This window comes from Eulemur rufifrons, chromosome 1 (assembly GCF_041146395.1).
Source record: "Eulemur rufifrons isolate Redbay chromosome 1, OSU_ERuf_1, whole genome shotgun sequence".
NCBI classification, from domain to species: domain Eukaryota; kingdom Metazoa; phylum Chordata; class Mammalia; order Primates; family Lemuridae; genus Eulemur; species Eulemur rufifrons.
This window is the reverse complement of record NC_090983.1, coordinates 26,429,624-26,573,802: the sequence shown is the minus strand read 5'-3', so window position 1 is coordinate 26,573,802 and position 144,179 is coordinate 26,429,624. Positions and strand designations below refer to the sequence as shown.

Sequence of the window (144,179 nt, the reverse complement as noted above, 5' to 3'; positions counted from 1 at the left end):
TCTATAAAAATCTAAGACACTTGAGTGTATCCTTATCTTGAACAAAGTAAACATCTACTTGGGGAGGGAGAGAGATCTGAACAACAACAACAAATCTACTGGGAAGATAAGTCTTTATGGTGTCAGGTCCTCATGGCCATAGTCTTTTCCTTAAAAGGCTTCTGACAATATATCGAAATAAATAGCAAAATAAAAGAAAGGAAGGAAAGAAGAAGGCAGGGAGGAAGAAAAGAAGGAAAAAAGGAGCAACCAGTCTGCAAAGCAGCCAGAGACCGAAGAGTAACTAAACACACAGGAGAGTGAAGAGAAGGAGGTTCATATGCACCCCAGGGCCTTTGCAGTTGATCGCCTGGATGGAATGCTCTTTACTCAACTCTTTACTTGTTCACTTAATATGAAAACAACTTACTTTGCACTTTTTCATTGTTGGTATTCCCCCTCTATCCCCAACCAGGAACTCTGTCCATCCTAAAATAGTGTTAGCACGAGGTGGGTTCTCAACAAATTTGTTGAATGAATAAATGAATGAATGAATGAATTAGTTTCAGGTGATAAAAATTGCATATGAGAGGAGAGAGTCTGGGCAGCGGAACTGAAGTCCGGGCCATGATTTTAGATTCCCTAAGTAATGATGACAGTGTTGGCAGGCCTAGGACTTCAGAAATGATTTGCACAGCCCATGTTATCTGTAATGTCAGCAGTTACCATATATTTCTCATTGAAGGATATCAATTCTCCCTTTTCCTAATTGATTCCAGTAACATAGATACCCTGAGTGCTGTATACAGCTCACTGATTGCTGGGCAAACATTATTGAAGTGTCAATATTTGTTCTTTTTCCTAGAGCATCATTGTCGAAAAGACTGCAATTCATTTGGGGACATGTCTCTTATATTTAATGCATGGGGAGTGCTGATACAAACTAAATCTTCATTTTATTGTTCTTTACCCTTGCTATGTCACAGGGATGGCTTCACTTACAAGCCATCATGACTGTCCTTAGGCAGCTCCAGAAATGTTCTCATCGGATGCTGCTACTGGCGACTGCCACACAGTACTTATTATTTTCACCTCTTCTGATGAGCTCTGAAGAAGAGAGTCTAGAGTGGCTTGGGCCACTGATGGTCAAGGTTCTTAATCTGTCTTTCCTGGACCACACTAGACATGGCAGCTGACTGTCCTGTCTGACCACTGTGTCTTCAGCCTCTGGGATTAACCTGACCAAGCTTTGACAAGAAGTTCTACTGTCATGCGGCTATATTATTGCAAAGCTAAACACATACAACACACTTTGGAACATTCTCTTCCATTGTGGCAAATAAAAGTACAGTCCTTTTTTTTGTTGTGGTTTGTTTTGCCTTAGGGAGAAGGGACTTTGCCTTGGCAGGGTCAGTGACCTTGAGGCTAGGTCCCTATTACTCATATGGAGGTGATTTTTCCTACACTTATTTCCAGGTGCAAATATAGCCATATTCCAGCACTTTCTGTCTTCTGGGAACATTCCTGTAGCTTGCTTCCCCTGGAGCATGTGCCCTGCTGCCTCATTAAATTAGTGTGTGCTATTCTCGCCCTGAGCAGTCCCATTTTTCAGAGTTACTTTCCTCCCACTCCCACTGGGTGAGAATTCCAGACTTAGAATCAGACCAGACCAAATCTCTGTTATACACATGGGGGTAGGGAAAACATTTTGTGACTAGGATCTTTGTTTCTAATGACCCCAAACCTTGGGTGTTCTAATTCCTTGATATCTAAGTTAAAGATATTAATAACTGCTTCATTCCTTTCCATCCATGTTAATGGCAATTGAGGTGCTTCTGAAAATGAAGACAACCTGCGATGATCCTGAAATATGATCTGATGTGACGAGCCACGCAGTAAAATTTCTGATTAGTCATCACCAGGCCACCTAGACTTTCAGTTTACTTCTAATTGTGTTTCAGATAATGCTATTCCCAGTTAGGCAGATGATCATTGTAATTTCTGGTAATGAAATGGCTAGGGAGCCCATTCTCTACTGGGAAGAGAGCCAGAGCCCAGCACTTTATAAGAAGCAAGGGTTATGGTCTAGGATGGAGAGATGAAGCCAAGGTGCTAGTTGGACATTTACAGCATGTATCAGATTGACTTTTTATCTAGTGCCCTCTCTCATACTTAAGATGGATGCATTTTCAAAGGGACATTCCTCAGCTTGAAAGCAAATCTGCAGAAAGCAAAAACAGTAAAAATTTCTCTCTCCGCTTTGCGCCCTTTTACGTGCCAAAGAATCACTGTTGGCCTTCCATGATGGCGAAGTCATTTTCTCTCACCATGGTCAACAGTGGTTTGACCAATACCACACACTACTGCAATTGGTAAATAGTAATGGAGCTTTTTTTGGTGAGTTATTAATATGACTGTGGATAAGAGATCTCTAGATGGAAAAGAAAAAGAGGCGGCAGCAGCAGCTTCCCAAAAGAAATGGGATTATCAGCTTTTCTCCTTTTCCACGTTTCTTAACATCTTACACCTCAGGTATCTTTATAATGAAATAATCACCCAGCTTCAAACTTTTGGATCTTTAGACATTCTAGCTAAAAGCTGAAACCCAGAATCTAAATGGCTTCTTTTCAGTATATCAAACAGTTCTTCATTCAACCTCATAGGCATGAAGACTTCATTTTCCTTCAAGGTCAAAATCATCTCTGTTGAGTCTGTAGATATTGATGACTCTGCAAACTGCCCCCTAGACTTCCTTGTCAACAGGTTTCTGGCTAAGGTTCCTTTGGAAGGCACTAAAGGGCAGGAGGGGAGAAGCCTCCTCTCTTTCTGCTTAGGTGACAGTTTACAGTAGTGGTTGTCTCTCATGTATGGTTGGAGCTGCTCTCCCCCAGCCCCTCTGAGGTCCCAGCTCCCACCAGCTGGTCCCTGGCTTCTGGCTTCTGGCTTCTGTAATGTTACCTTTTCCCTGTATTTCTTCAGTCCTAAAAGTGGCAGCAGCTTCCTCCTGCTGTTAATCTCTGGAATGCTTCACCATTTCCTGTTTGGTTTCTCCTCTCTTTCATTACCTGCATAATTAGTTCTTGCATTATTATAAATCCCCTCTGTTAAAAATACATAGCGGGCTTTCTGTTTCCCTGACTTGACCCTATCACAGCCCGTTCTGTTTGTTTCTGAGAATCTTCACTGGACACAGTTACAGATACAGATTAAACCTTTATTCAGATTTCAGGTCATCTCACCAGTAATCAAAATCAATAAGAGCGAAACAATAGCAGCAGCATCTCTCGCGACTCCACTACAGTTTGTGTTGTCCTGGCACATGGCCTGTGCTATGCTGAGCACATTCCCCACTTCAGGTCCTCTGGTTCTCTCCCAACATTCTGAGGTACGTATTATTATTACTACCCCATTTTATAGATGAGGAGACTGAGGCTGAGAGAGTTTAAGTAACTTGACCATGGTTCCTCAGATAACAAATGTCAAAACATTGCTTGGAAAGTATATTCATTTCAAGCCCCTAGTTTTTAACCTTCTGGTCATACTGGCCCTGAAAATTTTAATGACACCAACCCCACACTGTGAAGGCACAGCAGCTCCAGAGGGTGACCACTAAGGACTCCAAGCAGTGTGTCTTTGAAAAACATCGCCTACTTCCCACCTTAACCTTCTGGGGTTATTCTTTCTGCTTAGAGGCATTACAATGGATATTTTCTATGTCTTAAAGACACAAGGGAATGAACAAATGCCCAAAGTTGAGGATGACCATTAATCTCCCTCAGGGCACTTGTAAGGGACGAGAAAACCGCCTTCTCCTCCGGGCGGGCAGCCTGGAGCCTGCAGACGCCTGCCGGTCTCTTCGTGCCCCAAGCTCCCTGCAGGCCTGGGCTGCTGAGAGCTGCAGCCTGTGGAGCAGGTGCTCAGGCTCTGATCTCTCCCTACCTAAGGGCTCAGAGATAAGCTGCAGAGAAAAATTAATAAGAAGGAAGGAAGGAATAGTTGTAAGAGGAGGAGGGGAGGTTTCTGCAAACAAAGGGAGATTGTCTAGACTAGACACATGCTACATCTTTCTGCTGTTTTTTCCCCCCTTCCTCTTTCCATTTTTCTTTCTAAGCTTTGTTTTCAGACTGATTTTCCTAAGCATTTCTTTCTCAGCCTTTCTTTCCCCTTCCATGTCTAAATGGGGGGGGGGGGACTGGGAATGAGAACTGAATTAGCCAAACGTTTTACTTTTGGGACCGAGTGATAAAAATAGCCGCTGGTTCCAGCTCTCTGAATCACTTTAGTAGTAGGGATGCATGCAGAGGAGCTCTACAGGAGGCAGAGCTGGGAGCAGAGGGGTTAAGACTCTCGCCCTGTATTAGAGCTTGATTTATGGCATGGATCAAGTGCATGTTCCTGCTAGGGTCTGGTTTTGAGAAAAGAAATGACAATCTGCCAAGTATGAAGTCCAAAACGGTCACATAGTGTATTAACATGCCACGCTGGGCTCCGGGAAATAGGCATAAGTGAGAAGCTGCAAGCCCACAGCTTGCTTTGAAGTGTGCAAAACGTCTTTGGTCCCTCAGCCCAAGGGTGTCTCCAGAAATAAGCATGGGTAACTTTCTGTTATGCAGGGACAGCTTACCCAGTTTGTGAGTGATAAAAGTTCTTTGATTTTCCTGTTTCCTTCTGCTAGCTACTTGCCTTCAACACCCTTTCTAAAGAGGTGGGCAGTGGGAAAGAATTAGGAGTACTAGCAGATCGGCCAATTATTATTGCTGGCTTCTAAGCAACACTGATGCTATTTGTTTAGCTGCCCCTTTTTATTTTATTTTACTTTATTTCAAGTGCACAAAAAGTTATTTTGAATATCAAAAAAAGCAGGAAATAACAAGGACCCTTGCAATTAAATTCCAGTTTAGGTCTCTGTGTCTAACAGATACCATGTTTTCAATCGGACTGCATGAAGGGAAAGAAAGGAAGATAGTCTTGTTTACCTTCTTGCACAAACTGGTGAATAGTCTGTGTTAGCGCTTGAGAAACCACACGCACACAACATCTTTTTACACCCAAAGCCAGCAAATGACGCAATGACTTAACACGGCAATCATAAGAGCTATCGAGAATGCAGTTTTTGTGAAAAGGAGGCATTTTAATATAAACACAAATGATGGTGTGACATGAAAAAGCAAAACATATCCAAAGATAAAAGGTAAGCATCTGCTAGTTTAATTATTATTAAAAAGAAAAAGAAAAATAGCACATGGAGAAAATGGAAGACACGTTAAGTGTGGTTTGAAAGACAAAGAAAATGGGAGCAAATGATGTCTTAACATTGAGATGTTCACCTCGGCAGCAGTTATCACTGGCAAATTCTGCCCTGACAAGAGGAGACACGGGTTGATATAAAAGGGCTTTTTCATTTTTACTTCCTAGAGTTTGTGAATTTGTAGGTGACAATTACTCTGCTTCCTCCAAACACAATCCCCTATCCCTTTTGACCCCTTGTAGCATAAGCACGTAAGAAATAAAAACCCCACTGGGTCCTCCTGTGCTCTTCTTTCTCTGAATTGCAAGTCTGGCCTTGATAGTTTGGAATTTGGAGGATGGGAATAGGAATTGAAAGGCTGTGTTTAAGAGGGAGTCTTCTTTTCAGAATTGGGCAGCCTTCTAACATCACATGAAATTAAACACATATTCCCTTGCCACCCTGCTCTGTGCGCCTGTCAATCAAAGACCCAGATGAGGGGCCTCATGCTCCCTTAAGCCTCTTCAGACCTGCTGGAGCACCCGACTGTCCACAGCCGAATGTTCCTAAGGCAAGAAGGAGCTACAGGTCTTCAGGAAGGTGCCAGTGCACTGTCTATCCCTGTGTAGACACTGTAAGGTACTAGCATCTCCTTTCACCTAAAAATCTCTCCCCAGCTGTGCCATAAATTCCATCAAGATTAATTTGTACCATTGGGGGAAAGCAATGGGCCATGTTTATACTTTGTAACAACCTAGGGAGACATGATCTCAGAAAGACTAGGCTAGGCCGGGCGTGGTGGCTCACGCCTGTAAGCCTAGCACTCTGGGAGGCCAAGGTGGGTGGATCGCTCAAGGTCAGGAGTTCGAGACCAGCCTGAGCAAGAGCGAGACCCCGTTTCCACTAAAAAAAATAGAAAGAAATTATCTGGCCAACTAAAATATATATAGAAAAAATTAGCCAGGCATGGTGGCGCATGCCTGTCGTCCCAGCTACTCTGGAGGCTGAGTCAATAGGATCGCTTAAGCCCAGGAGTTTGAGGTTGCTGTGAGCTAGGCTGACGCCACGGCACTCACTCTAGCCCGGGCAACAAAGTGAGACTCTGTCTCCAAAAAAAAAAAAAAAAAAAAGACTAGGCTAAACATTTCTCTTTCCCCAAAGAACTCTTTTTCCTCTTTTAAGATTCCAGGATCATAGAGGAAGCTGTCATAATTAGCAACAAACATCCTAGTGTGAATTAGCTTGTTCAAAGTACATTTTCACAGGCACAGTTTTATGAAATAACGTACAAACTCACTTTTTGAAGAGGCTGGAAATCTATTGGGAGAAGGTTGGGGATGACTGTGGTAAAGGTTATGAAAATATAGGACAGTGCATCTGTGTCAAATAAATTATATAAATGTGAAATGCTACAATTCAGAGTAGGGGTAAATCATGGAAAGCCTCTAGGAGGAGATATGACCTAAATTGGAAGGAGACATAAAATATAAGTGGAAAAATGGTGTAATCATCCAACTTTTTGCAACATTCACCATTTGGAGATTTTTCTTTGAGGGGATAATATCATGTGTGCTAATACTTTAAACAACTCATCTGGAATGCACTGGCGCTCTCCTGGTTCATGCTACCAGCATCTCTCCCCTGTGTTCTCATAGGCTGTCCAGCCCTCAACTCTACTCTCTTCCCATCCATGCTACAAAGAGCAGCAGAGGGCTCTGAAACTTTCATTGGATCTTCATGTAGCTCCTCCTTTGTTTTAGGAGAAAGTCCAAACCCATACACAGAGTTTACAAGGTGCAACTTTAGCTCCTTCCCCAACACAGAATTCCAGCCATGCTCTCTGCCCTCCCAGCTTAGAACAGTAGCTGCTCCCCGGCTCCTACCACAAACCTGGTTAACACCTAGGTATCCTTCCAGCCTCAACCTAAAGATTATTTCTTCCAGAAACCTAATCTGACCCTCACCCCAAGACTAGATCCCCCGTCTCTAATGTCAGCACCGTTACAGGCCCCCGGTGGATATGCTGCTGACAAAGGACTCATGGTCCTTGCTTTTGGTGGAGCTCACATTCCGGTGGGGTAAGACGCAAAACCAGCAAGTAAACACATAAACATACATGGTAATTTCACATAGTTTTAAGGACTACGATGAAAATAAAGAGGATGGCGGGCCAGGGAACAATGAGGGCAACGAAGGGGATGTGCCCTGCTTCAGTGGAGGGATCAGGGAATCCGGGGCCTTCCCACACATTTCTCTTACACCCTGAACTTCCCCATCACAGGTGACAACGACCCAATGCGAAAAGAGCCATTTATTCCTGAATATTCCCCACAAGATTATAAATGCAGGGCCAAGGACTATTCATTTCCTCATTTTTCTCTAGTTGCTAGCATGGTGCCTAGATTATAGTGCTTGACAAATATTTGTTGAATAAATGAGAGATTAGAAAGGGGACTGTTACAGCTGTCCCATTAGAGCTCAGGAGGGCCCAAGCCCAGATGATGTTGTGCTAGGGGAGGGAAAGAGACGCTGGGTGTGACAAGCACTGTTGTAGAGGAGGTATCAGCAGGAGCTGGTAACTAACTGGAAAAGGGAAGATAAGAAGAAGGGACACCTCCTTCAAGTCTTTGAACACAGGTTACAGGGAGAATGGGGGACAGCTCACCACTCACTAAGACCCGTCTCCTCCCGGATGCACAGCTGGTATTACCCAGCCTCCTTTGCAATTAGCCCATGTGACCATGAAGTTCTAGCCAATGAAATGTGAACAAAATGATGTGTGCTGCTCCCAGGCCTGGCGCATATAAATCTCCCACACAAGAATCTCAATGCTCTTTCTCCTCTTGACACTGGGATGTCAATGCCTGAGACCTCCCTGGAAGCCACACACTGAAGAAGGCAGAGCCTCCATCAGCCTGGTCTCTGCATGACAGAGCAGAGCACACCCTTCTCCCATTCCTGCCCAGCAGGAGCTACCTGGAGCTGTTTCTAGAGAAATAAATGTTTAGAAATCTAGAAATGAATGGAAATGGGGAAGTTCAGAGAAAAAGATGGTTTGTGTTTGGGCATGGGGAACATTGGTCAATTTAGTTTTAGAAAGTACAGTGTGAGGTTACAGAAAAGTATTCAGCTGAAGGTGTCTCAGAGGAAGCTGGAGAAGCTAGCCCAGGATTTAGAATCAGGTTGGGGACACAATGGGTAGACATAGGGGTCATTTGTTTAAAATGGGTGGGGAAAGTTGTGGGTGTGGACGAAGTTGAGAAGAGGGAGGGAATAGAGAGAACAAATGGGAAGAATTTTTAAGATCACTGCCTTTAGAGGTCAGGAAGGATAGACTCCGAAAGGAACAGAGGAGTGCTCTAAGAGAACCAAAACTGCAGACACCGAGGAACAAGAAACTGAGTGTCCCAAACCTGGTGAGGCCCAGGAGGAAGAGGGTATGATCAGGAATCTGACAGCGCTGGGCCAGCGGTGGCCGCAGAGCACAGTGGGATTTGAAACCAGATTGTACAGTGGTGGCATGACAAGTATTTGGAGGCAGGAACTGTAGAATCCTTTTTTCCTCCCCCAAAATATTACAGTGAAAAATTGAAAGCTATGTCAGTAGCTAGAAAGAGTCACAGAGTAGAGAGAGAGAGGGAGAGAGAAGGCTGTTCTCACCTTGAGTCCTGAGGGCATACGCGAGCAGAGAGGATGCTACTGAAGCCGTTAGACAGAGAAGGAATGAGGAGTTTGGGTGGGAATGGTGTGAAGGGCACAGGTTGGGGTTGCTTCTCTGTCCACAGAGGGACTCTTCATAAACGACATCAGTGAAAAACATACTGCTTAGACTCCGAGAGGGGGAGAGAAGGTGGGAGGGGCAAGGTGCCCGGCCTAGGAAGAGGTGGCAGAGACTTGGCCCCCCAGGACCAGATTCTCCCTTCAGGCTGCATACTGACAAGATCTCTATCACTCCCTTGTTCTTGGCTCATTTCAAAGCACCTGTTGCCTAGATTAGACTCCTGCCTCCCCAGATCCATGTACTTCTGGTCACCAAATCTCAAGATTGTGTCCAACGTCGTCCACTTTGGGCCTGAATGGTGCTTGAGTGCCCTACGAGAGATGCTATGTGAAAGCAGACACACTGGCTGAAAGTGTGGGAAAGAACCAAGTTTCTTCACACTTGTATCACGGTTCATCTGCAGCCTGTCCTGCAAAACAGACTACATCGCTTACATTGTAAACTCTCACGGGCCTGGACGCCACCTGGAGTAGAAAGAAAAATCTGTGTTCTGCCCCTTATCATAGAGCCTAAAACATAGTAAGAGCTCAGCAAATGTTAGGGGCTCTTATTAATATTAAGAACTTTAATTTATTAATATTAATTATTAATATTAATAATATTAAGTAGTCAGCCCAGAAACGTTATCACCAACATTAGAGCAATAGGGTCTTGGATCATTGCAGCAGAAACCCAGGACTTCCACAGCAGGGAAGAGGAGGCAGGACGACCACTGGGCTTGAGCTTCCCATTAATGGAGAGGGTCAAATTTATAGTTTAATGATTTCAGCAAATGAGGTGGTATGTTCTGTCTCAGAGACACCCTGACAGGACTGAAAGAAGCCATCCATCACACAACCTTAACCTTGTGTTCCATTTTTGGATCACACTGCCTATGGTTCCTTGCGAATTAATATTTTTTATGAATCTTTTAATTATCTTGTGAGATTAAATTGTATTGTAATCTTATAAAGCGTTAGTAGGTTAAATGTAAACAAAGGTTATGGGATTCAAAATGTGCTTACCTATTTAAATGATTTTTTAAGCCCCATTTTGACTTTTCTTCATTTTTTAATTACCTGGAAGCCTAATACGTCAGAAATGAGGCCTTTTCTTGACCGATGAGTGTTCTGGGCTAGAGATTAACCAGTATAGGGATTCTTAACCAGAGGAGCACATCTGAGTCATCCGTGGAATTTCTTGAAAAACAATGCCCTGCCCAGCCCAAGATTCTGATTCAAGAGATCTGGGGTGTGTCTGCCTCTATTCTGAAACCCCCTCGGGTACTCTGATCCGCAGTTCTGGTTCAGATCCACCGGTGTGGGCCGGTTGTCTCCCCTGCCTCCCCGTCCAGGGCTCCACCCACGGCTCCACAGCCTGCGTGCCATTTACAAACATATGCCCTGACTTGGAGGGCCTGGGGCAGGCGCATTTGCATTCTTTCAATATCAGCAAGTGAGTCGTTTGTTTCTTGCCATCCTTATTAAATCAGAGTCCTGAAGCAAGACCACAATGTGGTGCCTCCTAAAAGCCATGTGCATCTGGCTTCAGAAAGAATTTTTTTTTAAAGAGCCACCTCTCTTTCCTTTTCTCTCTCTCCCTCTCTTCCTCTCCCTCTTCCTCATTAAATTTGGTGTGGGAGGCACATGTCCAAAAACTTGAATTGCTGATTAACTGGAAAGCTTGCTTTATGGACTGGACTTTATTTCCTCTCCCACCGGGCATAGAAAGGCAATCAGTGAATTTCTCACTTTCTTACAATAGCAGCCCCTGAGTTGATTGTGGGCTCTCCGGATCCCAGAACTGTGCATGTCACCCTAGGGCCACTCCTCCTAAAAAGAAGCTGGAGTCAAATGGTCCTGCTCTTCCCCTCCAGGACACAGAGGACGCTGGTACAGCTGTGCCTCTGCTACTCCAGGAAAAGACCGAGCATTTGTTGACGTGCCGTAGACTCCTGAGGGACGGTACAGGACACAGATGCTGCCTATAAAGGGATTGACCATGTGTCATCTTTGTGCTTCCAGAGGGTCATGGCACATTAGCATTGGGCTTGGTGCCTCTTAGAGGGGTAGGGCGTTCTATGTCCAGATTTCATTCAAATTCTGGACTTAATGTCTGCACATCTGACACTTAATCATATCCTGTCTTGTGAAATCGATGATCTTGTCTTCTGTTGTTCTAAATTTTATATATGAGTGTATCTCATCGCCCCCACTGGATTGTAGTTTCTCAGGCAGAATTGTTAAGCTGCACAGCTTTGTGTCCACACAGCCCAGTGCACAGTGTGCGTTCGGTGATTTCAGATCGAATGCACAAAAGAGTTGAGGAAAGTCGTCCAGCTCTAACTTCTAATTACTGGTGCTACTAATATTAAGTCACACCCAAAGGCTAGTGATCTTTAGGTCTTGTCCCTAATTGGCAGAAAGGTAAAGATCAATAAAGATCACTGCATGCACCCCTGTTGTTAAGGGTAGCTCTACAAATAAACAGACTAGGCTTTGTCCGTTCTCAGGAAGTCACCTATGAACATCACCATTTCAAATTCCTGAAGTTTGTTGAACATAAGATGAAAGACTAGAATGAGGATACATGGCAAATGAAATATATAGCTGTGGATTTTTATTATTTTCTTATTTTTTAGGCTTAAATAGGTCATATATCAATTGCTGAGGGCTTGAGGAACTATACACTCTGAAACATAACTGGTAGAAGTGTAAATCAGTATCACCTGGTGTAAACAGGATTTACATACTTATTTAATCTGTCAATTCTTTTAATTAATTAATTAATTTTGAAAATTGACAAGTAAAAATGATACATATTTATTGTGTGCAACATGCTGTTTTGAAATATGTAGACATTGTGGAATGGCTAAATGGAGCTAATGAACACGTGCAATTTGTCAATGCTACTTCCACGAATTCAGCCTGAGGAAGTAGTAAGACTTGTGTGGAGAGATATACATTAAAGAAGTTCATGAAAATGTTGAAAACAACACCAATGTCTACTAATGGGGAGTTGTTAAGTAATTTGTGATATGGCCATACAATGCAATATTATGCAGCTGTCAAAAATATTAAGGTAGGTTTTTAAAACCGTCTTTCATCTTTATAAGATGCTTTTATTATTTTAGCATCTCTGAAATTAGGGTGTGTCTTATAATCAGAGGAGTCTGCCGATTACAATCAGCAACAATTTTTCCTTCTTCTGGGCACATCATCTTAAAATTACAGGTGTCTTTGATTCAGTGAAGTATGGCATATTGACGTGGAAATATGGCCACCATACGTTAAGTTAAAAAGGAATCCTACGGAATCGTCCATAGATGAGGTGCCATTTATGTTAATATATTAATATATGTTGATTTCTGGAAACAGATACATCAAATTCTTTATTGTGATTGTCTCTGGGTAGAGTTATAAGAGCTTTAAGTTTCTCTGTATTTTTTTCTAAATAATTTACAACACCCATGTATTATTAGGAAAAAGAAAAGTATTTTTAAATAAGTCAGTTGCTTTGTCTCTTTCTTTCCACCCACTATGAGGCTATTACTCAGAGTGAGAAGAATTTTAGGACTGACTGCCCATAAAGGAGCCAGGGGAGCAAAACGTTGCCTTTCTCTCCTCCAACCACAGTCAGCAACGTGGGCATGGCCACGAGTCTATGGTTCTTGGCTTGCTATTCCTCAATCCAGACAGCCTTTTGTGAAGTGCACTTTCATGGCTGAGCTCCTGTGAGGACCTATTTTAAGTTCAGCCTAGCAGGATTGATGCCATGCTGTTTCAGGATGAGGGAAAGGAGGCGTGGTCGGGGAAGAGCTAACTTCTATTCTGATAATGGACTGGACTAGAATAGAAGCTAGCTCATCTGATAATGGAAGAATATGGGATGGAGAAAAAAACTGAGGCATTTAGAAGCTAAGTTTGCCATTTATCTTCTCTGCATAGGTTTGGTAAAGGTGTGGCTTTCAGGGTGACATTACCTCCACCCGGACTGCAGGGTGATACAGTCAAATTCTTAGAAGGAGAATTCGGGATGTGAAAGTGATCACTTAAAAGTATTAGGGCTTTTTTTTTTTTTTTTTAGCATTTAATTATATTACATTATTTAAACAATCATAATTAGATGATAACCAGAGTCATTTAAATTTATTTAATGTGTGATTTTTAAAGTCCTAAGCATTGTGCTAAGTATAATGTTATTATCAGTGAAATTAGCATTCTTACCACTTCTGCTCTCAATAACTTTTCAGCCTTCCACTGCTATTATCTGGAATTTTAGTAGCATCTCATATCCTTAAAGGCTCGTTGTGGCTGTCCTGTCTGTTCCATTAATAATTTTTTAATTAAATGAGATGACAGCTGTCCCTCCTTATCCTCACTACCTTGTCACTGTCTTTCTTTCCAAAGTAATTTTTTTCTGGTCTTTCATTTTTGTTGCTTATTTTTTTCCCCCACAGACAAGCATAGCTCCTGGTGTCTTTCACAAATGGATCTGGAATTTCTTCTCTGATCCTCACCCCGCCTACCCCAATCTGTTCTCTCTCTGTCTCCTTGATTTCAGTTTCATATTCATTTCTCCCTTTCAAAAGATTTTCATACTTCTTGCATCTCTTATCCCTAGTCCTTTCAATTGTCTTGGGTTTCTTTTCTGCTGAGCTCTCATTTTTCCCCCCAAACCATGCAATTATGTTACCGTCCTTTTCTGTCTATTTTTTTGTGTATTTCACCTTATGTTCTAAATATCCAGACATTGGAACATGATCCTTATACAAAGAGACAAAATTAGTGCCAGCTTCATCGTGGAAGCCCCTTGTGACTTTGCAACTGTCAGCATCATATAAATACTCCCCACTGCAGCCATTCGTTTATTTATTCAATTTCAAATATTTTTTCCCTAGCGATTTTTCTTAATGAGAAATGGAGAATGTTAACATTGGAACAAGTAGACTACTTGATACCCAAATATAACTCCCAGGAGACTGTGTTTCTTAAGTAGTTCATCTTTCAGGATTGCCTTTTACTTGAGACTGTGTTGTCATTGTTTTGAAGCTTTTCCTCTTGTTGGTAAGTACACCAGCTAGGAACTTTTTAAAACCTGTCTAGGATTATATTCAACCTGAGAATAAAAAAAAGTGATTCAGGATTCACTTACGTTATCCAAATCGGCTTATCTATTTCTGAATTGCATATATAGGAACATAGATAGAACCATAAAAGACCTTAGTGGGTCCATGTTTCATAGATAAGGGCCCTAAGAAGGAGAGCATTTGTACTTGTACTGTTCAACACAGTAGCCACTAGCCACATGTGGGAATTTCAATTTAAATTAATTAAAATTTAAAAATAAAATTTAGTCTTCCTTGGGCACATTAACCATGTTCAACTGCTCAATAGCCACAATGACTAGTGGCTACTATATTGGACAGTGCAGATGTACATTTCCATTTTAGCAGAAAGGTGTATTGGGCAGTCCTGGATTGGGCCATAAACAAGGCTGAGGTTCAAGAATCTGGGACTTCTGCAAGCTAAAGACCCCAGTGCCCTATAATTAAATTTATTTTTTAATGTTGTTTTACAGTATAGGAACCTGAGAGGTCACATACGAAGGGAAACTGAATTAAATATAATTTCATATAGTTGATCGCTCATGAAAAGATGCTTTTCAGCTTACAAGGCATTTTCACATCCGTCATCATATTTGAAGCTCACAACAGCCCTGTATGATAGGAAGGACAAGTGTTCAGCATCTTCATCTCACGGAGGAGGAAACAGTGGCTCAGAGAAATTAGGGCTTGTCCAAAGCCACACTTATTTTAAACTAAGACATAAACCCAAGTATCCTGCTCTAAATCTATTGATCTTTCCATCATGTTAAAATGCACTAGAAGAATGGGTGTTATTTAAACAAACAAAACGTGTATTAAGAACATTCTAGAAGCCAGGTGCTGTGCCAAGTGTTTTCTGTATGTTATCTTATGTTACCCCAGCCTGAGCTTTCATCTTAAATGTACAACTGCCTACTTGACTTCTCCCTTTGAAAGTCTGATAAGTTCTCAAACTTAACAATATCTAAGGTAGCATCGCAATAGCCTAGACAAGAGATGGCAGCTTAGAGGAAAGTGATTTTAGTGGAAGTGAAGAAAAATTGAGATGCTTGGGATATATTTTAGAAAGTGAGTTCAAGTTCACTGGATTTGCTTGTGGGGAGGGAGAGAGAACCTGAGGAACCAAGAATGACTCGTGTTTTTCACATGAGCATTTAGATGGATACTGCTTTCTGAGATATCCCCTTGAACCTTGAACAGTGCATATTAGCATAGTAGATACTCAATAAATATTTATCCAATAAATATTTATTTAACAAATAAACAGCCTTGGGAGAAAGTACCACCATTATTTTCATCTCACAGCTAAGGAGACAGAGGCTTAAATAATAACTTGCAAAATGTTTCACATTTTGTAGGTGGTACAGCCAAAAATTGATCCCAAATATATCTGACACCAAGGCCTATTTTTAATCACAGATCTATATTGTAACCTTATTTTTAAAAATTCCCTGTGTTCATTTGTTTATTGAGCACTTACAAAGTACTAGGCATAGCAGGCCACCTGGGCAAATTCCAGCTATTCAAAAATGTGATACATTCCCTGTCTTTATGTGGCTTAAAATCAAGCAGGTAATCCTTTTGTAAGATGAAAAAAACAATCACCAGTTCATTTTACTCATTTATGTGATTTGCTTAAATCTGCATGTACTTGTTATAACAAAAGAATCACAGGAATAATCTAGTTCTTGAAAGGTCATTTATTTGTCCCCCTCCGTTCCCATTCCAGATGATCAAAAACCTCTTCCATTAGATCATTATCTGGAATGGATGTTTCAGAAGATTTTTCAAATAACTGACCAAAATGAAATATATATAACTTATTTGGGACCATCTAAGTGGTTTGCCATAATAGGCTGAGTTATTAGTGACACACATGTTATGTCTTAAATTGGCATTAAAGGAAACCCTGAGGAGGGGTAGAAAGAACAGTGAGTTGGGAATTGAAAACCTGGATTCTAGTTCCAGTTCTAACCCTAAGCTAAACATTGCCAAGTCACAATCCTTTACAAATTTATTTCCTCATCAATAAAATGGAAAAAATATATGGGTGTCCTATCTACATCATGGCAAAATTATGTGTTCATGAGTTCATGTAAAAGGGCTCTGAAAAGCCTGCAGTTCTATGCAATATGTTTCCATCCTTTTAGGACCTCATTTGCTCCTCAAAGGATGGGGAATGTGGATGGGGTATAGGTACAAAGGGATTTGGAGTGCTATGCCCTTTCCCGGCCTCATCTTTTCCCTCTTCCATGCCATGGTTCTATGCCTCTGAGCCTCCAGACATGCTGTTCCCTCTGCCTGGAATGCCCTTTCCTCACTGATGATTTTCTTATTATATTTCAAGTGACTCAGCTTGAACTTTACTTTCCCTAGGCAACCTCCCTCTTTCCTCTCTCTAGGTGGAGTAATCGCTCCTTCTGTGTTTTTTGAGCAACATGATAGACTCCTCTAATAAAGCTCATGTTAAAAATAGAGTGTCATTTATAGGTCACTAGATTGAGAGCTTCACAAGGGTAGGGACTGCCCAGCATTCTTGGGATTGTCTTCCACACATGCCCCTTGCAGTCACAGCTCCTTTCACCTACACCCGTGTGGTTATCACAGAATCCCCCACACTGGTCCAGTGCAAACCCACACCTTGTCCCTGCTAATGGGTTGTGGGTATTCTCTGGACCGAAGCAGAGGGTCTCACCCCACAGGCAGAGTCATTGGGTGTAGCGTGAACTCCTGGTCCAAACAGAGCCAATCGGTGACTTTCCTTGGGCGTTTTGGAATTGAAACTGGGAAAAGAAATTCAGTCTGTCTGATTTTGAAGAGATAGGCTTCGGAGATACTGTCAGCCATGTTTTCTGACAATGAGGTCAAAAGGAATGGAAGTCTTCAGAAAGAGAAGAAGGAAATAAGTGAACTGAGGGGAAGAGAGCTGAAATGGGGGATCTTGAGCCCTTGAATCCCCTGTTCTAGTTGTTCCAGAAGTCGTGTTTCATTCCTAGGGTCCCACAAAGAAAGCCTAATATCCCTATAGTGAACTACACCCTAGAATCTTTATAACAAATTCCCCTTTGTGCATAGACCACTCCAAGCTGAGTTTTCGTCACCATAAAAAATAAATAAGTACATATAAATATTCAGTTCTAACTAATATAAATTGCCTTGTGCACCTTTGAATCCCCAATGTTTAACATAGTCTTAAGCTCATTGTATACTCATTAACTAAATTAGCAAATTAATTAACCCTTATCCCAATTCCTGCGTCATATGGTTTTTACAGCACCAAATAGAAACGCCTGATCTTGTAAATGACCAAATACAACAATGCAGTTGTGTTTTTAACTTTTAAAAATGGACTAGTTACTTTAATAAAAATATATTTCAACTTGCCTTTTGAACAAACTTCCAGAATACTTAAATAACTCAATTATAAACATAAACATCTATCAAATATTTGGACATCCCAACGCAGTAGGGTAAAGTTTATGAATTAATGAAGTGCTGGTTAGCACAGGGTAGACGAGAAAGAGAATTAGAAGAGTGATGTTTTCACCTCAGCTCTACTGCTTAGGATCTTTGTGACTAAACTTCCCTGGGCTTCGTTTTCCCCATTCACAAACCAGAGAGGTGGTAGAGACGTGGTCTTAGATAGTATCTGTCCTCCTGACTTCACAGGTTTGTTGTAACTATTAAATGAGATGACATATTAAAGATCTTGGAGAGCTGTTAACACAATAGCTGAAAGGGGTGTAACTTTCACCATTAACAATTCACTATTATTATCCTAGTATCACTCGTGATCACTTGGACAAATAGGTCTTTCTTCATTTTATACCTGTGAGAGCTTTACTAAAAATCGAAATCAACTCAGCTTTACTATTATAGTACTAAGTGCTACCACCTGTGATTGGTTTGTGACAACCAATATAAATTTCCTTTTAGAAAGAGGTGAGGGGAGGGGGTGAACAATGGCCCTGAATGTTCTTCCGAAACACACTTCCTCCATGTCCTTCCCTTTTTTCTCAGCTCCCTCTCTGTCTTCAGCTTTCACTGAGTACTACCTCCCAAGACAGAAGCCTTTTATAATAATAATAGTATGTTAGACTTGCCTGACATTTTATTTTGAAGGAAATCCAAGTCATTGAACAAGCAAGTATTGTCTCCTTTTAACGGCTGAAGAAACTGGCCCGGAGAGACGGTGCTCCCAGAAAGCCACAGGGCTGGTGAGTGACAGAATCGAAGGGAAAGGGCCGAATCTCCTGCTCGGATCATCTAGAATACATTAACAAAGACACTGTTCTCTCTACACGAAAATAACCGATGCATGTCTTTGCTGCTCTTGCTGCAGTTGGGCAGGAAAGGGACGGAAATGAGTGGGCGCTGACTCATCGCTCCCCTCTGTGCCCAGGTTCCTCACCCGTCTTCCTCCCAGTGCTCTCCAAGAATTGCAGGAAATCAGGCCTCTAATTTGGAAAAAACAACACTTAGCAAGGAAAATGGCAAACATTCCCACTGGGGTTCTGTTTTCTGAGAACACATTGATTAGCTTTTCGAGGATGCGGTCTCTGGAGAAAGGGCAGATGGACGCTGGAAAGCACACGTGCTCCAGCCTCGCCAGCGGGCCCACCATCAAGGGGTGCTTTGGCTCAGTGACGAGGAGGCACCACAGCACCTGGGGCCCCAGGAGAGGAGGCGAAAGAGAGACCGTGTGCCACAGATGGAGCTCCCACCATTGTCTCTCCTGCCCTGAGCCCAGGGCAGAGGCCGCAAGTCCAAGACTGAGGGTGAGAGTGAGCAACAGGCCCCTTTACCCGGACTTCGGTCAGCTTCAGATCTAGAAAACCCTCCCCCGCAATGATTAAAGTCTCTATTAGTAACGATAACGACAGCCAGCACTTACCATGCATGTTCCATGTGCCAGGCCTGACTCCCCTCATTTCCATGTATTAACTCACGTAACTCTTGAAGTGATCTTCGAGGAGCTAACAGAGCTCAGACAGAAAATGTGGTGGGTAATTCATCATTAGCGTCTGGTTGTGTTTCACGACATTTTCACATTTATCTTGGAATATAAGGCTTCTGATGTTTTTGGACGTTATTCCAAACCACAAGAGGAAGTCCCATCAGGCAGACCTGACCCAGAAGGGTATGGGCTCCATCCAGCCATGTCCACGTTTCTCTGTAGCAAGGAAGTGTTAGGGTTTCCAAGGGTTTCCCCAGGAGAGCAAAGGCTCCAATCCTGGTTAGGGCAAGGAGAAAGAAGTCACATGTCACCCGTCTTGTAGGAGAAAACAGCATTTAACATAAAAGGAAGGCTTACCTCAGAGATATTGAAAAGTAGGTGATAAGATTTTCCTTAACGTCCTCAATTGTGCATACCTGTTCGTCGCCTTGTGTATGCTCAGAGCCTCGCACAGAGACTAGACAGCATGTATAAAGCATTGCTGCTAAATACTTGTTGAATGAATGAAAAGAATGACTGGGAAGATGAACAATTCTCTGGGACCACTCCAATTCTTCTACTGTTCTATATCTTTGATATCAAATATTTCTTGAAATTATATTAGCACAGAATTTAAGAATAGAAAAGAACTTTACAATTTCTTTAACCCATTCTCTTTATTTTTCAGGAAAGAACCAATAAGGCCCAGAAGGGCTGAGTGATCTGCTCAGGTCGCAAGCCCATCAGAGGTCCAGCTGGAGCCAGGATGAAGAGTCCTCACGCACCACCCTTTCTGCCTGTGCACCAGCCGCTTCACACACGACAAAAAGGAAACTCATCTCTTTCCTTACTGTGACGGAATAATGTGGTTTTTTTTCACCCATTGTGCAGCTTTCCTCTTGCTTCTCATGGAACTGCCTTGAAAAGTGCTCTGATTTTTTTTCCTCCTAAACCTTTTGCAAGGAGATGCAGCACGAGTGTGGAAGGGGAGGAACTGGTGATTCTGGTAAAGTGAGTGGGTCAATGCAAGTGTTGGAGAAGATTATGAACATAAAAAAAATAGAACCATTTGCAAGGCCATGTTGAATATTCTGCGGGCTGACCCCAAGATGAAGAGGTGAGGCTCTGCGGAGGTGCACCTGAGCTGCCCGTCTTTTCCTTCTTACCCATGGCTCCCTCCTGGCTCTGGAGGGGTGAACACACGTGCTCTGCCTGTGCCTTGCAACAGCGGATTCAGCCAGTGGGGAGCCACAGACTGGGGCCAGGCCAAGTAAATTCGTTCTCATGGGGACCCAGAGACTGTGTCAGCCCCTGTGGGGAGTCAGGTGACAGGTCCTGTGGAGGCTGGAACTAAAGGAGCTATTTGGGGACAGCTGTGGTGGGAGCAACACTGGACCAAACACAGTGGGTGAGGAAGCAAGTAAGTCTGTTTGTGGGAGAAAGGGCAGAGCAAATATATAAAGAAAAGCAAATGAAACGGGAGAGAGAGACAGACAGACAGACAGAGAAACAGAGAGAGAGACAGAGAGAGAGATCCTGATAACTCTCGAATTCCCACAGGGACGATTTTTCCCATGTTAGGGTTTCATGAAATCACTCTGCCTCTTTTTATTCATCTTGTGTTCTTGATACAACTGTAGCACATTTTTGTTCTTTGCAAGGAGATGTTGACTTCTGAGTTAGAGAATCCAATGGAGCAGAGGGTACATTTTGCTTTTAAAGGGGCAGGTGAGCTGTTGCTGGGAAAGGAATGCAACTTTGAGAATGAGGGAAACAGAAAGAGCCCGTGGAAACAGGAAAGGGGGCTCAAGAAGCCCAAGGCATCGGGAGTGCCACGGCACAAGCTTGGCGAGGCCAGGGGGAGTAGGTGACATGGCTGCCTTCCAGACCCCTGTTGACTTGGTGCCCAGCCAGTCCATTTTCTGTCCCCAAGAGCCAATCAGCTGTTCATCAGCACTGCACAGGGAGAGCATCGAAGGGATTTAATAATGGTTGGCAAATGTCAAATTACATTGAAACTAAACCAAATTCCAGGCATTTAGGGCTGCGCAGTCATTAACAATCAATTAGTGCACTAGCTTTTCAGTCAAAGCATTTTTTATACCCTCTCTTTTCCATGGCAAGGAAACACATGCTTCCCCCCATGCCCACCCTGCGGCTGAGCAGTGCATCCCTTCTCCAGCTCAGTTTAGTCCCTGCTCGTTGTGGTTTCCTCTCCTTGTTTGCACTTCCAGGAGTGGAAGGAAGCGCTAAGTGGCATTTGTACAGCCCGTCCTGCAAACGTGAGCTAAGGAAAGAGAAATCAGTCATTTTTCTCTCTTTCCTGGGAATCATGAAGTAATAAAAGGTAAAGAGATGTAGAGAATCATCCAAAACCTTTTCTCTTTAGTGGGAAGCGAGGGACTCCGGATTCTGCTACCCTGAGGAGCGCTGCATACCAATCACACAAGGAGGACATTACGTGAACTCATTTCACCTCTAATGGCCCATGTTCTGATGCAGCAGGATTACATTCCAGCAACAGAGCCGGTAAACATTTACCACAGAACAAGTCGTTGCTCTATTGATTGCTGTGTATCTGCTTCATCTTCCTTTTCCAAATTAGCTCAGATTTATGGCGATTCCCTTCCTGTTCCCTGAGCCAACCACATCATCTCTGGGGTGCTGCAGGTCAGAGGAAGGAGATAAGCAGGGAGCTGTCTCTGAACATTTGCAGGAAGAGGTTTCACAATCATTTGGAGAATTCCTCTTTTGCTCATATTTTTCCCTGCGAGGTCTTCCACGGGCCTATTTTTAGAATAACTTTCTCAGAATATAGAAAAGCCCACGTTCTCCAACTGTAACACGTATTCCCTCCTCGCATTCAGTTGATAAAAAATCTGGACATCAAACTGGGCTTAGCTCAAAGAGCTTTGTTGACAGATAGCCGACTTATACGGAGTCCTCAATTTCTCAGTCCCAGGGAACCTCTGCATAAAAGACAAGATTTTAAGCCAGGCCAGGTGGCATGCAACTGTAATCCCAACTACTGGCGAGGCTGCAGGGAGAGGAGCATTTGAGCCCAGGAGTTCAAGACCAGCCTGGGGCAAGATAGCAAGATCCTGTCTCTAAAATTAAAAAAATAAACAAAAAACAAGCAAAAGTGAGCTTCAATGGCATAAAGATGGCAGTAAGGAAGGGGCAAAGGTTTGAAAAACAAGTAGGATTTTACATATAGAAGGTGTCACTGGCTTCTCAAAAGCCAAAAGCAAGGCCCAGACTGCAGTCTGATGCCCCAAAGCGGTAAGTCCTTCTGTCTTGGTGACAGATGTTTCTATACGCAGGTCAGGGCCTGTGCCAGAGAGCATCTCAGTATAGGGCATGAACTGCCAAGTCCAAAGAAGGAGATTCAATCAAAACCAACAAAATAAAAACTCTCTATTCCCAAAGAGTTAGCACCATTGAGATCTTTTCTAAGAGAAGGTCCAGGGAAAGTCCATTTCAGAGAACTCTCGGCAATGGGTTCTTAGGACTTGGTCTGAACAGCTGCCTCCTTGGAAGTTGCCCAGTGGTGACTAGTGGTAGGGCAATTTTCACTGTGGCCGGCCCCAAACAAATGCAGGCCAATGAAGGACAATGAAGGACACACCACACTCTTATACAATCATAAGTACAGATGTTTGAAAATTCATATTTTAAAGAATAAAAACTAGAGAACACATTTGCTTTATAAAAATGTTGCTTTGCTTTGCTTTACCTAATGATCCTTTTATGTAAGTGTTTCTCAGACTCTGAGGTGCTCTGGACTGACCCGGAGAGAACCTTTGAAAATGCAGATGTCCAAGCCCTACCCGTAGAGGGTCTAATTCAGGTCTGAGATGAAACTCAGAAATTGCTTTTTTAAAAATAACTCTCTGTGATTCTGATGCAGGTGATCATTGGCCTACCCACACCTTGAGAAACAGTGCACACAGTAGGCTTCTGCATGCATTTAAGCAGAAGTCAATTGCTATTTGGAAAATAATTACGGTGTGTGAATCGAAGCCTACCTATATCGTAATGGAAAGGACTATAGACTAGGGAGAAGGTTCATATTTTGTATTTTACTATCCTGACTCCCAAAGATTCATAAAATAGCTATTTTATTTTGACGATATTTTTATTGCTCATGTGCCTTGTTAAGAAACATTGAAATCTCTATGTATGTGGTCAACAGAACTTATACAACATGCATCCCAAGAGGCTGACCACTGCCTGGAATATCACAGTGTTTAACAAATGAAGATGTGCTGGAATCCTTCCTGTCATCTAGAAACATTTCTGTTTCTAACTGTGCTTGAGGAAACCAAGAAAACAACCAAAATCATTCTCTTAGTAGCACCGTTCTAAATTATGCTGCAGAATGAACACCCTCCAGCTGGGAGACAGTGACACCCTAAAGGTGCAGTGGAGGAGGGGAGAAGGAAGAAGGAGAACCCTGGGTAGATGGGGCCAAATCACTGGGACAACACTGGAGAAGGAAGCCCCATACAGGATTCAGAGCCAGTTCTTCACAGTGATTTTTTTTTTTTTTTTTTTTTGCAGACACCAGAAGGTAGCGAGGAGGGAGAAAGGAAAGACAGGAAAAGAGAATAAATAGAAAAAATGAAAACAAAGAAATCAAGATTGGGAACAGAAAGTTCTCAGAACCAAAGACAACATTTAAATTTTGGCCATTCATTAATATTGTCGTCATATATTATGTGTGTTTGAGTGTTCTTGGATGTTTCTAAGGAGAGATGGAAAACAGTCTTTTTGCAGATTTGACACTGAGTCAATTTTTTCAAGGTTTCCTTTTGATCTTTGTTTTCATGAATTCAGCAGAGCATGTAAATAAGATAAGGGTTTTTTGTTTGTTTGTTTCCAAAAGTCTGAGTTCTTTGACTAGCAATCCTGTAATCCTAGTTTGTGCACATCTCAGAATAGTCTGCAAACTTAACCCCAAGAACACATGTTGTTGAGCTGCAGAAAATATATCATCATTGCTTAGGTTCTGATGTTTTTCGGAGTCCACAAGAAATGATCCTTTAAATATGCCCCCAGTGACTCAAACACATCCTCATCTTTGTAAAGGGACTATTGACTTTCTGCTCACAACAGGACCAGGACACCGGAAGTTGTTGCTCCAAAAAAACAAAATCAAGGCCAGAAAGTAGGGATCTGTAATGCCATTATTATCTAACAAGAGGCCACCCATTTGCTAGTAGCTGTTTCCTGTGATAAGCTCTTCAGACCCTGGTTTCTGTAGACTCTCATTTTGATCATTTAGGAGACTTTGCCAGCAACAAAATATTGGTTCAGCCTCTTTATGAAGTCACTTGACTGTCCTGTGGCTCTGCAGTGACAGGCAAAGAACTATCTGGCTGACTCCTTTTCCTTCCCACCTCTTGAGTCCTCAAGTTGGCCCCTTGCTTCTATATTTTTTCCTATCCATAATCTCCATATTTCTCCTCTTTGCACTTAAAACTTTTCATGTGAAATGATGGCATAAACTCATTCACATATGACAGAGGAGGCATAAAGAGTTACCTCTTCCTGGCTAGTTGTAGTTTAAAAATAGGGAAGCCTTTAGGCAAAAAAATAAATATTTCATAGTAGATTACCAGGTGTTTGGAAGCTGGTTGGAAAAATATTTAGGGGGCTGAGTTGTGTGTATGTGTGCACGTATAGGCAGGGACATCCGAGATCCATGCCACAACTGTGAGCACATTTTGAAGCTGTGCTTCACAGCATGTGTTAGTTTCTAGGCTGTTGATTGGGGAACTCTAGGAAAGGATAAAATGTCCTTGGAAATTAAGCAAGTTTTTTTTTTTTTTTTTTAACCTATCTCCAAGCCTCAGATTTCTCACTTGTAAAATGAGAAATAAATAAATAGTATCTATCTCAAAACACAAACAAAAACTTCCTTGGAGTAGTCAAGGCCTAAAGCTCAGGGCTCCATTCCCAGAAGAATGGCAAGAGGTGGCCATGGCAATGAGCCCACCCACCAGGAATACCTTTCCCTGAGGGTATGGGTGTTCTAAGGAGGGAAAGCAAGGCAGAGAATGCACTTTACTCACAGGCCACATTATCTTCCTCCTAAGGGACCTCTGCATCCTTAAGTAACTTCCCAGTCATCAAATCAGTCTTTATTAGATTTTCGCATGCACTTAGTTTTAGATTCAATTTGAAATGTGCTCTGAGGAGCATCATATGGACTAAATAATTAGCTAAAGAGAAATGGTACAGTATAGATTTTAGAGAATGGCACAGAGAAGTGCCTCTCAGATGCCACCCGTAGTAACTGAGTGTTTTAATGCAACACAAAGATCTGTATTTTTATTTTTGAGTTATTTATTTATTTTCATTTATATTTCAAGGCAAAATAAGTTATCAAACCAGTAGTTTTGGAAATATTTTTGCTTAGGACAAAGCTAAAATAAATATTTAGGGTTTTAAAAGGTGTGTCGCTTTAAAGAAAAAATACTAAGGAAGTAATTCATATCACAAAGGATATCACAAGAATCTTGAAGGTTGCACTCCAGTGACTAAAGTTTAAGAAACACTGCCAAGACCAGTGGAGTATCACTGCATATGAACACTGCAGGGTTGACTTGTGTTCTGAAAAGGAAATGCTGTGTGATTATGACGTTGGGCAAGTTGGAACTTCTCTGAGCCTCAGTTGACTCAAGTAGAATGGTGGCATTGAAGATCTCCAAGATCCCTTCCAATGCTAGCATGTGATGACTCTATATTATGGGCTACCTTCTTAACTAGTGGGGAGGAAATGGGGAGATGAAGTCAGTGTTGCCAGTTGTGATACCATGGTTGGAGACGTACATAAGCATGGAGTTAGCTCCTGGACACCCTGAAGCAGTGGAGTGTAAAGTCTGTTGGATGGGAGTCAGGGAACCTGAGGACCAGCTCTGCTACTTACTGTGTTCCCTGGGCCTTGACCAAGTCACCTACCCTCTTTGAACCAAGTTTCTCTATTTGTTTTTTAATTATTTTTTTGATTTACAAGTAAAAATTGTGTATATTTATCATGTACAACATGATGTTTTGAAATATGTATACATTATGGAATGGCTCAATTGAGCTAATTTAACATATGCATTATCTCACATATTTATCATTGTGGGGGGTACAAACCCTTAAGATCTATTCTTTTAGTGATCAATACATTCTTATTAACTGTATAGTCACCATGTTGCACAGTTGATCACTTGTATTCCTCCTAAGGAAATTTTGTATCCTTCAACCAACATTTCCCCAATCCCTTCCCCATGCTCTCCCCTGCAGCCCCTGGTAACCACCATCCTATTTCTGCTTCCATGAGTGCAACTTTTTTAGGTTCTACATATAAATGAGATCATGGAGTATTTGTCTTTCTGTGTCCCCAGTTTCTCCATTTGTGTGGGCAAATGGTCATGGTGGTGAATAAAACCTATTCAGTCTATGCAGTCTTGTTGGACAACTCAAATGCAGTGTGTGTGAAATGAAAACTCCTATAAACATAAATAAACGTTTATAGAACAAACATAAATCTTGTTCTCTTTGTCATTTCATTTTTTTTAAATATAGTGTTACGGCATGTATAGCTATATTATGATCAGGCAGAATGTTTAAAAAAGTAATAGGTTACGTTCAAACAGATCAATACTGATAGTTTCAAAAATCATGGATAAAATATTTAATGTTGGAAAAGGAATGTGAATTGGCTCATCCTAGATAAACCAGAAAACCATCATCTACCAGCAATCTGAAAATCTGATTTCGGTTAGAAGTTGAACCATCTCCTCTTCTAAACTCGTCAGTGGAAGATGAGCTGAAAATACTGAATTACTTATAAATTTCACTGAACCCTGTTGTTATAACAGAGTTCCGTCAGCCCAGCAGCCCCAACTGCACACACAACCTCAGATCACAGCCGTTGCGAGGTCCGTGCATCTTACTGGGACATGCTGTTTACGCTTGCAGACTACTGCCTACTGGATTCGTGTTACAGTTACTTTTGCACTTAAGGAGTTCCAAAATTGCTTATTTGATCTGCTAGATGACAAGGAGATAAATTTTGCTTAAAGATGACACACAAAGAACTTGCCACTTCCAAAGAGGCAGAACATAGCAGACAAAGTAGAATCACCCAATAGAAAGTGTAAAGTCATTTGGTGCCGGGCAAGCAACCCTGCAGTCTGGAGCCATCCCTGAATTTACATTATATTGCAAAGACGGATGCTTAAAAAGGTGGTAAAGTGGGCAATGTATATTTAGACCTATGTTGAGCAAAAATTATGTTTCTAAATATGTAAGCTTAAGTCTTCTAGAATATTCACTTATATAAACCATCTCATTTCCTTATGCCAAATAGATTAGACTTACCACCCTCTTGTCTGAACGTTTCAGCACAGCGCAGTTTGATCCCCACCTAAAATGTCCAATTTGATATCTTTTCACAAGTTGGGGAAATGGAATAATAAATCTCATTCCAGGTAATATTGCCAAGCTATCTTATCCTTTCTCACTCAGAGAAATTTCTAGGTAAAGGTTTTTGTTATAAGAATTAAATTACTCAGCTAGTCCTGGAGCTACTGAAGGAGCAGGGAGGAGGAGGTGGGTCTGCTGTGCTTTCCCCACTGGATCAGGAAGTTTCTTTTCACTCAGCCGTGGACTGCTGTGTCACTTAGCTCCCTTGCCTACCCGGGACACGCGGCAGCTGATATTTACATTTTCAAAACCATTTTCCAGGCCCTGCAGCACCCACTGTTCTCTTTACCTTGAGTGTTAGGAGGGCGAGGGAACGGTGGCTCAGCTTCCCCTCCACGCTCACTGCCCGGCTCTTGCAGCTGTTTTCCTGCTCAGAGACTGCGAACTGTCTGTACCCACACAGCAAGGTCAGTCACAGCGGCCACAGTTTCTAATGTGAAAATTTACTGAAAAGTTTGTAGGACTGATTTAATGAGGAACAGAAGTTATTTGCCGTCGTATCTGTTTCTGTAAGTCAGTCCAAAGAATGAAAAGAAAGCTTGCACAGTGCTGCGTCCCCTGTGACAAATGTGTTTTACTGTTGCTTCCCATTAATGACACTGCGTCTCTTGGGGAATCGCCGAGCGAGGGACGCTGGGATGACACCGCCAGTTGGATTCTCTACCTTCCTCCTTACTTTGATGCTCTTTCTTGGAAGGCGTGTGTGGCAGAGGAGATTTTAGCATTGTTCTTTTCAGTTCTAAGAATTTTCCCTAGGCCTTTCATCTCCCTCTTTCCTCCGTGTCTGAGGCTGCTTGTATTCGCATCTGCCTTTTTGGACTCTGCCTAGTGGCCAGACTTTCCAGGCCTCTGGGTTGCCATTTCCTCCCCACCCTGCTCACCCTGCCACCGACCATCTCCTGTAATTTTACTCCCTTCCCTCACCTAGATTATTCCCTGCAACCTGTCCCATTCTTCCCTTCACCTGCAAACTGCTTCAAATGGTCCAACTATGCCTCTATTTAACACCATTCCAGAACAAACAACCCCTTTCTCTCACCAAATAAACTGCTTTCAATAAGCCTCTTCCAACCCCCTAAACAAATAACATCCCACAATCTACCTCATTCTAAAATATTGCTTTTCATAACCTCCAACCATTTGCTCCTTTCTCCCCTCGAAGAAATAAACCGTCTCCAGTGTCCCTTCTTATTTAGGCACCAAGCCACCTCACTGGCACCATAAAGCACACACACACCCCACTTCCCAAACAAAGAAAAATGACCCAATACAACCTTTTACCTTCCCTTTCTCTGAGAAAGAAAACATTCACGAGGCATATCAGTACCCATTTGTGTCTCTTTGAGGACTTTTTTTCCCCAGTGAAATCAGCTAAGGAGAAATACAGTAAGTCATTCCAAGGCCAAACACATTCTACTGTTTATTACACATATTACATTCTTAAATAAAAATGCGTCACATAACATTTTTTGCATAGATATCTTACAATATACCAATTTAAAAAAGAATTATGAAACAGACCAGTAACAAAAATAAATTTTTTCTTCATTAATAATTTTGTAACATTAACATACCACCATCATATAATACAAATAATAGTTTTAAATCTTAAGACTTTTGTACAGCAAAAAAACTTGACAAAGTAATATATTTATATATATATATAAAAAGCTTAAAAAAAATAAAATGTCAAAAAAAGGCATAACCGAGGGCTATAAGACTGGGTACTTCCGTGATATATTATAAATACCAGAGAAGGCCTGAGAGAATGTGGCGGGGGGAGGCGGGGCAGGGGAGGGGCTGGGAGTAGGTCTCTCCAAACACACTTGTTAGACACAACCGGCAAAAAGAAAACGTATAGTGCAAAAATAAATTTCTTCAAGCAACTGTTAAGAGGATAAAAGAGATTTTTGAAAGGAAAGTCATGGTGGCTGGGAAGTCATGTGGTGGACGAGGAAGAGGGAGAAGGAGCTTGGGGGAGGGGGTTATGGAAAGGAAGGGGAGGCTTCAAAAACATTAAACATTTATTTTTGCCTCTGTGTGTTAGCAAGGAGATCTTGGCCATAACAGGTGTATTTTTCCTCCCTGGAATGAAGCAGAAGTGAAAGATAAGGAAATTAAACTAAGTCTGGGTTTAGATAGGAAATGCATGCTGGGAAGGGGGGAAAAAAAAAAAAAAAAAGGTTGAGAACCAGCCAATGAGCCCCAAAGCCCTCAGGACCTAGGTGTGCAGAAATCATTCTGCCTCCAGTCCAAAGGCCTAGGATTAAAATGTCCCCTCTCCCCACCCACTGCCCCTCCCCTCTATGTGGAACTCCCAGTGTGGTTTCGATATACTGGCAATTATAAGCATCCATCCCCCCAAAAAGGTATTAGGCACTGGTGGCTACTCCTCTGAAATGTCAGTAGCCTGTTTTCCTTCTGCGAAGGTACAACAGGTACATATGCACACCTGTCTAGGTGTGTGCATACATACCACCCTCATTATTCTGATGTGGGGTCCATTTTATGGCAGTAGACAGAAGCTGGAGTCAAAGCGATTTACGATTCCAAAGCTCACAGTTGAAAATAAAAATTGTATAAACAGTCCCCACCAAAGAACGTATCAACCTTCCCTCATGACCACTGAGAGGGAGCCCTGTGTGAAAAGAGTATCTTGTTTGAGATATTTGTGAACGGATGGCCCGGGATTTCTCTCGCCATTTTGATACCTGTTTCCCCGAGGACTTTTACGTAAATGCAAAACACCTGAAGAATACTGTACTATACTGGATGCACATGAGAAAGTTAATTGCAGCTTTATTTTTCCCCTTTCTGGGATCTATTAGGAACCAACAGAGGAGATTTAAGAGAGTGTTAAAAGCAAGAGAAAACCCTGAAGCCTCAGGCAGTTAGTCATGGGGATGTCACGTTATTTACAAGCAGTTTTTGCTTCCTTTGACACAATTCTGTTGTTCCATCTCAAGTATTCCCAAAGATCCTCATTGAGGAAAGTAGGCCATCAAAAAGGCATTGATGTATACTCAGCATAGGCCCTCTAGTTTTCAAACTGAGATATCACCATGTTTACCGAACTTTAATCCAGACACCCAAAATGCAAGTCCTCCCCTCCTGTCCCGCACCACCCCCCACTCCTATGCTCAGCAGGTGGCCACTTCTGGAATATGCAAGGGGAAGCCTCCAGGAGTAAATTTCAACCAGGTTCTACTTACTGAATGTTCACTTTGGCAATGTTCTGGGTGCAAAATTGCAGCCAGAAATGCTGGCCATGGTAAGATTTTTTTTCTTTTTAAAGAAACAACAAACCTGATTTTTGTATTTAAATGTATTGCAGCTCTCTGACTTTTCCCTACCTTCTCCTAAAAGCAACTCATGTGAGAGAAGACAAAAGCACTTCCCACTAGATTCTACATTTTACAAAGTGACTTCCATGGAGGAAATCATTTTGGACCACCAAAACAAATCATCCGGTTTTGTTGTTCCTGCAATTTGAGTTTCATTCTTTTGGCTTTGCGGTAGAATGCAGGAGTGGAGCTAGAGGCAGAATGTTCCCGAATGCACTAGACAAGCCACCCAAAAGTGCCATTGACTTCCCCTTTGATGCAAATAGACATGGATAATCTGGAAAGTTTATCCCAAACTAAAGTCCTTAAAAAATCTTCTCTGACTTCAAAGAAGATTTTTTAAAGCTAGGAATCAGTTCTGCTAACCATGCATGAGGTTGGCTGTCTTTTTACCCTGTTATAATCAGGCAATCGAAGATGCGAAAGGGCACAAGAGGTGCAGGTGGGGAGGAGGTGGCCTCCAGAGAAGGGAGTATTTGAAGGGCTTTGCAAGGGAAAGCACATAGAGAGGAGGAAACGGTCAGCATGAAGTTCATTTGGGGGTCGCCAATGTTTTTACAAATGCAGCTTTGTCATGGAATCTGAACATCTCTTTTTCTGGACATAATACTCATCACCACCAGGCATTAAGCTGGGCCAATGAACCATTTGTGGGGCAGGAGGCCAGTCACTAGGAGCAGCATTACGATCTCAGGTTTCCACGTCTCTGACGTTCAGCCATGTGGTAGCACAAAGAAGTATGACTTGAAATAAAGAAAATAGTCCCTGGCTTAGAAACTCTTTTTCTATACGTCCAACTCTGAACCCTGGAGAAGGCGTACTTGTGAGGACAACCACAAGAGACACCAGACTGGGTTTTTTCCTTTCAGATTTGGGATCCCCAGGAATGTTAGGAGGTAACAACTTAAACACGTGTGCCAGATGTCCATTAAGGTACTTTTTAAAATAACCAGGCCTCTTGGGAGCAAAACGTTTTCAGGATATTTCTTGGAAAGCCCGTTCCCTTCAGAAGCTCTTAGCAACCATCTCTGACATTTCAGAGGTGATGGACATTTTATCACAAATCCATTCCCAAAATGATCCAGGCTACCCCCACCCCAAGGTTAGGACTGGCCATCACTCACAGGTGTCATCTGGGCTAAAGAAGAACAGTTTCAAAACCAACCACTTAGCACCCACCAGATTCTTAGGCCAACTCACACAGTCAATGAATGACTCCGAGGCAAGCAAGCACCACCATGGAGTTTCAGTGCACCCTGCTCTGAGGAAGTTCAGGAGCAGATTACAAAGGACCTCACTGACACAAAAGAGAGAGAAATTACCAAACATTTCAGACACTGATGAGGACCAAAGGGTCTTTGTTCTGCCACATTCAAATGAGACCACAGATGACAATAGGGAGCAAACAAGCAATGATTACTCTTTTGCATTCTTTTTTTTTTAAACTTTCTTTTTAATAGAGCCTTGCATTGGTCAGTTCAAAAATTAAATTAAGTATTATAAACCCTTAATAATAGCGTTTCGAGAGGCAAGAGCAGCTCCAGCTTGGGAGAGAACATTTGCAAATCATGGCAGCCACGGCTTAATGCCATCACTGGTGTGTGCGTGCATTCATGCTGGAGGCTGCTAGAGAAAGGAAAATAAATGAACCAACAAAATTTGGGGTATCTAAAGTTTCATCTAGTGCACTGACTGGAGGCGCTACAGTTTAATACAGCTGAGGTTCAAGGTTCCTCACACATCCTTCATCCAGGAAGGATGCACCACACATTCAAATATAATCCCATGGTACGCCCCGATGGACTGGCCACAAAATGCACTCAAATGCAGTAGAGAACTACGAGATTGTCAGCAAGCAGTGCTCCAGAAATTGTTTCTAAGTCATGTCTAGTTTTAAATCTTTGGAATAAAACGGATTTTTTTTTAATACCCTCCAACTAACATATACATAATTGCCTCTGGCAAATGGACAGATTTTATGTGTGTGTTTGGGGTGTTTTTTTTTTTTTTTCTTTTCTTTTTTGGTGTAAATTGAAAAAAGGAAAAAAGAGAGAGAAAATTCTTAGGGCCAGACCTCAAAATGCCCCAAGTGTCCAACTGGCAGCTACAGCATTTGTGATAAAGAGGTTCCTTTACCCTCAGACGAGTAGTTTCGACATTTCAGTGAAAGCAAAGGTTGCAGAAAGCTGAAAAACCCAAATGCCAAGGATCTTGAAGGTTGCTGTCATATATGTGTTTGTGTTGCTTATATGATTATTTCCTTTTAAAGACTTCAGTTTTGCATCCCAAATAGGTATTGGGTGGCATTTTAACAGTCAATGAGTCAAACAGTCAGAGGAGGACAGGAGAGAGCCAGCTGGTAGGGAGAAGCAGCAACCATGTGCGGACCAAATGCCATTTTTGTGTTTGAGACGTGTCTTGAAGGGATGGTCCCAGAATATACAAAATATACAATCTGTCCTAATAACCACCCCGCTTGCTTGCATAGGCCATTTGATGGTCCTAAAGGCAGTCTTTGGAGTTGAGGCCAGTGCCAGCTAGCTAGGAATGTGGGTAGATAGAGACCAGTGTTGGGTGTGTGTGTGTGGTATGACAAGGACTGCAGACCCCCCTGGAGTCAGCTTGCAGAGTGAATGTGAGGCCTCTCTTGATCTTGGGTATTCTAGGTCACGAGTCGTGGTGGGCCTAGCCAAAAAACCAAAAAAACAAACAAACAAAAAACTTAGAAACATGTCTGTCCTTTTAGACAGCCCATGAGAGAAACACCTCAACCCTTTCCTTAAATATCAACCCTTCAATACCACAATGGCATTTTGAATTGTGTATCATAACAAGTGGGGTAATATGAGCTCAGTGGGTATGAGAGAGGAAGATTGGGTGATGTTTTGTGAAGCCACTAGACTTGGAGGCATCCTCAGTTTTCCCCACTCCTGGAAAGAGTGATATTTTTGGCTTTTTGTCAGGTCATAACCCAGAGTTAGATTAAATACGCAGCTGCCCTCTGACACTAGCGACATCTACGCCGTAACTGGTTATAGGGTAGCAATGACACATAGCCCAGTGGCTGATCACCACGAGCTGAGGTCACCAAGCCTCAGGGAGGACGAGAGAACTGTGATGTCCCATCTGATCGGCTGCTTCGAGAGCTGGACATCCAGGTGCCGGGAGAGTCCTGGAGAGCTTTTAGTCCATTGAGAAAAGATAAAACATCTAAGCTTCCAAATAAGCTTTTCAAGTTTTCGTTAGCAAAAACAGAGAGATTAAAAAGAAAAAATCTAGCACTGGCAATAAGGTGAGGCTCAAGGGATATACTGTGATTTATCATCAAGGACTTTATTCTCTTGGCCACTTTGCAGTCATGCTAGAAGTTTCCAGAATCCCTAGTGCATATGGTGTGCAAGAGTCAAAAAGTAAGAAAAGAAAACTCCTCCCTTGAGAGTGAAGTCTAGAGAAATGCAGGCCAGAAAGGTATAAGGTGTTATTCCAGAGTCTGCCGCCGCTAAGGCCGTTGGGATCGACGCGAAAGATCTCAATAGTACTAAGAAGAACCAAAACCAATCGACAGTTCTGTGAGGAAGTCTGACGCATGGAATAGTAGGACTTTTCACACACAAAGGACAAATAAACCAAGAGTTAATTTTGGCTACCAAACTGCAATTTGGTTTTCTAGGTCATTTTTCCCCCAACTATTTAAAAAGAAACATTAGTGCTACACATAGGCAACTGTAAGACGCTGGATTCTCCTATCAAGTTGCACTGAGAAGCAAGTTAAATAAGCCCCTCGGACTGCCGTCCACCTGCAGAGACGTCACATCCATTTTCTTTGCTTTCCATTGGCAACAGCGGGAAATAATTCCAATAGTGCTGAAGTGAGCAGCCAGTCTGCCTTGCTGAGTTCACCTGGTCTCCTTCTTCGTCTTCCACCATCTGGCTAGGGCAAGGCATAACGAATAGACGTATATATTTTAAATATAGTTGAGTGCATGACAGTGTGTGGGGGGTCTGCGTGTGAGTGTGCGTGTATGTGTGTGTGTACACAGAGGTTTATAAGTGAGAACTTTCTTCTGCAAGGCAACGGGTCCCCGCCTGAAGTCCAGGCCCCTGCTCACGGCATTTCCTTCAGACATCAGCTGACGCCATGGCAACTCTGGCCTTTCGGTTTTTTAGATATGTCTCTTCATATGGAGGGCAAGGTGGTCAGACCTGGAAAAACACCTAGGAAATAGAAACAACAATGAGGATATTAGCGAGGTCCCAGGAAAGAACTCGACTTCCATCGTTCCCTAGGAAACGATTACCTTTGCTTTACAGGGAGACAGTCACGTGGACTGAGAAACAGGCAGTGTGTTGGGAAGGTAAACTCAAGGGTCAGACTGCTCAGGTTCCAATCGCAGCTCTCCCAAGAGCTGCGTGCCTCTGAGCACATTAACCTCTCTGTGCCTTAATTTCTCCTCAGTGAAGTGGGGATAACTATAGCACTTACCTCACAGGCTGGCTGTGAGGATTAAATGAGACAAGCTACGTAAGGTGCTTAGAATATTGCCTGGCACATGGTGAGATCTCAGTGCATGTTAACTCTTATGATCATAATTGTAATTATTTAAAAAATGAACAGGAAAGTGCTTTTGAAACCTGTGTCATGCCCACATACTATAAATACGGTAAAGAATAATTATCCTGTACCATCAAAATGGTGCAATTCTGATGTTTCAACACCCAGATTTCAATCCTGAGCTTTATAATGAAAGCCCAGAAATACCACCTTACCAATCTATGCAGACACTCCGTGTTCAGGTCAAGAAAAAGAATGGAGAAGGGTGCTCACAGCTATTATGTTACCATACGCATACGTTTCCCCAGTATTACCCCATAACATCCTCAGCAACCTGCCACAGTAAGCATTTTCACACTTTGTGCGTGTGTTGGTGGCGATGGGGGGTAAGAAAACTGAGGCTAAGGTTGTACAGTTAGTGAATGGCAGAGTTGGGATTAGAACTCAGGCAGATCTTTGAGCCTCCTCTTTTCAACTGTTCCCTGGTACCTAAGGCCCATAACTGAGTGCCTTCCTCAGCTTCATAGTGGATGCAGGGGTCATCTTCCTTCCTCTCTCCTCCACCACCAGCAACATGACATTCTCTTGAGTAGCAACCCTTCTGCATCCTCATTTGTACGGGGCTGATATTCCCCTTAAGGCTGAAGTTGTGGCTACAGTAATCGGCTAAACAACAGGCACGTGACCCTTAAAGGCCAATAAGAGCCAGCCTGGGGACATCTGCTGAAAGGACTGGAAGAGAGAGGCTCTCTTTCAACTGGGCTGCTGGGCCGCTAAGATGGAAGCCTGGAGCTGCTGGTGTCCACGCTGCCATCATGGGGAAGAGCATGCTCGAGTGCAAAGGCAACAGAGACCAAGGGACCCGGGGCATGGAGAAAGGAAGTTCTGATGACAACTCTTGAGGACCTGGATCCAGCCAAACCTAAAGACAGATCCAATTCTGTTCTTCTTAGTTACCTGAGCTAATAAATAAATGCCGTTTCAAGTTAATACCAGTCTGAGTCAGGTTTCTGTATCTTATAATTAATAGCATGGGCGCTTCCGTATCACTGCAGCCTACAATCTAAGGTTTTGGGTAGAATTCCAGTAAAGTCAGCATATAAGACAGAATCATCCTTAGCTCTGAGTGTATGCTCTCCCTCTGGACCTTTCTCCTGAGACTGGCCACTTTGAAAGTTCCCGGGCTCCCCTGAAGCCTGAGATACCGCCCCCCGTTCGAAACTCTTATTAGAATGTCAGCAAACTGCCCTGTTCAGGTTAGCAGGGTTTCCTGTTCAGTGCAGGATTTCCCTGTGTCTGTTCATTCTTAAAACAAACAAAAAAATCCACCCTTTCCCTTGACCTCAACATTCTCCACACCCTCTGTTTGTGTCCGTTCCCTAAATAGGTACACATGCAGGACAGAATCTCAAGGAAATGAAGTGAAATGGGACAACGGTAAAATGAAAAACACATAAGAATGGGAAACGTATGGCAGAAAACGACCTAATACAATAACACACTAAATAATAAAAATTTTAATTACACCCACTTATTTCAGGCCCTGATTTGGTATGAGCAAGACATCTGGATAATCCCTTTGAGATACCTCTAAAGGGGATTTGATTTGCTATAAAACAGTGATCAGTTTTCTTTAAAAGCAGATACTTGATGTCACTGGTACACAGAAAAAGCAATACAGCATTTGGGGAATTTAGCATCAAACTTGCATAACTGTGCTGTCCTGAGGGCACAGCTCAGCACTGCCCACTGCCTGTTCTCTTTCCCTCCCTCCCTCTCTGCCTTTCCTCCTCCTTTTTCCTTCTCTCCCTCCTTTAAAAAAAAAAAAAAAAAAAAAAAATCTCAACAACCCAGAGAAAGAAGATCCAAGTTGGGAAGTTCTTTTTGTATGTATTTCTTTTTTACAGTTAACATCCTTCCAAGAACCCTATAAAGAAGGTGCCATTCTTATCCCCACTGCCAGATGAGATATTCATCAGCAAGAGGCCACGCCAGGGTTTGAACCCATGTATCCTGACTCCAGAGCCCATGCTCTTAGGCACATCTGCTTTTTAGGCTAACAAGGAAGGAGAGCTGAGCTATCAATTTAAGGAGCTTATGGGAGGCAGAATAATGTCCTCCCCCCAAGTGTCTACACCTAGTCCCCAAAAACTATGTTCCGTTACATGGAAAGGTGGAATTAGGGTTATGGATGGAATCAATTTACTAATCAGATGACCTTAAAATATGGAGATTAACCTGGATTGTCTGGGTGGGCCCAATGCTATCACAAGGGTCCTTAAAAATGAAGCAGGGACTGAAAGAGAGAACCAGAGAGATGACAGCGTGAGAAGGACATAACAGCTGTGATGACGGAGGAATGAGGTCATTAAGGCAAAGAAATAGAGCTCCCCCCGCAGAGCCTCCAGACGAGAATGCAGCCTGCCAACACCTTGACTTTAGCCCACGGAAAAGGCACACTACAGTCACACAGGCATTAAGCAACAGCAATCCTCCAGGGGACCAAAGGGCTAAGACTTCCAACCTACAGCAGTGTAAGATAATAAACTTGCAAAGTAAATAAACATGATACTGAATTTGTGGCAATTGGTCATGGCAGCAACTCGAGAATTAATGCAGAGGTTACAACTGGTCAGGCCTGAGCAGCAAGGACCTGTGAGAAACAACAGGGCAGGCACCACGCATCCTGCCTGCCCGAAGGAGGAATGCGGGAATCTGAGATCGTGACAATGAAGAGAGGTTCTGGCAGTGGACAAAAGCCCTTTCCTTTCCTTTCCTCTCTACATCCCAGCAACTTTCAGGAGAATAGCATTCTTAAAATAGAACTTTATCTGAAAAAATACCGTTCAGAAATGTATGTGTTCAACTTTAACTGTGCCTCTACCAATTGCTGGGTATCTAGCAATACATGTACAAGCATCTGCCTTTAACCTTCAAGTTATTTCAGGAAAAATAGTGGGTAAAAACAAACCAAATCTTTAATGTGGTATCAAATGTAACTGCACCCCTACTGAAACACATGAGCATCATTATTTGTTCAAATTCTAAAAAACATATGATGTTTAAAGTTAGACCAGGTCCCTTCCTCATCATTTGAGATTTTTATTTAAATTCAATAGGTCAGCAAGATACTTAGCCATGATTAATTTATGTTTATTAATTTATACTGACTGAATTCCACATAGGAATAATGAAAGGTAACAGATAAACTTGGCATCTAGAAATGCAGTATCGAGTGGTCTTAAGGGTAATACACCCGCAGAAGGTATTCACAACTGTACAGCAGCCAGATGACCTCCAATCAGAAGGTTCTTAATGCTTGGTAATTGGATACAATGGACAACTAGTCAAACCCCATGGTCATTTTTCTTGCTTAGGAAAAAGGCACACTAAAGTCACATAGGCATTTAGCAACAGCAATCCTCCAGGGGACCAAAGGGCTAAGACACCGGCTGGTATTTCTTACCACCAGTAAGTGGGCTGAAGAAGGTCAAAACACCCCCTCTAAACTGCCTACGATCTTGGATGTCCTACAATGGTAGCAGCCTCCTTGGATTATAACTGTGCTGAGTCACCACAACGGTGGCCTGCATGTTACCCCTAATGGAAACAGAGGCCCATTTACCTCCAAGAGCAGCTTTCTGCTCTGTGGGCTGAGAAACGACTCATGCCTGTAGCAGCCGGTCACTCAGTGGGCTGCACGGGCCAGTCTGCCGGTGAGGAAATGGTACAGCCACCTCATTGCTTTTTCTCCCAACCCAAACCTGAAGCCAGAGGTCGTAAAACCCAGTGTCTGCAGGGGCCAGGCACATAAGGTAAGTGCATGCAGCATGCCAAGTATAAGGAACACAACGCACTCTTGGACTGTCTCTCTGCACTTCTGCTAAGGCATGAATAGGAAGAAATATTGCTCTTCTTGTAAGACTAAAAGACGGCAAGTGTGATAATACTTGGCAACCGATGGCTTGCTGTCTTGTTGTGGAGGCCATAGGGAGTGGCAGCAACAGTGGAAAAATAGTCATCACATGGCCATTGCAAATGGGTAGTGATTGCTATTCGGTTCCAGCCAATTACAGCCACATGGGAATGTGAGCCCACTGTGGCCAGATCTGATTTTTCCAGACAAAGCCAGAAATATAGACTTTTTTGGTGTGACATTTAACGATTTTAAATGTTGGCCAAAAAACCCAAAAAACCTCATGAATTTTTTAAAGTACCCTCTAGGCAAAATAAAAGCCTAAGTTAGACTTGGTACATGTTTAAGGAAAGGAAATCCAAAGCCTATTTAGTTTCTAAATAAGGTAGTCTGATTGTTCAAATTTTAACAGGCAAGAGGTAGTGCACTCATATATACTGTGCTACCAGTAGGATGCAGTGTCCTGCCAAAGGCTACAGATGCCCTCTGTTTCTGAAGGTAAAAGTCTTCTCAGGAATGCCAACTCCCCGGTCACTCCACGCTTTCCTTTCATCTGCTCTGGGATGCCTCCAACTCCCCATGCACCTCCCAGACCTGTCTATTCTTAGTACAGTCGCTGCAGTTGAAACGCAAGGTGCCGCCTGTCATGAGACGCTAATGAGAGTCCAACCCCTCCTTTCCGACACTGTTGAAAACGCACTATTGGCCTATGTCACGGGACTCTGATCTATTCAATCTCCCCCAAATACCATGTCGTGGAATTTGTACCATTTGCTCGGCAAATTTTTAGCTCCAGAAATCACAGTATGTTTTGATGAAGAAAACAAAGCAAAAGACTAGCCAAATTACCCATCTCTGACATCTCCTTCATGGAAATACCCTGTAGGTTTGCAGAATTTCTCCACATATGTCATAGAAATGGCTAGATTTAATCCTAATATATCTACTGCTGGAAGATTGTAAATTCCTCAGTAAGTCAGTTGATTTGAAGAGAGGAATATTAACTCTGGCAATTTCCCCATAAAAGCTGTTTGATCACTTCCAGGGATTATGACAACCCATAATGCTCACGATTGCCAAGTTCATAGCCTCAACACCCTTCAGAGCTGGACAGCTTGCGTGTGTACCTACTACCATCATACTCTGACAGCTCACAAAGAGTTCATCTTTGTCCCAGTTGATATAATGGGACACTCTTCCTCCAAGGGCTGTGGGCAGAGAGTTGCCATCTGCGTAGCTTGTTTATTTGCCAGTGCAGGAGAGGAGTGGACCAAGGAAACTTGACATGGGAGTTGAAGGAACATGTCAAATAAGGAGAAACTTTACTGGGACATATTCTGTAGAACATAGCTGCTGATTCGTGCAAATTCAGGAGGCCTTCCAGGTAATGGCATGGATGTTCAACACTGACTCGTATTCTTGGGTAGCAGAACAAAGTTCCAAGAGACTGAGAGACAATAGCCGCGTGAAGTGCACTTCCTTAGCCCTGAGTGGGAGGTTATCTCTGGGCTCCAGGAGGCATGGGGTCTTTATTTAGTTCTTAGAGAATGAAGATAAGAAGAAAATAGCCTCTTCAGGAAGCAGGAAGAAAAAAGGAGGAAAGACACTATTGCTTCTTTATAAGCATCTTCAAGGCGCACCAAGCCAACCGGGCCACCCATGAAACCTGGACACTCCTGCCCTGTTCTCCAAACAAACACTACTACACAGGAAGGCCTGGGGAGAGGGAGGTGCGGGGCACAGGGACTGGGGGAGGCAGGATGTGAACGTGATCCCATTTCCTCCCAAGAAAAGCCAGGCCCCGGCTGCCATCCTGCACACCCCCTCCTGCCATCCTGCGAGCTGCTGGCCCAGCCGGGGAAGCCTGAGGCTTTCAGGGGCTTTTATCATATTAGAAGCATTTTTCTCATCATAACCGAGACCTTTAGTATTGCATTAAAAAGATGGTTAATTTTCTTAAGCTTCCTTTTAAACACAGAAATAGGATTATAAGGATAACACGCTCAGATGCAAGCCCATTATTTGATTATGTCTAAACCTAATCCTGCCTTCACCTTGGCCTGCAGAGTCTCCATTTTGGGGTTTATTGGTTGATAATGCCAGGGCTGTCAGATACTATTACTTGGGTAGTATCTGTTGCTACGTGCTCTTTCTTCCACTATCAAATGCTGAAGGCTTGAAATTGAATTACAGGGTAAGTTCTCAAAGCCTTGCCATCTTTTGCACCCTTGTACCTATTTTCACGGAAGAAGGAATGGGGCAGGCACCCAAACAATGGGAACTCTCTTTGGTACAATTCATTTCCCATAATGCTCCAGAGAAAAGCCTTATAACTAACTTTCCTTCCACTGGACAAGCTTTCTATTCTCTCATATATTTAAGGATGAGGGAAAGTGGTATTGATGTGGACAAAAACATCAGAAGATGTAGCTATGGGTGACTATTTTCTATCCTATTACTTTTCATATCATATTAATACTAAAATGATCTGTCACATCATCTCCCTGAGGGTAGCAACTCTGTCTTGTTGATACCCAGTGATGAACACGCTTCTTGGCCCCAAGCTAGTGTTCAGTAAACACTTGTATAACTGAACCAAGAGTTCATACCACCTCTTGGTTACATGCAAAAGGGGACCCCATTGGTCCTCTCCGTGGAGAAGGAAAAGGCATTCCCAGGCGCAGCATCTGGGAGCCAGGCTGGCAATAAGAGCACACATACAGCGCCCCCTTCAACCCCCTTCTCCCCTCCCCAACCCAGCAGCCTCCAAGTCTCTTTACCTGTCGCAGTGGTTGCATTTAAAGGGCTTTGCACCTGTGTGTTTCCTGTAGTGCCTCGTGAGCTCATCGCTTCGTGCGAAACGCCACTCGCATCCCTCCCATGAGCACTTGTAAGGCTTCTCACCTGCAGAAAGAGATGGAAGGTCCCTGGTCAGCGAAAGGAACAAAACAGCCTTACACCTGATCGGGCCCTGCTGCCTGGTGGCCAGTCTTGGAAAAGGGCTGTTTAAATCATTCTTGAAAGACTAGATTTCCTAACATAGTACCCCACCTTTTTCCCCCCAAGTCTCCTGGTGTTTTTGTTTTGTTGTTGTTAACCTTCAAAAGTGGTTTCACAAGATCCTCAAATCTGGAGCTGTCATTTCAGTTCCCAGAGTCAGAGCATTTCCTTCAGCTGGCGAGGGATCAATTTTTATTTATTTTCTATTCCCCAGAGCACTCTGACCCCCACAGTCCAGGCAGAAAGGAAATGTGCTATTTTCATCTGAACCACAAATGCTTCTAATTCTATTTTTCTCCAGAACCTACAGTAATTTGCCATTTCAGGCTTTTCAGTCTTCTCCCCCCGCTTCCCTCCTGCCACAAACTGCAGCCAGGTAGCTGGCCGACAAGGCAAGCAGCTCAGGCCTCCCAGAACCAACGATCCTTCCAGTAAATGTGACGGATCGACAGCCAGGAGAAAGGACTACAACCTGAGAGGAACACAAAAATCACTCGACGCTTCCTGGCACTTATGGAAAATACTGTCACAAAAGTCTGAGTTAGAAAGCTCATAGCGTAATGACTCCACAGTGTTCATATTAGGGAGCAATATACATTATCATAAAATATTTTTAAAATCGATTTGTAGAGCAAGGTTTTAGCCACAGGAAAGCTGCTTATAAGCATGAAATTCGAACACTTGTGCTCAAGTGACCTTTCTGTACAGTAAATACAGATGGAGGACTATGTAAGAGAAAGTACATGGCTTTGCCTTGGACCTTTTTTTTTTTTTTTTAACCCATCACGTTTGTCACCAAACATGACAAATATTTACCCTTCCAACTGTATGGTGGGCTGGTTCTAATTAAGAGGAAAAATAATCGTTGGAACCCTGTGAAATCATGAGACTGAATTACTGAGCCCTGTCACTGAGGGGTAGGTTAACACATGCTTAAGAGCTTTGAAGCCAACTTTCCTGGGCTCAGCTTCCAGTTTTGTCCTTAATTGTATGACCTTGGGCAGATTAATAAACCTCTCTGTGCTTCTGCTTTCTTAGAGATAATCATAGTATGTATCTCAAAGTGTTTGGAGAGCATACATACATCAATGTCCGTGCACATTATATATTAATTAGAACAGTGCCTAGCACATATAACGTTCACATAACTGGCAAATATTATAAACTGCCAAACTCAAAATTTCAGGACACACAGGTGCCAAAGCACTTTGGCTGCCCCATTATGTCTCCATTTTTAATAGCTAAACCTTTACTAGGCAGCCCTTAAGGAGACATTACCGAGCTACTATACTTGACCTAGTTTTTTCCTTCCACCTTTCCCCTTCTCTTTAAACCTGACTACAAAGCATTCACAATTCTTTATTTGTATCACCTAGAATCAAACCAAACATGCTTGAAAATTTTATTTCATTAAATCGGTGCCCTAGCGAGCTACTGCTCTGTAAAACCCGCAGAGAAGAAAAATGAGAAACACAGGCATTTCTTTTAAAGAGAACCAAGAGGACATGAAGGAGGGCTAGAAGCACAGGAGGAAACCCATTCAGTTTTGGAAACCAGGGAAAAAAATGAATCAATGAGCAGTGTTAAAAGTTCACCTTCTGGCTCCTGCAAGCAAAAGTTTAGAAAAGATGTGCTGGCTGAAGAGAAGGTAGCCGAGTGGAGGTGTCACAATAACTTTGGAGTCAGCACACTTGGGATCTTGCTGAGTTCATTACAGGCTCTAGGCCTCAGTGTCTTTATCTATTAAATGGGGGTGAGCTTATTAATAAACCCATGTTTATTGTGAGGTTTAAAGAAGTTGTGCATGAAACACATTTCCTGAGCCTTGTACACAGTAACTATTCAACTCAGCCCAACTCCCTTTCCTCCCCCCATGTTTGTAGTGGCTGCTAGGATGACAAATCTAACTAGCTGTCAATAAAAACTTTCAGAGCTCATGGCTCCAGACAGCTAAGTCTGGAGTCACTCTGGACGGCCGAAATATTGGAAAACAGAGAGCCTTCTGAAGGTTTAAATATTTTCTCAGTATATTGATGGAGAATGGATCCGAAAAATTGAGTGTTTGTTAGTACTTCTCTGAATGAGCAGGATATGGAAAGTGCAGGAAGAGATCCCGGTGCCCTCTTGGAGAGAGGTGTTGGCATCACTTACTCAATGCTATTAATCACCCACCAGGCTCTGTTATTTCAAGGGGAAATCTGGCACAAACAAAAAAAGAAGAAGAAGGCACCTACGACTCTAGAAATTTGAAATGCCCTGCATTCCCAAAGGCCTGCAAATGTAAGTAAAACTGGAGATGCCTGGAACCTTACAGACCAAACACTTCCCAGATGCAACAAGGCACCTAGGGAATCCCACGAAACTCTACAGCAACAAGCAGAGACATCCAGTCCCCCAAATTAATCCCACAATCGAAGTGACCCATGTACCATAGGCAACCACATTCTGAAGGACACAGGAAAGACAGAGAAAATGAAGAAGACTGAAGTGGACGTCTTTGGGAATTTTTTTCTTTTTTTCATTTCAAAGTGTTTGCTTTTCCTCTTGCTGAATTAACTAGTTTTATTTTGGTGAGCAATATCAAGGATTTAGTTATTTCCCAGAAAATGATGTAGATGTTTAGTTAATTCCCAGCACAAATCAATTATCCTATCCAGAAGCTATTTCAGTGTTCTAGCGGCTGTGTCCACTGGAGAGAAACAGCAGATAGCTTGACGTGGCTCTGAATCTTATCATTCAACATTGCTTCCTGCTTGCGATGAATGCCATGCAGAGTAATACCGATGACAGGCTCCTCTGTGCTCTGATATTTTAGCCATGTTATATTACAGTGATTTATCAAACCATTTTTCCAATGTCTGGCTAGTCTACCTACAAGTTGACATTTCTGCAAATACTCACTAATAAGAAATTTAAAATAATCAAGAATATCCAATGAAGGAGCAGTGCCTGAAACAGGCAGAGTTCAGAAATGAGAGGAGCAGAAAAAATAAAAAGAATTGGGAATGTGACTTCATATTTAGGGCACAGGAATTGTGGGGTTAGGCTGGCCTCATTTTCAGGTTCTATACCACTTCCATAAACCTATTTCTACTCAAAAGGCAGGTCAGCGAAATTCTTCTGTTAGTATTTTCAGCGTAGCCAAGACCGCATCTCCCTAGATAACAACAGCCATGGCTTGATCTGAGGGGTGGACCCACCTTTGGCCACCATGCGTTAGTTTTCATTTTAATAGCCTACCTGAATATTTCCACTCATTTTATAAAAATCTTGGGTTTCTTTCTTTTATATATGAAAAGAAGAAAGCCCTTCTTTCTTTGAGGGGAAGAAAATGGCAGTTCAGTGATAACTGAAGCAGGTGTCATGCAAAATCAGTTCTTCCCTCTCACTTTCCCTTCTCTTTCAGCTTCCTGTCTCCCCTTCCTCCACTCCAGATACTCCTCCCTGCTGGGTATAAAACAGAACATGTCAGAACCCTGCGCTATACTATGCCGCATCACACTTGGAGTGACGCACACCGTTCAGCTTGCTGCACCACTGGAGTGCACAAAAATGGTCCGGAGAGGTCTATCTGAGACAGCAGATGGAAGAGAGACTTAACGTTGAGTAAGATGAACACCCCACAGAGGGGTGGGAGGGTGTGAGGCTGTGTTCCCGCACAGCTCAGCTCACATACCAGGAGCAGAGCATACCCTTCAGGACCTCCTGAATTTCAGGGCAAATACCGGGACCCACTTTTCCTGTTTGGCAACAACCCCAGGAAACTAGTTTCCCCGGGGGAGTACATGCCACCTCGGAAGTGACAGTAGGTCTACTCAGGTGTAAACAGATTTCCAGCCAGATGAGAGCTTTTAAGGAGAGGTAAAGGTGCTTGAGAAACATGGCTGACATTTAATGAGGTTGAATCATGGCAAGAATTCAGTTTTCCCACACACGGATCGAAATGAAATGTGGTCTAAACCAGAGTGGTATTTTCTTAGTTTCTTACAGGGTCACTCACCCTATGTCGGGATCATCAGAGTTGAGTGATCAAAAATCACTGTCATAAATACTTTTTGAGCATGCATCTCCAATATATGTCAATTTATTCATGAACTATATAAATGTACTAATGTCCTAATATATTAAGATATTGCAAAACATACTCAATAGAGCAATTAAAAAGAATGAGGGTAAATTAAATGTAAATAGAAGTCATACATTTTTCTTCTTGCCTCCAAAAAGAGTGTGTTGCACAACGCTACTTCCAAGGCCACTGCCCGGTAGGAGAAATAAAACAGCTCTGCTGTCAACCCCACCATCTTACTAGTCCTGAGGTTTCCATTCTTGGCCCCTATAGTCTATTCTCCCTACAGCAATCAGAGCAATCCTTTGAAAATGTAAATCAGAGCATGTGTGTCCCTTACAGGGGAACTTAATCTATGTATTTCCATATAAATGGTTTCTTTGACATCCACTGGACTTCATGCATTTAAAAACATTATTCCGCAAAGGGCTCCACAGGTTTCACCAGACTGCCAAAGACATTCAGGACCCAAAAAAGGTTAAGATGAACTTAAACTGTAAATATTCCGATGGCATTCTATTATATCATTCTCAGAATAAAAGTCAAAAGCCTACAAGGTCCTATGGTATAGAGTCCACATGATCTGCCTTGGGCTACCTTTCCAATCTCACCCCCCTCCCTGAGTCACGCATTGCTGTCCTGCCTACAGGCTCCACCTCAGGGCCTTTGCACGTGCTACTGCCCCTGCCTGGAACACTCTTGTCCCCTCACTTCACACAGGGCTCTGCCTAAAGTAGCGAGACCTACCCTTGCTATCTGCTGTGAAACAGCAGATTTTGTCACATTCTCCATAATGCTTAATCACTTTGAGAGGAGACTGAGTATTGTTTGTGCATATTATTGTCTGTTTCTCCAACCACAGCATTAGCTTCATGCAGACATCCATTTTGCTCTCTGCGATATCACCAGCACTAAAGCAGTGCCTGGTTCAATCCTGTTGAATACATTCAATAAATAAAACATCCTGATTTGCAACAAAGACCTGAGTCACAAAGAAGGGCAGGGAAGCCTGTGTGATTTCCAGTCCCTCACCTTCTATGTACTGAACTGGTTTAAGAGTAGAAATGTTTGCTTGGTTGTTTAAACCTGACATCCCTCCTTGACAGGGACTCAAATGCAGTACTTTACGATCAATTAAGTATTCCTTCACCATTAAAGGTCACTTCCACTTCTTCCCTATATCCTGGAGCCTAAAAAAGGAGGATCCTGAAAACCCTCCTATTGATAAGGAAAACTCCCATCTATTACTTGGCACAGCAGCCGCCTGAGACCCCCACCCCTCACGGAGGACCCACTGTTAGCTTATCACTAACCTAACACCCAGTACGTTAACATATCACTAACCTAACCTTTGGCACATCAGCATAACACTAATCCTATTGCCTAGTGCAGACACTAAACTTGTTACCTGGAGGGCATTGTCACCTGAGACCCCCCTCCCCTTGGATCACCCCAACTTAATAAAAATGGGAAAAATTAGGTAGATGGGGCTCAGAATTTGGTGGCGAGACCCCTCTGAGCCCACCAGCGAATAAACGCTGATTCTCCGACTCTCCGTGTGCCGCTCAGTTTGTCCTCGGGACCACTCGCTGTAACACTTGCCATAACACTATAACCTTTATCTCATACGTAGGATTTCAGCCTCCTGAGCAACATCCCCTCTGGGAAGCAAAGTGCATTATCTTATGAAACTCATTCGTAAAGTTTCTCTCTGAAGATGTATTTGAGAAAGCATAAGTGATATGTCAAATGTACTGTGCTATATGTTTGCCTTTTAAGATATAGACTGTAGCATGAAATGTGAACACGTGGCAGAATCTTGCACTCGGGTTTTTAAAGATCCCTCACGAATAAACGTTACTAATACAAATTTTCTGCATCCCTTTCCTGATCTGCAAAATTTCAAGTTCCTCATCCAAGTCCTAAAAGGACGAGGACTCTGACATGCCCAGATTTCTGTTAAAACAAATTTTACCTATTCCCTTTTATTTATTTTTCTAATGCGGTTCTGGACATCTGGGCAAGTCAAGGTCCTAGTCTCTTTAGGACTTGGACTGAGAACTTGGAAATTTTGCAGATCAGGAAACGGAAAAGCAAACTGGAAAGGAGGGAGAATCTTTGTCATGGGTTCATGTTGCCACCGAGCACATCTATAGGAAATGGGCAGAGACCCATCAATAGCCTTCACATCACGCTCAGCGGCACTAGAGAACTTAAGCAACCTGGGGAATGAAAGACGCTGTAGAGAGATGTCACTAAGCTTTCTTAACTCTAGAAATAGAATAACGGGTAAATATCACTCCATAGCTTGTCAGTGTCTTTTCAGGGTGTAGATGCTGCAAATAACCACCCATACCAAGTTATTGACTCTGCTTTAGAAAACTGCCTCAGAGTTACTCTTAGATTCCAGCTGAATCTTAAATATTTTCTTTTTTTAAGGTTTTTGGCTTAGCTGATGGATGGAAAAATAAGACAACGGCTTTATTTTCTAGAATTTCAAAAGCCTTTGCTACTACATAAAATAAAACATGTACTCATTTATGATCCATGTGTAATTTTCATTCACCCATTACTTCCTCACCCAAAAGCCTACTAGGTGCTAGAAACCGAGGTATTGAATTTCACAAAGCACCACTCTACAGAGCATACAAACATTTACCTTATTGTTTTTATTCTTAAAATAACTAATAAAACAATAACTGGAATAGGACAGATTAACTCCTCAGAGCCTGGATCATCGCTTTAAAATGTGTGTTCAAAAATCTATAATCCAAAATTTAAACCCTATTCTCAATGAGCTACAGCTCCTACTTCAGAATATAGAGAAAGCTGAGAAAAGATTCTGACTTATTCCCACAATTGTTGACAATTGTGCTATCCAAGACAGTAGCCACTAGCCACATGTGGCTATGGACACTTTAAATGTTGCTAAAGTAAAATGAAACAGTATATTCCATACTCTTGCCTTGATAGGACTACATTTAACTTTCACCATTGAAAATTTAGCATATGGATTGAGATACGCTGGATGTATATGATACACACTGGATTTTGAAGACAGTATTAAAAAAGAATGTAAAACATATCTCATTAATACTTTTTAAAATATTGATTTAATGTTGAAATAATCATACTTTAGATATATTGGTTTAGGTAAAATATATTATTAAAAATAATTTTACCTGTTTCTTTTCACTTTATTTTTTAAATGGGGTTACTATAAAATTAAAAATTATAATATGGTTTGCACATATTTCTATTTTGGACAGCACTGGGTGAAAATATATTTTCTACACAGAAAACCCACCATCAACTCAAGCTTGAGGGCTCATCTTTCCTAGATTTTCCCCACACCCAGTCCATAGCCTAGAATGCCAGTGTTCCCATTTCCACATTCCTACCGTGGCAGAAGCACTCTTTCTGATGCAAAATCTGAGAGTTTTTTTCTCAGCTGTGACAAAGCTAAGGCAGAAAGACTCAGGAACTAGCCCAGTTACTCCCCCTTTGTGGACTCTCTCATTTCTACCCCTTTCTTTTTCACACTCATCACTCTCGACCTCACCATGTGTAAGGCCCCGACTGTCTCTGGGGGCAATAGCAGCCCTTCCCTGTTCTGAAGGTCCCCCTTCCTGTTGTTTCATCAAGGTCACCTGAGGCACTTGTTAAAAATGCAGATTCCTAATTCCCATCTCTGACTTTCTATTATCAGAATCTGCTTTTAGAAGCTCTGTGCATGGGTTCAGGATCTGAGGAAGTGACGTTTAAGCTGTGATACGAAGGAGGAGGAGTTAACTAGGTACAGAGAGAAGAGAGCTTTGCAGGTTTAAAGAGCAGCACATGCAAAGGCCCTGGGGGCAGAAGAAGCTTGGAGACTTTAAGAAATGGTCATTAAACCAAAAGGCTGAAAGAAGCCTTCTCTGGTTGTCACACTCCACCCTCAAATTTAAGCGTATGTTTGGTGGCTTTCTCCCTGGCCAGGATATGAATTTCACGAGGGCAGGCGCCACATTTGACTTGTTCTCCACTTTATCCAGAGAAGGTAGCAGAAACATTATGCATGATACAAGCTCAGATGGTATACTTATTTGCATAGATCACCCATGACAGTGCCATAAGAAACCTGAAGTAATTTCTATCTTTAAACAGTTCTCATCCCCTATAGCCACCTCTCTTACCGTAAGTAGTCCTCTAGCATGCTGGTTCTCAAACTTTAGCTCTTATTAGAATCCTCTAAAGGGCTTCTGAAAATGCAGGTTAGTGGACCCCACACTGAGAGTTTCTGATTCAGCAGGTCAAATTCACTGGGGGAGGGCCCAAGAATCTGCATTTCCAACAAACTCCCAGATGAGGCTGATGCTGATCCAGGGATCACCCTTGAAGGACCATTGCTCTAGTGGGGAAAAAATGAACTAGTCATCAAGAAATAGATTATTTTAGTTCTGATTCTGCCACATAATAGCAATGTGGGCTTGTACAGGCAGTTAACTTCTTTGGGACTTATGGTTCTTAACCGTGTGGGGAAGGAATTAAAAAAAAAAAAATCTATCCCACTTTCCTTGTAGTTACAAAGATTCTATGGAACCTAGAGTACATGAAAGTGATTGGTCAATTACAAAGTCCCAGATAAATGAAAGGTGTTATTATGACCGTGTTGATATCGAAAGGGAGTCTGGACACATACAGGAGGTCAGTGAGCACTGTGGGAACAGAGATCTCTGTTCCCTGTATGAGCCAGGCAAGGGCAGCAGGGCTTCTCTATGAGACTTAGACTGGAGCCCAAGCCATGCACTGAATCCCTTCCTAGGCCCACCCTGCCCTGTGAGGCACAGCCAGGGAGATACACAGGATTAAACAAATCTTCTGGGGCCATGTTCCAATTTTAATAGCTCTTAACTTTTTCTAAAATGTTCTTTTAGAGGCAAAGTCTTAGATTCTTGGTGAATTTGTTTGAAATGTTGGTGGAAGACTGGGTTGGTCATGAAAATTAGTTACCAATCCAGACGCTGAAATAAGTTTAGCTGTTGAAAATTAAAGAGCTTTTGCAATGTGCACCCTGTGATTCCAATCCATGTGTTTTTAGATACTATACCATGTTTTCCATAAGCCAAAGAATGCCATAAAATTCTTAAAGTCATTTCTTTTTTTTAAATTAAAAATATGTGCAGCATTCTAACAGTTTCCAGTGGGGTGAGTGAGGTATAACCAACTGACACCACCACCGTCCTTCCAAAAAACAAAAACCTACAACTTTTAAGGTAGATATTACTGTAATTTTCAAAAGATTGTAAAGTCAAGAATTTAGACCTCAACAACACTCATACCTGAAGCTGTATATTCTCAAGTTTTGAAATAGGTAAGCATGAACATTTGAGGAAACTACATGTTTTCTTAACACCAACGTTAAATTTTTTTGGATTTTTTTTCCTTGTTTTACTTTGTTTTTATTCTTTCTGTTATTGTTTTTCGAGGTTAACTTTGAAAATCATTTTTATCAGCTTTTTTAGAGATAAATCTAAAGAAAATTTAATATCAGCTAGAAAATTTATATATATTTTGATGAGTACCAGTTACAATAAAGTTAAAAGCTAGGTATATGCTAAATTTGAAGAAAAAAGTTATTAAAACATTCATCTTTCCCCTTTCAGGATGCCAGTTACATCATGTGAATTTCTTTGAAACCCATTTGTAGAACATTTTTTTCCATTTAGTAGCAAAGGTCTTACTCTGTAAGCCAAGTTCCTACAATTCCATTTGGTATATTTAGATAAAAATATGATTGTTAAAAAATATGAATTTTAAACTCACCTCTGGTCAATCTCTGGTGTTTGCATTCAAACGTAAAGGTGGCCGTACTGCAGAGAACATAGGCAGGAACAGACTTGCTATAACAATTATCCAAACTATCAATTTTTGACTCACTTTAAAACATTGTAAGAATGAAGAGAAAAAAACTTTTACTTTATCTCCAAACAACATGTTCCAAGCATGGATAATCACAAAGGCATCACCAGGCACTCTGAAAGTGACGGTATCACTAAAGCACAGCACAGCTTTTACACGTAAACCAACATAGAACAAGAACCTTCTTCCCCTAAAGATCCAATTGATTTCACAGGTTGGCAACTCTGGAGCTCAACTCCATGTGAGTAGAGCAAGAAATTTATTCTTCTTGCATGGAGGCTGGTAGTAAATAAAATAATTCTCAACTCCATGTGAGTAGAGCAAGAAATTTATTCTTCTTGCATGGAGGCTGGTAGTAAATAAAATAATTGTGGAGCGTACAGCTTTGAGGAAGAGTAGGTCTACAAGACACACTACTGGGAAGGGTGGGGAGCCAGAGGGTGGAGTCAAAGGATTGGGTGCCTGAGAATCATGGAAAATGCAAATGCATGTAGGTAGGGCCAGTACAGGTACAGAAGGGAGGGCCACTAAAACAGATCAGGGCCCATGGTGGTCACCCATTGGCACATGTCACATTAGTTAATGATACCTAATTTACTGTCCTGGACACACTGAATTTTTCTTTTTTGCTAACTAAAGATCAGGACATATAAGCCTGAATCATTTATTACGTGGATGAAAAGTTAACTTTCTGCTACATATGTGACATATATGAAAAGAGAGGGACCAACGGTATAAAAAACCCATAGGAGAGGATAATCCAAAATTACCATCGAAGATCTGCTTTTGGAAGCTATAAAACAATTGGCTTCAGCATCCTGAATTTGTTTTGATTAGCTAATGATTATACAGATGCAGATGGTGGAGAAGTGGCCAAAGCATATCAATAGTTCATAAGGCAATTTGCCCTAAAATTAAAAAACAAAAAAGGGAACTTTATCACTCTTCAAGAAGGCCAAATGGGATAATTTACATACAGATAATGCAGACGAGGGCCCTCCCCTGGACCGGCCACCGTTCCAGCCGAATAGATATGGATCCAGTTCTCTAGTGATTTTTAGAGGCAAATATTAAATGAGTGAAGATTTGAAACATCAATATGTCTACATAATTCTCTTCCAAGATGATCAAACATTTTTTTTCAGAGACTGAATTTCCCCATTAGCTAAAACAACCCAAATGTGTACCTTATCCAAATATAAAGTCTAAGAAAAGATCAACCCAAAAAGAAAATTTTAGTTTCTGATTTTGATAAATGATCACCAGTGTATGCTCTTGCCATACACTGTCTATGTACTTAGGAAAAGATGTTCACAACACCATGTCACCTATTTTTCTATCTTATCGTTCACCGCCCCTTACACAAACCCTCTGCTCCCCGACATCCCTAAACAGCCCTTCCCAGCTTTTCCCACTTGCTGAGATGTTCTCTACTTAGAACGTGTCTGTTTGCCACATGTCACCCCATCCCCAAGTATTTCTCCTCCTCAGAAAATTATAGCCTTGTGTAAGTTTTTACTCTTTGGCCATTTATTTACTATTTCCTCCAAGAAATTTATCTTTTTATGCCTTCATCCTTTTTTTCCCCACCCACAGTAGATGAAAAGTGCTTTTAAAACTGGGACACCTTATATCTCCAATTTAATAAATACTGATGAAGTATCTAATGTGTACCCAGGCACTGGACTCTTATTTGCCTCTTTGCAATCACCTACATTTCTAGCACAGTCTCAGGCACACTGTACACACTCAGTACAATGTTTGCTAATTGAGACATCGGTCTTCCATCCAAAGCCAACAGTACAAAAAGCTTTTTACCACCTTGCTTTCTGGATTCATAAACCCTAACGTACGTTATCTCTGAAACACTTCATCTCTGTCCACGGGTGAGCAGGCAAAGTCAAATACTTGGACTGCTAGTTTAATTCAATGACAGTGAAAAGATATAGTCTCGTCACTGTGACAAGTAGGATTCAACCAGCATTAACTGTTGGTTCTATTTTAACACGTACTGACCAACAACATTGCTAGCGAGTAAAGCTAAAAGGGAAGGCTCTCTGCAGTAGAGGAGTTCCAGGGGGGAAAGCACCCTGCACGCATACAGACAGTCCAGGGCCCAGTGTGACTGATAAACGTGCTCATGCAGACGTGTGGACGAGGGCATCCCTAAGACTTGGCAGAATAATTACCGAGGTGTCCCGGAGGAGATCAGCCTCCCTGAGACTGGAAGGATGCCAGAGACAAGGGCAGTGGGCACTTCAGGGAGAGGGAACAGCATGTGCAAAGGCCCACAGATGAGAGAGCCGCTCCTCACAGCTGAGATGAAGGTTGAGTATATGATGAGGAATGTTAAGAATGGATTGGAGAGGTGGAAACAGCCAGCCCCTGAGGGTCCCTGATGACAAACTCGTGACTCAAGAGACTGACCGCCTTGTGATCAGATCCTACCTCTGTGCACATGTGTATCCTCAGGGCCTGGCACAATGTGTGGCCCTCGTACTTCAAAAAGCAGATCTTCTGGGAAGTAACTCTAGACCGCCTCTGGTAGAGTTGGGTGTTCCTTCCTTCTGCGCATATAACTTCCTCCGGAAGAGACCGACCATATTGCTTGAGTAATTTGTTGACACGCTATAGCCCACAAAACCAAATGTTCCTTTCAAGGGCAGAGGCCAGGCTTACTCACCTTAGCATTCACAAGACTTAGGATGTCCCAAGACCCTCGATGAACCTGGCTGAACAAACATACACACACACTATTGGTCCATCTTCAAACCTGCCTTTAAGTACTGTTCCCTAGATCTTCCTACCTCCTCTTTCTGCTGCTCCCTAATAAGAATCATTAGGAATAAAACACTGTGATTGAAGCCGCCCCTGGAATCTACATTAACACACACACACACACACACACACACAAACTGCCCTTCCCCCCAAATCTGCAAACAATTCAGCACAAACATATTGACACCCACATATGCAGAAACACCCCCACACAATCTGTCAGCCTATATACTTCTAACCTCAAACAGCCTTAATTTTGTCTGTGCTAAACCCACAGCTACAAAAGACTTTCTCTTCATTCTTCTAGTGAAGAATGAAGGCATCCTGGGAGGAAAACGTCAATGCGACGTGACTTTACACTTCGGAGGGGGAAAAAGGTGCAAGAAACATTAAGATGTGGTTAATCTGACCCTACATGCTTGCCATCTCAAGTTACTCATTTCCCAGTCACTTTATATTATTCCAGTAATGCGATATTCTCATGAAAGGCAAAATATAAATTAAGTTTCCATTCAGAACTCAAGCCATTCCATAGGGACCTAGTTCTCACGTAGTTACTCTGATTTTGCAACGTGCCACAAACTAGAATGTACCAGGATGTTCCGTTCACCAAGTCATACATTTCAAATTTCAGAACTCAAATGTTTTATGTTCAAACGTCTACATTAACGTAAGAAACTATTCTTATAGCTAAAGGCCTCTACAAGTTGCCTCCCCATATTTAGTTTCTTCTTATCTACAGTGGGAGAACCCCTAGATTTTAGCCGAGCTCACGGCCGCCCAGAATAAAGGCTACACTTCCCAGTTCCTTTGCAGTTGCTCGGTGGCATATGACTAAGTTCTGGTTGATGACATATGCGTGGAAGAAACAAGGGAAATTTCAAGCTGCACTTTTAAAGGTTGGGACACTCCCTCCCCTTCCCACTTTCACGTTAGCTGAAAACTAGGTTCCTGGACAGCAGGCCTGGTGGCAGCCACCTTGAATTCAAGGACCTGGGCAATTGCTTAGGAATAGAGACCCTAGGGATGGGGACCAACAGACAGGAGTTTGGACTTAGCAGAGCTGTCTAGAAGCCTGGACTTTATATTAAAGAAAAAACATCTTACATCTTAAAGCTTCTGTTAGCCTGGGTCTCTGTCACAAAAGCTTCATTTATGATCTAATTAATCCAAAGAATAACAGAAATGAACAAATAAAAATGCTACATGCTCCAATGGCTAATACTTGCAATATAAAAATTATTTCACACCTCAATCTCACTTCTTTTTTTCAGAAAGCTTCTAGAAATAGTGTCTCATGTGTACAAGGTCAGTTTAATGGAAAACACACACACACGCGACTTCTCATCAGGAGACCTATGTTCTAGTCCTAGCTCTTGTCACTTACTCTGGGTCCTTGGAAAGTTACCTACTCTTTGAGTCTCACTTTCTTCCTCTGCAAAATGGAGGTAACCCCTTCTTTAATGTAGGCCTCACAGGTCTATTGTGAAGTGTGAAGAGAGATGATTTCTGTGCAAATGCTTCGTATACTGTAACACACTATGTAGGCAAGGTGATTATTAAAATATTCCACACAAAAATCATTCTTCATGCAACATGACTCTTATCACCATGTAGTACCTGAATATACCTTCCTGGGGAATCCTAGGCCTGCAATCACATGTTTCTAACTCAGATGGTTAGAGATCAGGGTTGAGGTATTAGGAGCAGACCACCTCCTGGGGCTGGGTGTTTCATTTAATCATCAGAGATGAGACCTCAAGCCTCAGCTCCTCAACTTGCAATGTTTCATTGATTAGAAAGCCAAAAAGTCTTGACCAAACAGCCCAAATCCCATGCACCACTAAAATACGATGCAAATATCACCACATCTTATCTACTGAAATATGTTTGGCTTTTTCTGTTGGATATATGGATATATGAATGGCAGAATCAATCCCGGATGAGATGTCTACATTTTCCTTCCTCACACAGATATACATATAGTAGAAAATGATGTGTGGGAGAAAGGTGCAAAATGTTATACACAAACAAACTAGACAATAAACGTATCTCTGCAGAAAAAATATCTTGCATGGTCATTCTGAGCCAAGACTTGTGGCCCAATTCCACCCATCTGCAACAGATGGTAGTGTTTTTTTTTTTTTTTTTACAAATCTTGGTAAAATAGGCTGTTGGCTAATATTTATAAAATTCTTACTCTACGCTGGGCACTATAGGACCTAAGGGCTTTACATACATTCTGTCCTTCAATACTCTCAATGGCCCTATGATCACAATCTATTGTCCTCCCTCATTTTCTAGACGAGGAACTGAGGGTCAGAGAAATTAAGCTCTCCAAGTTCACCCAACTTATAATTGGTACCATCAAGGCTTAAACCCAGGTAGTCTCACCTTCAGAGTACACATGCTTAACCACTACCTCACTCTGCCTCTTACTTAAGTGCCAACAATTAAAATAGAATCGATGCTCACATTCCCTTTGGAAATATTTTCTGATAAAACAAATGTTTCAACTGGAAAGGATGTCAGAACTATTTAGATGCACCTATATAACAGCTGCCCTAACTTAAAAAAAAAAAAAAAAAAAAAAAAGAAACAGCAAAGGAATATAATCCACTAAGACTAGAAGCCAGGGATGTGAGCTACCACTCAGTCGCCCTCTCCCAGGGCCCCCAGACTCATCCTCACCTCACAGAACGGCACTACTCCCTGAAGAACCTTGGTGTGGGCAGATGGTCAATTTTTCTCAGAGGAAAATACCCTGTATCAACTTTACCTGCATTTTTTCACTTCATTCCCTTCACCTTCCCTAAAAACATGTGTTACCTGACACAGCTCAGATAAACCAAAAACGGAAACCCCCAAGGCCAATTGCAAAGCAAAGGCCTCATTCTTAGCCCACACCTGAGGGTAAGATGAGCCACAGCTTCATTTCTACCTGCTGCCCCTCTCTGGGAGGGGTGGGAGGTGGGGAGTGGGTCCTGACTGTGCTGGAGTGGAGGAGAAACCTGAGTGATAACAGTCCCTGTTTCTGGCATGTTCTCTACATACAGGCAGCCTGATGGTGGTTTACCTGTATCACTGAATCCTTCCTTACAAGATAAGTGATTTTCCCACCTCAGGGATGAGAACATGGAAGCCTAGAAGGGCCCAGGGATAGATATACAGCCAATAAGTGGCCAAGTTGACTTTTAAGTTGGGATCTGACTCCCAAGCCCATTCTCCTGAAATATTATGCTGGAATTTCCCAGGGAACAAGACAGGAAAGAGGCACTGGAATGAAGACCCCACCCTCCTTCCACTCCAGCCCATCCCACTTGCTGTGCTGGAACGCCCTGCCCTGCAGAAGTGTAGAATGGCGATGGCTCAGTGTTGAGCTATTTCCTCCAGCTCCTTAGTAGGGGTGAGGCTCTCTCATCCCTCTGCTACATTTTTTCTCCTGAACCCAGCCTGGAAGCTGGGCAAAGAGAAGGATCAGAGTGTGTGCCCTATAGGGACAGAATGACATAATGTGGCTAGAGAACAGGCAGGGACCAGACTGTGCAAGGACGCCCAGACCTGCATGGTCCAGTCCCGTGGCCACTGGCACAGGTGGCTCCTGAGCACGTGAAATGTGGGTAATCTGAACCGAGATATACTCTAAATGTAAAACAGACACTGGATGTAGAAGACTTGGAAATGGAAAAAAAGAAAAAGTTCAAAAAAGAATCTAAAATAGCTCACTAATAATTGTTTACATGGATTACAGGTTGAAATGATAATAGTTTAGACATATTGAGCTAAATAAAATATAGTATTAGAATTAATTAATTAGCATAATTAATTACTTTTTAAATGCAGCTGCTAGAAAACTTAAATTATTACATGTTAGAAAGTGCTCTTATAGACCATGTTAAAGAATTTGCACTTCCCCCTCAGAACAATGACAGCCATTGTGAGTTTTTAAGCAGAGGCATGACAAGCTCAGAATTGAGATTTTAAAACATCACTCTGGCTACAAAATGGAGAATGGGGAGACCCGCTAGGAGTTTCTACAACCACCCAGGTGAGACAAGATAGTGGCTGGAACATGGATGGCACTGCTCATAGCAGCAGAGATAGAGAGAAGGGGACAAATGCAAAACATATTCAGAAAGCAGTGCCCATGAGTGACGGAAATTGATTGAAAGAGTATGCATCGGGGATGTCTCCCAGGGTTCTGCTATGAGCCAACTGGATGGGCCATTTGGCGTTCATCCTCTGGTATTTCTGTATCTACAGAAAAAATGGTCCATCAACTATCCTGGTGTCGTAGGAGCCTGACTGCATAAAGTTCCCCTGAAAAGGGCAAGAACCATAGTCAGGAGACTTTAGAACTAGTGCATGCTGTTCCAAAGTGCTTGCCTTCTGAAGAGCTCCCAGGACAAGTACCTCAAGATTCTGCCAAGTCAAGAAACACCTTGGAAAGCTATTGGAAACGATGATGGTAATTGATGCTCAGAGCAGGAAATGGGCTGAAAACACAGCACATGGGATGGGATGGGATGGGGTGGGGTGGGGTGGAAAGAGGGTGAGGTCTTTGCCCCTGTGTGCCTTGCTGGCTTCTTCCCTAGGAATTTCCAGCATAATATTGTAGGAGAACAAGCTTTGCAGTCATAACCAGACTTGTAAGTCAGCCTGGCCACTTACTAGCTGGGTATCCCTGGGTTCTTCTAGGTTTCCATGTTCTTGTCCCTAAGATGGGAAAATCACCACCTGCCTTGTAAGGATTCAGTGAAATGACACAGGAAAAGCACCACTGGGCTGCCTGATGTGTAGAGAACAAGCCAGAAATGGGGGCTGTTATCACCCAGGTTCCTCCTCCCCTCCAGCTCAGCCAATACCCACCCCCAGAGAGGGACAGCAGGTGCAAACAAGACTTCGGCTCATCTCACCTCTCTCAGGTGCAAGCACAGCAAATCTCAAGCAAGGCTGGGCAGGCTGTGTCAGTGTTAACTGCACAGAGAGCCAAACACCCACCACCAACCCACCACCGCTCTGACATCGGAGGCCAGCTCCTTCCAGGGCAGGCATTATCATGAATAATTAAAGCGAAGCTCTGCTTATCAAAATAAATGAACAAAGGATGTCTCTGACATAGCAGTCCCCGCCTCCCCCCCCCCCCGCCTTTTTTTGGTTGTTTTAGGAGACTTATTTTTTTCTCAGCTACTGCTCCTACCAATTGGATCATCTTCAGAGACCTCCCTATCAATTTGGGTAAATTAGCAAGCTTCTCCTCCATATGGAGCTGCGGCTGTAAATCACAAATATGAGTGTGTGTAAAATTATATAGCATAGGCCCAGTGTAATAATAAACACATTTATATTTTATAACTGCTCTTTTCTCCACATTCAAGCGGCCTCACTGCCTGGGCCCCAGAGGTTCCCAAGCACTCCCCACCGGCTCCCGTGTGCGGCAGTCTCTGCTTTGTGTGCACTTTCTTTCCTCGTCACAGACTGCTATCTGCCAAATGCCAGCCGGCTCTTTGTGTCGCTGCCTGCAAGAAACCACACCGGCTCCCAGTTCTCCCTGCAGCAGAACACGGACACAAATGAGCAGGTGACCTTTCAAACCGTGTCAAAATGGGCCCTTGACCCAGAGACCTCAAAACTTCAGTGGTTTCGCTGTCTAAATCACCCAACTGAAAAGACCTATGTTTGCACAATGTGATTGTGTTTACACAAAGATTTAACGCCTCAATAGAGCAAAAGCTGTTCAGTTAATTTTAATTATTGCTTTATTCTTCTCACAACAGATTTTTTAAAAAATGTTTCACAGTGAGCTTGCGGTAATTGATCCCATAAGCTTTGTACCTATGGTCCTTGTAGCTCACACGGTGACAGTAGTGGGGAGGATGTATGAAAAGTTTTCCTCGGCTGAAAAGGATTCTTTCCACTTTCTGGCCTTGCTCATTAAACATTCTTTTTATAGAAGAGGTACACCAAGGAAAACCACAGAAAAACTTCCAGATCTGACCGTGGGAGGAAGGAAAAAGATACACAGGTGGGTTAGAAAGCAGTCTAAATGCTTAACAGCCAATTCTAAGCAAGCAAATGCTACTGCCAATTATAATGATTATTACGGTTATTTCCTTGGCAGGTAGAATAAAAGAAAAAGGGGAAATAAGTTTGAAAACACAAAGATGCACAGGAACACACACACACAAGTCTATAGATGTCAAGCATTCAGGGGTAATATGTGTTATGCCTTCCACCTTCCAGGAATTTGTCTCTTGGTGTTAATATCTTTTCTTTCTTTAGATCTCTGGTGACAATGTAAGTGCCCATTGCTCGGATGTTCCTGTAGACCCTTTTGGCAGAATGCTAGAGAGCAGCTATTCTTCACTGTGTGCTTTTCTGAACACAGAGGAGAGACCACTGCACACATCAGCAAAATCATAACCTGAGTTTGGGATCTTTGCCTATTAGTGGACTTAGAATTCCTGTATTTCCCAGGAGTTTTTCTTCTTACAACATTTAACCCAGCCATAAATATAATAAAAAAAGTGGCCAATAAAAGGATAAAACAAAATTATTCTCATTCCACTTTTATCACACAAAGAAAAATAAAGGAACAGAAATCATTTGTTCAAACTCACCCAGCAAAGCTCTGGTGTCCCTAAGACAAGCATGCACAGCTTATATACTAAGATCCATCCGTCCAGAGCATCCTTCAACTTCTTTAAGGCACTTCCATTTGGATTTTCCAGTTTAGTAATTAATAATAGAAGAATGCTAAGGTGCATTGTTTTAAAGGGTCAGGGAAAAGTTTGTATTTACTATTTCTCATACTCTGGTTTCTCTTCAGATCGTATAAATCTTTCGCCTTTTACTATGTCTCATCAGGAATTCTCTAAAATATGCAAATGCACTAATATGGAGGTATCATTTTGAGAATCGATACCTTGCATTTGTTTGCATCTTCGAAATTAGCTTTCTTTCTTGAAATAGGGAAAAAACAATGAAGATCAAGTATTCTTAAGTTCAACCAAAATAGAGTATAAGAATAGATTAAGACAATCATTCAGTTTTCTTAGCTATTCTGAATTTGTAGTCATGTTGAACAAGTAAAATAGTAACTCACATGTTACCTGGCACATGTGTGAAGTTAGTAGAATGACAAACATTAAGCCATTTATTTTTCTGAATCATCAACAAAATTAAATTTATTTATATCCTGTTCTAGGTGAGGCCCCCAAAAGAAATTACTGATCTGTAAAGGAAAAACAGAGCAAGGCAGGCTCTGCTATAGTTCAGCAGAGAAACCTTTGAAAAATCATTATCCGAACCCTCAGTTCCCTCATTTGTAAAATGGGTATAATGAGAATACTTACCCCATAGGTAAGTGACGGTTAAACGACGTATGTGAAAGCACCTGATAAGCTATAAAGATCAATACACGTGACACTGTTATTGCTTACTTGCGTAACGTAATAATGCAGAGGCTTGGTACCCAATTGCCTTCTCGCTCCCAAAGCCACGCTGAGCAGGAATGCCTCGGCCTACCCTTTCTCCAGCACATCTGCTCTGGGGAGCTGACTAAATAACCATTGTATCTTCAGGTCATCAAGATAAAGATTACTAATTCCCTCCTGGGTCTAAAACTAAGGTCCAATAACAACTGTGATCCAAAACATGGCACTTACCATGACCCCACGAGGCCAGCTCGCTAATGGCAATCTCTCCAAGTGGCAAGGGATAAGCTAATCTGTGTGAAAGCCACAGATGTCACGTACTGAGGAATAAAGTCAGCAGTATTATCTCCAAACAGCAAGGACAATGCAGTACAATTATAACAGCATATTGTCCATTGTATCTGGGGATGATGCGTCTGACAATGCTATTTTCTATGCATGCGAACGTAGCTCAAAGGGCCAATGCATAATTCACAACTCCTGACAAAATGCAGGCACAAAGTATGTGGCCATTAGATAATGCCATTTAAATCCTTTTACCTGAAAGAGCAGCTTTCTCCCTAAGAACTCAAAAAACTTCCAGTACTTTCCTCGTGGTGCCGGTGCGAACCAGAACAGTAAATAACAGGAAATGCGCTGAAGTAGCAAACATCAGTGCCATATACAGTCTTCCCAGGAAAAGTTCTATTTTCTGACTGAAAACACGTCACCCTCATTTCTGCACTAACAGCTAATCTTCTTTTTGATAACAAGGAAACAACTGCTATAATTCACCGAGGCTGCCGTCCAGGAGAGGACAGGTGGAGAATGACAACGCCACGTGCTGATGCAGACCCTTTGCGCCCGGTCAGCAAGGCCCACTTCCTGGCCAAACGCCTCCCTCCCACCATACCAGCCTGGCAGTTCATGGGATTCAAACCCCTGCCTCAGCAAAATCTCAAATTATTACAGGTCAGGAGCCTTCAGCAAAAGGGGAGGGCACGGCACTCACGAAGGGCTGCGATCACGAATGTTCGATATGGAAAGCTAAGCATTCGGCAGAGATGGGGACGTATCCTTCATATCATTAGGGAGACGCCGCTCCTCTTCCAGGTCCTGATAGAAATGACAAGTCATACAATGTTTCTCCTTAGTTGATATTGTTAAAGATCATAAATGGGAAGGCAAGCCCTGGTGGGTAGTAATAGAAGGATAAGGAAATATTTGCAAGTGGTCAGACCAAAGAGGAGGACGGGTGACTTTGCTTTCAGCCTAGGTTTCTCGGCTCGCTGACAGCGGGGCAGGTGATTCTTTGTTGTGGGGGCTAGCCTGTGCATCGTAGGATATTCAGCAGTATCCCTGCTCTCCACTTACCAGCTGCCAGTAGCACAACCCCTCCCCCAAGATGTGACAACGAGAAATGTCTCCAGACATTGCCAAATGTCCCCTAAGGGGCAAAATCTCCCCTGGTTGAGAACCACTGCATTAGGCAACTAATGGTCTCACATTTGGGGAGAATGGCTGGACTAAAAGGTTTACTCTCACACGTGATGGCCTCTTCAGCCACTGAGAGGAGGATCCAATACTCCCCTTGAAGCATTCGTTGTGTGACTTTCATGTTCCTGTGGTGCCCTCATTAGCCCCAGAAGTTGTTAGAGGGTCAGGGAAGGCCCAGTGGAGTGGATCAGTGCCCCGGTGAGCAGGCGGCCACGTGGGGTTTAGAGCACAAAGGCTTGGGGCGGGGAGGGAATCCTGCTCTGTCCCCAGGTGCAGGGCCGCATCTGCCCCACGGAGAGAGCACCTTCTTCTCATTTGCACAAAAGCAAACTCTGGGTTAGCAGCAGCCCTGCTGGGGAACTGGCAGCTATAAGATTCCTCTTTTCCAGGTTTCTCAACGGGTTTACCTGCTACAAAAGATAGTAGCTTTTTGTGGCAGGTTTTCGGGACTGAGGAGACTCCAAAGGTTGAAGCAGATACATGGAATCCCTCCTTTCAGCTCCCAAAGCAAGCCTGCTTGTCTGCCGCACTCTCATGCTGGCTTTGAACATGGACACATCCAAAGAAAGAAGATCTGCTCTCCCAGAAGAGTATGAAGAGAAGCTCAGAAGTGTGCACTGATGTTCCTTTATCACTGGGACTAACCGTGAACACCTTCAGCCTTCAAAGACCCCTGGCTTGGGGTCCCTGGGTCTTGCCAGAGCCATATGAGGCACTGTAACCCCATCCAATCAACGGGGGAAGAATGGAGCTAACAAGACAAACACCCAGGACGTCTCTGGATTTTGTCGATCCACATCCTGCTCAAGTCAGATAGGGATGACCCATGATATACTTGAAAAGTTGTTATTCTGACAACCTGCTGTCAACAAAGACTAAACACTCAAAAATCAAAACCACCCCCGTCCCAAAGTCACAATATAAGACTTGTTAAGTGATGAAAGAATATTCTAACTTCTGGTAGTTCCTCACAATCGAATGGCTAAATCCTTTAATGGGCAAATACATTCGAATGATTAACAACTCTATAATTCACAGAGATAGCAGAAGTAACATACCTGCTCTGCAGTTGTCCTCTGATAATAAGACTTCTTTTGCAGTTTGAATGCTACTAAATTAGGCTTGCTGGTCTGTGGGACTGTGCAATATTTGTTCAAATATCTAAGCCTAGTTTGAGGCCTTCAACCTATGTTGAGGATACTTTAAACAGAAACGATTCCACAGAGCCTACTCTTAGCTTACGGTGGAAGGGCTTGTATCTCAGAATAGGGCTCCTCCTGCTTCACTTTTGACAGGGGATGGTACATCTCATTAGCATGGAAAACCAGTACCAGCCATTAGTGTCAAAAAGAGTTGCCTTTGCTAACTATTTCTGTGCACAGTCACACAACATGCTCTGAGTTTTCTCAATAAAACAGCTCTTTCCCAGGGGATGAAACTGCCTCTTCAAGGGGCCCCGATTTACATACACTTTCTCAACCATTTAAAGTGAAACCTCCTTGGAGCATCACTTCACTTCTGAAGAGTCTTCCTCCTCACACTTCCAGTGAGAATTTCAATAATGATGAAATGGAAACTTCTACTTAAACAGGAGATAACAACTGTATGGAAAGTAATTACACTCTTTACATTTTAACTTGTTCTTTAAATCACAAAATTGATTTCAGATTTATTTTGCATCACATTTGTTCATTTGCTGTAGGAAAGAGGCTACGGTATAAAACATGCGTTATTTCCATGTAAATGTGATGTACTGACAGAAAGTATCGAGATACGTGCTGTGCACATCAGAGGAATAAAACCCATAATGGAAAGTCAAAAGGGTCTAGAAGCCTCTCTTTACTCCTTTATAATAAATAAAACAGGAATATCCCACAATGCTTTAAGCCCATTTTGTTTCTTTCTTTATACTCTGATATCAAGAAGAACGGCCACAAAAGAATTTGGTCTGTTGAAGAGATAAAGTGGCACTATCCTTAAGATGTTAAAGATGCTGCCTTGTTATTTAGTTAGTAATTTTAATGTTTGCACAAATTCTATTAGTGCTTATATCAAATATAGGTGTGCAATGTTTTGTCAATTTTTTTCTTAAGAAGACAAAAATCTATCATTTAAGTGATAAAGCTTCAAATGCCTCACTTCTTTTAAACTATTTTCATAAGGTATGCAAAGAAAGAAAGACTTCAAGAGTCTAATGTGTTTCCATAGCTAAAGGATTTAGTTGAGAAAGCAGGATGAGGGGCCGCAGGTGCCAGACATTGTGTAGAATTTGCACTTATGCTCCATTAATTGCCAGCATATCTTCCTCTCCCTTTTCCTCCCCTCCCCCCAACACTAAATCCCTCCGGAAAACAGCAGAGCAGCAGGCCCAGACTGGTACCCAGCAGCAACACCAGGAGCAGAAGTAGCCAATTACCCTCCAGAATACAAAGAAGGGGGGAAAAAAAATGATGCAGTTACCTAGCAACCAGAAAGAGCAGAAACAGCTGTGTAGCAGGCCCAGGCTGGTACCCAGGAAGAAACAGGATAGCCAATTAGCACACTGTATTTAATGCTGATGTGGTTTCCTAGTAACAAGCTGTACAAGTCTGTCTGTTGCATTTCTCCCTCCCTCTCTCACATTTTCCTCAATCATGCACAGTATTACTATTTGCCCTAATTACTGTTTCTCCACTGCTTCAAGCGACCATTATTTTGTCCCCAGAGAAATTGGAAGAACTCAGAAAAAAATCTTCTATAATGACAGTATTTAGTTTCAAATTCAGTTTAGCTGTAAGCCTTGAGACACCAAACAACAAAAACAAGGAATGAATAAACAAAAAGCCAGCAAATCATCCTTTGCCTAAATTTAAAAGTAGCCCATGATACCTTTTCTACATATTATTTACGTGTAAGTGAAACAAAAACAATTTAATAATACATACTGTCATTTTACTATACACTACATTTTCAAATAAGTTGGCTCCTCTGTGTACTTGAATTTATTCATATTGATTTTCTGACACTCTCTCCTGAACATCAGGAACATAAAACGTCTTATTACCCATATCAGGGAAGGGAGATGTATCTTTTGTTGCTCTTTTTAAAGTACCAATACTAGTTTCAACAGGCTCATGACCAATTGAGAATTCAATATGCAGAATCATTATTTCCTTTCTATAATAGAAGCTGAGTACGTGTGAAGGACGTTGTGTGTGCCACAGTAAGAGGATTCAAAACACAATGTTGTAAGTTTATAACCAAGCAATGAATTCCATTGAGATGACATTAAAATACATGAACACACAAAATGAAGACAGAAAACTTTTAAACATGACCACTACACAGTTATTCTAAAATATCTCCTACCACATATTGCTACTCTTGTATACCAGAATATGTACCAGAGTCACCCTTTTCCTTGGGTGTTATTCATTAGAATACAGGTGACATAATTCTACATTTTTAAGGCATCCATTGGACTCCTAGTACCTCTCTCTCTTAGCATTGGCTTCAATATTGGTATAACCTATAGTCCTTCTTACAAAACATCCCTGCTATGAAAACACCAAGGGCTCCAGAGGAAGATGTTAGTCACCATAATAAACCTAACTGGCCAACATTCTGCCATGGAGGAAAATGACTTTCTCAACTGAGGATGGCTTCTGACTTCCTGTCTGCAACAAAAGGATTAATAGCTTTTATCATCTTTAGCTCACGTAGTAAAACAGATACAACTATCCTGTCCCAACAAAATGAACATTTAAAAAAAATTTTACATTGTTCACAATATGCACCACTTTACTGAATTCCATAGATTAAATGTTAATTATGGTAATGGAAAGATAATACATTCTGAAGGCAGAAACAACAAAAGAAGCCTAAGTATATGTTTCATGATACTAGAGGAATACTTTATAATGTAAAAAGATTTTTAAATTATAAATGCATTTTATTTTGCAAACAAAATAAAAGGCGTCTTACCTGAATGCAGGTAACTTTTGAAGGGAGGAAAATGGAAGACGAAAGGTCCAAAAAGAAGGGGTTCTGCCAAGGAGGCCTAGTTTAGGGCAAAGCTGGACCTAGGCTTCATAAAGAATTGGAAATGGGGCAGGCTGATTTTCCATCCCAGAAGCTTACAGGGTCCAATCCTGGGTCAATCCCTACCTCACCTACCTCCATAAGCACAGATGGTGAAGGAGAAGGTAAGGTGAACAGAAATATGGGACAGACCGTGGTAAGCTTATTCTCACTGCAGACATCCTTAAATAATTTAAGTGGCTTGACCTGCATTATATAAGCTACCGCTGGTGACTGAACATGGGGACACTGTAAGAACAGGGAGTAACTCCACCACTGGTTCACCGAACAACCAGCACATTAAAAAGTCACTAACTTTTGATTACTTTGAATGGTCTTCCCTCCACCAACATTTAGCTTATAACTGTCATGCCAGTATATTACTTTAACAAATTGTTGAAAAGGAGCCATTCCTAGAAAATGTAGAAAATCCCGTAGCAGAGGAGGGGAACAGAGCAGGGATGGGGTGGAGTGAGGAATGCTACCTCAGCTTCCAACACTCCCCATCCTGTCTCCCTGCTTGCCTGTAGACGCCTGAAATTCTATTAACGGTCTCCCAGAATTGAAGATTAAAAAACTAGTAATAAAAGATGAAAGTGTTGTACACTGGTTGATGGATGTGTAGTCCACCACCAGCACCAATCCACAGTGTATTTCTACCAGATCCTTCCTGAGGCGAAGGCAGGAAGTGACAGGAGGTATCAGGATTGGGTTCTTAGGTGGGGAATGTAGAAGAAAAGAGGTGAGGTTTTAGGAAACAGGTTTGCCCAAGGCCATCCGGTTTGCCTTCATTAGGGTGAGCACAAATAGAAACTGCCCGGTCGGAAGGGTTAGGCTTTCTCCATTTGGCACCTGCGTAGCCTAGCATAGCTTAGCATCACATGACACAGAGCGACCACCCATGGGCAACCGGATTTCTGAACAGTACCATTTGCTTATCAGAACTAACTTACTCACGTGAACAGTTTGTTTCATGATGATCCATTATGAAGGTTTCAACTGTAATTTCCACTAAATTCAAACCGGATTCAAAGGAAGACACATCATTTTACAAACATTTGTTATCTGTCCTCGTATTTTAACTTTTTTAAAAAAGAAAATCATTCCCAAGTTCTAAAAAAAGGTGTCTTTTTTAATTACACATGATTTTTAAACTCCATTTTTTCCCAATTCAAACAGAATCACTCATTATTGTTTCAACTTCACTCACTAAGAAAATTATTGCCCACCACCAATTAGTTCTCATAACAATCATCTTAGCCTTCACTCTTTACAAAGCTCCATTTAACTTCCCTCAAACCTCCCAATATAGTACGTACAGGATAGCCATAATTATCATGGTCATTAACACTCCCATTACAATAGACAGTTTCCATATATTACCTATTTATTAATATTAAAGGGAAGAGTTATTTTAAAAGTCCACATGTGGCCTTCTCAATGTCATTCTTTCCTTTGCACAGATTCTCATGACCCTCTTTTCCTCTTCTCTATCAAACAGAGCTGGCCTACCCTTGAAACCCTAGAATTTATAAAATTCTATTACTTCCACTGCCTTTTCTGAAATGAGATTCCTCTGTTCTCTTCTCCTTCCTACCAAGTCGCCTGCACCCCCACTTCATCCATGCTATGTTTTCTTTTGAGATCAGGTTCCAAATATAATAACTTTATGAAACCATATTTCAGGCTTTTGCTTCAAAAAATCAAGGTCTTCAGAGATGGGGGAAGGAACAGTATATAGTATAGTGGATGTTCAAAAAATATTAATTGTTGATAATGAAACACTCATTAATTTCATGTTTTTTCTTTCTCCTCCATTCTTATTTTAACATACTTATTTACTTTGTGACTACCAATTATGCATTAAAAGGACATCTGGAAGAGGCATCCACAAAGCCTACATTTATTACCATACCATAATGATAAAATAAATGTGCTTGCTGTGTATATGCTGAGCTTAAGCCATTCTATTCAATATATGTTTACATTAATTTATCTTCATAAATGTTAAGAGCTATCATATTGCTAAATTATTATGTGGTGAAGTCCTAAGATTTTCCTGAAGGATAAAATTCTCCCACCAACTGTTTTCCACCACCTCATTTTGAACCCTTTCTTTTCAAACTCCTCTTAAGCTCTTGAATATGCTAAATCCAAACTATCAAACCCTCCTATTAAACTCTCTCCACCTTGTGAACTGAACATTTAACCCTTATTCTAGTTTCCATCCCGTAATCGGGGTTTAATGAGTTTCTGCCTCAACACATGGATAAACTTCATTAGCAGCCATGTGTCTCAGCATATTAAAGGCCCTTTAATGTCTTAAAATTGCCCCATTTCAGTTGCTATTGTATAAATTCAAAGAATTCTTATCTATGGCACTGAGGAGATTGGAAGTGGTCGATGGGCCCCCCTACAGTTCCTCACTGAGGTATTTAATTTTATCCTGCTGATATGCCTGACCTTGAATTAGAGTTTCTATTTATATAAATTAGTGTATTATCACATTGGCATCATTTAAAAAGATGAACAGCATCAATAAACACCCTGTCCAGAAAGAGAAAAGTGACTTTTTATTCTCTGAATCTTCCATGCTGCCTCTGACTACCCTCATTTAACGTCCAGTCTCCCGTCAGCTGCTTCCCTTTTGCTGGTCACTCCCAGACAGTGCCTGACATCTACGGGCACTTGATACCTGTTTGTGGAACAACCGAAGAACAAACAAAGTAAGAAACAAGATAATCCATTAAACAAGATGCAAACCAATGGGACAGAAGACATGGGTCAAATTTTAATTTTACCAATGTGGGAATTTCATAGCCTGGGCTAAGTTATTTTTACATTTTTGGTCCTCAGTTTCCCTGATATGTGACAATGCTTGCCTTTCTTATTTCATAGGGACAGAGTACTAACATTTGTCATTTTAATGCAAACCAGGACCATAACAAGAAAGTCTCTCTTTAATCCTAAGTTTAAAAAAAATGGTAAGAGTAACGACCATAATAATAGTAGCTACAGCAGTAGCAATAACAGGGCAGGAACCGGAAGACCATTCTTTTGTAATTTCCTTGCACTGGTTTTCAGTCACCTGATAAGGTAATATGTTTAAGGACCTTCTTAATTCTTATCTACTAAGAGAACATTTAAAGTAGTTTTCATTGTCCATTTGTATTTAAACTGCACATTTTTCATTTCCTCTTAATAATAGGCTACTATAAAAAAAAAACCCACTTGACTTTTTTTTCCTTCTTATTATTTAGCATAGAAATTAAGAGCTCAGAATGCAGGAATACTTTTTGGTTCAAATCCTCACCCAACCATGTATGAGCTGTGTGATGTTGGGCAAATTACTTAACCTCTCTGGGTCTCATTTTCCTCATCTGCAAAATAAGATAAGATAGTACCTGTGTCATTGGGTTAATATGAAGATTAAAAGGGTTAATATTTGTAAAAGTCTTAGAACAAAGCCTGGCACATAGCAATTGCTTTCTAGGTATTTGCTGAATAAATAAAATAAACAAATTATATTTCAGATGTTAAAGAGCTTTCATTACGTGCATGTTAAGAGCATTTTGTTTGCCTCTTAAATGCTCTACTCGTCTTTTTGTTTGTAATATTTTTAGCCACTTTTTCATTTGAAAATAAACTGTTTCCCTAAATCCTGATTGTGCCACCTCTTAGAGATTGTGCCCCTTGGTTCAGTGAATCCTGCCTCAAAGGAGATGTAAGCAAACCACACACTGGTATTGCCTTTCCAGCTGAAGAATAACCCTTACGTCCTTCAGCCCAAAATCTAGACTATCCTTATCACCTTCTGTGTATTAGGCACCATCAACTCCAGGCTGCAGAAAGAGCCTTCCCAGTAGCATAGAGAGAACAAGGCTTCTTATGTCTCCCTCCACTGTGATCAAGAATAAAGATTAGTTGCTAGCTTTGTCCCAACTTTTCCAACATGACTCACTCTTAATAATCTAAATGTAGACATGCTTTCATATGAATTTTCAAATTTGAAAATTCTGCTCACTTAGCACAAAGCACCATTTCAAGTCCAGGTTTTTCCTCTCTTCTCAGAAGTGATCAAAAAGAAATGTAGAAAATAATCCTTTCTCTTTTTGCATAGAAACCACTAACATTTTAACAAATTGATTTTTGCTAAAAATGAGCATAATAAAGAGATTTTTTTAACATTGGAAGGGAAGGTTCCCTTTGCATAAAAATATAAAGATTATTTAGCTAACTCCAAGAAGATGGATACAAACTATGATCATAATGGTTGAATTACAGAGAAAGCAAAATATATTACACGAAGACCAGAAAACAGAGTGGGAGAGAAAGGTCTGCAATGGCTTGGCTGCTAAGGACATATTTATGCTCATGCCAACACTAAGTGCTCTTCCTGATAAATAAACCATATGTCCATCATTGCATGCTTCCTCTCACTGAGACCCTGCTACTTCACAATTTTCCTTTTGTCCCATTCCTTGCCTTATCTTCTTCCACCTCCAGCCCGGTCCCCTACCCCTAGCTTTACTTCCTTGGGCAAACAGTATTTGTGCCCTATCTACCAACTGGAACATCTGCTATCTTAAAAAAAAAAAAAAATCTAAAATCACCTTATTGCCTAGCATCCTCTAGGGCAAAAAGTTTGAAAGATTCAGCATCCTCAAAAAACAGCCACAGAAGGAGGAAAAAAAAAAAAAAGCATTATCTTTTCCAGCTCAGTAAATTCTATCTGTATAAAGAGTAAAAGAATAACACTTTAAAAATTCCTCAATGCAAGCAAATCCATGTTATCAACAAGGTATTGTCTGTCTTTATGCACAGAAGACAGAGACCCACACATTTTATTTTATTTCATTTTTGTACTGTGTCTCCTTTGCAACATATTACCATATAGAAGAGATACAGTATATAGCTTTAACTGTAGAGAACAAAATGCCAATATTTCCTCTCTTTCTCTTGGATGGTTTTCTTATCCCTTTTTCTTTCTGTCCCAAAACACCTCCCTAACTGAAAGATAAAAAATATTTCCACTAAATTAAAGAGAGTACTGTGTTTAAACAGCTTGCCTGAATCCAACCAGAGCCCATTTTTTTAAAAAAACTTCATTTCCACATTTGGTCAGCAGCTCACCCAACTCCATTCCTTGTATCAGCAGCCTCTTTCCAACCCAAATTCCCATCGCCATATACCTCTGCCCTCGAGCTCTTACCAGTCCATTTCCTTTATATGTTTGCACTTAATTTGATTCCATCCTTCATGCTTTTTTCATTATTCTTAGTTCATCCACACCCCATAAATTATCACTTTTGTTTTCAGTTCCCCATGTGTCCTATTCACACCAATTCCAAATAAATACTTCTGATTCTCATCTATTTAATCCAAATTAATTCACATTACCTCTCCCCCACCTCCATCCTTATCCCTACCTCCCCTCTTGTCCGTTTCTCTTTCTTATGGCACCTACTTTTCCTTCCAGGCTTGTTTCTGAGGAAGGTCTTACAGGCAAACGCTTCTGCACGATGCAAGGCCACTGCTTCCTGTCTGTCTGAGGGGAGCCGGGCTCTCCCTGTGTTACTGCCAATGTCAATGGACAATGCCTGTGTGTCCAGTTTCACCCTCCACAACTGGCGTCCATGAGCATCACCACCCCACATCCCATAGATCATCCATTGGGAGTGAGGGGGGTGAAGCTTCTTGCTTTTTCATGGTATTTAACTTTGGCTAACTAGCTTGTTCCTAGCTCACATAAGCTGGTTTCTGACTCAATCATCATTGATCAATATCAACAAGAACAGCCATAAATAAAATCAACCCCACTACTATTGTAATGAGTTTTTTACTCACTACTAAGTATTTTGCATGCATTTAATCTTCAAAACAACCTAGGAGGTAGACACAATTATCCCTGTTTTATAGATGAGAAAACTGAGGGTCAAGGAAGATAAATAACTTATCCAGTTCATAAATCTAGGAAGTGGTAGAGCTAGTACACAAACCCAAGACCGCCTGATCACAAAGCCCAGCTCTTAACTACTATGCACTACTGCTTTCCTAATAATGCATAGTGCCTCCCTGAGTAAATTCCCTACGGGAGGAGTCTTTCCACCTCAGTCCCACATAAGGCAAGTGGTTGCAGGTGCTGGGTAACATAATGAGCTCCACCTTGGTAATCACTCTGAGTAGACAATGCTCAAAAAACAAAGCAACAAATAATGCATGAAGCATAATAGTTACCCTTCTGGCGTCTCTGTTTGGAAAAGAGGACCTCTGGACTCTCCCAAAAGAATCTCTACTTTCTAGTACCTGTCCAGTCTCCATACCAGGCAGCATATAGCCTGTCAATAATTCAGAAAGGCATCCATCATCATGAATTCCACAGCCTCAACCCAGTTCAACATTCGTGTCCCATCCTGCTTTCTCTGGCTTCCTGGGGGTGACGGGGGCAGGAGATAAGTCACACACTAAAGCCAAGGAGCCCTGCAATGTGTCTTGCCATTACTTCACTCAGTAACTTTGGAAATAAAGGAATATAAACAAACAACTACTTTCAGGACAACATACAATATCAGAGGGGAAAAAACTGACAATAGCAGGAGGTATTAGCCTTGGTGTGTGTAGAGTAGAGAACTCAAACCCAAATTCTGATGGGGAAACACGAGTGGGACTCGACCCCTAAGCCACAGGATTCAAACATGTTAGGAGACCATCCCATGAACTAAGTAAAAGCTACATGGGAAATTAAGTTCCGAATTAGAGGAGTATATGCCCGAGTTCTGTGCACAAGGAAGTAACATCAGCTCTCATCCTCCCATGGGAAAACTTTGAGGTTCAAAACAGTGATTTCTTCTAGTCACATATTATGCACTCCAGAAGTATCTGGAAAGTTCTTTTGTACTGCACAAAGACAACTCATGGACCCCAAAACATTAGAATCAAAAGGGACTTTAAAAGCCAGACTGTTGGACAGACATGGATAATGAGGCCCACTGAGGGAAGAAGACAGGCTCAAGGTCACAGGGCTACTTAGTGGCAGAGTTAGAACTAAAACCCATGTTGTTCTGATTTGCTAGCCAGTGATCTTTCCACTGCACACTTCTTTGGTGGCCCAGTCCCCAAACCCCAACAGAGCCCAGACACTTCTCCTAGCTCATATACTATCCCCCACTTCTCTCTGAGAATGCTTTTATACTGCCACTCACATCTTTGGGGATCTTCCCTACCCAGCTTGTAGTGTGCAAGCAGTATACAAAAACCATACAGACAGCACACTCTTAGAGGCTCACTTAAAAACCACCAGTCACAGTAATTGCTACTAGCATCCTGGTAGACCGAGAAGAGACACCACCCCTAAGCTCTAACCTCAGAGCAGAGAACAAAGACCAGTTCCAAGAAAAATGTTGATCTTACTCTTTTCTGTGTGAACCCCACTCTTCCAAAGTATCCCATTGCTCAAAAGATCAATACGATTCCTTGGAGTCACCACAAAAGTCCCCAGTAAGATACACAGTCCCCATCCCTCCCCCACCAGCCCTTACCACACACATAGCAGTGTAATCACTTTAGCAACTTCTCAGTAACAAGCTCATTAAAAAGCAATTCTGCCATCTCTCCATAAAGCACGCGCCAGAGAACAATGCAAAAGAGGAGATGCCAATTAATTATAGAATGATCACATCTAATGAACTTTGAAACCCTCCTGCTGTTGGTGACTTTGATGAAAAATCAGGGATGCTGGGAAAAGAGTGAACAGGGACACCCTGGCTACCTTGTTTAACTGCGAGTGCTTTCTTTTTTTTTTTTTTGAGACAGAGTCTCACTTTGTTGCCCAGGCTAGAGTGAGTGCCATGGCGTCAGCCTAGCTCACAGCAACCTCAAACTCCTGGGCTCAAGCGATCCTTCTGCCTCAGCCTCCCGAGTAGCTGGGACTACAGGCATGCACCACCATGCCCAGCTAATTTTTTCTATATATATTTTAGTTGTCCATATAATTTCTTTCTATTTTTAGTAGAGACGGGGGTCTCGCTCTTGCTCAGGCTGGTCTCGAACTCCTGACCTCGAGCAATCCACCCGCCTCGGCCTCCCAGAGTGCTAGGATTACAGGCGTGAGCCACCACGCCCGGCCTTGCAAGTGCTTTCAAACGCACCTCCTCAGATCCCAGTGTTGATCAGAACGGCAGAGCTACACTCACAAAACAACACAGGGTATTGGTAGAATGACAAGTATCTGTGTCAAGGACAGCTGTGGGTCCCACTGCCAGAGCCCCTTCGGCCATCCTCAGCACTGCTGGAGTCTACACTGGGGTTGGCACTGCCTCTGAAAGCAGCTCACAGCCAACAAGGGACAAACCCATGTCCTCTGCTCGGGGCATCTTGAGTCCTCCTGCCTCCCCACCCGGGCCCTCCTGCCTCGCTATCACCGCCTGGTCAGCAGGGATGCTGCTCCTCGGGACCAGGAGAAGCCCTTCCCGCCACGAGGCTACCGGAGGGAAGGGAGAAGAAACCACGTGCGGCCGACTTGTACCACTACCTGTGTGAGTCCTCTGATGGGCCTTTAAGTGGGAGCTTTTTGTATAAACCTTCCGGCACCCGTTAAACTGACAGCGGTGAACTCTCTTCTTGTTTTCGGGGCATGCTTCAGCCCCTAGCCCTCCTTGGTCACTGTCGCTCTGTCCACTCTTAACAGTCCCAGCTGCCGCCACGGCCGCTGCTGCTGTCGCAACCCCTCCCACCTTTACGGAGCTGAGTGCAGCCTTCTTGGCCACCAGTTTCAACGTCACCGTGCCATCCACGGCGGATAGAGTCTGTGAGGTTTTGACCAGATGGCGGCTGAGCTCAGGGGACGATGGGGGCGTTAATGAGGTCACTGCGTTGAGCTGGGCCTGGTTGACGGCTGTGTAGCTGTCTAGAGAAGAGCTGGTTGGCTGGAGGCTGAGGCAGGTCTCAGAGAGCAACTTGTCCCGAGAGAGCAGAATGTCCACTGCCGAGCTCTTCTCGCAGATGGTCGCTTCCACGGGGAGCAGAAGGGGGTCTAAGCGCCGGAAGCTTTCCTCAATGCACGGGGGAGGAGAAGCGTGGAGGAAGCAGTCCAAGTCCTCACCAAAGGTCTCTGAGATCCTCCTGGGCTCCGTCTGTAGGTAGCGTTCCAACTCAAGGCATGTCTGCAGAGAGCAAGAGGGAGGGAGAGAAATAGCCATCAGAGGCAGAGAACACCATGAGGCTACATGTTGACAGGCAGAGGAGGAAGGTCCAGAGAGAATACTTTCATGGCTGGTGTCTGCAGCACTTTTGGAAAGGTCTTACCTTGCTATTTACTCTCTGAATACCCCTGAAGGGTTTGTGAGGGTCATATCATACGATTTCGACTACTCTAGTTGAAGGAGAACTAGAGCCCCGGAAGGACTATCTCACGTCTTTAAGATCCCAGGGAACATCAAATGACAAAATAATGATCTTCTACCCCTCAATCCAATTCCCAGCATCTTTAGGAGCTCCCATGTGAGCAAGAGGCAAATAGAAATAGACAAAGTTTTCATGCTAAGACAAGACTTCCCAGAGTCCACCTTCATTTTTCAAAATAGACTCGAGCAAGTCACACAAATAAGGCAATTTTTTCCAACTCACTCTGAAGAACAAACCATGTCCACTCAAACTAAGAGGTGACCTCAGCAGCAATCAGCCATCAGCAAGCCCTGCCTTGGGCATGGATTCCCTCACCAGCAAGAATGGACGCTGCTCTAAAGAGCACCTACTGTAAAACCTTTGAGGCTCAAGACAAAACCCTTGTAGTTCACAGCAAATTATTTAAAATACAATTGTTACATACTTTGTGGCAAGGAGCATAAATGCCATTTCAATGGTTTAGCATCTCTAACTACATGACAAAAATAAGTTTAAACATAGCTAGATAACTTAAAGATAGGACTGGATATATTTCAAGACAAAATTTTCACCTGGTAAAGAAATAGAGGAGCAGGACCAAAAAGTTTAGTTTCAACAAATCTTCACCTATGGTGCTCATTAAGTCTATGTAAGATGGTAGAAGTGATGTTATGGCAAAAGAGATAGTTGAGAAGTTTGTATTCTAAAGCTTTCTTCACTTAGAAACCCTACTATTCCAGAATCTTGTATAAAACTACATTCCTCACTTGCACCATCAGTTCAGTTTGCTCTTTCTGCTGGACTCAACAAAGAACCACCAATAGCAAATTTTACATGCGACTGGCTCCAAATTTACTGTCTCCGTAAAGTTTCTATGTTTTCAACCAATGTTCTGATGCTAGGCTTTTATTTTGTTAAGAATATATTTTAATGATATACCTAGTCATGTTGTATCTGTCAAAGATTTTATTTTGGTGACATTTCAAAAGATTGGGTTTTAATCAGACTTCTGGTAAAACTCTGCATTACTGAATAAGAAAACTAGCTATGGTTTAAGTGTGAATCAGCTTTGGGGCTCACTGTGGATCTTCAATGGTGTAAACTACTGAATGGTCCCAATCTTCATTCAATACTCAAGTCATAAATGTTCATTCAACTACTGTGCTCACAGCAAGGTGGAAGGCTTTGTATGTACTAGAAGGAGAAGACACAGCAATAGATCCATGTGATGGAGGTGCAGAAAAATAATCGCAAAGCCAAAAATGACATGAGTTTACAAAGCAATATGACACCACATAAATACCATAATATAAAGTGTGTTGATAAGTTCTTAAGGGCTAAGTGGACAATGAATTCTATATTCTGTAATATGGAGGTATTAATCAAGAAAAGCTTATTGGGAAAGTAAATTTTTATTTTGCTTGACTTATTAACTAATAGCTCTGACTTAGTAGTGACCCAACAATTTATATTAGAAACCAATACTACCACCTTCTCAGGTCTAGAAATATGCCTTATCCTCACTTGCTCCTTTTCTGAACTCCACATCTCAAAAATTTCCCCTTCCTTTTTCCATCTCATTGCTAGAAATCATCATTTACTTCTCTTCAATACTGAAATCCTCATTCTTAGCTCCAGTCAATTCACTTTCAAATTATAAGATTCAACTCCTTAAACTTCCCTTAAATATCCCCTTATCTTTTTAAACCATCCCCTACCCAGCACAGTGCCTGGCACCCAAAAGGTACATAATGTCTGTCAAAGATGAAACCCACATTATACTATTACTTTGCTTGTTCTATCTCTTCTACTCTTCAAAAGCCATCTTCTGACACCCTACCCTGGACCATGCTGAGATTTGACCACTAACACATGTCTTCTGGAACACAACCGTAACACTTCTTGAGCTCTGCCCAAAGAGCAGAACCAGATCTTTGAGACATACATACATTCCAGGTAAAAATCAGCTGAGTCATGGGTTATGAGATGTCCTTGAGGCAGTTCCCTGCCTCCCACAAAATGACCATTTCACACTCAGTCACCACTGTCTAGCTTTTGTATGCCCTGTTCTTCTATATACCTTCTAGCTCAAAGATTTGAAAGTCTAAGAAATTGTTATTTTAAAAGGCTCAATCTTTTCATATTCAGAGTTCTGAGGAACTGAGATATTCTAAATACATTTGCACGCTCTTCTGGGAGGATGAAAAAATAACCTACCCAGTATGCCCTGGTTTGAATCCCAGGAGCACATGAGTCATACTTATGATCTAAAGACGGAGAGACCTCTGATCACTAAAATGTGGTAAAATCTGGATCACTTCAGAGAGACTGTAACTTACAATCCTGACACAAGACCTTCTTATTTCATCCGAGAACCGCAGAAGTATGAGCACCCATCAGGATGTGTTGCACAGCCCTATGAAATCATTATGGAATAATTTTTATCTTGAGAAATCCACTTCTTATCTGCTAGAGATGAAGGTTAGGTGGGTAGAGGTACAAGTCGACTGAAAACCAGGGCGAGGGGTTTAAAGACGTTCTCATGAAGAGTGTGCAGATTAAAATGTTAAGAATGAGGAGGACTTTAATATTAGATTATTTCTAAGCCAATGAAGACCTTTATCTCCAATGTTATTTGTAAATGATTATGAGAACTCATTTAAGAAATACCCATGATGTTTAATTGGAATTTGAGATATCAGTATTTTTTCACGTATTTTCTCTCTCTCTCTCACACACACACACAGACACACACACACACACGTATGTATAGAAATAAATGTGTGTGTGCATGTGTGAGTATACACACATATATTTCCTCACTCCATCCACTGAAAGAGGCTACAAGCAAAGATACCCCTCTAGCAATGAGCAAGCTTAGCAAAGAGATCTTGGTTTCTGACTATCATTATTCAATAAGGGGAACCAGGGCTCCTTGGAGAAATAGTTCTTTGAAGAGCTGGTGCAAAGAAAATAAAAGATAAGCCTAGAATATCTTGTAGTACCAAAAGGCAAAAAAGTGCTCATGAAGTGATGGAAGTATGTCAAAAAGACTCAGGAGCCAACTTAAAGAAGCTCACCATGGCCAAATCTGGACAATTTGAGTAAAAAAAAAAAAATAAAAAAAACCTAACGATGATCATAGATTATATTCCATAAAATAAAATAAATATCTACCAATCCATACTAAATAAATGATTAATAAATAAACAAATGGATGGGAAGGGTCAGCTCTTCCTTACAGTAAAATTCCAATTAATAAACATAGAAGGAATGACAGAAACAGAAAATAACCATTAGGCAAACAACAAAGTAAGAATGATTACAAGTAAGAATCACCAATGGATGCTCAAAATCAGTGATGAGAAACGAGATATCTGCCTAGTCACAAAGTATCTCCCCCAACAAGATATTTGTTAATTACAAAGACAAAAATAATAACTTTATAGCGGAGAAGCCTGGCAGACACCACCTTAGCCATGGGATCCAAGTTAGCAGCAACAGTGACAAGTCATATTAATAATACCCCTGACATGAGATGCTGATGGATACCATATTATTCTGAGAGATTTCTGCCAAAAATGGACAACTTCAATCTACTCATAGGAAAACATCAGACATATCCAAATCAAGGACTATTCTATAAAAGAACTGGCCAGTTATTCTTTAAAAGTATCCAGGTCATGAGGACCAAAGGATGATTGGGAAGTGTCACAGATTGGAGGAGACTGAGGAGAGATGACAACTAAACGCAATGGAACCTGGTCTGGATACCAGAGCAGGAAAAGGGTATTGGTGGTAAAAATAATGTAATTCAAGTGGAGTGTACAGATTGGCTAATGGTATTGCATCACTGATGATTTCCTGGTTCTGATAATTGGACTCTGGTTAGGTAATATTAGGGGAAGCTGGGCAAAGTATATAAGGTAACTCCATGTACTATTTTTGCAATTTTTCTTTAAGTCTAAAATAATTTCAAAAAGACAGACAGACCCATTAGCAAACTGAGTGTCTCTAGACTATAAATTTGGATACAGAGTTCAAATGTTTGTCCACCAAAACCAAAGATGTACTCTGTTTCAATGTCATGGTAGCCAGAAAATGCCAAATCTGAGTCAGCAGATGTCAGTTTAATGACATAAATTATGTCTGTCTGGTCTCTCACCTTGGAGATACGAGGCTTCCCTCAGCCTGACCTGAAAATACAACTTAATGCTTGAGCCACTGGATCAACCCCCACCTTCTGAAAAATTCATTACAGTCAGCAATGGTAAGGAAATGTTCCTAAGTACAAAGTGATTTTCCTCTATGTTTATGAGTCACAAATGAGCTTTGTGAAGACTTTCTGATATCTCAACTTTGAAATGCATAGCGGCTTCTTCTCCTAGTATCCTAATAAATATCGCCTGAAATTGGTTTTGGATGATCACCCTGAAACCTTTTTTAATACTCTCTTCACGCTTTTCATAGCCTTCTTACTTGTTGAAACATGCATATTAAAAGTAATAATCCAAGACCTAGTTAAAAAAAGAAAAGACTTTAAACCTATTATTGCCATAACTACTACTTCTATGATAATTTTACTATAAGGAGGAGATGACTCTTCCCCTCTATTTATTTTTTCAATCATTTATTTATACTGGTATGGATTTATAGATATTTTAGTCTATGGATTATAATCCATTATCGTCATTATTCATTTTTGTTTCTCAAGGTTCCAGAGGCACAAGTTGAAAGGAAACACGATAATTCAAGTCTTGTAGCACATTAAGTTTACCCAAATCTTCCTGCTGCTGGCAAGAGGCAGTTACTTTCACAAGCTCGGGAAAATGTAAGACATTTGGTCATATATAGGCATGATGTCAAGGTTACCAAATGGCTTTCGTTCAACCTGTCCTTATATCACCATAAATTACATGAAACTTGCCAGTCAAGATTGCAAACATCTCCTCTTGCTTTGACCATTTTCTCTATGACACTTTCCTAAAGGGTTTCCTTTACCTATTTTCTTCTCTTTACCTCATGTTCATGTATGCTTGAAACAATCTTTCACCTTCCTTCCCACTCATCATTCCTTCATTCGAAGTTCAACATAAAGTCTATCCCCTTCAGGAAGCCTGGTCCCCAAAAAAAAAATGGAGTAAAGAAAATATGCTGACTGCCAAGTGTTGAAAGACACCCATCTTCAACCCTGGACAATTAAACACTATCTCCAAAATGAATCTAAGAGTCCACAGATTGGTGGGATGTCTGGTTTATTGAGATTATGATCTTAAAAGCAATCATGTATTCTTTAAACCATATAGATTCTCAAACAGTAAAGATAATCATTTGGAGCTAAACCTCAATCTCTGTTATCTCAGATGGCAGAGATGTCTAAGTGTGGGAAGTTATGGAGAGTTGTACGAGCTAGAACTTTCTGAGAAAATGAGCTAGAATCACCTCACAACCCCATCCATTGCCCCCAATGTAACTACAACTATGTTTAGTTGCAGACTCTAGTCCAGGCTCCTTAATGCCATCCCTTTTCAAATGAAGTATTTAGAACATAAAAAATTCTAGTTTTTATTTCTGTGTCCCTAATTTAAACTTAAGACAAAGCCATTATTTTTGCCACCACTCAATAACTGTGCTAGTATGAGTAATTACTGAGAATCTTTGGGACTATGTACACTCAAGTTGGCAAATCAAAAAATTTAAGAAATTGCATTTTGTTAATGATTTTTTTCTAAAATAATACAGAATCAATGGGTAAAAAAAGGCCATCTCCTGCAACCAATGTTTCTAGTTACTTAACAGTCATTTGCGGTCCTTTAGCCAGCCACCCATAATCTCAATCATTGCACCTATCTCCCCTAAAAAGGCCATGAGTTAAAAGTACAAAGAGATAAAACAAACTGGGGAAAGAACATAGATGCAAAAATATGGGAACATGCAGCTTTCCACTTTGTGGAAACTTGCAAAGTCATGCTTCCTTTGAGATCAGACCTGGACCTGATGATGATGACAATGATGATGATGACGATGATGATCATGATGCTTCTGGACAGGAAGGGGTAAACTTTGGTTTCCAGAAAGAATGTTCACCCAGGTAATTGCACACACAGGTGAACTGTGTTTGGCTGCCCATGGGAGCCCCTTTCTGACATTTATTATGTGTGGCTTTGTCATGTGCTATTAACCATGGTGCCACAGTCCCCAAAGAGTCTGGAGCACAGAAAGAGGGAAATGAACCCCTTGCCTTTCTCCTGGGAGGGTCCTAAAGCTCGATTACTTTTTTGTGGCTTTAAACTCTTCATATACATCCAAGAATGGAAATTCAGAGTGACACAAAATAAGCTACTAATAGGAGGTAAATGTGGGCATCTTTTTTTCAAGCCATCTTCTAAAATACTCACTCTTTTCTAACTTATTGGATCTACTTACTCTTCACATGTTTTAGCATAAAAAGACTGATTCCTCTGGCTCCTGAAACCAACCGGAAAAAAATCTAGGATTACAAAGATTGATATTGATGGGAACTTTGTGATTTTCCCCCTTCAAAGAATGATGTGATGTAATGATTCTGACACATTTCTAGTCTTTTAAAATTAAGTCAGCGTTGAAAGACAGGAAAAGATGTAGGAAGCATGGTCAGAGAGATCTGGTACCCTTTTTCTCAGGGGTTGGAGGAAGGGAAAGAAACATCATAATTAATAAACTCAGGAAGCCCACGGGAGAACCTCAGATGCCAAGCACTTGAACTTGTTGCACACCTTCCTGGGTTTCAACATTTTAAAGCAGGTTTGAGGAAGAGGATGATAAAATTGAACCTACCTCATGGCAGAAAAGATGCATGAACCAGTGACAAGAATCAACCTGGAAAGACCTAAGAAAGAGATTCCTAAGAAGCTTTTATGCAAATATTCACTTTTTCTTGACTTTCATTATCAGAAAATATTAGGGTGGGAGGATTAAGAGAGAATGAATTTTGTGTAGAAAATGTGAGTACCAAGTAAACAGTGTAAGTGAAAATCTCTTATTGCATTTTTTAGCTATTAGGTTTTAAAAAAAGCACCTACATCAATAGCACACCCCAGAGGTACAATAGTATTACACATTACTGTCAGAATTGCTGAACTCCACGAAATAACCACCACGGTACTACAACCAACGTAAGATCGCATTCCTTTCGACTGTTTCTCACATCAACTGGTTGCTAGAGCTGAAACCAAATTAAACATTTCCCTCCAGTAATCTGTAAATTCTGAGAGACAAGGCTGTGAAAATTAATTTAATTCTAAACAAATATAAAAGTTGGGAAATTTCTATCAAAACCTCTTCAGTGTTTCTCTTTTTCTCCAAACTATTTTCAACATAACAAAGAAAATATTTGTTTGAATATTTTTCCTTGCGGAGGTGGGGGCTTTGGGGTGGGAGAGGAAGGAGACAAGATTAAAGGCCTGGGGAGAGGGTGATGTCTTTGAAATTACTTTCCCCAGGCACATGATGCAAAGTAGCCTCAAATACCCCTTTCATCTTCCAAGGATTCCTTAGTTACAGTGCATAAAAGAAATTCCCCAAACAACTCAAACCCAAATTAAATGTCAAAGCAAGCTTTAAAGTCCCCTAACCTGGGCAGAGCTGGGAGGTGTGGCCCAGGTCTTATGTTCCTTGAAGGAAGGCACTGGGGTTCAGGCACCTTCAACAACTTGGAAATGCCTTTTTGTTTTCATAATGTCTGTGCTCCTCAAAATTAACAGTGTCCACTAGGGACAAGACAGGCCTTCCTAACTTGTTTCAATGTTGTTTTTCCAGATGTTACTTTTTGGAACATAACAACGGGAAGTCTACTGGCCTGGCCTCTCGGCATAATTGTAGCTAAGAACAGTCACTCACTATTATTTGCCCACTGGACTATCACTAAATTCCCACTTCTGAGTGGTCCACAGACAGCCCTGCCTAGGCACAGCTGGATCACAGAAGAGGCTCTGTCTGCTATCTCCTTATGTCCCCACCAAGCCACTATTTAAGTTCACACACACTGGTGGAAATCCCATTCGTGACCTTGTAGCTTGAAAGCAAACTTTATTAGATGTCCTTGTTTTGGTCATTACACTTGCATGGAAAAATGAAATTTGTGTCTTAACAATCAATGAAAAATAATTCTACATAAACTACTGGTGAGGGTAAAGGGGCAGATCTGGACTGAAAGATTTAAGAATGAAAAAATGCAGAATAGATACTCTCAAAGGAAAAACACATCACGGCCCAGGACAATGGCAGGCAACTAGCTCCTGCCTGGAAGGAGAGGACTCTGCCCAGTTTCTCATGAAAGCCTAAGGACTCAGGAGGGTGCAGTGGGGGGGGGGGGGGGGGAGCCTCTTTTGAGGCGCGATGGCTTCCCAAGAACAACAATGGCCCTGACGATTTTTCAGCTTCACCATTAATTTTCCATAAAGAGCAGTTTTCTTGACGAGTGCTTGTGTCAGGCAGGGCCTGATGCTTCAGAAACCTGTAATTATTCTTGGCTCCCCACCCCCCACAGCTCTGCACCTGTGTCAGGTTCAAGGCACCAGCTGGCCACGTCCTGCCTCCTGCCTCTTTGGCGGGGAGAGGGAGAGCCACCATTCAAAACCAAACTCACATCACTCGCCTCTTCTTCCAAAATGCAAGAACAAAACAAAAATTTGAAACTTACCAATCTCATTCCTCCCCCCAACGGGTCTTTGCCAAAGGAAACAAATAAACATTAATTGGCTAGAGAGCCCTCATTCAAACCAAAATTACTGAAAAACACAGTAACAGGGGAAGGTCTGACAAGGGGTTATTAATCCTGTTTTACAGTCGGCTCTTGCGCACCCTCCACCCCCCGCCCGCTCCTGTTAACTTTGCACACACTCACACACCCTCCTCGAACTCCCTGGGCCCCTTTACACACAGCGGCCAAGCTGGGAACATGCCGAACCAATTACATCACCTCCCCTTCCTCTCCCAAATCACTTGCACAGGCTGACTCAGGCTACTGGGATTTTTTTTTCCCCCTTTTTAAAGCAAATTCATTTTATTGACTCTCTCCTGGAACATTGTTCTATCCGTCTTCATTGGGTTAATTAAATATACCCTTCCCCTACCCCCCATAAAAATACATACCCATATACGATTACTTCTTGTACTCCAAACCACAGTTGTACACGTGTACAATGTTCTCGCTCTCGCTCTCCCACTCACAGCTTGAATTTCCCAAGAAAAACAGGTTGAAAGCCCATTGGGGCCCCCAGTGGCAGATGCAATTTAGTGGCTGGCCATCGCAGAGAATGCTTTCAAAACTGAGAGCTTTTAGGGACTTCCACGGCGGAATGTTACAGACAATGTGGGGGCGCTAAGAGGAATGTCTGTTCTACTCCTCAGACCTCGTAAAATGGCAGGCAAAACCATAAGGAAACCAAGCCCAAAACTGCGTTTCCCGACATGGATGGTTGTACTTTTACTTAACCTGAGAAACTTGGACTTGACTCACCACAATGTTTGGGGTGGCTGCAGAGGTTCGCCAAGTGAAGGAGAGAGACTGGCCCTGTGTACACCGAGAGGCAAAACAGGGGACTAAGAGTGCTGTCCCTGGAGCCGGACTGCCTGGGTCCCTAATCAGGTTATGCTACTTACTAGCTCAATCACCCCAGGGGAAGCTACTTAACCCCTCTGTGCCTTAGTTTTCTCATCTGTAAAATAGAGTAAGAGTAGTACCAAGCACTCAGGAGTGCCGAGAGAGTTCAATCAATTGATCTTAGAACAGGGCCTGGCACACAGGCTAAGTATGTTGTAGCTATTACATAACCAGTGTGATTTCCACTACACATCCATGCAGACAATAAAGAAATGTATCAAGAGCACGGACGTGGAGAATCAATAATACCAAATAATTATCAAAGTACAGTAAACCTGTTGAATATAAAAGTTTAAGTAAGCAGGGGACTTTGAGTCAAGATGAGCCCCGACTAACTAGCTGAGTAACTTTAACCTCACTGGACTCCTGGGAGAATGGGCTGAATTTCTAAGGGAACTACGAGTCTGAATTCAATGATGCCATGAAATAGTAACAGAAGGGTGAAGACTGAACAGTGAGAGTGGCTCATTCAGAACAGGTTCAGAGGAACTAACACATGGTTCTGCCAGCGATTGGGTGGCAAAAGAAAAAGGTTTGGAGAACCAGGAACAAGGTGGTCCTTGGACCTCATGGCCTCTATTATTATATACGGCTGAAGACACCCAATAATCCAAATTTACAGGATGCTATGAAACTAATTTTGTGCTTCCCCATGGATACTAGCCTCACCGGCATCGGCATCCAAAACGTAAACTTCACTAGAACGTGGGCCCCTCAAAGACACTGGGACCTATGCCTGACTTGTAGCCTGCCTCAAGTATGTGTCAAGTGAATGAATGAATGAATGAAGCAACTCTCAAACAATGCAATTGAAAAGCCAACAGTGGTCACAATCCTGGGTAGGCAGGAATCCAAGAGTATGACGAAAGTTAAAAATTCTTCCTTCTTCACCAAAAGAACATCAGAAACAATGTGCATGCATTTATCACCAACATTACTGGTAGAACACATTGGTATTTTAAGATTTAACTCTAGGTGTTATTTACTTGTATCTTCAATGTTTTTCATTTGAAAAAAATTAAATGCTTGCTGTCTGGGGCAGATGCAGATTTCTAAACTGAGGGGCAAATTTATGTTTCTAGGGCAGCCCTGCGAGTAGGCACTGCATGGGGAGTAAAAGCCATTTATTTCCTTGTCCTGCAGAATTGCCCCTGTCTCTCTCTGCCACTTCCTCTTTGTTCCCCTGGCCTCCAGAACCCACCAGGAAGAGAAGCAATAAAGACAAGTAGATAAAACGCTATCTTCAACTCTCATTTTTTATTGGTGAGAAGAACTTGGGCCTGGGAAGCAGGTTCAGCGCCTCCCTCTCCCACACTGGCCCTGCCCCTCCCAGTAAACTATGGAACCTGAGCAGAGAGTTTGCCTCCTTCTCTGCAAATGGAGGAACCACACTCACAAAGACCCCTTCCAGCTCTAATCCCTTCTTGCTGCTAATCCTTCTTGGGCCTCCATCACCCACACTTCCTTATCAGGGCAAACAAGACCCTACGTGATGTGGCTGTACTTGTCTCCACTTGTCCCCTTCTCCCCTTCGGCCAGTATACTCCTCACACAAACACACCCCGCTCATACCTCTCTCAGAGCCCTGGTGCCTGTGTCTGCATCGCAGGACGCAGATGCTCCTGGTCACTGCATCCCTGCTTCCTTTGGATCTAGTCTGTCTCAGCTCCATTGTCACCTATTCGGAGACTCCTCCTTTGACCTGCCTAGAGAAACCAGCCCGAACATCCCATTCATTCTCCATCATAGTACTTTGTTTTATTTGCTTTTTAAAAAGTACCTACCAAATACTGGAATGATCGAAACTATTTATTTGCATGTTTATTGTTGGTCTTTCCCTCTTAGAATGGAAGTTCCAGGAGAACAGGGACTTCACCTTAAGTACCAATGAACCCCCAACACCCAGCTTAGTGGCTGGAAAAGGCATCCAAGATATATTAATTGAATGAATAAATGAATAAATCAATGAAGCCAATAATCAATCCTGGAATTCCAGGGAAAATGTGAACTGGCCAGGAAATTTATCCTAAAATGCCCACCTTATCAGGTCAAAAGACTCCATCATCATTTCTCCTCAGTTTAAGTTCTTGTGCTGATTTTAATGCACACTATTTGGGGCATGGGCATGGTACAAAAGCAACGTATGTAACCAAATTGTTTGTACCCCCATAATGTTCTGAACTAAATTAAAAAAAAAATAGGACACAGTTGTCTTGGCTCTGAGTATAGGGTCATGGAGAAAGTTTGGTGAAGAATTCTTAAATTGTGTATTAATTTTAGAGAGACCTATGAACATTTAGAAATCAAAAACATATTTTAAATGGTTTACTAATAGGTTCATGTTTGCATCTGACTCTTTAAATGAATGTCATAAATTTAAAATCTTTTTGTAGAAAAAGCTTTGCTTAAATAAGATAAATCTATTTAGTGTAGAAAAAAAAAGTTTCAGTGCTGAGAAGGCACTCGCTGATGCACACACATCAGACGGGAGTAGCACGGAGCCTCTTCTCAAGACAAGGAGTCGGCCTCGGTGCTCGCACTTGCCCATTTCAAACAGGTACAAAGAGGGAATTTCTTCTCAGCAGTCCCTATTGCATCATGTGCTCTGCGTGTCACTGAAGATGAATAAAACCCACCCCTCTCCTCACCTCCACGATAGGTGCTTGTTAACTGGTGTCCTGAGGGAATAGATTAAAGACTGAGGCTCAACCCACTTTATATCATTTATTCCCATTTCTACCACCTACCGGGACCTCCCTGAGCAAGGCAAGTGGCCACTGGTCTCCCAAACACTTGGGGGTCATGTCACTTTGTCTCTCAACCTCAGGAGTCCCACCTCCGTCAGTCCTTAAATAAAAGGCTATGTGGAAGGGTCCATTAGACCTAGCAGTCATCAAGAACTCAGAGCATCAAGGATGCTTTCTGTCACCCCAAATAGCCTGGCAGGCCACTTACACAGGTGAGGGCCTGCGAAATTCCTGTTTTGGCCCACTCTAGGGTCTTTCCCACAAATTCCTAAACACAGAAGCATTTCCTTCCCCTCATTCCCTTTAAGAATTTTACATAAAAAGATATCTCTACTGAGAGGTGCTATTTATTTCAGGATCATTATTTCACAGACACAGAACCCTCAAACACTGAACCTGGAAGTGAGCCAAAATCCAATTAAGAGGGTATGGTGTTTGAACCAGGCAAGAGCTGAGGGTGAAAATATTGAATATAAGCTGCACGGGGTTCCTATGAGTGTGTGCGTGTGCACACATGCAGGTGTGCCACCGTCGATGAAATGCAGATTCTCTTTAATGCATTTTGGATGCCTTTCTCTAAACCTGTCATTGTCCCCAGAGTCACAAAGCTGTTCCCTTTCTTATTCATTATGTTAGGCAACAGGAATCTTTCACATGCTGGTTGGGAAAAGATGAGGGAGAGAGGAAGAGAAGATCTCCTATCACGTAAAGAAAAGTAAAATTACGCTTAGCCCATTTCTGAACCACATTACAATACTGCAGATTTCAAATTAATAATTCAATCCAACTTGATAGGGAAGAATCAAGTGCTGAGACCCTGAAGTTTGGATTCCAGTAGCTTGGCACCTCACTTAACCTTAGGTGGCTTGGCTGCTATCGGATGACGTGCACTTTCAAGGCGCACCAGACTCTCACTGAAGAAGCGACACTAATTTGAATCATCACTGCCATCCCCTCTCCCCTTTGTTCCTGTCTGAACCAATTTCCATACAGTTTCAAAGAAATCATCAGCCCATGCAAAGGGGAAATCCCAATGGAACAAGAACTACATTAGCAGCATAAGGGGGAAAATCTAATTTCCAATCCAGTTGCTTTGTTGTTTCAACCTCCAAGGAAGGTTGCTACATATGCACAACACAAATTAAGTTTTAAAACACCACCGTGATGTAAAATTAATAAAAACTCTCATGGGGAAAAGGTGGTTCTTGCTACAAATCTCCTCATACAATGAAGGTCAGCTCTACCAGAGCTTGTGGGTGGTCTAGGTCTTTGAGGTCTCTATCATCTCATCCAACAAAATATTTAAGAACTGCATATATTCACTGAACCATTGCATCTGCTACATCTAGTTTATGATGAATTGATTCTCAGTCTAAAACAGTATCCACATTAAGAATCCTTAAACTACCTTGTTGACAGACCCCATGGAAATGTATTTTAATGGTTCAAATTAAAGATTCCTTTTTGGCATGACAAGATATGTCGATGCGATTTCCTAGTGCCCTACTTACTGGAATAAAACTTATGGCAAGACACCAGTGTGACTACATCATTAATTAACCTGAATCACATACCGGAACATTGCTGCTAATAAAACTCCCCTATAAAGAAAACATGTTTTCTCTGCTGAGTATCCTGGAATGTAGGCCCCAGCAGAGCCACTGCCTTAATTAAGGAGATATTTTGATGTTTGTATCTATGCCTGCGATTGCCACAAAATTTGGTCGTATTTGGCTTGATCTTCAACAACTGGAGTTCTTCCTTGCATGTGCTTTTTTGGAAAAAGAAAACGAAAATGGCCTCCCCACTATCAGGATTTGCTTATGACCATGTGAATGAAAAGGATCACTTCTGCTAAGGTAGGGGATGCTTTTTCTGCGCTCCTCCTAAAAGCACACTCCGAGCTTTCAACCCACGATTTACTGAATCAGAGATCTATAGAAACCTTCCATTTTCTTTAGAAAACAGGCTGACAGAAACAGGAACAAAGTCGTAACTGTAACACCCAGGTAAAAAATGGGACTTTTCCAATCCATTCCATATGAAATAAGGTACACTTTTTTTTTCCTTTGACAGAGAATTCTTTTGTGAAAAGCATCTGAAAATGCTTATCAATATTTGTCATGTAATCTCATAACCTCAGAGAGCCCCTGTGAGACCATGTAGGCAGCAAGAATTAAAATCCCCATTCTATTCGTAGGGAACCTAACTTAGTAAAGAAAATTGAGTTTTTCCATTATTTTATGGCCAGTAAGAACCAAAAGTTTCTTGGCTACTAACAATTAGGCTTTTTGGTCCAACCCTGAACCTTCCACCAAGGATCTCAAAATATTTTAAATTCACCAGACCATCATCTCTTAGCAACTTTGGAATAAGAATTCCTATAGCTCCGACTTGGGCAGTGCAAGGGCAATATATGTAACCAAAACACTTGTACCCCTGTAATATTCTGAAATAAAAAAAGAAAGGACATTTAAATTAAAAAAAAGAATTCCTGCTAAAGATTTAGAATCTTCCCAAGTTGAAAACAATACCAGATCCCAAACTTCCTTTCATAAGCTTTTCAACTACATTTCTCTATGTAATCTCTCCCAGTGAGACTGGGGCAAGTGGTCTCAGTTTTGACAATATCATTTTTTTTATAAGATTTCTGTTTTTTCTCTGGTTATTGCATACTTTGGTTGGATTGTTAAAAGTAAATGGGATTTCAGCCATTTCAACCTGTCAACATCAAGTGTAACCACTGAGATGAACAGAAATAGAACTAGAATCATTTTTTAAAGATTTGAACTGAGAAAACTTATTATATATTAATAAACACAGTTTACTGAAGACCTGATTTGGTTTACTTGACAAACGCCAAATACATAGAAACTCAAATTTATAAACTTTTTTAAAGGGGGGATTTGAATGCGCTAGCCAACATTTACAAAACATTTCCTAATTTTAATAAATATAAAAATACAAATTTGACTAAACAAGAGTCAACATTTTTTTCTTCACAGTGCTTTTTGGAATAGTGGTTTTTGGCTCATTTTCAACACCAGTACTATCAATCACCCTCCCTTTTGTTCAAGATTCAAATAGAAAATGCAGCTAGAAAAAGACATGTTAGAAATAGAAGCAGCAATAAGAGAAGGAAAAACAGGAGCAATGAAAAACAGACGTCCAGCAAGCACCTCATTCCTATATGGCAATCCTGGATGCCAACAGCTCTCTCATCAGTAACACTCCTCTAACCAAGATGGTCCACCAAACTTCGGGGGGCAGATCAGCTCAAGGGGAAAATTCGCACTTGGCCCTGCTCCCTCCATGGAACCTAAACATCAATTTTAAAGTGGTTTTGTCTATAATCATCCGGTAACAACAGCCTAAAAAGAAGGGTGGCCAGTGGGTGAAGAAGATTATCGTGATTCAGAAATATATGGTGGTGGAAAGCCATCTTTGTTAAAAATTAGGTAATTTAGCCTCTCCTTGGGAGGGGGTGCCTAATTAGTCCTAAATATTAAAATCCTTCAACTTTGGGACTTTTTTATAAGTACGTAAAATCAAAGGCAATGTGGGGTCACAGAGAGAACACACACAAAAAGCAGGACTTCTACCAGCTCCTTCTATGTAATTAGGCATGTGTCCTTCCTCAGTCACCTCCTCTTTGGTCCTTGGTTTCTTTACCAAGAAACCAAAGGTATTAATAAAGTGGACTAGATTTATAAAATTCTTTCCAATGTGATAAAAATCCTCTGCCTGTTTCTCATGGCCGTATCTTGCTTGTCTAAGGGAAGCAGGTGTGAGGAAGATGGAATTTACTACTCGGATCCCTCTGCTTGTACGAGTGCCATGTCTCAATTTCAAACTCTGGACTGCAGTTTCTGCCCGGCCTCCTAGATGAGGCCCCATGAGACAAGGCCACATGACTGTCCTTGGGGTGTTGGCGTAGATAGGTGTTATTTCTGAAGGTGCTTTCCTCTAGAAGGTAACACCTCTTCTGAGAAATCTAGGTTAGGATTCAAACTCAAATACATACAGGGGTGAGGAGTGTAACATACATTAGTGAAACAGTCAAGGAAGGTGACAGTAGAGAGGGGTGGGGACTGCGGTAAACTGGACAGCATACACCTTCTAAAAGGGGAGGTCGCTACATAGCTCCAGCTCATTGATAGCACGTGGAAAATGCAGGTCCAGTGTTGGCAAATGCTTTCAAAAGAAGCCAAAAATCCAGAGGGTTTGTATGAAATCTCCCAATTTTTTAAATGTTGGTAAATAGTATTTTTTTTTTTTTTTGAGACAGAGTCTCACTCTGTTGCCCAGGCTAGAGTGAGTGCCATGGCGTTAGCCGAGCTCACAGCAACCTCAAACTCCTGAGCTCAAGTGATCCTCCTGTCTCAGCCTCCCGAGTAGCTGGGACTACAGGCATGCACCACCATGCCCGGCTAATTTTTTCTATATATATTTTTAGCTGTCCATATAATTTCTTTCTATTTTTAGTAGAGATGGGGGTCTCGCTCTTGCTCAGGCTGGTCTCGAACTCCTGAGCTCAAATGATCCGCCCACCTCGGCCTCCCAGAGTGCTAGGATTACAGGCGTGAGCCACCGCGCCCGGCCGGTAAATAGTATTAAAAAGTTAGAGTGTGTAAGACAAGGAAAGGGCCCACAGCTGCCAATTTGAGACTTCTGTTCCAAATGAAAGGAGAGGCGAAAGAAAAAAACAGGCACATTTGGGCAGTTCTTTCCTCCCTGTGGGCCCCAATTACGGTACGACATAACTGTCTCTTAGGCTAGATACCAGCTGGGGAACCTTAAGCCTCACTTCCCACCAAGTTTCCCCAAGAAAGCCTTTATGTGAGCAGAGCCCCAGCTGGAGGAAGTAAGATGAGCGGCACTGTCACTAGCCCTCTGCTCAGCTGCTCCTGCCTGGCAGTAATGAGCTCGAATCCCTGCTTGCAAGAAGAATCTTGTCACAGGAGCAAGAGACACATGGAGATGGCACCGTGAAATGTCAAGCAGGAGGAGGCAAGAGCTATGACAAATCCACAAGAGCCTTGGGTCCCAGCATCAAGTTTTCAACTTCTTTTGGGATAAGCACCATGTTTGGCATAATCAGTAGCCGCCCAATCAATGCTTCTTCAATGAATTTTTTTAAAAAGCTTGATTAGGGGCCACTATTACTTTTTACTGCACTGGGAGATTGGTCCATTTGCCCAATAGTATAACGACTGAGGAGAAAGAACGTGCCTCTAGGATAAACAAGTTACACCTGTTTGAACTCTGCTGGCCTTTCAGGGGCAGGGACTGTTTTCTTGTGTTTCTTTTAAAGAATAACTCAACAATTATTTACTGAGCTTTCACTTTATATCAGACATTATGCTAGAGACGATCCTAGGGCTCAATACCTGCCTACGAGGTGCTCATGGTACAGCAAGGACAGAGGGATAGGAATACACAGAATGAAAACAAACGTGCCATACACCACTAATATGACCAGGGAGAAAAAAGTGCTAAGGCAAGAGAGAGAAGGAACCACTTCCCTCTTCCTGGAGAGGTCAGCGAAGGCCGTGTGAAGAAGTCACATTTGAGCTAGACCCTGACAAATGAGTGAGCTTTTGCCAAGTGCAGAAAGGGAACATTCTAAAAAGAGCACATGACATGAGCAAGGGTGTAGCGGCATGAAAGCCCCACTGTGTCTTTCAAAAAGGATGAGCAGTCGGGGGTTCTGCTGCATAGCATACATGCTATGCAGCAGCAAGAAATGCATCCCCAGGGCCTAGAAAATGTCAAATATTTTTGGCTGATAACTGCATTGCTGGTTTGCTCTGGGTTCGGCTTTGCCAACATACTTACTACAAGGCAGTGGGTGGCCGCTCCTCTAGATCCTCGAGAAAAGATTAAAGAGCTCAAAACACACGTAAAAAGGCCTAGTAGTCATATTAAAGTTGCCAAATAATACTCCTGAACCTAAATGTCAAAAAAAAAAAAAAAAAAATCATTTGAAGCATTTTCTTTTTCAGATAAATGCTCCCAGTTTAGAGCACACACATGACAAACCACAAAATGACAACAATAAACAAAAAGGTGGAAATAAATATTACCCAAAAAAATCTTAGCTAAAAAAAAGAAAATGCTACTGAGTCAAGCACAGAATTAAATTCAGCCCTGAGTTGCCTGAAAACAATGAGTTAAGAAATTCTCATCATTAAATAAAAGAACGTCAGTTCCTCAGCGATCAGTTGACCTGTGCACATAAGGTTTAAAGTACAAGGAGAAGGAAGAGGACAAGAAAACATGGAAGAGAAGAACAAAGAGAAGAAATGAGAAGAGAAAAAAAAAATCTCTCCCCCACCAAAAAAAGGGGGGAGGGTTTGAAATTCCCTCATTAATAAACCCTCTAACATCTCCTTGGCTGGGGGGGGGGGGGGGGCGGAAGGTTCAGGGCCTGGGTGTTTTTCTCCTTTGTAGCCTCTCTCTGTTGATGTTTTTCTGGCTTTCTAAGCAAAAAGGAAACCTCACCCATTCCTGTAGACATGCATTTATGACCACACTCTCCTGGCCAACAACCCCGAGCGGCTCCTTGAGGCGCTCTCGAGGGGGTGTGTCAGGCAAACGGATCTGGTTATGGCGCTGCCGCTGCTCTGCGGCTACCACCGCACAGGTTCAACGCCGGCAAGTTCCGTGAGGGCTCCAGGGCCAGGCTCACGCGTTAAGGACAAAACGTGCAGGCACATTTGACCTTTGGAAATCCAGCCCTGGTCTGAAGCTTCCAGATTCAAAACAAAAGCTCCAGGGCTGGAAGAGAGTTGGAGCACATTGTGAGATGTGGGCCCAACCCCCCAACGCGGTCCCCCGTGACTGAGCGGCTCACAAAATCAATAGAGCGGCATTATTAACTCTGCAATATCATAAGAGAGAGCTTCACTCTCTGCCTTGGTGGAGACAGAAGACGGGGGAAGGGCAGGGCTGGCTCCAGGGGAAACGATGCTTCATTAAAGTCTTAACTCTAGGGAGGCAACTGCTGTGTAAGCGCAACAGATGGCACCGGTGTGATGGGCTCCCATAAAAATCCTGGCTCTGGTCTAGGAGTTGTCACAGAGGGGAAAGTATAGCTAGACTGAGCAAGGGCTGAATGGCAAAGAGCTGTTGTTTGGTGTAGACTTCCAAAGTGCCAGCAAGTGAAAAGTCATGCCAGGGGCTAACCTAAGGCAAAAGTTTTAAATGTATCAAACAATGTGACACTCCTTCACCTGCAGTCACAAATTTTAAAGCATCCCGTTGTCATTAATTTTGCACTCTTGTGTTCTTGAGTCACCGACAAGTACCAAAATGAGCAGTTCAAATTTTTTCACCAGAACAAAATACAGAGCTATTGTTATACCTGCATGGAAATGAAGCCACCAGCCCTATCCTTGGGTTCCTTCTGATTTGCCTAGGACCCCCACCCAGCTGGGTCACCGTTTGCTTCCTGTAGGTCACATGACCCAGGCCTCTCTCACCAAGTCCGTGTCACCAACAACTCTCATGACATCCAGTGACCAGGGAGGGGTTTGCTGAGTCTTTCCCTTCCTTTGAGGACACACACTGGTCTGTTACCCTGCCCCTATCCCCAAGCAGTGCCTCTATCTGTCACTGCAGGGCTGTAAATTTGCTGACAATAAAGGCAAACAAAGTAAGTTTGCAGACACATCTTAATCCTCAAATCCTCCTTCCGATCATGCAGATCAAGTAAACGTCTTATCTTTGTGAAGTCCTGGTTGGCTGCAGCCTCTCCAATTCTGGCATTTGATTCTAGATAGCAGGTTAAGCATCCCCTGTTGCAAATCAGACTTACATCAATTCAATCCATTTGCTGTTAAAGACGCATCGCTCTTCCCAGAAAGGTTTTTTTATGTTTGTTCTCCTTTAGCCACACACCAAGCCAGAATCAAACAAATGCAGCCGGATATATCTATTGATATTACTCACATCTGTCAACAGGGGACAATGACAATCACCCATCAGTCCTGGGCAGAATTTAAGAAATGGACCACTAATCAAATCTATATTTAAAAAACAAATTGCCACCACTGATGACCATAACCTGCCTCTCGCTTTTACACACACAGACTGTTAGGGAATACCAGGCAGTACCATATCACTGAGGCCTTACCTGGCAGGCTCAGTCAAAATCTCCAGCCCGACATGATTTAACATGGGACATGGAAAGACCCATTAATTTTCCTATTCTTTACTTCTCTAATGTTTTTTCCCAATGGAAGAAGTAATATAAATCTATGAAGAAACAAGTTGAGGTTAAAAAAAAAAACCTTTAAAAAATAATACATGTCTTCAACACTAACAATCTACCTAGAATATGAAGTAGGCAACTTTTTTGCTTAGGCAAATGAGAACTCCAGCTAGATACATAGAAGGGAAGTTATAAAACCCGAAAGGAGACTAGTAATAAATGAAATACAGGTGTTTAAAAGTTGTAAGTGTTCTCAACTGTCTGTTCCATTTTAGATTCCTTTTGAGTAGTAACTGCAATCTTCCAGGAAAAAGTTTTGAGAAGAACATTTTGGGGAAGATGAACAGGAAAATTCCTTGACAATGTCAGATGTGACTGTGAAAGTTACTAAAGATCGTTCTCTCCTGGTGCCCCATTCCTTTCCTTATATCCTGATCACAATTCACACTTCTATATTGATTTGTCTATCTTCTGGGTCCACCTCTAGACTCCAGGCGTCATGAGAGCAGGCAATGTCAGGTTCACTATTACATCCTCAGGACCTAGCACTATGCTTGGCACATGGAAAGCCCTCAAGAAAGGAAAAAAGAGAGGGAGGAAGGGAAGGGGAAATTAAGTGAATGAAGTAAAGAAAGAGAACAAAAAAAATCACAGAAGAGAAATAAATTACAGCTACAAAATTAAGCATTCTCTACTTCCTTTCCAAGAATCCCAAGGGTTTATTACGAATGAATGTGATCATCTAATGTCTTCATCCCTTGTTGATGGATGGTGGACTCTCATCTAGCAAGGGCCAGCGACTTACGGGACTAGGAGTTGTTCTGATGTAAAGTGACCAAGAACAGGCAAGTGGACAGGTGCACCCTTAAAGGACAAGGCAATCTCTGCAGCCAGGGTGTTCTAGAGATTCTTCTGTTCTCATCTCTCCACCTGTACCACCCTTCCATTGAGGCCACTGGTCTATATTCCTCAAAATCCCTCCATTTTCACTTGCTGGCTGGGTTGGGGGAATTCAAGACACATTACAACTAAACACGCCCTGATCGCTTCCCTTCCCTGACTCCTCCCAACCACCTTCCAGCCAGTGTTCTCAGGCCTGGGGCAATATGCTCTTGACCCCTTGCCCCTGAGGCAGATCTGCTGCTTCCTGTCTTCCTTTCTGCACCCCAGTCCCCTCCCCTTGCTTCGATGGACCCTTCCCTTAACCTCCTCTGGAATGTTCCCTCATCTCTTGGTCTTCATTCTGCTTAGGGGAAGCCTTTCCCTCGTCCTGTGTTTCCCTAAGGGGCCTCCACTCCCACAAGCATCTTCTAGGATATCCTGGAAGTAAGGCTTTCGGACTTCCTTTTTCTCCCTTCACTCACTCCTGTCCAAGAGAGAAAGTGATTGGTAATGTTGGAAGGAAAAAAAAGAAAAGAAAAAACAATGCATGGCTCACTTATCTCTCAACCCCCTGACCTTCCCCTGGAGGGCTTGACTCGGCCCACTTCCACGGGGGAAGCACCTTGGGGCCAGGACATGGTGGCCCCGCTGACACCCAGGTAGGACAGGTAAGGCGTGGAGATTCCCGGCAACCTGCTGTTCCATGCAACATGCACCGTCCCAGAGGTGGGTCAGCCCAAAGGCTGGAAGGAGCTGGGGACAGGGCAAATGTGGGGAAACTGGATTGAGACTGCTCTTGCCAACTGGGTCTAAGTCCAGCTTTATCAATAATAAAGCTGATATTTGACCTCTATCTGCCTGGTTCCTGTATCTATTAATATTTTCTCAAGTTAAGAGAGCAGAGAAGTGAGGCTCATTTATTGTTCCCACTAAAAGAACAGCAATTGTTCTATAGACAGTTGTTAATGGTCTAAATTATCAATCCTCTCAAGAAGTTTGCATTTTTTAACTTAACATATAAGCTTTCAAAAAAAAACACAAACATAGGAAAACATAAGTCATCCACCATTCCATCCCCTGGATTGTCCTTAAAAAAATTAAAAGTAATGATCTTACATGAAGGTCAAAAACATTTACACAGAACAGAAAAGGTATAAAAATTAAAAATCTCCCTCTCTTTGCCCCCTAGCACCCTCCCCTCCTTCTCCCTCAAACTGTCAAGTGCTTATATATCCTTTTATTTAAAATGTTATGCATATCAGCGTATGTAATAGACACTTTTATTCCTTCTTTTTTCTCATTTACACAGAAGATAATTGGCTTTTCATTTGAACAGCTGAAAGGCCCCAGGTGCAGAGAGGCTGGGGTGGGGGAGGCCTGGATGCTTCTCTCCCCCCAATTCCCCTGCCCCCCTTACCCCAGAAGGGCTTCAGCCTCTTTTCTAGGCATTTCCCCTACCACACCCCCCTCACTCCCTCTGAGCAAGTGCCTCAAATAAAATAAGCCTCAGGCTAGCTCTATAAGACGACACCATTGGGGGAAGCTGGGTGACAGGTACATGGCCACTTTGCACTATTTCTGCAACTTACTGTGAGTCTATAATTATTTCAAAATACAAATATTTTTTAAAATGCAGTAAGTCAGTGCTTGATGGTGAAAGCCACAACAGAGGAGCCCTAATGTGAGGAGGAAGAGTAACTAGTTAATGACGTCAAAGATCTTGGGTAATACAATGCACTGAATACCAACATCGGCCCCTAGCCTTGCTGCCTCCACCGTCTCTGCTGGCCAGCGTGGTAACATCAGCCAGTTCTTGAAATGTTTTAGGACGTGTGATTTTCTTTAAAGAACAAAACCATGTTTTCCGATAAAGCCAATTGTAGTGAACTTGGAATGTTACCACTTGATCTGAAGCATTTTATGTTTCTTTCTTAAAAAAATAATAATTGGGTTTCTATCCTCTTTTTAAAAAAATCAAAACTAAACCTTAAGAGTACATAGATATTTAATTTTGCAGAGAAAGGTACGGCTCTCCAGATGAGGAGTCCGTCCAATTCATGATCTCAGGCATTTTATGGCCACACTTCCCTGCAAATCACATTGATGGCAAAAATCCAGCTGCATACTCAAGTGTTTTGTCACATTCCCGACCCCAGAATCAAATTTCTCATGTGGGAGTTTGAGCCAAAAGTATGTCCCAACAAATCCCTACAGAAGTGGGTCGAGAGGCTGACATTCCTGTCCCTCTTCACCTCCACTTACCCACGGAAGTCTGGAGCCCGGGCAAATGGCAGCTGTGGGCTTCGGGGACCCCACCCAACTCAACCCAGAGTCTACCCAGGCAGACAGAGCAAGAGAGGCCCCTGCCCAGCCGCTGGACTGCTGCCTCCTAGGGCTATTCTAAGTGCAAACTTTCACTTTGATTGGCTGTATAAAGCGAGAGCTACTCAACTCCCCAAAAATAGATGGGCTAAAACTCTGGTAGCCTAGAGGTCAGATCCAGCCCACCATGGTTTTTCAACACATATAATATTTTTATTTTGCCCATGTTTTTTAAAAAATCAAGAAACTTGAAATAAAAATTCAGATTTCTAGCCTCTCTTAAAAAACCAGAAGATCTAGCAATGGGTTCTGCATGTCTTTAGAGTAGCATTTGACTAGAGCTGAGTGGCAGCTACCCCTTTAGATGGGGTCTAATATTTCTATGTCACCACAGTCCCCATTTCTCTCTATTGCCTTACACTTTGCCTGCCTCACTCACTGACGTTCCCAGCCTGGCTCCTAGGGGGCCATCTTTGTGACTTCTGCTCTCTAACTTGTCCTTTGCCAGTAGCAGCTTTGGAGGCAGGAGTCTCCTATCATCCTTCCACCTCCCACCAAATCCTCATTCTCTAAATTCTTGGTGCCCTTAACATATGATATGCCCAGTCATTATCTGTGGCCCCTAATGTTCTTCCTTTTGTTCAAGACCACAAAAACAATGGGATGTCTCCTTACACCTAACTCTTCTACCCAAAGCATGCAGTTTCCATCAGCTCTTAGGGATTGACAAACCTATGTCTTTTCCCCAGTGCGACCTAACAATGTTGATTTTGTAGTCAATAATACGAAAACTAGCGGGTTTTCTTTCTGAGATGGGTCTTCAAAAATTTTCTGGGGAGAAAAAGTTTAAAATATGTTGAAAGCAACACCCCCACCCAAAGCTCTCTCTCCAGGAGGCCCTGACTTTGTCTTCCAGACTAGCTATACGTTTTTCTAGCACTTATCACTACTGAGGTTCAGCAGGGGTGCCAGACTAACACCAAGAAAGGGGACTCCTGGGCCCATACCCCAGGCTTGCCCACATCTGCTCTACTGAAAACGCTGTTAGTAGCCCAAGAAACTGCTGGCGATTCATCCTGGCTGACTCGTGCTCACACTCAGCTCAGCGGCGGCACTGTCCACCATGGCTACAGTGCTCCTGCTGCAGTTACTGGTGACAGCAAGACATCCAGAGCGCCTCTCGGACAGAGATGCAGATGTGCCTTCATTTCAATCAGTGCTCCAAGTGAGACAGAATGAGAGTGCACCTTTGCACCTGACACCTGGGCTGCCAAATCCTGGCCAATATGGCACCTGTCTTAAGCAGTATGTAAACCTGAGCATATTCGGTCGAAGAGTTCCTGGGGTTTGGCCAACACAGTCAACGTGGTCCTCGTGTCAGAGAGTTCCCATCTTAAGTTACCCTCTACCAAGGCTATTTCAGGCTGGGAAAAGAGTCCATGTCCCAGAGAGCAACATGCTGCTCTGTCACTCCAACCCCAGTGTGGCATAAACTGGCAGGTTTCCCTGAAAGTCAGACCTAGAGGTCCTGGTAAGTCTAGGACTTCCTATCCAGGTAAGTCCCCATCTTCTTTTCATCTAATGACATGTGACAGTGCATTGCTAATGAGTCATTTTAGCCACACAGACTTCCACTTCCAGAAGCAAAAGGTCTCCAGGTTCTCAGTTCTACCCAAACCCAGATTTCCTTCATCTCGTGGTGTCACCACGTGCGCACACACACATACAGCCATACAATTGTTTCATGGGTGTGGTAAAATATTTTAATTATTAAAAATGTACTTTAATAATAAATTAAGATAAATGTATCATAATTATCCAATAGTTCTAACATACGATATTCCACAGACTATGTTTACTTTCTCAAAATTTAATGTGAACACATGAAACCACACAAAAGAAATGAGAAAGTTTTATATAACCATTTAGACAACCAGTAGGAAATTTTTGAAAGTGCCATAATTAAGGCACAAGTAACAGCCCTATTTGAACAAATAAGAAGCTACTAAGTTTCTGCTTAGAAAACTGAATAGAAATAAAAAGGAAAATATCAAAAAGAAGTAATAGTGTAAGGCTTGAAACAAAACGAAAGCCTCCCCTACCAAAGAATGGAAAACAATAACATGTGACAGTTTACAAAACACTCGCACATCCATATATCATTTGATTATAACAATCCTATTATTATAATCCCCACACATTTCAGATGGGAAAGCACAGTTTAATAATTTGCCCTGGTTTATAGTACAAAGTGAGGACTAAATTCTAGGTTTTCTGATGCTGAATCCCTTGAATTTTCTGTGATATTAGTATTTATCAAACTTTCATTTCATTTCACCTTCACAGATTTTTATTAAATCAGCATTTCATCTGTACAATCATTTCCCTATTAATGTTTTAATTGCCTTACTAAGGCATTACATATTAAGGCTGCATGTGTTTTAAAATTATTTTCCTGTGAATGCCCATTAACAGAAAATAATCATAAAAATAAAAAACAAAATGGAAACAATATTATGTACTTTTAACTAGATGTTTGCCTGTCAAAAGCTTTGCGTATGAGACATGTTCTCTTTTTTTTAAAAAAAAAAAAAAAAAGTAGAAAGAAGGAAGGAGGGGAAAAAGAAGGGAAGGGAGGAAGGGAGAAAGGAGAGATTACCAAACCTTAGAAAAGTGTTAAAGACATGCTACAACAAAGCTGACTCTTTCTCCTTGAGTTAGAAGGATTGAAAGCAAACTGAAAACGGAATAAAAGTGCCTGCCCAGGTGATTCTGTGTTATTTAACACTGTGCTCATGAAGACTCATGCAGTGCAGCCCACCCTTTGAGAAGCACGCTCTTAGCCATGCTGTACCCTGCACTGCGTTAACATAGGAATGTGTTTAAAATATTGAAAAGGGGCCCACAATTCTTGAGGGTCAAATACTGGCTTGGACTTAAATAATCATCTCTAAAGCTCAGGCAGGTTATCTGCAAACTGAGGGGGAGCAGGAGGGATTGGAATGAGGTATCCGGTGCTGCCCAAGTTCTGATATTTGTAAAATCCTAGTCCCTGTGAATAGGGAGCATAAAAAAGAGCTCGTGGATGCACAAGCCAGAGGAAAAAGGAGGCAGGCGCATCCTGGGTACGGGGACAACTGGTTTGCATTCTGCTTCTTTGCAGGGTAAACTGTTTATGCAGGGACACTCTATGTCCACAAAATGTGTGCCTTTCCTTCTCTTTCTTTCCTCCTGCTTTCTTTCTTCTTTCCTTCCTTTCTTTTTAGAAATATTTTTCAGAAATATTTTAATAGTAGCTAATTCACACAGTAAAATAAAGAGATACTGGTTTTGAAAAAGTATACATACACACATACACACACAAAATAATGACCTTGTGCCTTCACTTAGCACTCAGAAATTTAAAAAAAGAAAAGGAAAGGAAAGGTAATTAGAGCTTGGAAAAAAAGGAGGAAGAACACCCAGCATCAAGTTTTTCAAACAAATGGCTTTTTTTAATCAGGAAAAGAATGACCCTAAAAATCACCATCTGGTCAACCTAAATGATATCCTTAGTAATATAAGGAAACCAATATAAAAGAATACATTTTTTTTAAAACATCCCTAATGTAGAATAGCATCCTGAAAGCATTGGAAACTGAAGGCCAAGTGCCTTGCTGGCAGTATTTGAGTGCCAAGGGTAGGAAGAAAGCAAATTACTTGATTCTCAGGCAAGTACTTTATTCTAATACCCTGGACTTCTTCACACAAAAGCATCACTTCCTCAGTGAAACAAGTTACATAAAATCCACTCCCACAAAAAATAAGCAGTTAATGGAAGAAGTGGTTATTGGAATTTTGTACAATACGCTTATATGTCAGACTAAGAAAACGTGTTACATGTTTTCTTTTCCATGAAAAGTTGTTTTTCCCACCACTGGCCAGCTGGGTCTCTAGGAGTGGCAAAAGAAACCATGACAATAGCAATCATTTTTTTGTTAATGGGGGATGTCTGATGAAAAAAATTTTTTTGTTTGGAGTATTCCATTTTACTTCCATTTAGACCAAGAAGAGGCTGCATGCTCAGGAAAATCAGAGCTGGTTTCCAAATTGGAAAATGTTGCAAATACCAATAAGGAACGAACATGCTCTAGAGCAACTGCTCAGCCCGGGCGGGGGGAGGGGTGAACCAGATGGTCTTTTCCATTGCAGATTTCGATGATCTACAACAGAACCTGGATGACTAGGAAAAAGTGAGATGCAATTTGGAAATTGCTTTATAAAATAGAATCCCAAACAAAGACACTCAACAAGGCAGAGAAAGCTAAAAAGAAACGAAAATGGATTCTGGGTAAGAGCAGAAAGCAAGCCAGTTTGAGATTGTGACAGAGAAATAAAAGTTGTCCCCAAAACATAGCATTTTGGAGGGGAAGGTGCCTGAGAGAGTTGCTAGTCTGGGGGTGGGGGGACTGTCACAAACCTAAGTGCGTGCTCACCTTGCCAGAGATCAGAAATGATGCAAGGTGGAAATAGCGGGGCCAAAGTTAATTGAAGAGTGTGTGATGTGTCTTAAAAGCATTCAAATTTAAAAGAAAATTAAAATATTTTATTTTATTTGGCATGCTGTCCAAATAAAACACATCTTCAAGCCAGTTCAGGGTAGGAGCTCCCTGTTTGTATGTGTGATAATCTCACTGTTCCTAACTCTACCCCCACACTACACATGAGGAAACTGAGGACCGGAAAGTTCACATCTTCTGATGATAAGCACAGACAGCGGGTGTAGGGAGCAAAGTCAAAGTGCTAGGATTATGTCACACTCGGAGAGGATGTTAAATAGAAAAATCTAAATGACATTAAGGCAAAAGTCCTCTGCATGTCTCTGGTTCAGGTATACTAAGTTCACATGGTTTATTCTTTTAAGAACAAATTAAATTATCATCTAGTTAAACATAAAGCTACTGAGAACTGGGGGAAGATATAGGGGTAGCTTGTGCTAAAAAAGAAGAGACAACAACTAAGTGGTCAGAGAGTCAGACATTCGATTTTTCAAAAACAATTATTAAATCTATAGTTAAATTTGCCACGATGTCCCTGAGTAAGATGTGGCCAACAGAGCCTGTGATCTCCATTCTACAGACAAGGAAAAGGGAGGTACTTAACAATGGTTGTCTCACAATCTGTTTTTGAAAATGCTGTTTTTTGTTTAAGTTATAGGTTCAAGTTTCCTTCTAGGTACTCCTCAAAGAGCAAAGTAGGAAAATCGTTTCCATTCCTGGTATTGGTTAATGTATATTAAAGAAATAAATAAGCTTAAGGATCTTTTCTTGCTGTTGTTGTTTTTTAGTATAATTGGGGGGGGGGGGCGGGGGCCGGGAATCTCATTGAGATAAACGAAGTGGTGTGAAATCTTCCCAGGAAAGTCCGTGAAGTGGAGAGGAGGATGAGGACATCCTCCCTTGGGGCAGCTGAAACAGACTAGACAAAAAACTGGAAAAGTTCCCTTGGAGAGCCCACTTCTCGCCAGCCAACGGGACTTTCCTTCCCTGGTTTCTATGTATCTAAGAAAACACAAATATACGATCCACAGAAGGAGCGAACGCAGCCTTCGCATGGGGCTGGCATCTCTGAAATAAATCTCTCCATAGGTGCTAGGCTAAACCTTAAATATGAAGACATAATCTTTGAGTTTTATAGCAGCATATGCACGATTCTTCCCCTCCCCCATAAAACTCCAAACATGAAGCACCACATCAAATTATTGCTTTTCAGAGGCCAATTCAAAAACACCCTATTTTATCACAGAAAGAATATTCCTTATGTATGTGAGTGCTTCCATTATGTCTTATTTGAAGGGGGAAAATGAAATAAAAATCCTATCTGAGATATTTATAGATCTCATAAAACCTGATTCACTCTCATAAGCTGCTGTAGGCTCAGTCATCAGGTAAGGCAGAAATGGCAGGTGCAGTAACCAGCCCTGTATTATGTTATATATGCCTAATTCTGGCTCCTAAAAAAAATAAATGGATGCTGGAAAAACTTAAGATAAGCAAGTCATAAGTAAGACTGGAGAGAAAGAAAGGGGACACAACAGGTTGGACATTCCCATGAGCAAGCCGCGGATGTCAAACTAGGCCCAGTTTCTGGGGGCAGTGAGCATTGCTCATCTTTCCCCAGTTCTAAGCACAAGTTACTTAATGAGAGTTTGTCCTATGGATAGATAAAGGAACACCAAATCCAATGCCCAGCACTCTGCCTTCCCTTATTCATTGTTTCTTAGACACTCCAGGCTCACTGGGATCTTTGAGAGACCAAAGATACTATTTAGAGAAAGAGCACTGTGCCACTTTGTGCTATTACTAAGGGCGGGGTAGGGGATAGGGTGGGGGTTGAGAAAGGAAAGAGCCCTTGTTGAGTGGATGCTATGTGCCAGAAACCAGGCTGGAGAGCCAATTCTTACGTACGAATTAATAACTCTATTCCACAGATGACAAATGCCACTCCGAGATGTTAAGTGACTTTCTCAAGGTTTCAGCTCTGCTTGATTTCAAAGCCTCCATGTAATCTGTCTACAACAAAACACCATGACCGTAAGGAGCAGCCAGCATAGTCTAGATTTTCTTACAGATGAGAAAACCAAGGCCTGGAAAGAAGACAGACCAATAACCTATTGGAATCCATACAGGTCTAGTGATCAGTGGGCCATGACTTTTGGCTTCTGCTCTAATGTCTCCACTTAACCAGGAGTCAGTATAAATGCAAAAATTGAGATTATTGGGCAGCCTGTCCCAGTTTGGATCCTGGCTCAAACACTCCCAAGTTGTGACTTTAAGCAAGCCACTCAATACCTCCAACCTTGTCGATGTCTCCATCTATAAAATGGGGGTAAGTAGAATATGTATTTCACAGGGTCACTGTGAGAATTAAATGAAATGACTCATATAAGATGCTCAAATGATACCATGTTTAGGAAGTATTTGATACATATTAGATATTATTAGGGTGCTTATTTTGATGATAGAAAGAACAGCCAAGTGGAGAAAGGGAAGAGGAAAGTGTACCCCACCACAGGTTTTGCAACTCGTTTGCTTTCCAGCCTCCGTAAAACAACTTGCTTAATCTTGCTATGCCCTAATTTTCTCACCTCTGAATGGGAAATTCTGTAATATCCGCCTGCCCCCTAGTTACAGAAAGAATGTGCCAATGACAAGAGACCATGAGCAAACCACCCCAAGCTCTTCAGAACAAAAGCTCAATACAGATGTTTGTTAGACTCTCACAAGCAAACGTGAAAATCCCATCACGGAAGAAATCCTCTCTTGGCCTCTATTAAGGAAAGCAAGAACCTGAGCTAGCGAGAAGCACAGACTAGGGCTGAACAATCTTGGCATGCAGAAGCGAAGATGACTCCATTCTGACATTGAGCAGCACCTCCAGTAGGGCTCTGGAGAATCAGTTCTGCACCGGGTCTCCTCACAGAAGACATCCTTCAACACCACAGGCAGGGACTGTGCTCCACTAACAGCAGCTATAGTGACCATATGAATACACACTAAAAAGCTCAAAAGCCCAAAAGGTAGGGGTCCAGGGTAGGGAGAATCTATTTCCACTTCTTTGTATGCTGAGCAAATTTTGCTGCCTCTCCAAAAATATGCACCAACACTATGACCACTGCATTGAATTCCTGCTAACTCGGCTCTGGCAGGTGAAGGTCAGAGTAGGGTCAAGAGCAGGCAGGCATTCCCTTACAGGGCAATCGCTCCACAGCTAATTGCCATTTTCACAGCTGGGTTGAGCTTCCCAAAAGGCATCCTTCCATCCTGAGCTCTGAGCTTCCATCCTAATGTTCTCTCTTGCCAACCATACCCCCATCAAAGACAGTTTATAGATGAAAGGATGTAGCTACAGTACATACAATTTTGCAAACATCACAGTTTGAAAAAGAGGCATTTCTAAGGCTTCTTTGTGAAGATCACCACACGCCCACGGTCATTACCACAGGAGCTAAGCCTTCTAAGGGTGTGGAGGCAGTCTCCTTGCCTGAATGTTCTCAGCAGCAATTCTTCCACGGTTTATTTTTGCTCCTTTTACTAGAAAGATGGTTCCTTTGAAATTCTTTATAAACAGAGTCGACTTCCAAACAGTGTGGTCGGTCATTTAAGAATATGGAGAGCTGCTACCTAATGCCCATCTGGCATCACCTGACAGATGTGCATGCAAGCACCCATCCTTTTAAAACCACAGAGTAGGCTGAGGTCAGTGGAAAATCATGGCCAGGGACCTACTGAGAATGAATTATTTGAAACACGGCAAGGCTGGAATTTAATGCCCAACACCACAAAGTTTCCAGAAATGGAATTTGACCAGGTTAAGCAAACCTCTGGTGGGTCACAGGAAATGTGAGCCAAACAGGACTGCCTTAGACACTTCAGGGTGAGGGAAAGCAAAACAAGAAGGATGGAACGACACTTGGGCAGCTGCTACTGACCAATGAACTCGATGAAACACATGCACCAGCTCTGTCCTGCTTTATTATAAACCACTGGTACAGTTAGATTCCCAGTTATACAAGAAATGAAATGTTTCAACATAAGGACTGGGCACCTGAAATACATTAATCCTCAAATCATTAATGGCTCAAACCCTTGGCTGCATATTGGAGTCACCTGGAAGCTTTACAAACAGTGAATCCTGGGTTCCTCCCAAAGAGATACTGATTTAACTGGTATGGGGTGCAGCCATGACTGACATCTGTTGCTAAAGACCATCAAATCTTAAGTCATTATCATAACATACTCCCCAAATAACTATGGAATGCCTACGATGTGCAAGGCTAAGAAGCAGGTTATATATTAAAAGATGATTACCAAAACTATATGCAATGCATCAACTGTACTTTAAATCATACAACTTAACTGGAAAAATAAGACAACAGGAAGAGATAAAGAGATGGTGGGGGAGAGAGAGATGGAATTGAGACAAAGAAAATCAAGAAGGGAGAGGGAAGAAGAGGAAAAGGCTGAAGGAAACAACATAAATAAGGACAGAATTTGGATGGCATTTACTACACATGAAAAGGGGAAAAACTTATAAAAATTGCGTAGGCCTAGTCTTGGAATACTTGACTCTTTGAAGTCTGGCCTCATCCTATGTGTACCAGAGAGCCACTGACAGTTTGAAAGCAGGTGATGGCAGGAGAAAGACAAGTCCAGGGAGGTGACAGGGGCTGCTCCAGGGCAATGGCAGAGGTTGCGATTGATTGAAGACCACAGAAGCCAAATCAATGGCATTTTTCAACTAATTTTAGATGTCAGCTAATTAGATTTTTTAAATCTAATTTTTTGTTAGATTCAAAGGAAAGAGAGGAGCCATGATGACTGGAGTGTCAAACTTAGATCATGAGAAGAACAGTCACAGTACTGAAAGAAATAGAGAAGCCAGGAAAAGGAAGTGCTCCATGGAGGAAGTGGATGCGTTAGGGGTTTAGGACATATTCAGCTGAGGTGATGGTAGAATAAGCCTAAAAGCCTCTCTTGCCAGTTACATATTTACAACTCAAAAACGTGGACCTGAAGCGCAGGAAAATATGTGGAGTTGGAGGCGTTGATTATAGCTCTGAAGAAATAAAAAAAGCCTCCATTTGGGAAGGAGCTGTCTGCTTCTAAGATCTAGAGGTGAAAGAGATCTGTGAGACGAGTTCCAAGGGAGAATTCTCACTGTCATAGCTACCAGAGATTGCAGGGAGGTAGGAAGGGCAAAACGTAATCGGGACAAAAAAGTGAAGAGGGCCCCTATGTTTTCCTTTCCTCACTAGGGACAATTGTGAACATTAGGCCTGCTTCATCCTCCAGCCCCTAAAAGACTTTTTTAAAAAACCTCATGGGGGTTGAGTTTCTTCCCAATTGCTTATTACAATATGCAGTTCTTTTTGTTTAAATCTATAAAACATTACAACCTCACTGCCCATCCAACCCTCTCAATAATTTCAAAAGACTTCAAAAAAAGATTTTCATGAATTGGCACATGGGTTGGTGATGCAGTTTCACGCAGTCCCTTTGTCGGTGAGGTGTCAGAAACAAAGCCATTTCACATCTCACGTTTGATGCTTTCTACGTAAAACCCCAGTTCTCTCTTCCATCCAAGCCCCTACCACATATGCCTCAGTGCACCCTTCACAATCCTGCTCCATTTGTTATTATTTAAGGGGTAGTACTTTTTATAAGACTAGAGTTATAATTGGGGGCTTTTGTTTTGTTTTTCAGTGCAGGGTATATTTTCCAATTTACCACAACACATTATTAAAAGCGGAAAAGGGATTAAATTACACAAGTAAGCCTTCTCTAAAATATTCAATAGCTTGGGTTAGGACTCAGCCAATTCCAAAATTCCATGTACCAGTACTCTTCAACATAAAAGGGTGATTTTCTTGACTCCTTTGGGTCGGGGTGATGAGAAAGAAAGAGAGAGAGGAATGAGAAGTGAGTCAAAGTATTAATATATTCAGAGAGCGTCACGGAAAGAAAGCAAACTGATTTGGGCATCTGAAAGTGTCTTGGGCCCTGAAACAATCAGTGTTAATAAGAAGCTGTGTGACCTTGGAGAGTTCAATGCCGTATCTGGCTTTAACAATCACTTAGTCCAACCCTGGTCTTTTAGAGGTGAAGAAACCAAGACCCTTTCAAGATTTGAAATTCTGAGATTCTATGTTCCTTGCTTTGGAACAAGACTGGGGACCTGACTTTCAATGTGACCCTCAGGAATTATCAATATACCCATATTTAGAAATAGATAGCACATATGGCTCTACATTAATTATTTTAATTACCTCTAATCATTTCCAAATGGCACAGACATGGATGCTGTTTCCTGGCCATTATGGACATGTGTATTCATATCGTATACTCATCTGCCCTAAAAGTATCCAGCCCCCAACATGCTGTTAGCTAAAAGCATGTCCACAATAGAACTCAGTAAATCTGAAGCATGTTTTATAAGCAAGGTTACAACAATGTGAGTAAATACAGATAGGCATAGGTCAGCCTGCAAAAACTCACAGAACTGAGTATTTCCTTTTTTGGCACTCTTCTTCTATTGTGTTGCTTTCTCTCCCCTACTAGAGTCAAGCTCCCAGAGTGCAGAATCTATATCTAATTCAACTCTGCATTGCCAAACACAGTATTTTGCCCATAACAAGTGCTTAAGGAATGAAGTATTTACTGTGAAATATTTTCTATATTTTAATATAAGCAAAGAAAATCCCACAAGGTGTGACTAGGTTCATCTACCAGCTCAATCAGAAGTTACTCACACTCCAGCAGGCTGACACTAGACTCAAATCCCAGGCATGCTGTGGACGCTTGGCTGTGACATCTACATGTCTAGCATGTGGTGGATAGAGCAGCTGGAAGCTGCACTAATGGAGAGTGGGACAGACATAATATATTTAACAGGACTAAGTTCTTAGGGTCACACCCAATACCAAGTGAGGAAAACCAAAAGGACTCAAGGCAGTAGAAATAATTCTGTAAATTAGTAGCAGGAAATAAGAGCAAGGTAGGGCAGAAGCAAGATCATGACTAATCTTAAGTAAAGGCATGTCCTAATCACAGCAATACCTTGTTTTTTCAGGAACTTTAGATTGAATAAGGATAGTTTCTTATGTGGCTATTCTAAAATGAGCACACAGCATAACTGAGAGAGGAGTGCTTTTTAAATTGTCAACATTACATATAACATTAATGATTAGTCACTGTAACTTGTTTCACCAACTTTAACACCATTAGTAGTTGTAGAGTTTTCTAATCACTGTACTTAGTACGATTTGGCATTTGGAGGTTAAAACATTTCCACCTGTTTATACTAAGAAAGTACTCAGCTGATTTGGGAGAACAAAGAGATTTGTAAAGAGACCAAATCTGTGCCCTTTTACCCTTCTGGCACCACTCAAGTTAAGTTGGGGAGCTGTCCTAAACTTTCAGCAAATCTCAGTTCCAACATACATGCTAACTGATGAATGAACCAGAATCAGAGAGGCATTTTCTGCATTCGCCAGTCGTGGGGTCCAGCAAAGGTGATTAAAACCCACCTGCACACTACTATAAACTACAAAGATAGGGGGCATCTACCACCCAGTCTGGTATCAGAGCAGCTATCCTATCAGCAAGAGCCAGTAGGGACTGGCCAGAGTAGACTGTGTTCTTCTTTCCCTAGTAGGCACAAAGAATGATTTAAAAAGATTGCAATGCCTTGTTGTACTCAAAAAGTTAAAATATAGGAATTCTCTGAAGGGAGAAAAATCTGAAGTTTCCTAAGACAATGGCCAGTAAAAGCCCCATTAAGACCCTCTCTAAACTATCCTCATTTAAGTGGGGAGGCAAATTAGCCCCCACTGGCATTTATATTTAGAATGGGCTGGGAGAGAGGAAGAGCCTACATTTGGACACTTCAGGTCTCTGATATACCCATACACAAATCATTTCAGAGCAAGGATGTCATCCTGCATCTTCTGCTCTGCCTTTTAAATGGATCCCATTCTCCTCAGGGTAAGGAGTAAGGGTGGAAGGTTCATGACGAACAAAGAATGGTGACTTCCTTTTCCCCCTACTAAGGACAGATGTAGTAAAAAAAAAAAAAACAAAACTGCAGTATAATGCTCACTGCCTTTAAAATACCAAACTACAAACAGGTAGACTAAACGTTTGAGAGCCTCCAAATCTACACAAAGATGTGTCTATTAAAAGAACATGGAAATGAATCTCTTAAAGAAAGGCCAAGTGTGTGACTGATTGCATTCACATGTGCTTTCATTTTTAAAGCTACATTTATTTAGTGATTGCATCCTTATAAAGAAAAATCTGGAGAACAGGGGAAGTTCTAATTTTTTTTTCATCTACCAAGTCACTGTTTCAAATAAAAAAATAGATTTACAGTAACTGAAGAACATACAAATCACATACAAAAAAAAAGAAAAAGAGCCAGCTATTTTATCTTTTCAATGTAGCTAGCAAGGCTCCTTTGTGTCTACAAATTTCCCTGGGTGGTGCTGTTGCCAAGAAATTCTAATTCATGACAAGGTTTTCTGCAAATTGGGGACAGAGGCAAAACTGCAGATGGATGGACCCCACAGTTTGCTTTGTCTTTCTGGCTGAGACAGCACCTGGCTGTTCAGGCCTGTAGAAGGCAGTGCAAAGGCAAGATCATCACATAAAAGAATATGGCTCACAGACCAAATCCCATCCCTGGTACCAGAACATTGTTCTTGGAATGCAACCATTTCTGTAGGTTTTCCCCCAGAGATGTTTTGTACCAAAGGCCCTCATAAAAAGTGTTTCAGGGTGCCTGAAACCAAGATGAAATTGCAGTGTTATGGGGACACTTTAGTCCTTACAGTAGCCAAGTATGCCATTAGTTTAAAACAATGGGGGGATGGGGGAGGAAGGAGGAATGTTTTATGATTTATTTATTTGTTTCCAGTAGCAATGGAAAATTTTCTCCGAGCAAAAAGGAGGCCTGAAACTGACCCCATCTGCCAATTATGAATCAGCATTAACAACGACCATAATTCCATAAGAGTTTTCAAGTAAACATGTCATGCTCCTCAATGACATGAAGCTAAGTAAGTCCAAATAAGACTTAGAACATCATTACTTGACCTGAACTCATGAAATAGCAGATGAGATATAAAGAATATAAAAAATTCTCAAAGTCTTTGCATTTTCTAGAAGAAAATAACTAAGAGTATGTATTGTATCAAATCCTTTTTTATTTTCCAAGTCATCAGTGAGTCTCAAAAAATCATGATTTCTATTGGCATCAAAAGTCATGAATGGATTTCCTTCAATCCATCATCAAGTGGTACCACATAAGCTACTCGGGCTTCTGTCTTACCCTTGACTTTTTCCTACTTTTGCTCAGACAGCTCTTGGAAAATTTCCTGCAAGTTTTCAAAGCGCTCAGGGCTGGTAGCCTTAAGAGTTGTGCGTCAGCTGAATTCCATAAAATAATAGACCACATAAGCACAGTGTAATTTACAGTTATATGACAGGCAGAGATGATGTTACTTGGGCCAAGTGCTTAAGTATGCAGTCAGAGCCCAGGAATGGAGAGCTGTTAATGTGGGATGTCCATTTGGATTTTAAAATTATACCAGCAATGATTTTAGACTTGGAGCTATGTGGCTAAGGCATCAATGTCTGAAAATCCAATGTCAAAATGATGATCTCCATGTCAGAAGGTGGCCCTGTCACAGTCAGCAACTTTGTCATAGGCTCACTATTAGGACAAATATCCCATACCATAAGTTTAAAATAAAATCCCCAAATAGTCCATCCTCAATTTTCAAAATCACAGATGTTCTTGGGTTTATCATCCAAACCACTCTTTCTCTAAAAACCAAATCAGATTACCAGAATTTCCGTATTTCGCTTTTCTCCCTGAGGCCAGGTACATTGTTCGCTTTAAGAGAACATCTAATAATTACTCCTCATTTGACCTCTAAAATCTGATTACCCCAGAGTATCAGGAAACTTCCTCCTGCCTGGGGTTCTTTGTAGCAACCTTCTTGAGCTGTTTTTAAGCAAGGAAGTCTCAAAATTTCATCATCTGAGGGTTGATTTGGAACTAACAGTTGCGTATAACCATCACCATTCCTTACACTCAGAAACAGCAAGGGGGTTCAGAGAGGGGGAGGAAAGAGGGGATAGAGGTTAGAGGTTTTGTCATCAGTGTAAACGTAGGGTCTTAGGGACCTTTATGAAAAGCAGTTATGACTATAAAGTCCAGAGCATAAAGCTCCTTAGAGTGATATCTTGTTTATAAGTGCTTCTCCGCAAGTTGTGTTTCAGTATGAGCAAGCCTCTGAAATAACTTGGCAAGGGGTTTCAAGGTGAGAGTGGTTGCAGGTGGAGAGGGCTATAGCAAGAAATGGGGGGATTCTGAGGGGTGAAAAATCCCTTTGCCTGCAGATAGAAACTAAGCTAGAGGTTGCTTGATGGGGGGGCGGGGAAGAGATGCATGCGGAAGAGGAGGGGAGAAGGAAGAGCAGAGATGGCTTCTTAGGAAACAATAGACCTAAAACATCCTCTAATTATCAAACCAATGATGTTCCTTTGCAGATCTAGAGTTTCTCCTGGATGGTTTAGCCAGATCTAGAAAAGCAGGTTTCCCCTGGAGAGGCCTTCCCCCAAATCAGGCTTTACTACTGTGAAAACTTGAACCAAAACAAAGTTGTGTGATTCATCAGGAGAGAACGTTGTAACAAATAAAGCCAACTTTCTTCCCTCCAACACTGCTTAACAGTTAGTCACAAACAAGGGCTGCCTTGGGCAGGCTGACTAAATCAACAGATTCCCATCCCTAACCTGTCTAGACAGTTGTTAATATGCAACCGATTCTACACCAGTGGGCTGACAGTGTGAAATGAAAGCTATTTCAGAAAATGAAATTCTGGCAACATTTTGGTTTAATTAGCATGTGAACATGTGAAATAAAAGGAGGAAAAAGATCTAGTGAGACCCTGCATGAGATAGTCTTGTTAAAGATAGGGGTAAGGATGCATTGAAGGAATGCCTTATGCTAAAAATGTGTGAACTGTGTGTGTGTTTACAGAGTCACAAGTATCTGCCAGCATCTTTGAACAGGAATGCATGCATGGGCACACAGACACCAAAGGCCAATACCTGCAGGGAAACTCACAGCCTCTGATCAGGGGAGGACAACAACTAGTAATGGTACAGGCAAAGGATCAGCTTTGCCACTGGGCTCCTTATATTAAAAGCCAAACCCCTCTTGCTAGAGCAGCAACTGTTACATCTCAGCCTCAAGCTGGCAAATCCTGCTTTGGATCCCGGGCAGAGGAAATTCAGCCGTTCATTAGCCTTAACAAGCTCCTGTCACTGAGCAGAGAAGTTCCATGAGCAGCCACACACAGAGCCTCTTACAGCCCTCCCCAAGGGCAAGCGGGTTTCTCCAGGACCGACTGTACAAGTTCACAGTTCCTAAGTGCAAATCCGGACTGTCTTCTTGGACTTTCCATGGTGCACACTGTATAATTTTTAAATACCCATGTCCCCCCGCCCCCACCCACCATCTTTCCTGCAGAATGTCCCCTCAGCAGCTCCTAATCGCTGCTGAAAAAAAAAAAAACCACTATTTCCGCAGCAGACCCAGCACTTTCCACTGACCAGCACTTTCTTTATTCCACTTCACAAAGCCCAGCGAACTTGTCACCAGCCGGACTTCATCCTTGCTGGGACGCCTAGCCAACTTGACATCCGTGCCCTTCAGCATCCCAGGAGTTTCTTAACTAGTCCTCTAAGACAAAGTCAGAGGCAGGGAAGCACACACCACCCTTTGTCCGAGGTTGTGCTGACTGGAGAGGGACCTCAAACAAAAAAGAGAAACAAGGACACACACAGAGGGTGTTTTCTTTCTGGAGGCATTACACTGGGGAAACCTACCATGCATTGTCAGCCTAAGACAGATATATCTTCCTGTCCTACTTGAGTATCTTTTGTCACTGGGCTCTTCTCCCTTTTGCCTAGCTTCTAATCTCAAAATCAAGCTCCTATTCTCTATTGACATTCACTAATTACTGAGAAAACACTCCGCTTTGCTCCTTCCCCCACCCCCCCATCTGACGGTCGTAAGCACCAGTTGAAATAGATGAACCTGATTTAAGGTACCAAGCAGGTAGGGCTCATGCATGTAGGAACGTGGTATCCTGTCAGCGATCGCTCATAAAGCCCCAAGCCACCTTCCCACCCTGCTCCTCCGAACCCCAGAAGTTCGGCAGGTCTCTGACGGGGGACAGTGAGCCCGACAACGTGTGCGCAAGGATGTGTGTTGGTGACTAGAACGCAGGCAGCTTGGACCGGCTGCTCAGCTCGGCACACTAAGAGGTTAGGGGTGGGTGGAGAGGTAAGCGCATATGACTGTTTCAGAAAACATTTTTTAAAACATACAGCCAAAAAGGGGGGGGGGGGAATCAAACAAACAAACAAAAATTCAACCCAAAGCCCACACCAACGCAGCCCCTGCGTCGCCGCCGCCACCACACGATTTACACAAGTAATTTAAATCATTCACCTGCTGCCAGGTCTCCTCCAGGGATGGCAAAGCTGAGAAGTAGCCGGTGTCGTGGACAAGTTGTAGCTCCTGGAATATACTATAACTAGCCAACACGTCCATGCTGCTGCTGCCGGGCAAAATGGGAGGCGAAACCCTCCCCCGAGCACAGTTGGGTCTGTTTGTTTGTCAGTCTGTCTGGCTCACCCCCCAAGAAGGCAGACATCCAGTGGCCCTTTTGTTTTGTTTTGTTTCAGTCAACTAAAAAGCAAAAAAAAAAAAAAAAAAAAAAAAAATCAATGCAGGAGAGGGAGAAAGGAGGTGAGAGAGGAGAGCGTGAGTGGGGTGGATGGAGAGAGGCATCCAGCGTGTACAGTGCAGACGACTGCCAGGAAAAGGGGACTTCTCCACGGGAGTAACAATTCCCTTCCAGGGCTCTAATCACTCCAGCTCGTGGATCAGGAAGGGGGATGCAAACTCACTGACACGAAGCTGCCATCTATTTCTGCAGCGCTGTTCGCTCCTAATGCAATCTTTGCTCTTTATTTTGGGAGGTTGCATTTTTTTTTTCTCGCGATCGCTTCTCTCTCCCCCCCTTCTCTTCCCTCCCCACCCCCCACCCCATCCTTGCTAGTTTGTAGTCCCCCCCCCTTTTCTCCTCCTCCTACTCTTCCCCCTCCCCGAACTCCCTCCCCCCGCCCGGCTCTACGCGCAGCCGTGGGATCTCGGAGGAGGGCGTCCATTAGGCCGCGTGTGACCATGTAAGGTAAACAGGGGGCTCATGAAGTCACTGAGGACCAATGGCGAGCGCGGAGCGGGGCCCGGGGCGGGGTTTGGCCCTGGCGGCGCGCGCGGATTGGCGCGCGGCGGATCTCCCTGCTGCCTTACAAGGCGGTGCGAGGCGAGCTATTTTTAGAGGGCTATATAAGGGGGCTGAGGCGGCCGCGCGGCGGCTGGGGAGCGCGAGAGCGAGCGCGAGGGACGGGGAGGGCCGCGGCGACACTCGCGCCGGCTCCCGGGACGCCGGGGCGGCAGGGCTCAGGCTGCGCGCTGGCCTCCGACCCTCCCCTCGGTGCCCGGCGGAGCCCCGCGCGTCCGGAACCCACACCCCTCGGAGGGGAGGGGGTCGCGTGTCGCCGCGGTGGCGTGGACGCGGCCGGTCAGGAGGTGACAGTCCCGGGTGCGGGGTTAGGATGCCTCCTGGAGGAACCGCGCGGGAGAGCGGCGGAGACGCCGTCGGGGCGGGGGCAGGCTTTCCACTCCGCCCTCGGCCCGGGCAGGGGCGGGGAACGCGAGAGGCAAGGCAAAGGTCCTCACGTACAAAGAGTAAACAGAACAGCAACAAAAAGGCACCAAAAGCCCCTTCATGAATTCCCCACAGGCTGCCAGGGCGCAGAGAGGAAGCGGCAGTGAAGGAAGTGCCACACAATGGGAGAGAACAAAGGGGAACGGCGCGCGGAGTGCGGCCTGCGCCCGCCCCGCGCCGCGCCAGGCCCCGCCCCGCCGGCGCCGCCCCCGCCCGTTCCCGCCGCCCCAGCGCGGGCCGGGCTGGGGTCAGGCGCGCAGCTGGGGTCCATTGCGCTGGGCTTGGCGCTCCAAAGTGTGTTAAAGAGAATGGAGAGCACCCAAATAGACGGGGCGGGGGGTTAGGGGGGGTGTTGCAGGCTGGAGCCGGCAGCTTGCCAGGGGGCCTTTACGTGGGTCTCACCATGTGGCTTCCAGCGAGGCGTCTGTGCAGGGCTGCGCCTTTGAGAGAGGAACCGATTGTTTTCTGGAGCTGGGTCATAGAGATAGTAGGTAGAGGTCTGTTATCTCAGATGAAAAGCCCGCACAACGCACATTGTAAGGCTTGACCAATTGTTTGCTTGACCTTAAATGGTTAGTGTGGTTCAAGCTTCCCCAAAATGCACTGTGGGCTGAGCTTCTACTTTTGGAATGATTGCAGAATCCGGTACTTAGACACGAGAAACTCGTCCTACCAGTAATGGAAGAAACATCCATCTTAATCGCCCTCTTTGCTTTTCCCTCCCATTGACTATGTGGGACTTGATATCACAGTGTTTGAAAGATTCTGTCTTATGAAACAAACACAGCTTGAAATTCAGTATTTGCTGGGGGAAATTAAACGCGAATTACTGGGATTGAGAAAAGTCTGGTTTATTTACTTGTTAGTGTCTGGAATTCTGTTGGTCAGATTCATGGCTTTCACTGTATAATTGGTGCGTTTCCTATATGTAGGTGCATGAAATGTGCAAGGATGCAGCCACTTAACTAGCTGCATGACTTTGAGCAAATTACTGGGTCAGAGCCTCTGCCTACACATCTCAGAAACAGCAATAGTGATATCTAACTTGTCTAGTTGTTAAGAAGAGTCAAAATAATGTTTTTTAACTCACCTGGCATCGTATCAGGCACTATTAGCCGAATACTAAATGTTAGCCATCATTTTCTCCAGACTTTAGCTAAGTAAACTGATATCTGAACTAATGGGGCCCATAAGGGAATATACTAGAATCTTGGAGATGGAGTGGAGGTAGAAACCCCTTGCTAATTTGTTATAATGTCTCCCTTTTTCCACCCCTCTATGCTATTCTGATGGTGGGTGGGGGTGATACGCAGGAGCCACTGAGAAATCTAGCACAGCAAATATGTTCATGAGTAAGGGGGGAAGGAAAGGAACTTGAATATAGGAAACTATAGAGGCAAAAAGCAAGGCAAGACCAAACCATATAATTTGGTGTTTGAAATTCAAGTGAACTTACTTTTTGTTTTTGTGTTAGACTATAATCACTTTTGAACAAAATGACATACATGTTAACTTTTGAGTTTGAAGATTTTATAATATTTATTGTTTACAATGTGCTGTATGTACATATAAACATTTTATATGCAATGTCTCATTTAATCCTAAGGACAGCCCCAAGGTAGATACTTCTACTATCCCCAACTTTATGGATGAAGATACCCAGGCTTAGAAATATTAAGGAAGTTGCTTAAAGTCACATAGCCAGGAAGTGGCCAAGCGGAAGTTCAAATCCAAGAGTATCTGACTCCCAAGACTACTCTGCCATGGGCTCTGCATGGTGAAAGACTGAGTTTCTTGGGTTTTAGTCAAGATGTGTTTATAAACATTACATGGGTAGGGCTAGAGGTACTACCATTGAGACTTTCCCCATTTAACTATTAGCTGTCCAACTTACAAATAATTCCACCTAAATTTTACAAAATAAATCTAGGAAATCTCATGATCTTTTTTCCAAGCTTTGTAGAATATTTTAGATTCATTCTAAGAGATTTATGCAGCCATCCAACTTACAAATAATTCAACCTAAATTTTACAGAGTAAATCTTGCAAATCTCATGATCTTTTTTCAAAGCTTTGTAGGATATTTTAGATTCATTCTGAGAGATTTATGCAATGAGACATTCCAAAAGGTACATTTTCAATATAAGTCATATTTAGCTACTTTTTATAGCCTGGAGACCCTAGGTTCACATTGCAAAACACATGCAAAGTACCCAAATGTACAAAATAATCAAATAAAGATCACAAGGGAACTTCGGCAGTTCAGCAAACCAAAAACAAACAGCATTGTTGTAACTACCACTTACTGAATACCTTCTTCATACCTGGCATTTTACACATATCTGCATCTGATCTTCACTGCAATCCTGTGAGAGAGCTTAGTGCTCCATTTTTACAGGTGCAGTTACTGAAGTTCAGAGAAAGCACTTAATTTGCTCATTACCATATGTCTATTAAGTCGTAAAAGCAAATTCAAATACAGGTCTGCCTTCAAGCTGACTCCAAAATGTGTCTTCTCTACAAGCATTCCCCTGGGAGACAATGATCTTACTTCTAATAATATCACCCTTTGGAAGTAATCCTACAGAAAACACCAAGAATAAATAATAACTTATCCCCCGCCACTTACAAATGAATGAAGATATTAATATTTTAAGAATAAAATATTAATAGTAAAAATTTAATATGTAAATGAACACAATCAAGGCATCAGACTGTTACCACCAGAAAAATTCTGCTTTCATTAGTACAGGAAGTTCTTATTATCCCAGTTTGAGTAGCACAGGTAAAGGCTCCTCAGAGTAAATCTACTCAACACAGGGAACAAATTTCAGAGCAATAAGTGAAGAAAGGTTTGCTTGGGACTTTATTTGAAAATAAAACTCAATGTTATTAAAACACATTTATGCTATCCTATATAAGCATGCCTTGTTTTATTGTGTTTTGCATAGAAATTACATTTTTGCAAATTGAAAGTTTGTGGCAACCCTCTATCAAACAAGTCTAACAGTGCTATTTTTCCAACAACGTGCTCACTTCATGTCTCTATGTCACATTTTGGCAATTCTCTCAATATTTCAAACTTTTTCATTATATCTATTATGGTGATCTGTAATCAGTGATCTCTAGTGTTTCTACTGTAGTTATTTTGGGGCACCACGAAGTGTGCCCAAATAAGACAAGAAACTTAGTAAATGTTGCATGTGTTCTGACTGCTCCACCGACCTGCTGTTCTTCCATCTCTCCCTCTCCTCAGGCTCCCTAGTCCCTGAGACACAACAATGTTGAAATTAGGACAATTAATAACCCTACAATGGCCTCTAAGAGTTCAAGCGAAAGGAAGAGTGACACATCGCTCACTTTAAATCAAAATCTAAAACTGATTAAGCTTAGTGAAGGAGGCATGTCAAAAACCGAGATAGGCCAAGATCTAGGTCTCTTGCACCAGTTAGCCAAGTTGTGAATGTAAAGGAAAAGTTCTTGAAAGAAATTAAAAATGCCACTCCAATGAACACACAATGAGAAGAAAGCAAAACAGCCTTATGCTGATATGGAAAAGTTTTAGTGGTCTGGGTAGAAGCTCAAACTGTCCACAATGTTCTCTTAAACCCAAATCTAATCCAGAGCAAGGTCCTAACTCTCTTCAATTTTATGAAGGCTGAGAGAGGTGAGGAGGTTGCAGAAGAAAAGTTTGAAGGTAGCAGAAGTTGGTTCATGAGGTATAAGGAAAGAAGCCATCTCCATAATATAAAAATACAAGATAAAGCAGCAAGTGCTAATGTAGAGGCTGCAGCAAGTTATACAGAAGATCTAGCTAAGATAATTGATGACGGTGGCTATACTAAACAAGAGATTATCAATATAGCTGAAACTGCATTCTATTGGAAGAAGATACTATCTCGAACTTTTATAGCTAGAGAGGAGAGGCCAATGCCTGGCTTCACTAGTTCAAAGGACAGGTCAACTTTCTCATTAGGGGCTATTGCAGCTGGTGACATCAAGTGGAAGACAATTTTGAAAATCCTAGGGCCTTTAAGAATTATATTACATCTACTCTGCCTGTGTCCTATAAATGGAAAAACAAAGCCTGAATGACAGCACATCTGTTTACAGCAGGGTTTACTGAATATTTTAAACTTACTGTTGAGACCTACTACTCAGAAAGAAAAAAAAAGATTCCTTTCAAAATATTACTGCTTATTAACAATGCACCCAGTCACCCAAGAGTTTTGGTGGAGATGTTGTTTTCATGACTGCTAACACTACATCCATTCTGCAGCCCATGGATCAAGGAGTAATTTCAGCTTTTATGCCTCATTATTGAAGAAATATATTTCATAAGACTATAATTTCCATAGATAGTGATTTTCTGATGATGTGGATAAAGTAAATTGAAAACTTCTGGAAAGGATTAATCATTCTAGATACCATTAAGAACATTTGCGATTCATGGGAGGAAGTGAAAATATGAACATTAATAGGAGATTGGAAGAAGTTGATTCCAACCCTCACGGGTGACTTGGGGGGTTGAAGACTTCAGTAGAGAAAGTAACTGAAGATGTGGGGAAATAGCAAGAGAACTAGAATTAGAAGTAGAGTCTGAAGATGTGACTAAATTGCTGCAATCTCATGATAAAATGGACGAGAATTTGCTTCTTATGGATGAACAAAGAAAATAGTTTTTTTAGATGGAATCTACTCCTGGTGAAGATGCTACGAATATTGTGAAAATGACAAAAGATTTAGAATATTACATAAATTTAGTTGATAAAGCAGTGGCAGGGTCTGAAAACATTGACTCTAATTTTGAAAGAAGTTGTACTTTGGGTAACATGCTCTCGAACATCATTGTATGCTACAAAGAAAACCTTTATGACAAGAAGAGTCAATTGATGCAGTGAATTTTGTTGTCTTATTTTAAGAAATTTCCACAGCTGCGCAACCTGCAGCAACCACCACCCTGACCGGTCAGCAGCCATCAACATGGAGGAGGCAAAGCCTTCCACCAGCAAAAACATTGTGATTCACTCAAGGCTCAGATGATCGTTAGCATTTTTTAACAGTAAAGTGTTTTTAAGTTAAGGTATGTACATGTTTTCTACACATGGTTCTATTGCACACTTTACAGACTATAGTATAATGTAAACATAGCTTTTATATGCACTGGGAAACCAAAAAAGTCACGTGACTTGCGTTATTGTGATATTTGCTTTATTGCAGTGGGCTGGAACCAAACTCAGCAATCTCTCCAAGGTCTTCCTGTATTTAACAAAATTTATGTAGTATGAGACTCCTGGAATTGATTAACGAATATAGCAAAGTCTCAGGCTACAAAATTAATATACACAAATCAGAGGCATTTATATATGCCAATAACAGTCAATCGGAAAACCAAATTAAAGACTCAATACCCTTCAAAATAGCAACAAAGAAAATAAAATATCTAGGTATATACCTAACTAAAGAGGTAAAGGACCTCTATAAGGAAAACTATGAAACACTGAGAAAAGAAATAGCAGAACTTGCAAATAGATGGAAAAATATACCATGCTCGTGGATCGGAAGAATCAACATTGTTAAAATGTCTATACTACCCAAAGTGATCTACAGATTCAATGCAATCCCTATTAAATTACCAACATCATTCTTCACAGACGTAGAGAAAATAATTATACACTTTGTATGGAATCAGAGAAGACCCCGTATAGCAAAAGCAATTTTAAGCAACAAAAACAAAATGGGAGGTATTAATTTGCCAGACCTCAAACTATACTACAAGGCCGTGGTTCTTAAAACAGCCTGGTACTGGCACAAGTACAGGGACACAGACCAGTGGAACACAACAGAAAATCCAAATATAGAACCATCCTCATATAGTCACCTAATTTTTGACAAAGCAGGAAAGAATATACTCTGGGGACAAGAATCCCTATTCAATAAATGGTGCTGGGAGAATTGGTTAGCCACTTGTAGAAGACTGAAACAAGACCCACAGCTTTCACCTCTCACAAAAATCAAATCACGGTGGATAACAGACTTAAACCTTAGGCGTGATACAATCAGAATTCTAGAAGAAAATGTAGGAAAGACTCTTACAGACATTGGCCTAGGCAAAGAATTTATGACGAAGACCCCCAAGGCAATCACAGCAGCAACAAAAATAAATGAATGGGACGTGATTAAATTAAAAAGCTTCTGCACAGCCAAAGAAACAGTCACGAGAATAAACAGACCACCTACAGAATGGGAAAAAATTTTTGCATACTACACATCAGATAAAGGACTGATAACAAGAATCTATTTAGAACTCAGGAAAATCAGCAAGAAAAAATCAAACAACCCTATCAAAAAGTGGGCAAATAACATGAATAGAAACTTCTCAAAAGAAGATATAAGAATGGCTAACAAACATATGAAAAAATGCTCAACATCCCTAATCATCAGAGAAATGCAAATCAAAACCACAATGAGATATCACTTAACCCCAGTGAGAATGGCCTTTATCAAAAAAACCCAAAACAATGCATGTTGGCATGGATGTGGAGAGACAGGAACACTCATACACTGCTGGTGGGACTGCAAACTAGTACAACCCCTGTGGAAAGCATTATGGAGGTATCTTAAACAGATTCAAGTAGATCTGCCATTTGATCCAGCAATCCCATTATTGGGCATATACCCAAAGGAAAAAAGGTCATTCTGTAACAAAGACACATGTACCCCAATGTTTATAGCAGTACAATTCACAATAGCAAAGACGTGGAAACAACCCACATGCCCATCAATACATGATTGGATTAGTAAGCTGTGGTATATGTATACCATGGAATATTACTCACCTATAAGAAATAATGAAGATACGACATCTCTATGGTTCTCCTGGAGAGAGTTGGAACCCATTATATTAAGTGAAGTATCCCAAGAATGGAAAAACAAGCATCACATGTACTCACCAGAAAATTGGTTTCCCTGATCATCACCTAAATACACATCTGGGAACGACACCAATTGGATATCAGACTGAGGTGGGGGGTGGGGGAGGGGATGGGGGTATGCCTACACAATGAGTGCATTGCGCACTGTTTGGGGAATGGTAACGCTTGAAGGTGCTGACTCGGGAAGAGGGGGGTGGGGAAAGGAGGGATATATACCTACATGATGGGTGCAAGGCGCACTATCTGGGGAACAGACATGCCTGGAGCTCTGACTTGGGGGGAAAGGCGGTACATGGGCAACGTATGTAACCTGCAATTCTGTATCCCCCATAACAATAAGATGAAATAAAAAAAAAAATTATGTAGTAAGTACAACTGTGTGCTGATTGTAGAGTGAATAAGTAAATCAAGAAAATTATTGTTGGCTTAATTTTTTTCTACAAAATGTAATGTCCCTGTTAGGGCTCAAAACACAATACTTCAAAGTACAGTACCATGGCATACTGAGCATTTTGAGCTGTAGGACATTGGGAGACCTTCTCCTGTTTCTCTTTTCTCCCTTGAAGCAAGTCATAGAATCTAAAATTCCTCTCCCTCAAAGCAAGACATAAAACCTAAAAATCTTACTCTCTGACCTCCTTCCTTCTCCCCTGAAGATCCTCATGTGATAGGTGTTCTGCTCCCTACTTGGAGGCCAAGGAGAATTTGAACACCCAGGTCTTGCTAAGTTCCCCTGGTTTATTATCATTAGGTCTTACCCCTTTTTTGTCCAATCATACTTCAACATGACTGTCCATTCTTCATCAAACCTAAGCATAAAAATACAGTTTTCCCTGGGTTTTGGGGTCTTAGTTTCTGAAGGCTCCCATGTCACATAAAACTTTAGTTAAATAAATTTGTTATGTTTACCTCATTAATCTGTCTTTTGGTATAGGCATGTCAGCCATGAACCTTGGGATACATACCTCGCAACATGATTTATTTCATATTTGAATTTTACAGCATAATCAAAAAGAGGGTCATTTTGTAAAAATGTTAATGGGCTTCATCAGTTTTCCCAAGGTTCTCAATTAATTCTTTGTATTCAAAGTATTCTCTTCCAAAGCAACAATATCTTCCCTGTTGGTTTTACCTTTATTTGTTAGTTTAACTCTACAGATCTTCACTTGTCAGTGGCTTTACCAACCTCACTTTCATTGACATCGTAAAATGTTATACCTTTTGCAAGATCTGTAATTTCTGTTTGCAATAGAATTGAATGTATTTGTATTGTACAGTACATATTTGCCACCATGGGAGCAGGAGAGAAGATTATTAAGAAGTGATGTTGGAATGGGGACTAATTTGTAAATGTTCCCATCATTAATAAATACTTTCACATACTAAGACTTTTGCTTCCCTTTACATTCTTACTATAATGGAGGAAAGTTTGAACAAGAGTGTGAGAGAGGTGGAGGGCAGTAAATGAGACTGCCTGAGAGGCATGGATTGAATTTGGAAGAACATGTCTGTGACCACTTGAGAGCTGTTTCATGATTGAGGAAAAAAAAAAAAATGGCAGCTTCCACAGGCTTCTCGTATCCTGAACAAAATATTCTCGGAACACACATCTCTCTTTGTTTTCATTCTGTGCTCTCTTTCTGCTCATAATTTGGCTTCCCACTTGTTCTGCCCACAGGGGGAAAATGTGCTGGTTACAACCACAGGAGCCTGATCACTGTGGCCATGCTAGCTGTTATTGTCAATTACTACAAAGACATTTAGTTATGTGTATGTTCCTTGTCAGCTTAATTAGCATAGGTATGACTCCCTGGATGTGGTTGATTTTGAGACACTAACATGTTGAGGGTTCTGGGCACGATGGGCTTAAAAACAATGGTCTTAGTGAATTAACCAAGAGCTCTTGGCAGGTAGCCTTCTGGTCTTCTTCAGAAAACATCCCAATCTTGCCATTAACTTTTCAGAATTCTGTGGGTATGTTATAGTTTAATAAAACATTTATTTTTAAATATAATACCAAAGCAACCCTGAGTGTTGTATCTTGCATTGCAGTGGATCATACAAAATAAGCAAGGGGGGGCTGCCTGGGGAGCCCCCAGCAAGCACTGGGATAAGCCTCTCTGACTGACCCCAATTGGCTGATTTTCCCCATCATTGTGGGTGATGGGCATGTGGCTGAGGAGACAATTTGCTTCCTCCCTCTAACAAGTGGTCTATTGCTTAACAAAAATTCACTTACCATAATGACAAAGGTAAGGAATTCAAGAATTCAGCCAAAGTTCACTGTCAAGAATGTCCTGCCCAGACTTAGAAAGTTGATCATTTAATGCCATTATGACCTGTGTTACATGATTCCTATGGAGATTGATATCAGTAAGTCACTTTTCTAGCTTGAGCTACTAGCACTTAAAAGTGTCAATATCCTCTAAAGAAGAACAAAACCATTTAAATTCAAGCAGTCATTCAACATGTATTACGTAAAGCATTCAGTCTTTAACATATATTATACAAAGCACTTAGGTTGAAAATAAAAATGGTAAACACAGACATTACCAATATCAATGTCTGAGATAGCAGAAATATGTCTCAGAAGTTAGAAAAGACATTCAAAGTGTCTAGTCCAGCCTTCATCAGCTCCACTGATTCCCTTTGCACTATTACTTTTAGCAGATGCCCAGTTCCTCCAAAGGTGGGGAACCCCCAGCAAGCACTGAAATAAGCCGCCATGACTGAACCCAATTGGCTGATTTTCCCCATCTAAGAATAGCATCACAAGCTATTCAACGGTTTCTGGACAAAGATTTTGGGAAGGAGACCAGTGGGAAATGAGAAAAGTTTTTTTTTTAAATAATAAAAAGAATTACTTAGCTGTATAATGATAGAAATAAATGTCCAGACAATTGTGATGTTAGTGATAAATTAAGCTGCTAATGTTTTAGGGATTGTTCTCGTTTGTGCTATGTGAGGCACCGTTTTTAAGACTGTGCTATGTTTCATCCTGAGCATTTTTTGTTGTGACATGTTGAATACAACACTGTGTTACTATTAATACATTAAATATCACTGCCAATGTTTTATCAGAATATTATCATTTTTCTTTCAACAGTGCCATTTCCAATGGATTTGGTATGTGGTTAATGGGATTTAACAGCAGAATGCATCTCAGATTTTGTAATGGAAATCAATGGGAGGATAAGATTGATTTGATAGAAAGTCTCTGTCCTGCAAACTTTGCTGACAATGACCATTCCTTTAAGTGAAGGATACCTATTCTACAAGTGCCCAATGATGAGTTTTTAGGTATATGATAGATCTGGGTAGTTTGGAAGATTAATAATGTCAGAAGCAGTTTTTGCTGACTGGTAGCTCATTTAAATTCCACTGGATTTTCTTGACCACAAAGATGCTTATTTGAATGGTTAGAATAGTCAGCTGAGTCATAGTTTTTAATACTGGTTACTGTGCTTCTCAGGAATAAGCTAGTCAAAGGCTTTAAGACTGGTCATTTGTGTGGTCTAAATGGGAGAAAAAATGCTTTTGTGCCCACCTCAGAATGCTTCACCATTCTCTCCCAACTCTTATCTCTTCCTACTGCTTTCCAGTGCTCAAAGATTGTTCTGAGCAAATGTGGTCATGTTTATAGAGTCATTTCATTGTGGCTTCTCCCAAGCTAGGCATCATGGGTGGCATGCACTTGGCCTGCTTTTGTCGTTTGGGAAGCTAGAGCAATCCCATTCGATGAAGGCCAAAAGGCAATACAACTCAGAGAGGCTGACTCCCTTACCCAATTTGTCCAAATGTGAAATTCCTCCTAGCTCTCTCTGCCACAAATTAAGCTACTCTTTGCTTTTCTGTAATATTGATTTTCAGTCTTTGAGGAATGTGTTAAATCGGTCCCTTTTGTTTGGTCCTTTCTACATGTCCCTGTGCATTATTGTCTTTTGAGATTATAAATTCCTAGGGAACATTTGGCTGATCACCCTAGAGAATCTATTATCTGCTATGGCTCACATAAACTATTATTTGTAAAAATTTATTAAAGAACATACAACATATTTTAATAAAATTTAAAAATATTACTCTATCTCCAGTATTATTTGTGCTGTATTCTGTCAAGTTGGCCCAAACAGGAGGAAATGGTATTAGCTCAAATGATGTCAAATGTGCTTGAAAGAAAATAGTTCTGTGGCTTCTAGCAAAAATCTCCATAATTAAAATTACCAAAATCTACACAAAGTATTTGAGATACATTGTCAAAGAACACACTTTATAGAGTGATTGGGAGATAAAATTGTTTTTAGAAACTAAGGTACTTCCCAGTGTATTAGGAGACATTGGTACATTTGTTAATTTTAAGAGAGACTGTAATCTTGAATATTGTAATATTTCACAAGGTAATGCAACAATAGACTTTTCTGTGAACTAGTAACAGCATCAGCAAAAGGAAAGCTAGACAATAAGAATTGGTTAAAAACAAGTTTTTTCCACATTGTCCTGGGGTAAAGGATGTCCTAAGTGACCTTTAAGATCACTTAGGCTGGAAATAGATCTATTTTAGTAGCTTTAAAGTAAGTATTTGGCAACCTTGAATTTCTCCTTTCTGATTTGTCTTTACCATAGCAACCTTTTGATCTATGATTTCATCTTCTGAATGAACTGACCTATAGGGGATTGCCCTTTATAAACATGTAGTATTAATTTTCATATATTTACATATATTGTTTATTTCTTCTACTTGCAAAGAAGTATGAATAAATACAATAAAACACAAGAACTATGATACAAAAAACTGTTAGTATTAAATAAAAGACAGAATTTAAGTACCAAAGGATAAGGGAAGAAGAAATATAACAGGTAACCATTGTCATTCTAGCTGTGTCTCCCATTAAACACTGATTAAGCCATGTCGTTCTTTATACATTAGTTCCTTGTAAATTTGTTTATTGTGAATTGATGCCCCTAGAGCACAGAATTTCACTTGGTTATGGTTATTCACTGGAAAATTCTTCCAATCTTGTTATATGTTTAAAAATGTCTACAATAAACTGTTGAAAAAAAAATGTAACCTTAAAGTTTCAGAGAAAGGAGGAGGGGGAGGATGCCGAGGAGGTGGAGGAGGGAGAGGGGGAGGATAACAAAGCAAGACTAGTTTTGAGTGAGGGCCTATGTGTCTGTGTGCATGCACACGGGCCTTTTTTTTTTTTTTTTTTTTTTTTTTTATCATTTTGGTACTCCTTCTATAGGTGTTTGACTGAAGCTAGTTTAGAGTAATTTGTCGAATGCTCACTAAGCTCCAAGTGCTGTACTAAATGCTCTTACATGGATTCTCCCATTTAATCCTCCAAACGCCACCAAGGAATAGATATTATTGGCATCATCCCTATTTTGTTAAAAGGTTAAGTAAATTGCTCAAGATTACAAAGCACAAAAGTAGTAGAGTCTGGATTTAAACTGGAGGAGCCTGGATTTCAAATTTCAGAGTCCTAACTTTTTTGCTAAAACTAACAATAAGAGTAAAAGCAAGCCCTTCAGAGCATGTCCATTTTGTCACTCCTTTTCTGCATCCCCCAGAACCTGGCACCATGCTTAACACAGAATGGATACTTAATAAAATGGCTATTACATGATTATATGTCATAGAAAGAAGTAACAGGACTCATTTGGTTACATTTTTCTCTATGTTCTCTATCCTTCCGGTGTAACTTCTATCCATTGATCCATCCATCCACCCATTAATGCAATTCAATAGTCTGTGATGACGCATGAAGAATGGAATGGTTGTCACAGATTAGGAAGATATCAGCAAAAACTGTATATATTTAAAACATGTACATTGTAACCAATATTCAAATAAATATTACTTTATTTTGCTTCTTAATGTAGACCTACCTTTCAACATTTGCTATCTCAACATTTTCTATAATTGCAGTTACTATATAACACATTCCCAGTCTCCATGTGTGTCTGAATTTTGCCCACCTTTGTATAGATTTAGCTAACTTTTTCTCATAGTGTTTGCAGGACAAAACTGATTAGGGAAATTTCTAGCTCTTCAGAGTAAGGAGAGACTCTAGAGACTAGCACATGAATCACAGACTCAAATGCTTGTAGACCAGACAGGTAACCTAAACGAGTGAGATGGGCCAGGTCAGAATGGTGGATAAATGGAGAGGATACATCCCATGTAAAGGAGGCAGTAACTCCTCAACTCAAGCCGTCTGTGACTGTGAAGGAATACAGATCCCCCATTTGCTGCTAAAGATCTTATGATTATTCAAGGAAAGCTAGAAAATTGGATTTTTATATGAAGTCTCCTGATTTTTTAATTTTGCTGAAGAATCCAATTTGCTCTATACACACACACACACACACACACACACACACACAAATATATTGCATTAAGAAAAAACTACACAATCTCAGACCAAATTTGACCAGTATGCCACCAGTACGTGTCCTCAGTGTGAGTAACTTACTGCTTCCTGAAAGTGTGATTGGTGAACAAATCGATTTTTTACCAGGAATTATTCCACCAGCTATGGCTTAAGCATTCAAGTGAGCAGGAACCCTTGCTTGCCCCCACCTGAAGCAGTCTATTCCTTTTGCAAGTAGTTCTTAATCATTTCTTTCTAAGATTGAGGTGAAGTTCACATGGACTCTAACTTCCTCATATTGGGCATGTTTTGTCTTGTATAGCACGCCCCCAGTATATCTCTTTCTCCTTTCATATATTAGCCCTTAAAAGAATATAAAGGCAAAGGCAATTATGAAATATTCCCTAAGTCCTCTCTTCCTTAGAGCAAACATCCCCAGTTCTTCCAAATAATTCTCTATAAAATTTGGGTTCAAGTCCTCTAGTGTTTTGGTTTGTTGCATATGCCTAACTCAATATCTGTAAGAGTTTTTCCAACATTGTCTTCTAGAATTCTTATAGTGCTTTAGGTTTAAGGCACTGTTATACATCATGAATTAATTTTTGTGAATGACGAGAGGTGCAGTTACTGTTTCAGTCTTCTACATGTGGCTATCCAGTTTTCCCAGCACCATTTATTGAATAAGGATTCTTTTCCTGAGTGTATGTTTTTGTCTGCTTTGTCAAATATCAGATGGCAGTATGAGGATGGTTTTATATATGGGTTCTCTGTTCTGGTCTATTGGTGTATGTCTCTGTTCTTGTCCCAGTACCATGCTGTTTTGATGACTATATCCTTGTAATACAGCTTGAAGTCTGGTAAAGTGATGGCTCCTGATTTGTTCCTTTTGCTTGAGGTTGCTTTGCCTATTCAGGTTCCGTACGAAATGTAGAATTATTTTTTCTAGATCTGAATAAAAATGACATTGTATTTTAATGGGTATTGCATTGAATCTGTAAATCACTTTGTATATTATAGACATTTTAATAACATTGATTCTGCTGATCCATGAGCATGATATGTTTTTCCATTTGTTTACATCCTCTGCAATTTCTTTCCTCAGTGTTTCGTAGTTCTCCTTGTATAGGTCTTTAACCCCCTTGGTTAAATATATTCCTAGGTATTTTATTTTCTTTGTTGCTATTGTGAAAGGTATTGAGTCTTTGATTTTATTCTCAGCATGACTGTTGTTTATGTATAGCAATGCTACTGATTTGTGTACATTGATTTTGTTACCTGAGACTTTACTGAATTTATTTATCAATTCCAGGAGTCTCTTTGCAGAATCTTTGGGGTTTTCTAGATATAAGATCATATCATCAGCAATGAGCAATAGTTTGACCTCTTCTTTTCCCATTTGGATACACTTGATTTCCTTCTCTTGCCTGATTGCTCTAGCTAGGACTTCCAGCACTATGTTGAATAGAAGAGATGACAGTGGGCTAACTTGTCTGGTTCCAGTTCTAAGTGGGAATGCTTTCTATTTTTTGCCATTCAGTATTATGTTGGCTGTGGGTTTGTCATATATGGCTTTTATGATTTTGAGATATGTTCCATCTATGCCTATTTTCTTAAGAATTCTTATCATAAAAGGGTGCTGAATTTTGTCAAATGCTTTTTGTGTTTGTGTATGCTTGTTTTTCAATGGCTACTGTGAGGAATTCTGACTAGAATGGGATCTGTTATTCCAAGTGTGGTCCAATCAGGGCAGAGGCAGAATTGGATTATATTTTTCTTCGTTCCCAACACTTTATTTCTGTTAAGACAACCTAAAGCTAATTGTTTTGTAAGTGCATCTCATGGTTAACTTACATTAAACTTACAATCAACTAAAAACCTATAGGTCATTTATCACATGCACTAATGTATAATAAAAACAGACCTCCCTCGTTCTTTCTTTGTTATTTTGTCCCAAGACAAGACTTTTATTTACACTTCTTAAACTTCATTTTTTAAAATTCAGCTCAAGTTTCCTTTCTGTCAAAATCTTTTCAAATTTATGGTCTAACACATTTGTTACCTTTCTCATTTCCATGTCACCTACAAATTGGATAGGCCTAATGATAATAGCTAACATGTATGAAGCTTGCTACCTGCCAGGCACTGTTCTGAATGTTGTACATGTATTAGTTTATGCTCACAACAACATTCTGAATTAGCTACGAATTATATATCTATTACACATATACAAAAAAGCTTAGGCACAGAGAGGTTAAGTAACTGACCCTGGGCCACAGCTCCTAGGTGATAATGCCAAGTGAGCTGATTCCAAAGCCTGAATGCTTAGCCACTACCCTGTGCTTTGCTTTATCAAATCTCAGAGGACAATGTCTATAGACAAAACTAGAACGATGAACCCTTTTAAAGACTTCCTTCAAAGTTGAGCTCCAACAAAGTACATTTAAGAGGACCTATAAAGCCAATGTGTGTTTATCATAGATCTCTTATCATCTTGTCCATGAAGATTCCATGAAAGGTTTCAATGGATATTTTGCTTAGATATATTGTGTCCACAATCCCTTTGCCTCTGGCTGGGTCACCTCTTAAATAAGGCCATTGTGCTATATGTCCTGACTCCAACTTAGGGCACAGATGCTGGTTCCTGGAAATTGTGGCTTTCCTTTCGAGGTCCATACATACTATCAGTTTAATAATTAATTCTAGAATTTTGCTAAGAAATGATGTCAATAATCAAAGTATAGTCTGACCCAAGAGGGGATTCTGATTAACTCCAAATAGATTGTTATAAGGATACCCATAGTACTAAGAAAATAGGATCTTGGCCACGGGCTTATCTTTCAGGTACCCTTAGCATTGCTCTTTAATTTTTAGATAACATATCTTTCTCTATTCTAATGCATTCTAGACAAGTCTACACCATTTGTTTATAATTGTACTCAGTTTTGTGTCTTTCCATCCAACTTTTACACATTCTTTTGGAAACTGAGTTTGTTGAAGATACCCCCCAAGATAGGATAGAATCTTTAGGTTCCTTACATCGTCCTCAGTAGGGTTATTCCCCTACATGTTGTCAGAATTTCAGTTTTGAAAACTTCTTATCCTTCTCAGGTCAGCTTCTCTTTCAGTGATATATTCCTTGCTATTCCAAGTGTGGGCCTCAGACAAGTAACATTGACAACACATGAGAGTTCATTAGAGGTGCAGAATGGCAGGCACCACTCAGACCTACTAAACTGCAATATGCATTTTAACAAAATCCCCAGGTGATTTGTGTGCACAGTAAAGTTAGAGAAGCAAGCTGGGCACAGTGGCATGCACCTGTAGCCCCAGCTACTTGGGAGACTGAGGTAGGAGGATCCCAGTTCAAGGCTAGCCCAGGCAACATAGCGAGATCCTGTCTCAAAACAAATAAATAAACTTAGAGAAGCACTGTTATAGGCCATGGGCTGTAAGCCATCTTTTTCTAAAGTTGTAAATGGCTTCTGAAGGTCTAGAGCTGAGTCCTTCTGGCCGCACCCACCCACCTGACTGCTATTTACTCTGAGGTAATAGAGTTGTTTCCTGTGGTGTTACTTCCACACCATCTGATGGTGCTTTCTAACAATTAGATTTTGAGAAACTGCCATTCCCCTTTCCACTTACTCTAACTTCTAAGAGAAGTCTGCTTTGTTCCAACTTTCCTTCATTCCCAAGACATAGAAACTGAAATATCTCCCTCTTAATTATCCTTGACATCTGATAGACTACTATATATTCAAAGCTACTTTTGTAGCTGCTATTTTATTTGGTCCTCACGACAGCTCCACAATGTTGCTAGCATTAAAATGCTAAGAGTTTAGATTATTATTCCCATTTGTCCGATAAAACAGGTTAGGCTCAGAGGTTAAAGCAACTTGTGCAAAACTGTACAGCAAGTAGTGGCAAAGTGAGTGCCATGTATTCTTTCCATTGTACAATTTTATCCCCAATGTGTTACTTCAAATCTGTGACAAGCATTGGAGGGAGAGTTACCCATTATATGGCCACACATTAAGCACAAGAATTTTCTCCCTGGTGGAAAATGCTCTTGGTTATCCCCCCACCCACTTGTTCCCCTTGCTACGAGCATCCTAATGCTTTGTTTATAATATATTCAGCTAAATACATACTTGCCCAGCCTCTCTTATAGTTGGGGGTGCCAGAGGTATGGTTCTGGCTAATAAGATGTAAAAAGAGGTCTTCTGAGATGTATTAGTTTGTCATGACAAAGTGCCACAACCTGGGTGGCTTAAACATAGTTCTGGAGGCTAGCAGTCTGAAACCAAGGAGTTCGTAAAATTGGTTCCTTCTGAGGGCAGTGAGGAAAAGATCTGTTCCAAGCCTTTCTGCTTGGCTTATAGATGGACATGTCCCATTCTCATAGTGTTCTTCCAGTATGCATGTCCCTATGTCCAATTTCCCCTTTTTTATAAGGACACTAGTCATGTTGGGTTAAGGTCCACCTTAACAATCCCATTTTAACTTGATTATCTCTGGAAAGACCTATCTCCAAATAAATTCAGATTTGGAACTACTGGGGATTGGGATGCCAACATATCTTTTTTGGAGAGGGACACAATTCAACCCATATCAAGAGGGCAGTGTGGGTGGCTGGGAAAGCTTTTGCTTTCCTTGTAAAGCGGACAGTCTGGTCCTTCCCCTGCTCTGCCTTACTGCCTCAGGAGTTGGAGCTACCCAGCCAAATTGTGACTCTGAGAGAAAGACCAAGAGAATCAAGGCTTTGAACCAGCATCAGGAACTGCCTGACTCTGGATATCTTGCTATGTGAGAAAAATAAACTTCCATGCTAATGGTCATTGTAGTTGGGTTTTCTGTTACTTATAGAAAAACACATTCCTAATCCATTACCACTCTCAAAAAACTGGCTTTGTATAATTTTATCAAATAATACCAATTAATCCAGAGCAACAGTTTTTATCAGGCTATGTTTCTAAATGATTTAGATTGAGAATGGCGTTGAGTTAATTGAATAACGAAACTACTGTACCTTTCCAGACATTTTGAAAACAATGTCTAAGAACAATATGTATGTTGGAGGCTGTCCACCAACTGCCATCAAACTCCCTTTTGTTGCTAGTTCTTGAAGATGACTGGTGTCTTCCAGCCCCCAGTGTTTTCTCGAGAAGCCAATATAAAAGATCCTGCTTGCTATTCTTAGCATTTATACTGACTGGTGTGAGAGAGAATGAGGTCGTGACTTTTTGCCCCCAACTGTGGAAATTTTAGCAAGTCCCTCTGTGTACTTTGACGGCTGGACATGAAATCAACTCCGCAGTTAAATTTTATAGTCTGAAACGTACCTCTGTTCCCTCTCTCATGCCAGGTCCTGTAATGATCTCTTTTTGAAGTTTTTTGGGAAGTCGAAGAAGTCTGACAACAGTGGCTACTGTGTCTCCACATATTGTGGGAGTGTGAAAGAAAGCACTGGGGACTGGGCAAGGTACCCTGCCAAGGAGCCAGGCGGGATGTCCTCTGAACAGGACAGGCACTAAGGTGGGGCAGGACGGGTGCACACTCTCAGTGCTGTGCGGGCACAGGCTCAGCGCCTGCAGGACCCGCAGCTGCGGGGGTGGGAGTGCTCCCCCTGGACACTTCTCTTACCTCTCCCTAGTCCTAGCCCTGCCTCCGAGTAAGAGTAATCTCTGATGGACACTATCACCCCCTTGCATTCATTTCAGTGGCTACATGCCTGCTTCTTGGTTCTAACCTGGAAGTTTTAATTAATTTTAGTTGAATAGCTATTCTTTTAACCATAATCCTCATAAGAACACATTCACAGAAGAAGAGAATTTTCTTTGCTTCGTACTCAGGCATCTAATATTTTATAATGATAACGCTAAATAATAATTGAGCACCTATGTTTGAGGCACTGTACTCAAATTGCATTGGTGTGTTACATATACAATGTGTATAACCCACTAAGAAATTCTGCCATCTAGACATTCATAGCTCACTTTATAGATGAGACCAAGAGAGATGAATTGCCAGCCCCTGGGCCCCACAGAGAGGGCCACTCTCTAACAAGAGTCCGTCTCACTCCAGGCCTGCACTCCCTGCATCCTGCTTTCAAAACCCCTGCTTTCAGAGCTTTTCTTGTATTAACTTTCTCAATCACAGCAAATTCTACCTCTTTATCTCCTGGTCACATTTTTCTTACTTGACTAAAAAATTTTATTATTGCTTTGCTTTTGTGGGTTTTTTTTTTTTCCTCTTTTCCACTCTAAGAAAAAAAAAGAAAAGAAAAATCATTGAGTTGGAGAGTAGATCAGTATGTCAAGTTTCCTCAAAACATTCTTTAAAACCATTCTCTGACTTAAATGTCTAGAGGGCAGAGCTAAATGGGGCCACCAGGTAAGAAAGCAGGACGGCTCCATACACTTAGGGGCGGTGAGCAGGGAGAAAATGGAAACGAAAAATCTTATTAGGTTTTGTAGGTCAGGGAAATCCTTTCTAGCCTGGATTTTTAAACCTTCTGAATTTTAATTGAGAGTATTTCTCCAGGGTATTGACTTTAACATGACTGTGCACTCTCAAAAAAATATTCCCTATCCATATTAGAGAAATATTACAAATTCCAGGAAGACAAGATTGCATTAGAAGGAAGAATCTGATGATGTGCCCTTTCTGCTTCGGACAGTAAGCGTGAAATTGCTGGCAACCACAAAAGCCACCAGACTTCCACTGAGCATCTCTGCTGGGAAAACATAGTGCTCGAGGGTGTGATACATGACTCCATCTCCCACCTAGAAATCACCATTAATTCTCAAAAGAAATGAGCAATACCTCCTCTCAAGATTTATGATCCTCCACACCAGAAAATGTCCCCAGATTAGACAGTAAAAGATTGGTTTTAATGTATCTGGGGGCTATTGTTAGAAAGGTGTGAAAGTTAATGAACAAAACTTGAAGTCATCCTGATTTCCAGTTTTGGTCTCGAATAGAAAATAATGCTTGTTCTTTGTACGCTATACACACACATACTCCAAAAGATAGAAATTCTCAATTGCTCCCTTAAAACAAATGCAAAATCAAGTGCTAGCTAAGTGTTACACTCATCTTTTTTAAAATTCATGTGCACATCTTTGACCAAACTAGAAATCATTCTATTCTCTCCTTTCTGCATGTAAACTTTCCACTGCAGCTATAACTGTCATTATTAGTAATAGTGAGGATTATAATAACACACTGGTTTAAACAGTGATTTCTGTCTTTCTAGCTCAGCTCGTAATATATTTTTACATTGTATCTCCTCACCTTCATTGTGTTTCTATAAAGCAGGTTACTCATGATTTTTGATTTATAGATGTAAAATAAAAATCAGGACACTGAAAGTCAAGATGATGTGAGCTCAAACAGTTGTGAAAAATTGGTCCTTTAACCCACTCCCTATCTCGGAATTAATTAGCTTTCCTTAAAGACAGAAAATGGAGTGTAACAATACATGAGAAAGAACTTTCAGTTGAAAGAGTGATTCAGCATCAGAACACATTTCCAAATTAGGGATCTTCTTTTCCAAATGCCCTTATGCATAGTACAGAAGACTGGGTATTTTAGATGATTTCAAAGCTGACCCACATGGGTCAGGGCAATTAGGGGACAACCTTTTAAGGACTCTGAATGGAATTCTGGTGATGCTATGACTAGGTGACCGCGCCTTCCTTGCCTCCCCCATCTCTTACTCATCTCCCAGCCCTCTTCTTAAGGAGAACCCCTTTAGCCCCTCCTTGGAAACATCCTTTCCTACAGTACTGCAGAGTCTTTGCTGCAACTCTGCTGCAATGTCCCTGCATGACACTGTGCTCCCTGCGGTGGGGTTAGGGCTGTTTCCCTTCCACGGGACTCCAAGCTAGAGGTTGGTCTCAGCTCTAATGAAAGATGCACGGTATGTCCATTCCTCTGCCAGCTGTCCCGATCCGCCGCTGAAGGTAGGGGTGTTCCGTCTCTCCAGGTTGCTGTTTGATTCATAGGAGCCAAGCCTCTCCCCACATCCCACTCTGGTCTGTTCTACAATTCTCAGGGGTCTTTGCAGTCATAGGAGGCTCAGAGACAACCGTATATGGGCATGGCCATGATCTCCACTGTCAGCATTTAAATTCCAGGATGATTCAGCTCAGCCATGAAATGAGAAGGTGGATGCGGGTAGAGGGAGGGAAGCCATCCACTGTCTGCAACCTGAGAGACTGGTAACCTCCCCGCTCGGGCGGGGCAGGGTAGAAGTGGCTACTCCCTAACCACCCCACCTCCTGTCACCAAGGTCCATCAAATGCTTTTTAATGTCTATTTAGTCCATTTGTTTCTTGCCACTACCTTATACAAGGGTCTCATTATTTCTCGTATGGATTGCTGAACTTGAGTTGTGGTGCAGGCACTGAGGGAGGAAAAGCAGGAGTTTCAGCTTTTGTTGGGATATTGGTTATGTATTTGCTGCATGACAAATTACCCCCAAACTTAGTGGCCCAAAATAACAATAAACATTTATTATTTCACAGTTCCCGTGGGGTAGGTCTCGAGAGTGGCGTAGCTCGATGGTTCTGGTTCATGGTCCTGATGAGATGACAGTCAGGGTGTTGGCTGAGGCTGCAGTTATCCGAAGCCTGACTGGGGCTGGAGATCTGCTGCTTTCAGCTTAGCTTGATCACATGCCTGGCAAGTTGGTGCTGGTTGTTGGCAGAAGGCGTCTACCGTGCCACACGGTCCTCTCCGTAGCACTGTTAAGGTTCCTCATGACAGAGCAGCAGGCTTCCCTAGAGCAAATGGTGCAAGAGAGAGAAAGAAGCCACAATGTCTTTTATGACCCAGCCTTGGGAAACATGCTTTGTCATTTCTGCAATGTTCTTTCATTCTACAATGATCAGCAGTGGGGGGAAAGGTACACAAGGGCATGAAGACCAAGAGGCAGGGGTCATGGGCTGTCATCTTGGGGACTGGCTACCACAGCTGGGAACAATGAAAATTCATTTTGGGATGTTGGAATATTCAGTTCTGAGTATAAAGGAGTTAAATAGCATCAAGGTAGAGATGGACAGTGGAGAGCTGGGTGTGTGGACTGTGGTTCAGAAGATACTAATTGGGAGTGATAAGCACAAGGATGGCAGCTGAAGGCATGGGAGTGAATATGATCACCCAGGAAGAGTGAAAAGAACATGAAGGACTGAATCACCAATAGCTGAGGATGGACAGAGAAAGAAGGAGCTGTGCAGAAGACTGAGACACATAGAGAAGTGGAGGGAAAGCCAAGATACAGCAATATCATCGAAAGGTAGGAAAATTTCTAAGTTCCCACTGAACTCTAAAATTCTATGATCCCAGTTCACAGCTGTAATGATAATGGGTTTTGCTAAGGGACTGATACAATTGAAATAGAATAGGAAAAAACTAAAGGTCTTTGGAAGTTGATATCTACTGGATTACTTAAATTTCTCATTGTCTTTGCAAACACAAAATGAGTTATTTTGTTTCATTTTTGGTGGAAGTGATGAATTTTGATGGGCTTTTTTTTTTTTTTCAAGTTGAATGTTTTCTTTCTCTACACCTTCTGTCCACATATTTCCTTCAATTCTTTCCTGGTCATTAAAAGAATAATCATTATCAGGAATATCAACCTGGGTTATCAACCTGTCATATCGTCCTCCTATCTCTTGAGGCAGTAATCATTCCATATGTCCTCTATGATTTTGAGAGTTCAAAATCATAAGTTGTGTAGAATCTCTAGACCATCTCCATGGTCTATAAGATCATGAGATATCATAGTTTGTAAAAATTCTATCAGGGCCAGGGTTTTGAGTTAGTTGGTTGGTGCTTTGGTCATCTATAGTTGTGAAAATAAAGCTTTAGAAAACATACCTTTAATAGAACTATGAATGAGTCATAAGCACATTAGATTTTTTGTTTTGTTTGTTTTTTGCCTTTGAAAGCCTTCAGATTGGGTCTGTGTGGCTTACAGATTTGTTTTGTTTTATTTAGGACTATTTTAGTCAATCTATGATCTATTTATCCTGCACCTGACCAAATATATTTGCTCTGACCCATTTCATAGACAGCTGTTTTCTGTTTACTTTCCAGGGAGAAAAGTGCTTGGTCAGCCAAGAAACATACTGCCAATGTTAGCAAGAGACTCTTGTATGACAGCTTAGCAAACCAATTGTATTTTGACCCTTTTCGCTATATTCAGAAGAGTTCAAGTCTCTTCAGGTGGGACTGAATCAGGAGGAAAATAAACTAAATTTATGTTAATATGTAAATCAAATTCTTTCCACGTAAATGAGACCTACAAATGGGATTAAAACATGTACTCCTGAATAGCGTACAATAGTAGTTGACAGTACTAACATCCCCAATTTTCTTCCTGCTCCTTCCTTCGTTACAGAAAAGGAACAGCAAGCACTTGATTCATTTCTGGAATACAGCCACCTCTGTCCTGAAAAGCAACAAACTTTATTTAACAACTACACAACGAAGCATTTCACAATAGTGTAAAAGATAGTCCAGGCCAAAGAAACCTCCTATCCGGCGTGAATTGATCTATAGCTTAGCTAGAATGCTGTTGGGATGGCTAAACAGCCATCACCTGGGGGAATGCCGCTGTTTATGAGTCGAATTGGGTCGTGCTCCAAATGCATATATTGAAATCCTAACTCCCTAGTATTCCAGAATGAGGCTGTAATTTGGAGATAGGGTCTTTAAAGAGGTAATTAAATTAAAATGAGGTCATTAGGGTGGGCCCTAATCCAATATGCCTGCTATCCTTATAGGAAGAAGAGATTAGGACACAAACACATACAGAGGGGAGACCCGGGGAAGACACAGGGGGAAGGTGGCCATATACAAGCCGAGGAGAGAGGCCTCAGAAGAAATCAACCCTGCCAACACCTCGAACTCAGGCTTCTAGCCTCTAGAACTGTGAGAAAATACACTTCTGTTGTTTAAGCCACCCAGTAGCTGGTACTTTGTTATGGCAGCCCCAGCAAACCAATACAGCCCCAGCGTTAGGCATAAAAAGCTCCGCTGCCTGGATTCACTGAGTGGCTGGGTCTCCGAATCTCAGAAACCCAAGGAATGTTGAGCAGTGTGGCTCGCTCCACTTCTTCCCCTGTCCGCTCATCAGCCCTCTACTCTTCAGTCTCCCCTAAATCAGCTTTTGGATTTAGTTATTTTTCAATCCATGTATAACGTATTACAATCTAAACAAGCCCCAAGATGAAGTAGCAAGAGAACTACATTTCTTTCAGTGCATGCACACACAGGCAAACACACTTTCTGTGTTAATAA

General features: G+C 41.7%; 1 protein-coding gene across 3 annotated transcripts; it reads right to left on the bottom strand.

The window, feature by feature from the left end:
• Nucleotides 1–34,216: 34,216 nt before the first annotated feature.
• Nucleotides 34,217–118,471, bottom strand: KLF7 (KLF transcription factor 7). Of its 3 annotated transcripts, none has more exons than XM_069467833.1 (4): nucleotides 118,279–118,471; nucleotides 76,552–77,182; nucleotides 42,086–42,209; nucleotides 34,217–35,052 (listed from the first exon to the last, which is right to left on the bottom strand). In XM_069467833.1, the coding sequence occupies exons 1-4, from the start codon at nucleotides 118,378–118,380 to the stop codon at nucleotides 35,001–35,003; spliced, it is 909 nt and encodes a 302-aa protein (XP_069323934.1). In that variant the 5' UTR covers nucleotides 118,381–118,471; the 3' UTR covers nucleotides 34,217–35,000. The 3 variants fall into 3 exon arrangements, with proteins under 3 accessions (XP_069323934.1, XP_069323941.1, XP_069323937.1); XM_069467840.1 differs by having other exon boundaries at nucleotides 76,754–77,182; XM_069467836.1 differs by lacking the exon at nucleotides 118,279–118,471 and adding an exon at nucleotides 86,319–86,342.
• Nucleotides 118,472–144,179: the final 25,708 nt, after the last annotated feature.

Bases quoted from the DNA above. Each gene is read 5' to 3' on its own strand.
- KLF7 (XM_069467833.1), bottom strand. From the start codon at position 118,380: ATGGACGTGTTGGCTAGTTATAGTATATTCCAGGAGCTACAACTTGTC. The intron at 42,210-76,551 runs GTAGTGGTACAA...CTCTTTCTGCAG, and splicing joins CCATCAGAGGACTCACACAG to GTGAGAAGCCTTACAAGTGC. The intron at 35,053-42,085 runs GTAAAGAGACTT...TCTATTTCCTAG, and splicing joins AAATGCAACCACTGCGACAG to GTGTTTTTCCAGGTCTGACC.